Source organism: Loxodonta africana, chromosome 24, assembly GCF_030014295.1.
Source record: "Loxodonta africana isolate mLoxAfr1 chromosome 24, mLoxAfr1.hap2, whole genome shotgun sequence".
In the NCBI taxonomy this organism is placed as follows: domain Eukaryota; kingdom Metazoa; phylum Chordata; class Mammalia; order Proboscidea; family Elephantidae; genus Loxodonta; species Loxodonta africana.
In genome coordinates this window covers 24,384,256-24,528,434 of record NC_087365.1, presented here as the reverse complement: position 1 = coordinate 24,528,434, position 144,179 = coordinate 24,384,256, and the positions used below count along the sequence as shown (strand labels likewise).

General features: G+C 41.6%; 1 protein-coding gene across 2 annotated transcripts; it reads left to right on the top strand.

Moving 5' to 3' along the window:
- Nucleotides 1–30,143: 30,143 nt before the first annotated feature.
- Nucleotides 30,144–129,612, top strand: SHLD1 (shieldin complex subunit 1). Of its 2 annotated transcripts, none has more exons than XM_023550030.2 (3): nt 30,144–30,175; nt 38,635–38,817; nt 124,112–129,612. In XM_023550030.2, exons 2-3 carry the CDS (start codon nt 38,640–38,642, stop codon nt 124,552–124,554), a joined length of 621 nt encoding a protein of 206 aa, XP_023405798.1. In that variant the 5' UTR covers nt 30,144–30,175; nt 38,635–38,639; the 3' UTR covers nt 124,555–129,612. The 2 variants fall into 2 exon arrangements, with proteins under 2 accessions (XP_023405798.1, XP_023405799.1); XM_023550031.2 differs by lacking the exon at nt 124,112–129,612 and adding an exon at nt 52,875–58,286.
- The last annotated feature ends 14,567 nt before the right edge of the window (nt 129,613–144,179 follow it).

Here is a 144,179-nt window from a genome sequence, read left to right as displayed (position 1 = left end):
TGCCATATCTTTCTCCTTCAGAGCAGCTGGAGGGTTCAAACCACTGACTTTTTGGTTAGCAGCCAAGCGCTTTACCACTGCACCACCAGGGCTCCTCTTGAAAAGAATAGGTGCCTTATACACAAAAGTAATTATTCAAGAAAAAAAAAAAAACTTTTTTTTTTTTTATTCAAGAGGCGTTATTAAATAAGCCAGTTCTTTACTTTGCGTCCCTTAAATGGATTTCAAAGAGCACAAGGTAAAGTTAAAAGTCTATACAGAAGAATAAGCAAATTCCTTGATGACAGCATGTGGAGTACTTAATGAAATAACATACCACTTTCTTTTCTAGGTAGATATATCGGCCCCATCCAAAATGTACATCGCGCTCATCACTTCTCCTTATCGTCCCTCTCTTCCACAGAGCCAACACAAATAGTTGTTGAGTGAAAGAATGAATAGCTTCCTCCACATGTCTGATCTTAGAACATACTTGATTAGGAAACAATTATTCCACGAAGTCTGAGTCCATAGGTATTTTTTGAAGGGTGGGCAGAGGGTTGAAGGGGGATTTAAACTAGCAAAATAGATCAGAAACCATTTCAACAGATCTAGAATCTAATATTTGAGGGATAAGGAAACCTCAGAGAAGCAAAAACAACAGTAATTTTTTCCACTGATTGGAAATCATTTGCAGCCTCACTTTCAAGCTTTGTCATCTGGTTCTCCCCACCCTCCCTTCACACCATTCCCAAAAAAGGGGATGCTCTCTTGTTTTGTTGCCTCCTTGGACAGATTTTACAGAAATAAAGTTTAAGAAGAAGATTAAGTCTATCCTTTTAAATGGGATTTGTTAAGAAGTTTCCATGTTCTATGAAGTTTTAGGAAATCACTAGAGCATTGAGGTCTGGCCACATGATTTTCATGGAAAAGATGAATCTCACTGGAGAAAGAAGGAAAGGCCAGCTCTGGATTAGATTACTGAGGGGGCAGGGTATCTTTGTTATTCTTAAAAAACAAGCTGGAAAAAAATGGTGAGATTCAGCCTTCTGTTAGGATTGTTGTGTTTACAGGCAAAAATGCCTCCAGTCTTTCAACATTGATATGTAGTTGGATTTCCTAGTATCATCATTGCAAAACAACTACAGGCAGTCCAGGGTTATAAATGTTCGACTTACTTAAAACTTACAGTTGTGAACCCCCCCCATAAAGCCTATTATATTAAAAATTCCAGGTACATACAAGGGTTCCTAACAACAAATGGGTGCTACTTTGTGATATACATCAAAACCTTATTATTATTATTACTGTATTATTATCTTAAAAGTATTTTAAAGTATCTGGAAGTGTTTCTTTAACGTTTTTATGCACAGAAAGGTACACTATATACTAAGACAAACATTCAACTAACTGATGTTAGATACAAACCATACCTAACTGTTCTGACTTATCTACAAGTTCTACTTAAAGATAGATTTAGGAACAGAACTCTGGGGAATGCCTGTACTCCAAGTTTAGTGGCATAAAACAACCATCATTTTATTATGGTTACAGACCTTGGGCCAGGAATCAGAGAGGACACAGCGGGGACAGTTTGTCTCTGCTCCACCATGTGTTGGGTCTCAGCTGGGAAGACTTAAACGGAATGCTTGACAGCTAAGGACTGAAATCCTCTGAAGACTTGCTTACGTATCTGGCAGTTCACATGGTTGCTGGCTGAGAACTCAGATGGGCTGCTGGCTGGGACACTAACATATGGCCTCTCCATGTGGCTGCTTGGACTTCCTAACAGCAAGGTGGCTGGTTTCCAAGAGTGAATATCCCAAGAGAACCTGAGGGAAGCTGTATTACCTGTTATGATCTAGCCTTGGAAGTCACATACTTCCAACATAGTCACAAACCCACCCAGTTTCAAGGGATGGGAACACTGACCTCACCTCTTGATGGGTAGAGTGTCAAAGTCACATAATAAGAAGAAGGAACAGGAAGATATTATTGCCACCATTTTTGGAAAATACTAGGTACCACACTGAGCATAAAATACATTTTAATTTTTCTCAGGTGGTGTAGAGGATAAAGATGTCTCTAGCCTTTATATCTGTTTGTAGAGCTTGAACAAAATTAATTCATATTCTTCTCTCTGTAGGCTGGCGAAGGGAAAAAATAACCCTTCGGTTTTTAACACAGAGCCAAAAATGGAGAAAGTGAGAATTATTGGCATATACATTTTGAGGTCCCTGGCTGGCACAGATGGTTCACACTCAACTACTAACCTAAAGGTTGACAGTTTGAACCCACCCAGTGGCACGGCAGAAGAAAGACCTGAAGATCTGCTTCCACAAAGATTACAGCCAAAAGGACCCTTGTGGAGAAAAGTTCTACTCTGTAACACATGGGGTCACCATGAGTCGGAACTGACTCCATGGCAACAGCTTTGGGACTTTTTGTTGTTGGTATACATACTTTGAAAGGAATGGACCCTCCTTGAAACTTGAGACTATATTAAATCTAAGCAAAGAGGGTTTAGGGTGAGAGGGAAAGGAATCTTGATTAGATAAACAGCAGCCTGGTGGAGAAGCTTGGGAAAACCCAAAATTGGCAAAGCCAAGTATCAATGAAGCAGGAAGTTCCTCCAGAGAAGCAGCCCCAAACTAACAAGTAAATCCTTGGGTTTAATGTAGCAGTGATTCCTAATATCTATTTGTCCCTCTCAGAACCGAATTTCCTAGCCGTTTGGAAGGCTCAGTGCAACGACTCTTTGCGGTTAGTTCAAATAGATCTCTCTGTCTCAATTTTTCCTGCTGCGGCACCCAGCTCTATCCAGACCCAAGTTCAGCCTCAACTCCATAAAGACAAGTACCTCTGGTGAATTGCTTGGAGAGGGAGCTCTTCCATCCCACTGCATTTCCTCCCAATTACTGCTAATGGTACCTAAGATCCTCCCTTGATCACTATAGGGGGTTCCTATCACCACTTGAAAATGGGTGGTATAATGCAGAACTTCTTTGTTAATTCGCACCCTGGTGGCACAGTGGTTAAGAGCTATGGCTGCTAACCCAAAGGTGGGCAGTTTGAATCCACCAGGTGTTCCTTGGAAAGTCTACGGGGCAGTTCTGCTATGTCCTATAGGGTCGCTATGAGTTGGAATCAACTCGACGGCAACAAGTTTGGGTTTTTTGGTTTTAACTAGCTTATTTTTTTATGGTGCTCATAAATGATGGTGTCATGACAGTAACCCTAAAAACAAAGTGGTAGACAGAATAATGGCCTCCCATAGATATCCATGTTGTCATCCCCAGAACCTGTGACTATGATACCTTGTGTGGCAAAAGGAACTTTGCAGGGTAGATAAGTGAACCATCTTGAGATGGGAAGATTATCCTGAATTATCTGGGTGGGCCCAATGTTATCACAAGAGTCCTCATAAGAGAGGGGCAAGAGGGTCAGAGTCAGAGAAGAAATGTGAAGACAGAAGCAGAGGTCAGAGAGGGAGAGAGAGATCTGAAGATGTTAAGCTGCTGGCTTTGAAGATAGAGGAAGAGGCCCTGAGCCAAAGGCTGTAGGTGGGCTCTTGACACTGGAAAAGGCAAGGAAAAGGGTTCTCCCCTAGAGCCTCCAGAAGGAACTCAGCCCTGCCAATACATCTTAGACTTCTGACCGCCAGAACTATAAGATAATAAATATGTGTTGTTTTGAGCCACTAAATCTATGGTAGTTTATCACAGCAGCAGTAGGAAATTTATATACGAACAACTTATTTTTTGTTGTTGTTTGCTTCAGAAACTCTATGAGGCTTTTTGTGAAGGCTCTTTGGGGAAAATTTATTCCTACCGACCTATGAATGGAGGTTGGATGAAGGTGACAGGGGCTTAAATGAAGCACTGGACAGAGACTTCTGGAAACAACACACGAAGGTCTGTAGAAGAACGAAATTCAAGATTACTGCTCTAAAATCAACCTTCCTAATTGCTCATATAGGACATAATTACTCACACAGGGTGTAACACAAACATATTGCATCTGACACTTGGACTGGTTAAGTTTGTTATGGCAGCCTGGGTCATATTCATGTAAATCTAAACATGCCTGTAGTTTGTCAAAGAATTTGTTGACATTTCTGATCCTAGTTGAATAAAACAGTAATCAATAGGTTATTCGAGTTTTGTGAATCATAATTGTGAAATTCAGCATGCTTACATGCTACAATTATTTACAACTAAAAAATGGATTTTTTTTTTTTTTTAGTCTTTGTCACGGTGTGTGAATAACAAGATTCTTCTGAGAAATCCCTGAGTCATGTCTTCCATTTGCCCCTTCAGATTCACTTACTATCCTTCCCCACTCTGCTTAGTGTCCTGGGAGACTGACCTAACAGTGGTCTTTTCAACCGGCTCTCTGAGCTCCCTTTGCCTCTGGCTTGAGTGTTCGGCAAATAGAAAGCCCCAACAGGAGGGTAAGGTTGGATTATATGTTCTTCCAGCTTCCTCTCAAATAAGCTGGTGCTCACATCCTTGATTCAGGCCCTGCTTCTGGGGGAATCCAATCTAAGACAGCACTGTATCTGGGAACTCTCCAGTCTGCATTGTGGGCCCTTGCAGTCTTGCTCGTAGGATGCATTGCTGGCTGGACCCAAGCTGGGCACCTGACCCAAGCAGCACCAAATAGATTCTCTCTCCCTGGAATCACCCATGAGAACAGAGATGATGCCGGTCAGTGTCTGCAGGTAACTGGGCTCTCACATGTGGGGAGCTTTGCAGGGTCATAGGGCACCACGAGGGTAGGAGAAGCAGAGAAAGCCAGTCTGGAGAGAGAGAAGGGGGCAGGGAGGGAACAGAAAAGAGGGGAGGATGGGTAAAGAGAACCAGAGATGAGTGATGACTTCCTATTCCAGGCTCCCACCCTTCCTGAAGCCTTCCTATGTCCCCATCCTAGTCTGTGAAATATGGCAATATAGATCTAATAAATTCCCCCTTTTCTCTCATGTTAGCACACATAACTTCCATTACATACTAGCAAAAAGTCAATTCGTCCAGAAAATCATCATAAAAACTGCACTCACTCCCTCAGTGAGCCAGTACCTTCTGCTCCACTACACTCCTCTCAAGGATTTCCTTCTCACAGCCCTGACAGCATGAGGATTACTTAGGTCTCCGCAGGTGAATGAACAAGACCTCAACTGCCCTCCAACATTCACGAAACCTGTTCTAAAGACCTGGTTGGCACATACAGCAAGGTATTTGTGGCCCAAGACAACCTGGAATGGGACAATTTATTCCCTAATTACCCCAGCTGGGCCTGAACAAGCTTGCTGGCTGCTTTAGATTTAGAGATATGGGGCAGCCGAGGGAGTTGGGGAAGTTAAAATTGCACAAGCAGGAACAGAGTGTGATGCCAATTCTGTAAGCTCTCCGACTCCTACTTGCTGCTAGCTAGGCTTCCGAAATCCTCAGCCTCCCTGTCATTGTTATTGGGCCACCTGAATGTGTGGGTGTAATAGGCAGCTACCTACATGGTTCTGTTATTGAGGAATGGCATTATTTGAACCAAAAATATCTTCTTCCCACAAGCCTGCTGCAGTTCTTGAAAGTCTTATTATTGAGGTAGCTGTTCCTTTGGTTAAGGTATTATTTTCCAGAACGTCACTGCTAAAAGCGTTAAAACCAAAACCCTTTATCATTGAGTTGATTCTGACTCGTGGCAACCCCACGTGTTACAAAGTAGAACTGCTCCACAGACTTTTCTTGGCTGTAATCTTTACAGAAGCAGATTCCCAGGCCTTTCTCCTCCAATGCCACTTGGTGGGTTCAAACCACCAATTTTTAAGTTAGCAGCCGATCACAAACCACTTGTGCCACCCAGGGACTACCGGCAGTCCCTGGGTTATGAACAAGTTCTGTTCCTAAGACTGTCCTTAAGTCGAACTTGTACATAAGTCATAACAGTTAGGTCAGTCTAGTGTCAGTCGAACGTTTGTCTTGGTATATAGCGTACAGTGTACCTTTCTATGCATAAAAAAAATTAAAGAAACACTTCCAGATACACTAAAATATCTTTAACATAATAATACAGTAATAATAATAATGTCTTGATGTGTGTTGCAAGGTAGCCCCTGCTTGTTATTACGAACTATTGTACGAACCTAGAATTTTTAATATAATAGGCTTTACACAGGTTGGTTTATAACTGCAACTCGTATGTCGTAAGTTGGATGTTTGTAACCGGGGGACTGCCTGTACTAAAAGCACAAATGTACTATCAAAAACCCAGAAGCCCAAACACTTTGCCATCGAGTCAAATTCCAACTTTTAGCAAACCTATATCGGAGAGAGTAGAACTGCCTCAGAGGGTTTCCAAAGCTGTAATCTTTACAGAAGCAGACTACTGCATCTTTCTCCTGTGGAGCTGCTGGTGGATTGGAACTGCCGACATTTTGGTTAGCAGCCAAGCACTTAACCACTGAGCCACAGAAAAAAGACTGGAAGCATATTTACAACCTATTGGGCTCTGCCACTCTGGGTAGGCCAAGGAGCAGCTCAGCAGCCCCAGGCGTGGTCATTGAGACCCTTACAGTTGCTCCCAACCTATATGGACATTCATCCATACAGACCCCACTGAGGCCCTGCCACCTCCCAGAAGCTCTTTCAGGAGCTGGGCCAGGAATTCACCTCCTTTTCTTCTCAGTAAAAAAGTAGGGAAGAGTGACGGGCAGGTTGGGGAACTGAACCTCACTCCAATCTTGTTTTGGAAAAATAGGATTGTGCTTTCTGATATAATTTCTCTAGAAGGACCAGCCCTTCTAAATGAAAGCCTCTGCTTGTTTCCCCCAGGCTGGAAGGCAGATATAATGGCTTGAACTCAAGCAACTAATTGGGATCGTGAGGGAGAAGCAACATGTTGAAAATGGCAAGGCAACAAGATAGAAGGGGTCTGGATTCCAGATGACCATGGAGTCAATGTATCAGCCTTGAACCAGCTACCTCTGGACTTTGTTTTCATGAGGAGAAATCTTATATCATGTTTAAATAAGTTTTGTGTTATATACAGCTGAAGTAACTAAATTGTCAACACTCATTGCTCTCTTGCAGAGCCTCATCTATATTTGATATTCTGTGCATTCCAGATGGCCATGTATCAGCTCCCTGTTTCAGCTTCCTCTGAGGCCTTTTTGAACACCTATCTCATGGTTTCACCTGGCGTTAACTCTGCTTGGTCAAATCTCTGATCTAAGGTTTATCATATTTGGCCTTCAGAACACCTCTGTTTATGTTTTACTTCTGATTAAACTGCAGTGATTGCTGTTGTCTGTTGCCATTGAGTTAGTTCCAACTCATGGTGACTCCATGTGTGCAGTGGAAATCCTCCCAATTCTTTGTCAATGATCTTAGCATCGTATTAGTTTCATAGTGCTAGTAATATCCACGCCATCATGTGTTACACTTTCATTAACTCATTTATTGAATGTTGACTGAATACCTTCTGTGTGCGTTAACTTAATGAACGCCATGGAGGCAGAAAAATCGGTAAAGCATGGGCCGTCTATGAAGAATTTGACAATCAGCGGAAGAGAGAGTATTGTAAAGAGGGTGAGGCAGGATATGTGGCCTCCTCTAACATCACAAGAGGGAGGAGGACCTTCAGCATCAACAGCCCAATTCTGATTGCTATGAGGCTGAGGTCAGACGTACTTCCTCTCTCCAACCTTTTTACCAATTCTGTCTTAGTTATCTAAACCAAACACAAACCAAACCTCTTGTCCTCCAGTTGATTCCAACTCATAGCGACCCTACATAACAGAGTAGAACTGCCCCATAGGGTTTCCAAGGAGCAGCTGGCACATTGAAACTGCCAACATTTTGGTTAGCAGCCAAGTGGCTCTTAACCACTGTGCCACCAGGGCTACTTAGTTATCTAGTGCTGCTATAACAGAAATACTACAAGTGGACGGCCTTAACAAACAATTTATTTAACAAAGAGAAATGTGTTATTTTACAGTTTAGGAGGCTAGAAGTCTGAATTCAGGGCACCAGCTCTGGGGGAAGGCTTTCTCTCTCTGTGGGCTCTGGGAGACGGTCCTTGTCTTCTTTCAACATCCGTGTGCTTGGCGTCCCTTGGAGAGCTCCATGTGTCTTGGTATCAATCTTCCCATGGGACAAGAGGTTCTCAGCACAGGGACCCTCAGTCCAAAGGACTCTTTCTCCTCCCGGATCTCCACTCTGCAACCATCCCTCCCGTGGCACTCTCTACTTCTCTGCTGGGTTTGATAATTTGTCTTAATGACCACACAGAACTCACAGACAATACTCACCATTATGGGGTTTCTTAGAGAAGTAACAGGTTATAATTCAGGATCAGAAACAACTCAGGATACAGTTCTTGGATGAGGACAGCTTCTCAGCTGTGCCTGAAGGCGGGCCTCTCTCTGGCCTCTCAGCCTCTCAGCCCTCAGTCCCTTGGACCTCTTGGGCCTCTTGGGCTAGACCAGCCTCTACTCTGCTCAGGCAAGTGTTACACAATTCTTTAGCTCCACGAATAAATGCCCAGACCCCCACCCCCACCAGTAATCCTCAGCCTGAAGGCGCTCAGCTCTTTCTCCCTGTGGTTGGTGGTCGGGAAGCCCAGCTCTGCCAAATGCCCAGAGGCAGCCCACTCTGCGAGGAAACCTCCTGCCCAAAGGCACTCAGCTCTTTCGCTCTGTGGGCCAGGAAGCCTACCATGCCGTCTCCTGCTGGTCTTCTGGTTCTACTGCCTCTGCTGCTGCTGCTTCTCTCCCACCACTTCTTGCTGTTTCTCCCTGTCTCTCATCTCTCACCATCTCTGTTGTTACAGCTCAGTCTCTCTGTCTCCTGGGTCTAGGAGGTTCTCAGCACAGGGATAGTGGGTCCAAAGGGTGAGCTCCACTCCTAGCTCTTCTTTCTTGCTGGTAGTGAGGTTCCCCCTTTCTACCTCTGATGGCGCATTTTAAGCCTAGCAGGATGGCAAAACTGACAAATCCCCTCACTAGTTTTCCATACATATTATTTGCATGGTTCCACCCCCAGAAGGGTGCCACACACCTTATTTACATTATTAGCAAGCCATCCAAATCCCTTCATGGGCCATAAGCACCTCATTTGCATAGCACCACCCAGTCATTTGGTGGGCATTACAAGACCATGGCAAGAAAGGCCATATAAAAATGATCCATCATACCACAGGTATGAAAGCAGCTACCATGTCGTGGATGGAATTGTGTCCACCCCAAAAATATGTGTCAACTTGGTTAGGCCATGATTCCCAGTATTGTGTGGTTGTCCTCCATTATGTGATTGTAATTGTACGTTGAGAGGATTAGGCGTGATTGTACCACCACCCTTACTCAGGTCACCTCCCTGATCCAAGGTAAAGGGAGTTTCCCTGGGGTGTGGCCTGCACCACTTTTTATCAAGAGATAAAAGGAAAGAGAAGCAAGCAGAGAGTTGGGGACCTCATATCATCAAGAAAGAAGCACCAGGAGCACAGCACATCCTCTAGACCCAGGGTCCCTGAGTGAAGAAGCTCCTCACCCGGGGGGAACACTGATGAGAAGGCCAACAGAGAGAGAAAGGCTTCCCCTGGAGCTGACACCCCGCATTTAGACTGCTAGTCTGTGAAAAAATAAATTTCTCTCTGTTAAAGCCATCCACTTGTGGTATTTCTGTTATGGCAGCACTAGGTGATTAAAACAAACCATAATGAAAACATAAGAGAGGTAGCTACACTTTGGATGTTTTAGGGAAGCCTGTAATATTTAAAATCTTCTTTTAATTCACCACTGTAATTTATAAGAACTGGAAAGAGAACTAGAGTTTCCTGATTCCCAATATTCTGGTCATAATATCAGTTTCCATACTTGGCCATCAACCCATGTTTCATAAAAACATCTTGAAAAATAAAATTGTATTATTCTTTGAAGCATAGAAAATAACGGACTTTGGAAAGGATTAGGATTTGATTTAAATCTACTTATTTATTTATTATTTATTTAGTATCTATCATGTGTCAGGTATTAAACATGGTACCTACCTGTGGTAGGTGTCGAGACAAAAATGGAAATGGAGAACTAATGTGGTCCTATCCTGGTGGATGTTAAAAAATAAATTTCCCATGTAAACACAAAATATTAACTGTGAGGTATATGGTACTAAGAGGGACTATAATAGGGACACTGGCCCCAGTTAGGGAGACACAGAGGGGACTGAGCTGGGTGGGGAGATGGATAGGTAGCCTAGGAAAAGTGACAGTATGAGGAGAGAACACCAGAGGAACTGAATGTAGGCCCACATGGTAGAGCTCACAGGGGACTGGAGAAGGGAGTGTGGTGAAGAAGAGCCTGGAGAGATAAGCAGGGGCCCAACTTCAGAGGCTTTTGTAGACCATGGTGGGATTTTGGCTTATTTTAAGAGCAATGAGAAGCAAGTAAATGTTTTAGTTTCAAATAGATTGCTCCGGCTGCTGAGTAGAAGTCCCTGGGTGGTGCAAATGGTTATGTGTTGGGCTACTAACTGAAAAGTTGGTGGCGTGACTCTATCCAGAGAGACCTTGGAAGAAGGGTCAGGTGATCTGCTTCTGAAAGGTCACAGCCATGAAAACCCTAAGGTGCACACTAGTCTATTCTGAAGCACATAGGGTCACCATGAGTGCTCAGTGGCAACAGGCTAGTGTGTTTTTTTTCTTAGGCTGCTGAGTGAAGAGTAGACAGGGGTAAGAGTGAAAAGCAAGGAGACCCATCAGGTAGCTATGTCAGGAATTTAGCCATAAGATGAGGGTAGCCTGGACTAAAGTGTTTGAGGTGAAGCTGGAGAGAAGCAGACTGTTAGAAGAAGTCTTTAGAAAAACTGGACAATGATTTAGACCTGGAATGTGAAAAAGAAGACGATAACAAAGATGACACTCTGGCTTCTGGCTTTCTTCACTTGATAGATGGTGGTATCATTCAGGGAACCAGGAAGAAGACCAATAAGATTTAGAGGTGGGAGTAAGGGGAAATAGGTCTTTCCTGAGTCTAGTTCTGGACATATCAACTTTGAGATGCCTTTGAAATATCCAAATGGAGATGTCATAAAGGGGATTGGATAGTCAAGTCTAGATTCACTTAGAAGTGAGGGCTGGGTGGGAGATACATGTTTGTGAGTTATCTGTGCATTGTTTAGGACTAAAGCTGTAGGTGAGAATGAGACTACCTACAGAAAATATGTAGAGAGGGCTAAGAAATGAGCCTGAAAGGGGCCCTTAGGATCACCAATGCTGATTGGCCACATGCCATGTAGAGTAACAGGAGCCTGCAGAGGAAACTGGGACAGGAAGAAAGCCATGAGATAGTAGAGTTCTGAAAGCCAACCAGAAGAGCATTTCAAAGAGAGTGTTCAACTATGTCAGACACTGTCAGAAAGAGGAGGACTGAAAAGTGCCCATTGAGTTGGTGATGGTGAATTTACAGAGGAGCCATTGTGTCCCATGAGTGACTTTTCTCTGGCGGTCTTTCAGAGCTCATTTATTTGACTTTTCATTGTCTTCTCAGAGAAAGCAGTTCTTTCTAATTTGATTCTGTCATCATGGGAACTATTTTTCCAACAAATCCAGATGGAGGGAGGAAATGAAAGCACGGCCAGCAAAAAGGAACTTAATTTATATTAAAAATATTATGTTCCACCAATTAAGTTTATCAAGTAAGCCAGGGGCGGGCAAAGTCAGACAAAGAGAGGCAGAGAAACTCGGAAGATTCTCAGAGTAACCTTAGGGACAGCTGTTGGGAGCCAGGCCAAGGGCAGATTAACCAGTAAGCACAGTCCGCACCTGCATACAGTAAGCAAGGTACACACAGGCTTAATTGTGTCTACTTACTAATCTGTAATGAACAAATTACACATGGATTTGGTGTGGTGAAACCCAAGTGAAATTTTACACTATAGATTAGTAAGTAAACACAATTAAGCTGGTGCATAGCTTTCTTATTGGGTAATCCATCCCTGGAGCAGGCTGGTCAACGTGATTCAGAACAGTGTGATCTCACTGCCTTGGGTCGTACATTGAGTGAGTAAACCCTTGCTCAGAACACAAAGTCCTAATGCTTCCTAATGCTCAGTCTCTGAAGGGGCTGGGACATGAGCTGTCTCTGCCTCTTGACTGACAGTGGCGTGGTAGGCACTTAAAAGTTTGCAATTTGACTCTCAGACAGGGATCGGACTGGACAATGCGTTGGCGAGGGATGCTGGTGAGGAGTGAGCTTCTTGGATCAGGTGGACACTTGAGACTATGTTGGCATCTCCTGCCTGGAGGGGAGATGAGAAGGTAGAGGGGGTTAGAAGCTGGCGAAATGGTCATGAAAAGAGAGAGTGGAGGGAGAGAGCAGGCTGCCCCGTCTCATTAGGGAGAGAGTAACTGGGAGTGTGTAGCAGAGTGTATACGGGTTTTTGTGTAAGAGACTGACTTGATTTGTAAAATTTCACTTAAAGCACAATAAAAACTGTAAAAAATAAATAAGTAAATAACAGTTTGCAATTTGCTAGTTCCCTTTGTCAAAAATAATCCAAGTACAAAGAAATTTAAGTATATAGGGTTTATTTCAGCAGTTAATCTGTATGCATACAAGGAGATCTGTTTCAGAAAAAACAATGAGGTTTTAAGGAGGAAAGGAAGAAATAGAGTAAATTAACCATTGGCTAGTCTTAACATGATTGATTGAAATCCTGTCCCCCTTTCTGAGATTAGCTGACATCAGGTTACTAGGTAGCCTCTTTGGCCTGCCCAGCCCCTATTCATTTTCATAAATACCCAGGTATGTTTCAGAGGTTTTAAAATAATAAATGCACCTTCACTACTGACGAGATTCTAAAGTTTTCAAATTATGTCTCAAGAACCAAATCAAACTCGCTGCTGTCGAGTAGGCTGCAACTCATAGCAACCCTACAAGACACGGTAGAACTGCCCCAGAGGGTTTCCAATGCTGTAAATCTTTACAGAAGCAGACTGCCACATCTTTCTACTGCAGAGCGGCTGGTGGGTTTGAACCGCCGACCTTTTGGTTAGCAGCTAAGCACTTTAACCACTGGGCCACTAGGGCTCTTCTACCTCTCAGGAAGCAAGGGAAATCACCTAAAGCTAAATTCTTCGCAAACCTGAAGCAAGTTCATGGTTAATAGAAGAGTCTTCCCTGGGTGGTGCAAAATGTTTATGCACTCGACTAATAGCCAAAAGGTTGGCAGTTCAAACCAACCCAGAGGTGCCTTTAGAAAAAAGGCCTGGTGATCGGCTTCAGCAACTAACAACAAAAACAAATGGTTAATAGAAGCCTTGGTAGTAAGACTCTGTGAGACCTCATGGTCACTGTGTCTCCACAAAATTCTCTTTATCTGTTTTGGGTGCATTTCACATTGGCCAGCGACCGTTGTGAATATACCTAAACAGAGGAATTGGTCAATTCCTGCTCCTCAGTTCTCTCTTTTAATGCCTTCTTTGACCCCAGCCTCATGCAATCTGCATGTTAAATATGTATTATTAGTTCTCTGTTATGTAAACTTCTTTGTGTAAACTTTCAGTGTCCAGAGCTGGTTGGAATGGCCCTTAGTTTAGTTTTAGAAGATAGTAAATTATATGCCAAGAGAAAGAATTTGGATATAAGAAGTTCTTTTGCAAAGGAGAAAAGATATTCTTGTTTAGGATGATGGGATCCTTATTCAGAGAAGGACACTGTCTCATTCCCTGTAGAAAAGAGATGCTGGCTATTGGAAAATCTGCAATGACAATATAATTTTAAAAAAGGAGAAAAACCCTAGTTTTGTGCACCTTCCTGACACTCCCACCAAGGTTCAAAGGAAGGATGTGGCCAGGAGTCTTGCTGGAAAGCTCACATCTGCATGTGAAACCTGCCAGAGCCCTGCTGCTCTGTGGGTTTGCAGGGCCTCCACCCAGAAAACAGCAAGGCTGCAGTCAGTCTCTGGTCTGCTTTGCTTCGTGGCTGTTGTTTGCTCGGAAACTGCTGTTCCCAGGTGGGGAGGATGCTTAGCCAGGTGACTTCAGAAGGAGCCCAGCCTAAGCGTGAGGTTTCCCTGCCTGGTGGAGAGTAGATTTTCACCCTGCCTTGTTTACATGGGAAATATTGACCTGGAAAGCCTGGTGCCCTCAGTCTGTCCTAAGGCTGCTTCCAGGCAAGATAGTCTGTGTCTTCTTCCCAGGGAGCCTGCTGACATGCCCTGACTCTGGGACAAGCTTTCTAGGCATCGTTTCCAATAACCCAACTACTAACTCACTGCCTTGTGGAGAGCCTGTGTGAGAAGTGCTGTCTGCTCAATTGTTAGTCAAAAAGGTTGTAGGTGCTCTCCCTCCTGAAAGTATTTTCATTTTGAAGGAGGGCTCTATATGCTCCAAAGGAATGCATTTCTAATGGCAGAATTTCAAGCACAGAGGAGGCCAAAGATGTTTTGGGGCACGAAGATTTGCCTTGTGCTGTTCGAATTACCTAATAGGTAGCCACCCACTTCATCCTCCTGAGAGGTTGGCTCTGCCCTTTGAAACTTCAGAAACATTTTGTTCATTGTCTCCCTGGGAGGTTTAGTTGTTTTCAGTCAGCTCAAGGACTTACCAATGATAGGTATTTATTACTCAATGCTATCAGTGGACACGTAGGCAAATGCTTATGTGTTTCAGAGAAAAGGGAGTGAGCAATGACAGTCATTTTGATAACAAAGGGACCGTACATTCACACATTATTCCCTGCCTTCAGGTACTTGGGAAATAGGGTTTTATTGCTTTCCACCAGCTCCTTGGAAACCCTATGGGGCAATTCTACTCTGTGCTACAGGGTCCTGATTTAGGAGATAATATTGGAGCTATTTTGATCTTCATTAGTAAGTGATTCAAGTCCTCTTCACTTTCAGCAAGCAAGGTCGTGTCATCTGCATAACGCAGGTTGCTAATGAGCCTCCCTCCAATCCTGATGCCCCGTTCTTCTTCGTATAGTCCAGCTTCTCGTATTATTTGCTCAGCATACAGATTGAATAAAAAAAAAAAAAAATAGGTATGGTGAAAGAATATAACCCTGACGCACACCTTTCCTGACATTAAACCAATCAGTATCCCCTTGTTCTGTCCGAATACTACCTCTTGATCTATGTCAAGGTTCCTCATAAGCACAATTAAGTGTTCTGGAATTCCCATTCTTCACAATGTTATCCATAATTTGTTATAATCCACACAGTCAAGTGCCTTCGTTGTTAGATGCCATTTACTCAGTTCCTACTCAGAGACCCTATGTACAATAGAACGAAACACTGCCCAGCCCTGCGCCATCCTCGCAATCCTTGCTAAGTTTGAGCCCATTGTTGCAGCCACAGTGTCAATCATACGCACGTATATAAGGCAATTGAACATACCACGGCTTGGGTCAGGCGCACCGTAGTCCTCAAAGTGACATCTTTTTTTTTTTTTTTAACACTTTAAAGAGCCTTTTTGCAAATTTGCCCAGTGCAACGCATCACTTGATTTCTTGACTGCTGCTTCTGTGAGCGTTGATTGTGGATCCAAGTGAAATAAAATCCTTGACAACTTCAATATTTTCTTTGTTAATCCTGATGTTGCTTATTTGTCCAGTTGTGAGGATTTTTGTTTTCTTTATGTTGAGATATAATCCTGACTGAAGTCTGTAGTTTTGGATCTCCATCAGTAAGCATGACTATTTTTAACAGCCTTGAAACAAGCCGATTTAGCAACAAGGCACTCTGACATTGAGATTTTTATAGCACATAGGAGTGATGTTTCTAAAACACACAAAAGATTTGGGTCACAGATATCAAGTACATGACTATGTCTACTACACCTATTCTAGTATTGATTTTTTTAAGTAATAAACTCAATGTGCTCTAGTTCAATTTTTTAAAAATAGAACTTACTTTTATTTTCTAATGCTGGGAATACTAACTGTGATTTCTTTTAGAGCAATAGCATTTTCCGCTATTTATATATTTTAAAACTTTTGTAGACAACTCTGCCACTTATGAGCTCTTTCATAAGTTACCTATATTCTCTGTTTCTCAGTTTCCTCACCTGTAAAATGGGCATAATAACAGGGGCATTATGAAGACTAAATGAAAAAAATCCATGTAATTAATGCCCTTAGCACAGCCTAGAGCACTCCAAGCTTAGCTAACTTAGCAATCACTAGCACTATTCTGTTTTGAAATTACAAAAGTAATTTGTGCTTATTGTAAAAAAAAAAAACACACAACAACAGCAAAAAAGAAACAAAGAATCCAAACAATATAGAGGTTTATAAAGGAAAAAGTAATAGTGTCCACGTGTCACCCAGCCCTGTCCAATTCTACTTTTTACAGATAACCACTGTATATTGTCCACAATTTTCCTATGCACATTCATGCACCTGTGTGTCTGTGTGCATGTAAATAAATATATATATACACACATATATATATACATACATAATATACATATTTGTATCCATTTATCCAGGTATACCTCGGAGATACTGCATGTATGGTTCCAAACCACCATAATAAAGTGAATATCGCAATAAAGTGAGTAACACAAATTTTTTGGTTTCCCAGTGCATATAAAAGTTACATTTACAGTAACTACACTATAGTCTATTAAGTTTGCAATAGCATTATGTGTTAAAAAACAACATACATACCTGTCATGGATTGAATTGTGTCCCCTAAAAATATCTGTCAACTTGGCTGGGTCGTGATTCCCAGTATTGTATGATTATCTACCGTTTGTGGTCATCTAACGTGATTTCCCTCTGTTGTAAATCCTATCACTATGATGTAATGAGATGGATTAGTGGCAGTTATATTGATGAGATCTACAGGATTAGGTAGTGTCTTAAACCAATCTCTTTTGAGATATAAAAGAGAGAAGCAAGCAGAGAGACAGGGGGACCTTATGCCACCAAGAAAGCAGTGCTGGGAGCAGAGCGTTTTCTTTGGACCTGAGGTTCCTGTGCTGAGATGCTCCCAGACCAAAGGAGGACTAATGACAAGGACCTTCCTCCAGAGCCGACAGAGACAGAAAGCCTTCCCCTGGAGGTGATGCCCTGAATTTGGACTTGTAGCCTACCAAACTGTGAGAGAATAAATTTCTCTATGGTAAAAAAAAAAAAAAAAAAAAAAATTTTTTTTTTAAAGCCGTCCACTTGTATTTCTGTTATAGCAGCACTAGATAACTAAGACAATATCTTAATTAAAAAATACTTTATTGCCAAAAGATGCTAACCATGATCTGAGCCTTTAGCGAGTCATATTTTGCTGGTGGAGGGTCTTGCCTCAATGTTGATGGCTGCTGATTGATCAGGGTGGTGGTCGTTGAAGGTTGGGGTGGCTGTGACAATTTCTTAAAATAAGACAACAATGAAGTTTGCTACACTGATTGACTTCCTTTCGTGAAAGCTTTCTCTGTAGCATGTGATGCTATTTGATAGCATTTTACCCACAGTAGTACTTCTTTCCAAATTGGAGTCAATCCTCTCAAACCCTGCTGCTAGTTTGTCAACTAAGTTTATATGATATTCTAAATCTTTTGCTGTCATTTCAACAAGGTCCACAGCATCTTCACCAGGAGTAGATTCCATCTCAAGGAACCACTTTCCTTGCTCATCCATAAGAAGCAACTCTTCGTCCATTAAAATTTTATCATGAGATTGCAGTGATTCAGTCACATCTTCAGGCTCCATTTCTAGTTCTAGTTCTCTTGCTATTTCCACCACATCTGAAGTCTTGAACCCCTCAAAATCATTCATGAGGGTAGGAATCCACTTCTTCCAAATTGCTGTTAATGTTGATATTTTGACCTCTTCCCATAAATCATGAATATTGTTAATGGCATCTAGAATGGTGAGTCCTTTCCAGAAGCTTTTCAATTTACTTGGCTCAGATCCATCAGATGAATCACTACCTATGGCAGTGATAGCCTTACAAAATGTATTTCTTAAATAATAAGACTTGAAAGTCGAAATTATTCCTCGATCCATGGACTACAGAATGGATGTTGTGTTAGCAGGCATGAAAACAACATTAATCCCTTTGTACATCTCCATCAAAGCTCTTGGGTAACCAGGTGCATTGTCAATGAGGGGTAATATTTTTAAAGGATTCCTGTTTTCTTAGGAGTAGGTCTCAACAGTGGGCTTAAAATATTCAGTAAGCCATGTTGTAAAAAGATGTGCTGTCATCCAGGCTTTGTTGTTCCATTTATAGAGCACAGGCAGAGTAGATTTAGCATAATTTTTTTTTTTATAATTTTTATTGTGCTCACGGCTGGACGGCTTAAGTGAAAGTTTACAAGTCAAGTCAGTCTCTCACACAAAAACCCATATACACCTTGCTACACACTCCCAATCACTCTCCCCCTGATGAGACAGTCAGCTCTCTCCCTCCACTCTCTCTTTTCATGTCCGTTTCGTCAGCTTCTAACCCCCTCTACCCTCTCTTCTCCCCTCCAGGCAGGAGATGCCAACATAGTCTCAAGTGTCCAACTGATCCAAGAAGCTCACTCCTCACCAGCATCCCTCTCCAACCCATTGTCCAGTCCAATCCATGTCTGAAGAGTTGGCTTCGGGAAGGGTTCCTGTCCTGGGCCAACAGAAGGTTTGGGGACCATGACCGCCGGGGTCCTTCTAGTCTCAGCCAGACCATTAAGTCTGGTCTTACGGGAATTTGGGGTCTGCATCCCACTGCTCTCCTGCTCCCTCAGGGGTTCCAGCATAATTCTTAAGGGCTCCTAGGATTTGGGGAATGGTAAGTGAGCATTGGCTTCAACTTAAAGTCACTAGCTGCATTAGCCCCTGACAGGAGAGAGTCTGTCCTTGGAAGTTTTGAAGCTAAGCATTAACTTCTCCTCTCTAGCTATGAAAGTCCTAGATGGCATCTTCTTCCAATCTAAGGCTGCTTTGTCTACATTGAAAACGTGTTGTTCTGCATAGTCCCCTTCATCGGTTATCTTAGCCAGAGCTTCTGGAGAACTTGCTGCAGCTTCTACGTCAGCATTTCCTGCTTCACCTTGCACTTCTATGTTACAGAGACGGCTTCTTTCCTTAAACTTTATGAACCACCCTTAGCTAGCTTCAAACTTTTCTTCTGAAGCTTCCTCACCTCTCTCAGCCTTAACAGAACTGAAGTTAGGGCCATGCTCTGGATTAGGCTTGGCTGAAGGGAATGTTGTGGCTGATTTGACCTTCTATTCAGATCACTAAAATTTTCTCCATATCCGAAAAAACAGTGTTTTGCTTTCTTATTATTCATGTATTCACTGAAGTAGCACTTTTAATTTCCTTCGAGAACGTTTTCTTTGCACGTACAGCTTGGTTAGCTGTTTGGGGCAAGAGGCCTACCATTTGGCCTATCTCAGCTTTCAGCATGCCTTCTTCACTAAGCATAATCATTTCTAGCTTTTGATTTAAAGTGAGAGATGTGCAATTCTACCTTTCACTTGAACACTTAGAGGCCATTGTAGGGTTATTAATTGGCCTAATTTCAATATTCCTGTGTCTCAGGGAACAGGGAGGCCTGAGGAGAGGGAGACAGGTGAACAGACAGTTAATGGAGCAGTCAAAACACACACAACATTTATCAGTTAAGTTTGCTCTCTTATATGGGCACGGTTCATGGTTCCCCAAAACAATTACAATAGTAACATCAAAGATCACTGATTACAGACCACCATAACAGATACAATGATAAGGAAAAAGTTTGAAATATTGCAAAAAGTACCAGAAAGTGACACAAAAATGAGGTATGTCTGAACATATAAATGGGGCCCTGTTGGCACAAAGGTTAAATGCTCAGCTGTTAACTGAAAGGTTGGTGGTTCAAATCACCCAGTTGTCCTGTAGGAGAAAGATCTGGTGATCTGCTTCCATAAAGATTACAGCTAAGAAAACCCTATGGGGCAGATCTACTCTGTACTATAAGGTCACTACGAGTCACAATGGACTTGACGGCAGTGGGTTTGGTTTCAGGTTTATTTCAAAGTAATTTTATTAGGAGTTGTGCAGTCTTTAAAGATAAAAAAACTAATAGTCTTTGCCCTTTAGGAGCTCACAATCTAGTTATTTATATTCTTCACATTTTATCAGGACTTTTCTGTGGATAATTTAGAGGACTACTAAGCAATTAGGAGCAGAATGAAGTCCCTGGGTGGTGCAAACAGTTCAAAGCTAGATTGCTAACCGAAAGTTTGGCAGTTCAAACCCACCCAGAGGCACCTCAGAAGACAGGCTGGCAATCTGTTTCTGAAATGTTACAGCCTTCAAAACCTTATGGAGCACAATTCTACTCTAATACCTACAGGGTCACCATAAGTCGAAATCACCTTGACGGCACCTAACAACAACAGGAGTAGAGTATTTTATATTTTACGGCAAGGAATAATCCTCTGGATGGTCTATCAAGTTAACTAATTATATGTTCCTCAAACAATGTTATTATTTTTCAAGACATTGTGCGGCAGCCAGTCTCCCAGATAGCTCCAGATAAGCTTCGCCTTCTGTGTAGCCCTCATGCCCTTGCATAGTCTCCTCCCACCATGAACTAAGACCCATGTGACCTACAGAATACAGTGGAAGTGGTAGTGTGTAACTTGGCAGCTTCCACCTTGGTCTCTTGGACTGCCTGCTTTAGGGCAAGGGTTGGCAAACTATGGCTCGTGGGCCAAAGCCAGCCCACAGCCTATTTTTATATGGCTCATGAGCTAAGAATGTTTTTTATATTTTTAATAGGTGGCAAAAGAAAAAAAAGGGACAAGAAGAACGTGTTAGTGCAGTGCAATGGATCACTTTTATCTGGTCTTTCTTGCCATGGTCCTGAAACTCCCACCAAATGATAGGGTGGGAGTATGCAGATAAGGTGTTTGTGGCCCACCGAGGGGATTGGATAGCTTGGTAGTAATGCAAATAAGGTGCATGGGACCCTTGTGGGGGCTGTTGTTGTTGTTAGGTGCTGTCTAGTGGTTTCTGACTCATAGCAACCCCACGTACCACAGAATGAAACACTGCCTGGTCCTGCTTGAACCCATTGTTGCAGCCACTGTGTCCATCCATCAATCCATCTCGTTGAGGGTCTTCCTCTTTTCCACTGACCCTGTACTTTACGAAGCATGATGCCCTTCTCCAAGGACTGATCCCTCCTGGCAACATGTCCAAAGTATATAAGACACAATCTCGCCATCCTTGCTCATAAGGAGCATTCTGGTTGTACTTCTCCCAAGATAGATTTGTTCATTCTTTTGGCAATCCATGGTATATTCAATATTCTTCACCAACACCACAATTCAAAGGCATCAATTCTTCTTCGGTCTTCCTTATTCATTGCCCAGCTTTCACATGCATATGAGGCAACTGAAAATACCATGGCTTGGGTCAGGCACACCTTAGTCTTCAAGGTGACATCTTTGCTTTTCAACACTTTAAAGAGGTCCTTTGCAGCAGATTTGCCCAATGCAATGTGTCTTTTGATGTGTTGACTGCTGCTTCCATGGGTGTTGATAGTGGATCCAAGTAAAATGAAATCCTTGACAACTTCAATCTTTTCTCCATTTATCATGATGTGGCTTATTGGTCCAGTTGGGAGGATTTTTGTTTGCTTTATGTTGAGGTATAATACATACTAAAGGCTGTGGTCTTTGATCTTCATTACTAAGTGCTTCAAGTCCTCTTCACTTTCAGCCAGCTAAGTTGTGTCATCTGCATAAAGCAGGTTGTTAATGAGTCTTCCTCTAATCCTGATGCCCCGTTCTTCTTGTGGGGGTGTGACCACGCAAATAAGGTGTATGGAACCCTAACAAGGGGATTGGTCAGTTTTGTCATCCTGTTAGGCTTAAAATGAGCCACCCCAGAGGCAGAAAGGGGGAACTGACTAACACCAAGAAGAAGCGTTAGGAGAGGCGTGCACCTTTTGGACACAGGATTCCTGCGCTGAGACCTCCTAGACCCAGGAGACAGAGAGAGAGAGAGAGAGAGCTGTAATACCGGAGATGGTGAAAGACAGGATAAACAGCAGCAGAGAAACGTCCAGCAGGAGAGGCAGCAGAACAAGGAGACCAGCAGGAGATGGAATGGTGGGCTTCCAGATCCATGGAGCAGGAAAGCTGAGCAACTTCTAGCAGCAGGCTTGCTGGCAGAGTTAGGTACCCCAAGGTACTTATTGGTGGAGCTAAAGAGCTTGGTAATACTTACTGGAGCAGGGCAGAGGCTGGGCTGAGGGGCCTAGGGACTGAGGACCAGAGAGAGCCCTGCCTGTGTTATGGCTGAGAAGAGACTGTCCTCATCGAAGAACTGTATCCTGAGTCATTTCTGATCCTGAATTGTAACCTGTTACTTCCTTAATAAAACCCATAATCGTGAATATTGTCTGTGACTTCTTTGTGGCCACTGCAGCAAATTATCGAACCCAGCAGAGAAGTAGAGCCAAGGAAAGGATGGTTGGTATCAGAATTGGTAAAAAGGTTGGAGAGAGGGGGCATGTCTAACCTCTGCCTTATAGGAATCAGCCTTGGCCTGTTGATGCTGATAATGACTCTCCTTTCCCCTGAAGGTAGGAGGAAGCTGCCACAATGTCATTTTTTCAGTTACAGACACCGAATGTGGCCCACAAGGCCTAAAACATTTACTATCTACCCCTTTAGAGAAAAAGTTTGCTAATCCCTGCTGCGAGGGGAGGGGGAAGATCAAGCCACCTTGCTGTGAGGCACTCAAACAGACCTATGGTGAGATCTGTAGAGAGAGAAACTGAGGCTTCCCTCCAAAAGCCAACACCAACTTGCCAGCCATGAGTAAACCACCTTGGAAATAGAGTCTCCAACCCCACTGAGTATTCACAGCATTGTAGCCTCAGCCAATATCAGCCTGAGAGACCCTGAGCCATAGCTGCCTAGCCAAGCCACTCCCAAATAACTAACCCACAGCATCCATGAAGAGTTAATAAATGACTATGTTTTTAAGCCACTAGGTTTGGGGTAATTTGTTATGTAGCCATAGTAAATGGAACATACTATATTACATATTACCGCTAGTTGCCAAGTAAAATATTCATCCACTTTGTTTAAAACATTTTGGAGGTAGGCAAAAAATAAGCACATTGCAACCTTCATTACAGTATTGTACCTGCTGATTTCCTTGCTTAGTGGTTTAGCACTATGTATTGCGGTAGTTCCCCTAAGTCTTGAGATATCACATTCCCATAAAAGTATAAGAATCAAATTATTTCTTTAGTATTTAGAGGTGTAATCAGTTTCTTCAAGTTGCACTTCTTTTCTGCTCATATGCAATATTTTATTATATCTTGCATTGCTCAAATCATCGGTTTGGAAGGAAAGTGAATTTAGAATTGCTGGTCATCAGTCCATCCATTGCTCCATCAATCAGTATTTCTTCACCAGTTCCCTATCACTGTGGTGGAGCCCTGGTGGCATGGTGGTTAAGAGCCAAGGCTGTTAACCAAAAGGTCAGCAGTTTGAATCTACCAGCTGCTCCTTGGAAACCCTATGGGGCAGTTTTGCCCTGTCCTATAGGGTCACTATGAGTCAGAATCAACTCAAAGGCAATGGGTAAGTACCATTGTTCTAGTTCTGATTTTTTGATCTTAAGGGCCAAGCTTATATTAATTATAAATATACAAGAAGTCACTGAAAAGATACTGTTCAAGTGCTGGTTATCCTGTGATAAATACAACACACTCCCTCCAGCCTCATGGATCCTCCAGCCTAGTGGGGGAGCTTACGGTCTATCTGATATTTTCCCCCTTTGTTATCAATCCATTGCTTACTTATGGCTTTAAAAGATTGCATGAATAAAAAGCAATAAGATGGCTTGAGACTTATTAATTACTTAACTCTTGAACTTTTGTAACTTTTCCTTTTCTCAAAGCCAAATCCCCAGTAGGGAGAGTAATTAGATCAAGGTTCAGAATGACAGGGAGATAAGGTAATTGCAAACAACAACATCACCCCACTTTGAAAGAGCTATTTGAGTCTTTCACCTAAAGTGACTTCTTTCTGCTGAAAGAGATTTGGCTGAAGTAGCAGTCTTAGATAATGGCAGAAAAACTAACCATGAAATATGAGAGCTTCATTAAATTTTGACGTAACCCAGCTTGTACAGCCATTATATAATCAATGGCAAAAGAGCAGAGAATCCAAAATAATTTGTACCTCGATTTTGGAATGCAATAAATATTTTATTTTGCTGTCTTCACAGATGTAAGGCCCCAATTATTTACTATTCTGTCTTGATGCTGACCTCAATTAGTTTCACTTCTGGGGCACTAACCAACTAAAAGTGGTAAGAAAGGATGGTCACAGGCTATATGGCAAAAAAAAAGTCACTCCAAACTTCAAAAATTTGTTCCAGGAAGCCCATCAAAAACATAAGCTTTACCACAGAAAGGCAATAGGAAATAAATGAGACAACTTATAAGCAAACTTGTTTTTCAAGCAATGGGTGACAATGGCAAAAGGCTTGGAAGTTTGTTTCACTGACAACAGGTCACAAATAAATCACAATTTTGAGACTTCTTGGAGGATGTAAGAGTTGTGTGGGGTAGGGGTGGGGCATGGGGGATGTCTGGGAAGAGACAATCATTCATGCACATAACAAGAATTTCTGAGTTACTGTGATGGGCTTTGGAATACAAGAATAAGATAAATATGGTCTTTGCCCTCAAGGCACTAACATTCTGGTAGAGGAAATGGAAAGTATATAGGAAGTTAGAACCAGGGTAATCAAGTAAATAACGAAATATAAGCAGTTCCTGGGATGGACAATTTACTTCTACTTGATAAATCAGAGAAGGTTTTCTGGAGGAAAAATTCTTTAAAGTGGAGATCTGAAGGATGAGAAAGACCAAAGAAGATAAGAGAGGAGTGTTCTTAATGGAGGAAACTGTATAGGAAAAAGCTCAGAAGTGATAGTGAATAAGCATGTAGTAAAAAAAAAAAATTTTTTTTTTTTAATTTAAGAAAATGATAATAGTCAGTGTGAAGGTGGAGGGTTGGGGATAGTGATGGGTACGATTCTCTAAGTCTTATTGAGAAGTTTGGGCTTTAGTCTGAAGGCAGGGTAGTGGTTTGACCAGATTTTCCTTTTAAAAAGATAACTGTGCCTGAAGGGGAGGTGGATGGACAATTGGGAAGTTGTTTTCATCCAGGTGACAGATATTGGTGAGTTGTGGGAAGTGGCGGTGAGGATGGAGAGAATGGATAGATACTCAATAGATATTTAAGGGGCAGAAGCAACAGGAGAGGATATGACGGATACATAATATGAAGACAAAGAAGGAGAAAAGACTTTGGCTAACTCGCTCTGACAGGAAACAATGGAGTAGGAGAAGGTTGACCGGGAGGTGGGAGAAGATGCTGAGTGCCATTTGGGGGCAGGTTGAGTTCCAGATGGTTGAAGGATATGCTGATGTGGATGTCAAGAGGAGTCTGGGCTTAGAGGTTTGGGAATCATTAGCTTAGAAGAAGGAAACCCTGGTGGCATAGTGGTTAAGTGCTATGGCTGCTAACCAAAAGGTTGGCAGTTTGAATCTGCCAGGCGCTCCTTGGAAACTATGGGCAGTTCTACTCTGTCCTATAGGGTCGCTATGAGTCAGAATGGACTTGATGGCACTGGGTTTTGGTTTTGGTTAGCTTAGAAGAGGTAACAAGAGAGGATTCAAGACAGAAACACAGGAGAGCCCCACATTGAAAAGAAAGAAGATTTAGATGTTGTTGTCTGAGAGGAAAGAGGAGAAGGTAGTATGGAAATCAAGGGAAAGAGATTTCCAGAGGGAGGAATGATTAACAATGTTGAATACCATCAAATTAAGGGACCTTCTACAAAATAACTGACTTAAACTCTTCAAAAATGCCAATGCTAAAATATAAAGAAAGACTAAGAAACTGTTTCAGATTAAGAAAGCCTATTGACATAACTGGATATCCATTTGCAAAAAAGTGAAACAGGACCCATACCTCACACCATGCACAAAAACTAACTCCAAGTGGGTCAAAGACCTAAACATAAAGACTAAAATGATAAAGATCATGGAAGAAAAAATAGGGACAACCTTAGGAGCCCTAATACAAGGCATAAACAGAATACAAAACATTACTAAAAATGACGAAGAGAAACCAGATAACTAGGAGCTCCTAAAAATCAAACACCTATGCTCATCTAAAGACTTCACCGAAAGAGTAAAAAGACCACCTACAGATTGGGAAAAAAATTTCAGCTATGACATCTCCGACCAGCACCTGATCTCTAAAATCTATATGATTCTGTTAAAACTCAACCACAAAAAGACATACAACCCAATCAAAAAGTGGGCAAAGGATATGAACACACACTTCACTAAAGAAGATATTCAGGCAGCTAACAGACACATGAGAAAATGCTCTCGATCATTAGCCATTAGAGAAATGCAAACTAAAACTACGATGAGATTCCATCTCATTACAACAAGGCTGGCATTAATCCAAAAAACACAAAATAATAAATGTTGGAGAGGCTGCAGAGAGATTGGAACTCTTATACACTGCTGGTGGGAATGTAAAATGGTACAACCACTTTGGGAATCTATCTGGCGTTTTCTTAAAAAGTTAGAAATAGAACTACCATACAACCCAGAAATCCCACTCCTCGGAATATACCCTAGAGAAATAAGAGGCTTTACATGAACAGATATATGTACACTCATGCTTATTGCAGCTCTGTTTACAATAGCAAAAAGCTGGAAGGAACCACGGTGTCCATCAACGGATGAATGGTTAAATAAATTATGGTACATTCTCACAATGGAATACTGCGCTTCGATAAAGAACAGTGACGAATCTGTGAAACATTTCATAACATGGAGGAACCTCGAAGGCATTATGCTGAGAGAAATTAGTCAGATGCAAAAGGACAAATACTGTATAAGACCACTATTATAAGTTCTTGAGAAATAGTGTAAACTGAGAAGAACACATTCTTTTGTGGTTACGAAAGAGGGGAGGGAGAGAGGGTGGGAGAGGGTTATTTACTGATTTTTTTTTAGTAGGTAAGAACTACTTTAGGTGAAGGGAAGGACAATACTCAATACACGGAAGGTCAGCTCAACTGGACTGGACCAAAAGCAAAGAAGTTTCCGGGATAAACTGAGTGCTTCGAAGGTCAGCGGAGCAAGGGCGGGGGTTTGGGGGACTACGGCTTAAGGGGACTTCTAAGTCAATAGGCATAATAAACTCTATTATGATAACATTCTGCATCTCACTTAGAAGTGTGTCATCTGGGGTCTTAAATGCTAAGAAGCGGCCATCTAAGATGCATCAATTGGTCTCAACCCATCTGGATCAAAGGAAAATGAAGAACACCAAGGTCACGAAATAACTATGAGCCCGAGACAGAAAGGGCCACATGAACTAGAGACTTACATCATCCTGAGACCAGAAGAACTAGATGGTGCCTGGCCACAACCGATGAGTGCCCTGACAGGGAACACAACAGAGAACTCCTGAGGGAGCAGGAGAACAGTGGGATGCAGACACCAAATTCTCATAAAAAGACCAGACTTAATGGTCTGACTGAGACTAGAGGAATCCCAGCGGTCATGGTCCCCAAACCTTCTGTTGGCCCAGGACAGGAACCATTCCCGAAGACAACTCATCTGACATGGAAGGGACTGGACAATGGGCTGGAAAGAGATGCTTATGAAGAGTGAGCTACTCGTATCAGGTGGACACTTGAGACTGTTTTGGCATCTCCTGTCTGGAGGTGAGATGGGAGGGTAGAGAGGGTTAGAAACTGGCAAGACAGTCATGAAAGGAGAGACTGGAAGAAGGGAGCAGGAGGACTCATTAGGGGGAGAGTAAACGGGAGTATGTAGTAAGGTGTATATAAGCTTATATGTGAGAGACTGACTTGATTTGTAAACTTTCACTTAAAGCACAATAAAAATTATTTTAAAAAAATCGTATAAAAAAGAAAAAAAAGAAAGCCTAATGAAACATGACAACTGGGAATGTAATACATGATCTGGGATTTTCTTCTGCAAAAAAAAAAATTTTTTTTTTGTTTTTTATAACTTTTATCATTTGTAACGGTTGCACAATAGTCCAGATAATTATTTTTATTGAGTTTGTCATTTTACAAGAGGGAAGTCACTTGATGTCATTCTGGGCTTTCTCTAAATTACAATCTATTGTGTTGGTTTTTGAAGAGTGAGGTATGTTGCTGTTGTTGTTAGGTGCTGTCAAGTTGGTTCTGACACATAGTGACCCCATGTACAACAGAACAAAACACTGCCCAGTCCTGTGCCATCCTCACAATGGTTTCTATGTTTGAGCCCATTGTTAGAGCCACCGTGTCAGTCTACCTCCTTGCGGGTCTTCCTCTTTTTCACTGACCCTTTGCTTTACCAAGCATGATGTCCTTCTCCAGGGACTGGTCTCTCTTGATAACATGACCAAAGTACATGAGATAATGAAGTCTTGCCATCCTCCCTTCTAAGGAGCATTCTGGCTGTACAGTCATGCATCACTTAATGTCCATGATATGTCCTGTGAAATAGGACGTTATGTGATTTGGACATTGTGTGAATGTGCCTAAATCTCGAATACTAGCATTCACTGACTTTCCACCTTCATGTTGCTTTACTAACCTTTTGTTTCCCTTCCAAATTGATACTTCTTCTTCGCTTCTTGCTGCTACTATCACTAGTACTGGTTTTGCTGTGTTTGGGAGCCATGATGTACCTCACAGTAATATTTTCTAAAGAAGATTAAACACAGAGATAATGCTACAACACCTATGAGATGTGTGATACACGAGATTGGCTGCTGCTGCCTACAAGTCAAAGCACACACTGTTATACAGTAACTTTTTATTTCTAAGTATGGAAAGTTCACATTAAAATACAGAAAGTACAGTACAGTACATATTTAAGGCAGTAACATAGGCATTTATTATGACTATCAAGATATATATATTATAGGTTATATATTTTTTTATATGTACTGTACCATTATACACCTGGCAGCGCAGTCACTTCGTATACAAGAGACATGAGATACACATGTTGTGTGCACCAAGCTGTTGCACTAGCTACCATTCAGTTACTGTTTGTTACATCACTACATCCCGTTCTCCAGTGGGATTTTTGTACTCTGTCATAACCTTATGGGACCACAGGCATATATGCCGAGGCACATTGCCCTAACAGACGTTATGCCCAAGCATGACTACCTCTAAGACAGACTTGTTCGTTCTTCCGGCAGTCCATAGCATATTCATGAGATATAGTAAATGAAATAAAGTTAAAAATCAAAACTATGCACTTTGATGAGCAATGCAAAAAGCTGGAAGAGAAAATGAAATTTTTACAGTCGCTGTGGTAATTTTGCCTGAACTCGTAGGAAAATAACTTTTTTTTACTCCTAATTTTATGCTTAAATTGCCTTCAAAAGGTTACTACATCTCCCATGTTGTCTTCAGCTCACAGTGACTGGCATGTAGTACACCAAACATTAGTGATTCCGACTCATAGCAAGCCAAATATAGGACAGAGCAGAACTGCCCTATAGGGTCTCCAAGGCTGTAAATCTTTGGGGAAGTGACTGTCACTTCTTTCTTCCACAGAGCGGCTAAAGCGGCTAGTAGGTTCCCATTACCCACCTTTTGGTTAGCAGCTGAGTGCTTTAGCCACTGCACCACCAGTGCTCCTTATCTCAAGTGCAGCTTCACTAATCTGTGGGGTCTTATCCCAACCTAAGCGTCTACAGGAGGCTGTGTACTCAAGGGGCTTTCTGTGGTCCTGCAATTCTGCCAGCTGGGAGGAGCTACCTTTGGGCAACACATTAAAATATTTTGATCCTTTTTGTTAATGTCGCTCTACTTTTTAATTTTTTTATGTGGATATTTTAATCTTTTAAATTTCCATTATTCTTCCTGTTTCCTTAGTGTCCATCAGGCGCTTGCTTCAGTAAACTTCCTCTGGAAATTGCCCAAACGAGCCGTGCCTTCGCCACTACAAATTCCTTTTCAAAGAAAGCTCACTGGTAAGGCGAATTCCCTCAGCCAAGATGGCCGCATCTGCCTCCCACTGCCCTTACTTGCCCTTAGCAAAAATGGCTCCAGTGACTTCCTTTCAAACCTTTCTTTTCCCATAACAAAGATGGCAGGATCACTTCCGGTTCCGGGCTGCCGATGTTGCGGGTGGTGAGTGTAAATGGGGCTTGTCTACACCATCCTCCACCAAATTTTTCCTTGGGCTCTGTAGCTCCTTGGGAAGGGGGCAGGGCGAGGGTCGTACCAACGCATCAGATCGTTCTCTGACAACTGGAAGGCTTTGGCGGCTTCCCCTGGCACATCCCCATCACTTCTTTGGCCCAATACATGTGCATGGCAGTCTCTGCTTTGGGGAATCCCGGGTATTTGCAGACAGTGGGACTGGATGGGATACAGTTCTTTTTTTTTTTTCTAAACAGCTTTCTTGAGATATAATTCACTTAGCATAAAGTTCACCGTTTGAAGTGTATAATTCAGTAGAGTTTAGTATATTCACCATCCATCACCATCACTATTATGCATCACCCTGAAGAGAAGCCCTGTACCCATTAGCAGTCACTCCCTTTCCCTATTTACCCCTCAACCCCCTCTTCCAACTCCTGGCAACCACCAGTCAACGTTATGTCTCTATAGATTTGCCTGGACATGTTATATAAATGGGACCATACACCATGTAAGGAGCCCTGGTGGCGCAATGGTTAAGCGCTCAGCTGCTAAGCCAAAGGTGAACGGTTGGAACCCAAGAGCTGCTTGAGAGAGAAAAGACCTGACAATCTGCTCAAGTAAAGATTAAAAAAAGGAAATCCTATGGAGCAGTTCTTTGTGTTTTGGTCGCTTTGAGTCGGAATCAACAAGATGGCAATGAGTTTCTCTCACTTAGCATATTCATGTTGCAGTGTGTATAAGTATTTTATTAGTTTTTATTGTTGAAAAATATTTCATTGTATAGATATATCACATTTTGTTTACCCATTCTTCAGTTGACGGACATTTGGGTTGTTTCCACTTTTGGGCATTATAAATAATGCTACTATGAACATTCCAGTAAGAGTTTTTGTGTGCACATATATTCACTTCTCTCGGGTATATACCTAGGAGAAGAATTGCTGGGTCATATGGTAGTTCAAAATGTTTTAACATTCTGAGGAACTGCCAAACTGTTTCCAAAGTGTCTGCACCATTTTACAAACCCTGCAGCAAAGTAGCATCCTCTAAGCTTGTAATTGTTATTTTGGTTATAGCCATCCTAGTGGCTATGAAGTGTTATTGTGGCTTTGGTTTCCATTTCTTTAACAACTAAGGATGTTAAATATTGTTTTATGTGCTTGTTGGCCATTTGTATTTCTTCTTTAAAGGAATGTTTTCCCATTCTTTGTCCATCTTTAATTCTGCTATTTCTTTTTATTATTGAGTTCTAATAGTTCTTTATTATGTATTCTACATGTAAGTCACTTGTCAGACATATGACTTGCAAATATTTTCTTTCAGTGTGTGGATTGTCTTTTTATTTTTTGATGGTGATGTTTACAATACAAATGTTTTTAATTTTGATGAAGTCCAGTTTTTCTTTTGTTGCATGTGCTTTTTCTGTCATCTCAGAAACTGTTGCCTAACTCAAGTCACTAAGATTTACTCCTACATTTTCTTCTAAGAATTTATAGTTTCAGCTCTTACATTTAGGTATTTGATCCATTATTTAATTTCGTATATCATATGAGGTAAGAGTCCAACTTTATTCTTCTGCATGTGGGTATCCAGCTTTCCCAGGACCGTTTGTTGAAAAGACTACTCTTGCCCCCATTGAATGTCTTGGCACCCATGTAGAAAATCAATTGACCACAAACATGAGGGTTTATGTTCTCTGTCATCGTCTATTCTACTAGTCTATATGTCGCTCCTTATGCCAGTACCATCCAGTCTTGATTACTGTAGCTTTGTAATAAGTTTTGAAATTGGGACATGTGAGTCCTCCAACTTTGTTCTTTTTCAAGATTGTTTTGGCTATTGAGTCCATTGTGTTTCCATACAATTTTTCTTTTTTAATCAACTTCTTAATGTCTGTAAAAAAGCCAACTGGGATTTTGAAAAGAATTGCATTGATCTGTAGGTCAAGTTGGAGAATATTAATAATATTAAATCTTCCAATCCATGAGCATGAGATCTTTCCATTTATTTAGAGCTACTTTAATTTCTTTCAATAATGTTTTGTAGTTTGCAATGTACAACTCTTGCACTGCTTTTGTTAAATTTATCCCTAAGTATTTTATTCTTTTTGATACTATTCCATATGTAATTGGTTTCTTAATTCTATTTTCAGATTGTTCATTACTTGTGTGTGTATATATATACAATTTATTTCTGTATGTTGATCTTATATCCTGCAACCTTGCTAAACTCATTTATTAGTTCTACTAGTATTTTTAGTGGATTTTTAAAAGAATTTTCTATATTCCAGATCATGTCGTCAACAAATAGAAATAGTTTTACTTCTCTCTTTGTAATCTGGGTGCCTTTCATTTCATTTTCTTGCCTAATTTCCCTGGCTAGAGCCTCCAGTATAATAATGAATATAAGTGGTGAGAACGGATGTCCTTGTCTTAGTCCTGACCTTAGGGAGCATTCAGGCTTTCACCATTAAGTATGATGTTAGCCGCAGGTTTTGTGTATGTAATGTTTTTTGAGGTTGAGGAACTATCCTTCTATATCTAGTTTGTTGAGTGTTTTGACCATGAAGGGATGCTTAACTTTGTCAAATGCTTTTTCCCCCCAACTACTGTGACTTTTTCCTTTAACCTATTAATATAAAGTGGTACATATTGCATCGTATAGTTTTTGTTTTTTAATCTCTTAGTATAATACATTACATTGATCTTTCAGATGTTAAAACAACCTTGCCTTCCTGGGGTAAATCCTGCTTGATCATGTTGTACTATCCTTTTTATATGTTGCTGGATTCAGTTTGCTGGTATGCTATGGAGGATTTTTGTGTCTGTATTTTTTTATTCATAAGGGAAGAAACCCTGGTGGCATAGTAGTTAAGTGCTACAGCCGCTAACCAAAGGGTTGGCAGTTCGAATCTGCCAGCCATCATTGGAAACTCTATGGGGCAGGTCTACTCTGTCCTACAGGGTCACTATGAGTTGGAATCATCTTTATCTGGCTTTGGTATGAGGGTAATGCTGGCCTCATAGAATGAGTTGGGAAGTGTTCCCTCCTCTTCCGTTTTTTTCGAAAAGTTATCCAGGAGAGGGAGGTACACTGCTGCGGGAGGGAAGGACAAGTACAGTGGGAGGAAGCAGAGTTTGTTGGAGAAACTAAAGGAAGGCCATTATGCCTAAGGCAGGGAAAGCGAGGGCGCCTGAGGTGCAAGTTGATGCTGGGCATCTGGACTAGAGAGAAATTTCTAGGAGGCAATTAACATCTTAGAGTCCCTGGGTGGATCAAACATTTAATGTGGTCACTGCTAAAAGAAAGGTTGGAAGCTTGAGTCCATCCAGAAGCTCCTCAGAAGACAAACTTGGGGTCACCATGAGCTGGAATTGCCTCAACAACAGCTGGTTTGGTTTGGTTTGGTTAACTAACTCGTCTTAGGGGAGGAAAGAATAGTGAAGAGTCTTGGGCCAAGCCTTGAGGAAGCCCAGTTGGCGATGGAGGGTGAACTTGGAGAGAACAGGCAAAGAGGTGGGAGGGCAAGCAGGAGGGGAACATCCTGACAAGAAAAGAACAGAGTGCTAGAAGAAGGAGTTTCTAGAGGTTATATGGTAGAATGACAGCAATAGGTGGAGATGAGGAAATGAGGCAATTTAGAAGGCCATTTTGAGAAATTTGTAAAGGGGAGAGGAGACTAGCTGGGGGGAGGGCAGGTGTCTAAGGTTTTCTTCTCTCTCTCTCTTTTTCCTTTATTTTTCTTTCTTTCTCAGTGGTCTTTTATTCTGATATAATTTTTCAGTTTCAAAAAGTTTGCAAGACTAGTACAAGAAACTCCCAAATACCCCTTCCCAGATTCACCAATTGTCTACATTTGCCCATTTGCTTTATCATTATCTGCCTATTTCTGTTTATCTATCTATCTGTCTATCTTTTTACCTATCTAATTTTTCAGAACCATTTGAGGGTATGTTGCAGACATCACATCCCTATACCACTAAAAATTTCAGTACATATTTCCAGAGAACAAGGATACTTTCCAACATTCCAGATTTTGTTGAAAATGAGAGAGATTTGGGCATTGTGAAAGCCTGTGAAGGGTCCAATGGAACGAAAGAGAGAGGAGGGATTGTAGTTGCTGAAGGCTTCTGAAAAGGTCCAAAGGGTGGGATCTAAGGCTCAGGGAGAGGTGTTTGCCTTCACTAGATGAAGGGATAGCTGCCCTGTTGTAACAAGAGGCTAAGTGGTGTGCAGGTGTAGGAGCCTTTCTCATGGTTGATAGGGGAGTTGAGGAAGTTCCTCTTTTGTCAGCTGGGAAGTGAGAGGATCTACTGAAAAAGAGAAGGAAGGTGTGCGTGTGACAGGAGAGGCTCTGAGGTGAGAAGAGTGGATAAAACATGAAATAGTCGAGGAGAGGGGAGAAGGAGTTGTGAGATACACCTCTCAGGATTTATCTGGCAGATAGCCCATCCCGGTTGGCGCTAGAACCAATCTTCCCTGTTTGGCAATCGTGGTATCCAGCACACTGTAGAATGGAAATAGTTGGATTCGTCTAGTTTAGTGTTTAGCCAAAAAGGATGTGATGAAAAGACAAAATAGGAGAGTTTAGGGCATTAACAGGAGTATGGACCATAGGATACACTGGATAAGGATAAACAAGATGGCTATCGGATGGAGAAGAGAGGGCAAATAGACTAGAGGCAGGCTAGGAAGATAGGAGCCATCTTTTTTTTTTTTTTAATTATTACTCTTTCATTTATTAGAGTTAGCCACTATGGATCACAGTATGGTACTAATTATTTCTCATCCATTAATTTCATATAATTCTTAGAACAACCCTCTGAGATAATTATAGTCATCAAGCCATTTTTTATAGATGAGGAAACTGAGGTTAAGTGACTTGCCCAAGTTCACACAGCTACAAAGTGACTGCAAGGGGCCAAACCTGGGTCTCTCCAATTCCACACTTTGCAGATCTTTGGACATTTCTGCAGAGCCTCCTGACTATGCTTTCTGCTTTGTATTTAAAAAAAATTTACCCCCCTCCAATTCATGCTTCAGGCAGCTAACAGAATGAGCATTTTTTGAAAATGCAAATTGATCGTGTCACACACCAGCTTGGAAGCTTTCACTGACTTTCCTTATATTAAAATTTAAGTAGAAAAAATTATATACATATATATATAACAAAAAGAACCATTGCTGTTGAGTCGATTCCAACTCAAAGCGACCCTGCAGGACAGAGTAGAACTACCCCATACGATTTCCAAGGAGCACCTGGTAGATTTGAACTGCCAGTGTTTTGGTTAGCAGCCGTAGCTCTTAGCCACTACACCACCAGGATTTCCATATATGTATGTGTGTGTATACATATGTATGTATATATTTGTATTTATATATGTATATTCTATATAATGGATTGATGGATGAGTAGAGAGTTGGATAGATGGGTAGAAATGTGATAAAACAAATCATAATAAAATGTTAATTGTGGAATCTAGGTAGTGAGTATATGGATGTCCATTGTACAATTCTTTCTACTTTTTTTGGCTTGAAATTTTTCATGTAAAACATTGGATGGCAAGTGCCTTAATTGAAAAAAGTAAAGTTAAGTCGTTTCTTAAATGTGACCCTGATGGATTTATATTTGTGGCCTGTAAGCATGTGTAGGGTCAGATAAGAATAGGTGCTTCCACCTGGTGGGCCCGTTTTTATGTTCTTAGAGACCCTTTTGCCTGCAATCCAGGGCGTCCTATACTCTCTGGTATTGAAAAAGAATATTCAGACTGTGTAGTTCAAGTCATTTTATGAGAGGAAATGAAGCACTTCCAGAGAAGGACGTTGAACCATGAGGTCTGGGGTAGTCTTCCATACGAAAGGACCATTGCTTTCCACTTTCCAGCCTAGGTCGTTTTAGAACAAGAGAAAGGGTCTCATCTGCCCCCATTGCTTGCTTTCTCCAGTACAAATCCACAGAGTCCTAAACAATCTATTTTGCATGCACGGATAGATACTTGGCTTTCTTTCTTTCTGTTTTTGGTCCCATGCCCAGTTTGGAATGTATTTGGCATTTAATATACACTTAAAAGTGTATATTCTAAAAGAAAAGATGGATATCACATCAATATGCTTTTGTTTTCAAAAAGGATTCCTTTTGTTTTACATCACTAATGACAGACACCTTTGGTTGATTTCAAGCTACCTTTGCAGTGAAGGCAGTGTGCTGATGTCATTCACTGACCTGCTTGTTCCCTTCCAGAAGCCTCCAGAGCCCGGTGTTTGGTAACATGAGGAGAGAAGGGGGTGTCACAGCGCTCGCAGCTGAGGTGTTTGCTGAAGCCTCAGGCTTGGTTGGCTACTAAAGCATGCGTGAAAAGACAGGATGTTCTTGCTTCTTTGGGAACCTTGGACACTCCACTCCTTTCAAGAGCAACCAGCTGATAAATCTTGGCAGGCTCACCGCCTGAGGGAATGGCCACGACAGCATGTGACGGGGTGTCCTCAAACAAGAAGGATCTCCCCAGGCTCACTGCTGACTTGTTTTTATGTAGCTCCATCTCTGCCTGATCAGTTGCCCGCTTCCCCTGCATCCTTGAGGCTGTGCAGATGCAGGAGTCTGGGAGGCCTGGGAGATGGGGTCACCCAAGCTGGGCTGCGTTCTAGCTCAGCTACCTTGGGAAAGTTAGTTTACTTCTCTGTCCGTCTGGGTCTGATTAAAGTGTAGTTGGTAGGATTACCTGCCTCACAGGGTTATTGTGCATGGAGCTCTTATCTTAGCAGAATGTCTGACATCCAACAAGCACTCGGTAAATGTTAATTACTCTTATTTTGGTTCAGTGGTAGAATTCTCACCTTCCGTGTGGGAGACCCAGGTTTGATTCCCAGCCAGTGCCCCTTTCAGTGCAGCCACCCACCCATCTGTTAGTGGAGGCTTGTGTATTGCTGTCATGCTGAACAGGTTTCAGTGGAACTTCCAGCCTAAGACTGGGAAGAAAGGCCTGGTGATCTGTTTCCCAAAATCAGCCAGTGAAAACCTTATGGGTCACAATAGTCTGATCCACAACCACTCATGGGAATGGTGCAGGACCAGGCAGCATTTTGTTCTGTTGTGCAAGGGGTCACCATGAGTCAGGGGTTAACTTGACAGCAGCTAGCGAAAACTCATTATTATGCTGTTCTTGTTATTCTGAAACTGCATTTTTCACTCGTACATATTTCTGAGGTCTTTCAAGTTCTGAGTGCCATCTTAACACTTGCATAGTTTTCATTAATGTGGACTACTTCCCACGTTTGTCCCTCCCCAGCTACTCAGTACATGGCTGTTTCTTGGCTTATGCTCTAAACTCCTGACACCCATCCCATTTGTGCTAACCTAAACTGGTTTCTTCCATGTTCGCACTGTCCCCTGGGCCTACCCTGCCCTGTGCTGGGGATACTCTCCTCTAGAAAGCTTCCCCAGACATGCCCATCACCCCTTTCTAGGCTTGTCTCTGTCTCATCATCTTATAAAAGTGCAATCATACAATATTTGTTCCTTTGTGATTGACTTATTTCACTCAGTATAATGTTCTCCAGATTCATTCATGTTATACGATGTTTTTTTGCTATGGTGAGTACTGCTGCAGTGAACATAGGTATGCATACATCTATTCCTGCCACTGCTATTAGATCGCTAGGTATATACCTAGGAATGGGATTGCTGGATCATAAGGTATCTGAATTTTTAGCTTTTTGAGGAAGCACCATACCATTTTCCATAGTGGTTGTACCATTTTACAATCCCACCAGCAGTGGATAGTAGTTCCAATCTCCCTGCAACTCACTAGCATTTGTTGTTTTTTTTTTTTTCGATCAGTGCCATTTTTGCAGGGGTGAGATGGTATCTCATTGTAGTTTTGATTTGCATCTCTCTAATGGCTAATGATTGTGACCATCTTTTCATGTGTTTGTTGGCCGTTTGAATGGCCTCTTTGGTGAATTGTCTGTTCATGACCTTTGCCCATTTTTAATTGGGTTGTTTGTCTTTTTGTTGTTGCGTTGTTGACCTACCTATGGTTTTAAAACATTTTTACATTTAACATGTCATGAACATTTTCCCTTCTCATTAAATATTCTTGTAACTCTTGATTTATAGTGCAGCACAGAATTTCATTGGTCTGTGATTGAACTTTCCCCTTATCATCAGACATGCAGCTTATTTTCCAGCTGAAACTATTCATGGTTTCTTTCTGTGGTGAGAGTATTTGTTTCTCATGATGAAGAAAACATGGTAAACAAATACTGAGTCCAAAGTAAAGAGAAGAAGACCATTAATAATGGGAGAAAGTAAATTATTCTGGTTTGACTGTCATTTGATGTTTAAGGTACTGGGACTTCAGCCCTTTAAGCCCTGGCTCTCTGAAGGGTCCTGTTACACAATCAATGCCTTTTATCCTGAATTGTTTTCTCTTTTGCTGTGGCAGGGACCATGGCAGCCCAGGAAGCCACTTCAACCAGCCAGTCAGAGGAGAGCAGCGCTTTGGACCTGCCATCAGCTTATGACATAAGAGACTACGTGCTGCAGAAGCCCTCCCAGGAGGCCAACAGTGAGGCTTTTAGTTCTCTGGAACCCTTTTCTTTTCCTTGCTCTTCTGATGTGGATCCAGGTAAGAAGCAGAGTGTAAAACAAACTAACAGATAGATAGGTATGGCGTAGTTCTTTGTCATTTTTGAAATAGCAGCTCTCTGAGGACTGATTCTTTGCCTTGGGTTGAAAAACATCTTACCTAAGCAGAGCTGTAGGGAGAGGCTTCAAAGGAAAGCTCCTTGGTGTAACAACCACTAGGGTTTGTTTCCTGGCGTCTCTTTTTTGTCTTGGGTCCCTTTCTGATCTCCAGCCAAATGCATTCAGTGGCTGGGCACACTTGGTTCAACCAGGGGAGGGTGGAGTTATCTTTTGTTTTGTTCTTTTAAACTTCGGTAGAAAATAGCAGTGTGGGTGGGTCATGTGTTATAGGTAACCATAATAGGGACGTTAGCATTCCTTTCGTGAAGCCTTTGGATTTCATGAATAACTGTTCCCTATAAGTTTCTCCGACTAAAATTGACAAATCTATTACTGAAGCCTCATGATAATTTCCTGAAATAGGTGTGACCATCTTATGGATTGAATTGTGTCCGCCCCAAATTATGTGTTGTAAATCCTAACCTCTATGCCTGTGGTTATAATCCCATTTGGGAATGGGTTGTCTTTGCTGTGTTAATGAGACAGGATTAGTGTAGGGTGTGTTTTAAGTCAGTCTCTTTTGAAATATAAAAGAGATTAAACAAGCAGGGGAAAGAAGCAAAGATGGTGGAAGGCTGATGCAGGCCACATGGAGATCCCCAGGGAACCAGGAAGCAAGCTGAAGAGACAAGGACCTTCCCCCACAACCGATAGAGAGAAAGCCTCCTGAACTGTGAGAGAATAAGTTTCTCTTTGTTAAAGCCACCCATTTGCGGTATTTCTGTTACAGCAGCACCAGATAACCAAGACAGCATCTCTGGTTGGAAAGCTTACCTCCACTCCATTCATCACCCAGTCCTGTCCTGGAGGTACACAGACCCGTATTCAAAGCTCAGGGCATGTGTCTTAATCCCTCCAAGCCCTAAAGTCCTCATCTACAAAATGGCACTAGGAATGCCTGCCTCATGGAGTTAGGTTTAACAGTATAAAGTACTTAGCATGGTGTTTGCCAGATATGGGTGTGCAGTCAGCATAGCCATTATTATTATTATTGTTACCGTTACTATTGTTGTTACTAGTGAAGCCCTGGTGGCTCAGCTATTAAGAACTCGGCTGCTAACCAAAAGGTTGGCAGTTCTAATCCACCAGCTGCTCCTTAGAAATCCTATGGGTCAGTTCTACTCTATCTTATAGGGTCACTATGAGTCGAAATCGACTTGACGGCAATGGGTTTGGTTTTTGGTTTGTTTATTCTTGTTATCATTATTATGAAACCCAAATGGGTATTTTAAAAGAGAACTTATTGAATACTAAGGAAACGTAGCCCTTAATGATAATGAAGGAGCCCTGGTGGCGCAGCGGTAAAGAGCTTGGCTGCTAACTGAAAGGTTGGCAGTTTGATTCCACCAGCGACTCCTTGAAAACCCTATGGGGCCCTTTTACTCTGTCTTACGGGGTCACTATGGGTTGGAATTGACTCGATGGCAGTGGGTTGGTTTTGGTTAATGATAACGAAAGGAATCTGGTGGTGCAACAGTTAAGCACTCCACCACTAACCAAAATGTTGGTGGTTCGAACCTACCCAGTGGCTCCTTGAGAGAAAGGCCATGTGGTCTGCTCTTGTAAAGATTACAGCCTAGAAAACCCCATGGGGCATTTCTACTCTGTCACATGGGGTCGCTATGAGTCAGAATTGATGCGCCGGTACCTAACAACAACAATAATGAATTCAGTGATGGCAGTAGGTAGGATGTGTACTTGTCATTATCTTCAAGAATTCTATGAAAAAAATACTTTTAAATTCTTTTGTGATTCTGTTCTGATTTTCGGGACATGAGTAATCAGGCTCAGTCAGCCTCTTGACCAAGAATTAAATGATTGCTTATCCTTTTTCTTTCTAGGTTTACCATCTTAGATCCTCTAGCTTTCCCTCTTTTTTCTTCCCCATCCTGCTGCCCCTACATTACTCTCCAGCCCTCTCACTGATTTTGTTCATCATCCCTGGCTATCAGCAGCACTTCCTGGAATGTGTGAATGGACGCAGTTGAACACAACTTTGGAAGTGCTGGTCTGTTGGAATACTTCAGGAAAGTGGCTCCATTCTTTTAGGGAATTCAGTGTTTTTATTTTTTATTGCTTTTTGGGCGAATAATCCGGAGGAAAGCAACTGTTATTAATTTGAATTTGGTCAACAGTTCTAAAAACAAGAAGTATGTTGAAATATTTACACTGAAGTATTGGTTAAAACTCTTTAGCCACTTCATGTAAAAAGGGTTCTCTTGGAAACCCTTGTGAAGGTTGAAACACAGCAAGGAGCACTCAAACACTAACACAGCAGTTTTACGTGGCGTTGGTGGTAGTGTTGCCCAGACTGCTTCCTGTGCATTCTGGTTCTCCTTCTTCCTTGTGGTTTGACCTTGGACAATCCACTTAGTCTCTCTTTTCTTGTTCCCTCACTTGTGAAATGGAGATAATAACACCCATCTCATGGGGGAAGCTTAGAAGGTTGAATGAGTACCTGGCACACAGTGAGCTCTTGGGAAATCTAATTCTTCACCACTCAGCACCTGGACTACTCAACACACCACCACGTGGACTGGGCTCTTCTTACATTCATGACCTTCCACCTTCAAGTGGACCTTTAGTGCTGCCCATCCATCACACACCATTTTCCTAGAGTACTCTCTTGCCTGTCCTCCTGGATGATTGTGTCGTGTCTTCTCTCTCTGCAAACCTCCATTACCTCCACCTTCGACCTCGCCCACCTGGTGACCCTGTTTCCTCTTTCATCAATAGAAGAAGAGCAATCTGGAAAGAATGTCCACACCCTCATGCTCCAGGTCCACCAGCTTCCTTCCCTCCTGTTTCCTTGGAAGATTTGTCCCTGTCCTATCCTCCACTTGTGCACTAGGTCCCAAGGATGTCACCCCAGCGATTGTCTCTCTCTGTCCTGCATCCTTGGTTCCTCCCTCTACTGGGTCACTCCCATCACTGTACAAACATGCTGTAATATCTCCCATTTTAAGTAAAACCATTTCAACTCATAGCAACCCCATGTGTTACAGAGTAGAACTGCCCCATGAGGTTTTCTAGGCTGTAATCTTTATGGAAGCATATGGCCAGGTCTTTCTCCTGCGGAGCTGCTGGTGGATTTAAATCGTCAACCTTTTGATTAGAGGCCAAGCACTTAACCATTGCACCACCAGGGCTCCTTCTAGTTCCTCTACTCTCCTGCTATTCTGCACCCCACCCATACACATGAACATACACCTGGTCATCGCCGCTTGCTCGTCTCAAAAAACCATCTGCATCTTCCATTCACGCAGGCAAAAGTCTAGGCATCATCTTCAACTTCTCTTTTTCTCTGAAACCTCACATCCACTTCATCAGCAAATCCTGGCACTGCTAGCACCGTGGCCAAAGCCACTATAATCTCTCTTCTGGATTATCGTTACAACCTCCTAACTAGTCTATCTATATCTTCACTTATCTTACAGTCTCTTCTCAACATGGCAACCAGAGAGATCCTTTTAAAACATAAATCAGGTCATGTTAATCCATGGTGCAAAACTCCATGGCTTTTCATATGATTAAAAGAAAGGCCCAAGTCCTTACCATAGCTCCCCAGGCCCTCTGGGCCCCGGGCCGTGGCTCCTCTCTGACTTCATCTCCTAGGGATCTCCCCTCCCTCCTGGCTGTGCCCTCTGCCTAGCACACTCTTCCTCACATAGCCACCTGGCTTTCTACTGCCCTTCCTGCCAGGGTCTGCTCAAATCTCACCCTTCAGAGAGGCCTACCCTTGCCACCCCCTTCTCAGAGCCACCCTCCCTTCCCTCCTGCTCCCTTATATCAGTCCATATCCCCCTCTTGCTTTATTCTACTCCACAGCACTTAGCACCATCCGGCACCATAGGGTCGCTATGAGCCAGAACCGACTGGGCAGCAACGAGTTTGGTTTGGTTTTTTTTTGGCACCCTACATATTTCCTCGAATATTTATTTATTGTTTGTCTTCTCCCCCTGGGATAGAAATTTCATGATAGCAAGTGCTCCATAAAGACTTCTGTGAGAAATGAATGAGTAAATGTTAACTGCTATTATTATTTTATTAAAAGATACACCTGTATGGATTTGATGGCTGAATTTTGTCACAACATAAAAAGTTTCCATTTCCCACACACATAGCTTAAGGCTGATTATGGATTACTTTGCAAGTTCCCCTTACAAGGAGTGAGAGTCCTAGGCAGAATTGAATTAGGTGGAGCCCAAATTCAGCCCATGGCATGATCATTGTTGGAGGAGGGAGTTGTCATATTCCCTCCACTTCCCGGAGGGAAAGTCACTGTGTCACTGACAGAGACGTGGCAGTCTAGTGCTGCTATCACAGAAATACCACAGTGGGTGGCTTTAATGAACAGAAATGTATTTTCTCAAGAGGCTGGAAGTCTGAATTCAGGGTGTTGGCTCTAAGGGTAGGCTTTCTCTCTCTGTTAGCTCTGGAGGAAGGTCTTTTGAGCTTCTGTTCCTTGGTGATCTTCATGTGGCTTGATGTCTCTCTTCCCCCATCTCCACTCTCTCCTCTGTCCTAATCTGTTCTTTTTTATGTCTCAAAGGTGATTGACTTAAAACATGCCCTACACTGGGATGGTCTCTTAACATAACAAAGAAAACCTATTTCCAAATGGGATTATAACCACAGGTATAAACTCAACTCATAGAGATACTATAGGACAGAGTAGAGCTGCCCCATAGGGCTTCCAAGGCTGTAATCTTCATGTAAGCAGACTGCCACATCCTTCTCCCTCAGAGAGCTGGTGGGTTCCAAAGGCAGACCCGCCAGCCAAGCACTTCTAACCATTGCGCCACCAGGGCGCCTTACCACAGATATGGGGATTAGAGTTTACAACACATATTTTTGGGGAATACAGTTCAGTCTATAACATTCCACCCTTCAATCCCTCAAAATTCCTATCCTTCCCACATGCAAAACCCATTCACCCCATCACACCATTCCAGAAGTCTTAAATCAACTCCATGTCCAGAATCTCACCTTCTGAATAATCTAACATGCAGAATAACGTGTGCAAATAATACATTATTCAGCAGGGGAACAAAGCCTGTAAAATTTGTGTCAAGGTGGAAAACAGGAAACCTGTGCCACCGTCACAGGTACATGGTGTGCACCCCACAAACAGGTGAGTCACTCCATGCCCATGCCCTATGGAATCCCAATTTTTCTCACTTTTTCTCCTTCTCCCTATTAAAGGAGCGCTGGTGGCACAGTCGTTAAACGTTCAGCTACTAACCAAAATGTCTGCAGTTCGAATCTACCAGCTGCTCCTTGGAAACCCTATGGGGCAGTTCTACTCTGTCTTGTAGGGTCGCTATAAGTTGGAATCAACTCAACAGCAATGAGTTTGTTTTTTTTAATCCTTATTAAAGGAGCCCTGGTGGCACAGTGGTTAAAGCAATCTACTGCTAACCAAAATGTCAGTGGTTTAAAACCACTAGCAACTCCGAGGGAGAAAGACGTGGCAGTCTGCTTCTGTAGAGATATATAGCCTTGGAAACCCTATGGACTTGCTATGCATCAGAATCGACTCAATGACAGTGGGCTTTTGGTTGGTCCCCCTGTTAGACCTCTTCACTATCCCACAGGTGTCCAGTGTCTTCTATCAAAATCTCTCTCAAAAAAAAAAAAAGATTGAAACTTTGCACTAAAGAATTTGGTTGATTCCTAGGTGGTCACTCTAAACCCTTGGAATTTCCAGATTTTAGTGTCTTTGTTATTCATGTTGGGCCTTTTGGACCACACCTGATAGTTTATGCTCAAGAGATGACTCAGGATGTGGGCTGACCATGCCAGAAAGACTAACCGTGTGATTAAAGGGTGGAAGCTTCGAACCAACCTCCAGGGAGAGGGGTGGAGCTAGAGACTGAGTTCAGCCACATGACCAACGATTCAGTCAGTCATGCCTGTGTAATGAAACTCCAATAAAAGCGCTAAACTGCTAAATTCAGGTGAACTTCTCCAGTTGGGAATATTCTGCGTATTGTCACACATCGATGTGCTAGGAGGGTGACACATACTGACTCCGTGGGCGGAAGACAGTAGAAGCTCACGTTTGGGACCCTCTTGGACTTTGTCTTCTGTGTCTTTCCTTTTGGTTGATTCTAATTTGCGTCCATTTGATGTAATAACACTGTCATCAGGCAGTCTCTGTAGCATATTGGCTATTGCCTTAGTCACCTAATGCTGCTGTAACAGGAATACTACCCGTGGATGGCATTAACAAACAGAAGTTTCTTCTCTCACAGTCTAGTAGGCCAGAAGTCTGAATTCAGGGCACCAGCTCTAGGGGAAGGCCTTTTCTCTCTGTCCGCTTTGGAGGAAGATCCTTGTCATCAATCTCCCCCTGGTCTAGGAGCTTCTCAGCCCAGGGACCAGGTCCAAAGAATGCACTGTGCTCCTGGCACTACTTTCTTGGTGGTATAAGCTTCCCCTGTCTCTCTGCTCCCTTCTCTTTTATATCTCAAAAGAGATTGATTCAAAACACAACCTTAATCTCCTAGATTGAGTCCTTCCTTATTAACGTAACTGTCTTAGTCCTGCCTCATTAATATCATAGAGATAGGATTTATAACGCATAAGATAATCACATGAGATCACTAAATGGTGCACAGTCACAATACTGGGAATCATGGACTAGCGACATTGACACACATTTTGGGGGGACATATTTCAACCCATAACATCTATGATGCATCACATATTGGTTTAATGCTCATTCAATAATAAAACTTTCCTTACTTTTCTAAAAAGAGCACAAACAAAAAACTGTCATCATTAAGTATAGCACTTTCCTGAGTTCTGAGTCATTCTAGTGAATTATTAAGCTTGAGGAGGTACTAGGAATCCCCAAATTCGTATCCAGCTGGTCAGAAGTGAGGGTGGCCTAAGGATCCCTGAGCTTATGGCCGGTGTCCTAGGTGAGGGCAGTCTTGTGGAGGACTGTGACCTTAATCATGAGTTCAGCTAACTCATCATACTTACTCATACTAAAGTACAAATGACTAATTATAGCTTCAAGTGTTAGCTTTTCCAGGAGGGTTTTCATTTAAGAGTACCTAGCCTTAAACTGGAACCCAAAAGATCAGCAGTTTGAATCTACCAGCTGCTTTCTGGAAACCCTATGGGGCAGTTCTCCTCTGGCCGGTAGGGTCATTGTAAGTTGGAACTGACTCAATAGCAGCAAGTTTTTTGGTTTTGGCTTTAGCCTTAAAAGAATGATGAAATTTCAGGAATCAAGGGGCAGCAAGCAGTGGGATTTGGGAGTATGCTTCTCTGATCTCCCTGCAATGCATCATATTTATATTTCCCACCCTCCACACGTTCTTTACACATCCCTCTTCCCCATCCTCCAGCTTGACCTGTCCAAATGGGACCTGTTTTTTACTGTCCAGTCTCATATCCTGCTTTTTCCTTGTGGCTGTTTCTGATAACCCAAGCAAAAGTGATTTCTATCCTCTACAGCACGTGTTCAAAACACTCACATGGGTTTGCACATCCTACCCCAAAGAAGGTTCTGCGTGTGGTCATTCCTCTCTGCATATCTAGATGCTGCGATGTTTAGAATACATTGGTAATTATCACTTCCATTTATTGAGACTTGCTGCGTGTCAGGTTTTGTGCTTTGAGGCTCCAAAGTCGTTTCACAAACATTACCACTTTTAATTCTTACCACAGAGCTGGGAAAATGAGGAAACTAAGGCTTGGAGAAGTTAGGAAACTTACCCAATGTCTCTTAGTAAATGGCAGCCCTGAGATGAATACAAAGTCAGTGTTCTGAAACACATTTTTATGGAAAATAAATTGCTTTAGAAAAGCATGAGAAATAACCAAGTGGGCGATACCACTGAGACCAGAAACTAATGGAAATAAAATTATTTAGGCAAGTTTTGCTAATTCAATAGAGCAAACAACCCATTTTGGGGGGAGTAATTTTAGGGAGGAATATTAATTTTTTGTTACTATTTCTTTCAGATTTTAACATTTAAAAATGCTCTCATTTTGCTCTGCACTCTGCCATTTGGTAATACTTTTGTATTTATGCCATTTATAACTCACAATACTCTAAAAAACCTGTTGTTGTCGGCTCTGACTCACGGCAACTCCATCTATGTCAGAGGAGAACTGTACTCCACGTGATTTTCAGTGGCTGATTTTTTGGAAGTAGATCACTGGACCTTTCTTCCAAGGCACCTCTGCATGGACTCGAACCTCCAACCTTGTGACTAGTAGCTGAGTGCATTAACTTTTTGCACTACCCAGGGATACAGTAATCTTAAGCGTTTCGTTTTTTTAAAAGGACCAAATCACTCAGAGCTTCTTAAGAACTAAGTGAAAATTGTTTTTTTCAGCCATGATAAAAGGCATGATTACACTAGAATCAAGTGGAAGGTCAACCGTCCTATTTACTAATAATGCCATTTCTAATAGTTGAAGCCAAAATAAATATGCTCGGGTTTATCCACTACAAAGGGAACTTCATTCCTGGTATCACTGGGTGGCTTTTGCACAGCATAGAAGGCTGTTTATTGTTCTGTAAATATCCTAGAGCTATTTTGATAATGAGGTTGTCTATAAAACTAAATTTAAGAAAGGTTGTCAATTTATTTCTCAAGTCACCTGTTGATGGTCATTGGGGTATTTACAGGTTTGGGCTATTTATAAAATAAAATCGCTATGAACAAAAGAAAAAAAACTGTCCATGAGAATCCAGTCCTTGCCAAGCAGTGAACTGGAGGTGTCAGCCTTAAACCCTAAGGGCTGCCAGTGCCCTACTGGCTCAGCCTGACGTTCTCTGGTCTGACCATCTTCCACTCAAGTTTCTCAAGATTGTCCAGGGGCCTGGGCTTTTCATCTTCCATTTCTAAGTTGAGTTCATTTCCTTCCCATCACTGGGTGTTCACAGTTAGCTGTGGTTATGCGTTCTGTCCCCCTCAGCCCTTCAGCAGACTTTTGCCAACATTTTTACCTGGTTCAGATAACTCTGGATCTGTTGTTTGCTCGGAGACATGCCTGGCTTTTCCTTGGTTTCCCTTGGTGTTCTGGTTGCTGCCCTTGTATCTAAGATTCTTAACATGTCTGGTTCCCAAGCCAACTTGCTGTTCTTGGCTTGTTTGTTTGCTGCTGTTGTGTCTTGTTAGGATATTGATCTTCTGTGGATTGGTGAATAAGATCAAAGCTTTTCAGTTGGATAGTCATTCAAGATCACTCTACGTTGGTCTGTACTCACCCTAGAACGTACTTGGCGAGGCATAATGTTGACTGGGTTCATGTAGCTTATGCTTGGCTCAAAATATAGTTGACCATCTAAAGAACTGGCAGGGTGTGGCAGGATGCTTATAGTGAAGTGAAGGGTCTAAAGGTGAGCCCAGGACCTAGCTCGCCCAGCCACTGGGTGAGATAGGAGCCAAAACCAAACCCATTGCCGTCAAGTCGATTCCAACTCATAGTGACACTGCAGGACAGAACAGAATTGCCCCATAAGGTTTCCAAGGCTGTTACATCTTACAGAAGCAGAATGCCACATCTTTGTCCAGTGGAATGGCTGGTGGGTTCGAACTGCCGACTTATTGGTTATCCGTCAAGTGCTTAATTTCTGCTCCACCAGGGCTCCTGAAATAGGAGCCAGGAGCTGACAGCTAGGATTCTGTCAGATCATTCTTACTGCCAGAATTGCCAGTAAAAATCGAGGCACACAGCTGGCAAGGGAGTGGGGTCTCTAATGGTATAGTGGGATAGCCCACTGGTAGCAGAGCACAGCCCTGTCACTCAGTGAGCGTGCTCAGAAATCCAGGCAGGCAGCAGGCAGTGTGCAAGTGACTTGGCAGTGGGGAGCATGGCCCCAACTTCAAGGTTGGTGTCTGGGTGCAGTTCCCACCCCTGGGAGAGTGGCAGGCAAGAGAAGTCGGCCTTCTACGAGGTGGCAGGGACCACTGCACGTGGGCCCAGGCTAAAGCCTAATCTTTGTAAAGGACTCTCCATTTTCACCTTACATTTGCCCCTGGGGTATGGGGCTGTCACTGTCCCGTTCTTCCCAGCCAGGCTTTTTTTTTTTTTTCTTGGTTTCCTGTTGTATTATTCCACTTATATGAAATACCCAAAATAGGTAAATTCATAGAGATAGAAAACAGATGGATGGTTACCAGGGACTGGGCGGGGGAAGGACTAGGGAGTGACTGCCTAATGGCCATGGGGTCTATTTTGGGGCAATGCAAACGTTTTGGAACGAGGTAGAAATGGTGGTTGTGCAACAATGTGAATGTACTAAATGCCGCTGAATTGTACACCTTAAAATGCTTCATTTTATGGTCATGAAAGGAGATACTGGAAGGAGGGAGCGGGCTGACTCATTAGGGGGAGAGTAAATGGGAGTATGTAGTAAGGTGTATATACGTTTATATGTGAGGGACTGACTTGATTTGTAAACTTTCACTTAAAGCACAGTAAAAATTGTCTTTTTAAAAAATGCTTCATTTTATATTATGTGAATTTCCCTTCCATAGGAAACATACAGATCACAGGAGGATTTTATAAGAAGACAGGAGGGCATAAGAGGGAGATGTATAGGTATCACCTACTCCCAAGAAATTTTTTAAATTGTGGTAAATAAATGGGTAACAAAACGTTTGCCATTTCAACAACCTGCATATGTGGGTTTCGATGCCCTTAATTATGTTCAGCATACTGTTCAGCCATCCCCCTTACCGTTGTTGAATTTCAGGCTTTTTGAAGGCATTGTCTGCACTTGTACTTGCTAATTTTCACCTCACAGTCAGTCTTCATTCTAGCGTGCATGGCGTCCAACCTCACTGCTCCCTGGACCAAGGCTGCCCTTGCTCACATCCGAGCTATCTTCCCCAGGAGCCAAATCTCATGGATACTTTTCTGCCCTTATCTTTTGTGCCCAACTGCCATATCACCGTTCGTGCCCTGAAAGAGGACATTAGTGGTGAGGGGAATGAGACTTAAAAGCACTTACTAATGCTGATAAGAATCTTAGACTATTAGAAAAACCTCAAAAGCCTTGATCATTTCAGTCAGGATATGCCAAGGAAATGAGGGCTTTGGTAGATCAGCAGTCAAATTCTCACCCTCCACGCAGGAGACAGGGGTTAGATTCCCGGCCAGCGCACCTCATGTGTAGACACCACCCACCTGTCAGTGGAGGTTTGCATGTTGCTATTACGCTAAACAGGCTTCAGTGGCGCGTCCAGACTAAGATGGACTAGGAAGAAAGGCCTGGCAATCTACTTCTGAATATCAGCTAGTGAAAACTCTGTGGATCACAATGGTTCAATCTCGTTGTGCGTGGGGTCACCATGAGTTGGGGGCTACCGTCAGCACCTAACAACAACAACAGTGTGCCAAGGAAGGTAAGATTGGACTACGTCTATAAATAAGCAGAGCCGGCCTGTCCTGAAGTTACAAGCCAGCCACTCCTTACGCAGTGCTGGCGGAGTAAACAGCACCTTTTCACCTATGTCAGACACGGGATTATGAAACTCCTTCCCCTCTGTCCTTCCTGGTGAGACAAGGCAGCAGCCTCACTGCAGCCAGAAAGATCTTCCTGAAACACCGTTTCCATCATGTTGTTCCTCTGTTTAAGTCCTTGTGAGCTGTGGTTGTACACTTCCTCTTTCTTGCCAAGTCCAAGTCCTCATTTTGAAGGCTTGGTGTAATCTGGTATCCGAGTGTTTGTTTGAAATATTTAACAACCAGCATAGCAGTAACTTAGTATTTTAACAGCTAGTAAGGCCCTACTGGTACACACCAGCTGCCTATAGGCCTCTCCTGACATCTAACTACACGCTAACACAGGCTGCTAGGCCTCTCGCCTGTCTGGCCTGTTCCTGCTCTGAGCCAAGTCTTAAAGCCCTAGACGCATCGTTCCCCTTCTTGGAATGTGCTCTGTCCTCCCTAGTCAACGCCAGTCTCCTCTGGAGACTGTTGAATTGAATCTGTCAATTAGTCCCAGGTACCTTCTTGCTGGTGGGCTTGAACTCCCCACCTCTTAAATAAAATCAGTTGCCACTGAGCTGATTGCGACTCATGGTGACCTCGTGTGTGTCAGAATAGAACTGTGCTCCACAGGAGTTTCAGTGGCCGAATTTTCGGAAGTAGATCCCCAGGCATTCCTTCCGAGGTGACTCTGGGTAAACTTGAACTTCCAACCTGTCTGTTAGCAGCCAAGTGTGTTAACCATTTGTACCACCCTTTTCTCCTTTGCCCCTGGGTTCAAGGGAAGCATCAAGTAAACAGAGTGAAAGAGTGGAGTCAAGCATGGATAAACCTCTCAGAAGCAAGACCACAAAGGTTTCCTAGAGGGCATCCCCGTGGGTACTACTGTAGCTTGATAAGCTTTGAGTGGTTCATGTGCCCGCATCCGGGCCCTCTGAAACCTTTGTCCTGGAGAGCATCCAAGATATGTTCTAATTCGGGACAAGCAGTTTCTCTGAAGTTGTTGCTTAAACGTTGCAATACGGATATGGGAAATCTCAGCCCTTTCCTCAAACTTGAACTTCTGTCTCTGAGCAGCTGTCTGGGAATTTGGTTGAATGTATACAGCAGAGTGAATGTTAAACAGTAAGTCTTTGATGATTAAAGGTCCTAGCTGACAGGCAGTTCTAAGTTTGAAGTAAATAGTGGTTTAACGTCCCCGTAGTCTTCTTTCGGAATCTGTCAACATCCCAGTCTTCAAAGGCCATTTTATAACCTGTGGATTTAGGCATTTCATCCAAAGAATTCAGTATTTAAGATTTGATAAATATGCTTGTCTTTTTTTTTTTTTTTCCTTTCTTTAATTCATATGGTATCTGTTTGGAATTCCATAAGATTTTATTTCCATAAGAAAGCATTTGTAAGCTCTTGAATCTAGAAACTCACAATATAATTTACATGATAATCATAGAGACCTAAGAAGAGGGATAGTGTAGACATGTGAATAATATTAAAGACATTTCCTTTTATTGGTGCATAAGGTGATATCTAACCTAGTGGTTAACATCAGTTGCTGTCGAGTTGAGTCTGACTTATGGCGACCCCATGTGTGTCAGAGTAGAACTGTGCTCCGTAGGATTTTCAGTGGCTGATTTTTTGGAAGTAGACTGCCAGCTCTTTCTTCTGAGGTGCCTCTGGGTGGATGATGCAAACTGCCAACCTTTCAGTTAGCAGCGGAGCACTTAGCTGTATATACTACCCAGGGACCATGGTTCAGCACCCCCTAAACTGGACCTATGATCTAGTGAGAAAAGGAAAGAAGGGGACAGTGACCATTGCGCCAATTCTCTAAGAAATAACTGAGCACAAAATCTGGTACTTTCTGTCACCTATCAAGTTGGTGGGTTTTATCTGGAAGGTTTGGGGCATTCACTGTATGGCACTGCATCCCTGCCTTTGTTGCTTCTTCCAGAATTAAATTATGCAGATTCTGCCATCTGGATGGAATTCTCAGCTCTAAAACAGGGTTTTGAGCTCTGTCTGCTGCTGTCGGAAGGCTGCAGTGTGTCCTAATTTTGTGGCCCAAGTAATGAAGAATAAACCCTAAGCGTATATCCAGAGACACCTCGGAAGAAAGGCCTGGTGATCTACTTCCAAAAAATCAGCCACTGAAAACCTTACGGAGCACAGTTCTGTTCTGACCCACACGGGGTCGCCGTGAGTCAGAATCAACTGGAAGGCAACTGGTTTGGTTTTGGTTTATATGACTAGAGAATGTCACGGCTTCTGGGCCAGTGGTTTTCAAGCTATGCTCCAGGGAGCCATTTAGGAGCTGCGGGGCCAGGGTTGTGGGAGTCCTAGACCTCCCATCCTTGCTCATCCATATCAGCTTATCCCCATTGTGGGCTTCCACGTAAGCAGCCATCGGACGGAAGGGTGCCAGGGCCAAAAAGAGTTTACAAACCACAGTGTTCATCTACTCTCATTTTCCAGATGGGGAAGTTAAATATCAGGATAATGAAGAAAATCACCCAAGGTCACATAGTCCTGGCGGTTCCTACATCCTGGGCGATCCCCTGAGCAGACTACATTCAACTCTGACTTTTCTATTCCTTTTTAAAAAATAAAAAGAGTATTAAAACTGCTAATTTTTAAATACCATTAGACAGTCATTACAGATGTAACAGTTGACGAGAAATTGTTTTTAAGCCCAAGAAAGCTATTTGCCCTGCGTGACAGCTCTCATCGCTTTTCCCTTTTGAGTTTCAGGGACACCTGGTGTCAGAGAAGAGACTTGTTTACTTCTGTGTACTTTGCTGACAGCTCCAGTTTTAGCTGAGGAACAGGCAGTGTTCTGGTCGTGAGCCACACCTACGGTGCACTTATCTGCCCAGTCCAGGTGAACAGCAGTGACCTCATGGTCTGACCTGATAGCTTTCCCAAGTGAACATTTGTTCATGACTTGTCACTCAGCTGTGTCTGCCTAAGTATGAAAAACAACTGGATTAAAATGGTGAAACATATACCACAACTAGTATCGATCGTTAAGTACTTGTAAGAAAAAGACTATACACAATTAAGGGCAGACAGAAACAGTAATAGTTTATTGTTTATTGCACACTTACGCGCCAGGCACCAAGCTATGCGTTTTACACACACATTGTTCCTTTTGATTCTCCAAACCACCTGGGACTGGAACCTGGGTCAGTCTGACTTGAAAGGCAGGACTTTGAAGAAATTCCAACACCCAGGTACAATTAGATACTAAGTATTAAATTTTAGGGTAAGCACTTAACTACTAGCCAAAGGGTTGGCTGTTCGAACCCACCCAGAGGTGCCTCAGAAGACAGGCCTGGTCATCTGTTTCCAAAAGGTCACAGCCTTGAAAACCCTATGCAGCAGTTCTACTCTGAACACATGGGGTTGCCATGACTCAGAACTGACTGGACAGCAATGAACAATTAAGTTCTAAGCCTTAAATATTCACAGTTACCTCTTTAGGTCCCTGTTGGCTTTCTTCTGCTAACTCTGAATATTTGTAAACTTCCATCAGCACCCTCTCAGGGACAACCATGACTTGATTTCTGTCCACTGAGCTCGCCTTTCAACTCTGGTCTTTCTATTGTTGAAGAATCTCTGAGAACCTGCAGACTAATCACAGAGAAGCCATTGCCTCTTCACTTTAAGTTCTTATACCAGGAAGGATCACACTTCTTATGGCTAAATCCAAGGGAAGAAAACAAGTCAGCAATTTTAACTCTGTTTGCTAGAATGAACTAAGCCCTTCATAACTTTCTACCCGGAAGAAGCTTTGTTCTCTAGCTCCAGAACTCTTCTTGTTTGCCCTTTGAAGTAATAAGCTGTGCTTTTTGTCTGCTGAGTGGCTGCCCCTTACCAACCCTCAGTCTCCCTGGAGTTATTGATAGAGCTGGGTTTTGCTAACATACTTGAATTTACAAACACCCAGTCTCTTGGAACATAGCTTTTAAGGGTAAGTGCTTTTTTACTCATCCCTGGGTTGCTGGTGTGGGTCCCTATGCTTGAAGGGTAGGGTTCATGTTTTGCTCTCTGCCTAGTCTGATCACGTAATACCTGCAGCTGCCGCCTTCTAGGCCTATGTAGCTGGGGGATGAGGGTACCGTGCTGGCATGTAGTAAGTGCTCAGTAAAGGCTTGCTGAATGAATAAATGAAAAACACACATGTGGAACTTGGTAAGGTTTTAAAACATACATGAAGTATTTATCCCAGTGCCTTGCTCCCGTATTTGTAATTTTATCATCAAATTTAAGCTCTGCTTGATCTTATGTGTACACTGGGATGAGAAAGTTTCTATCCTAAGCCACGCAAATTTGCTTAAGTCTCATCTGGAAGGTCTTCACGCTAGGCACTGGGCCAAACTAGTCTTTCTGTAAACCCCTGAGTATTTCCTTGATAAGACAGCAGAGAAACGAACAGCTGCGAGGAGATATAATGCCACTGAGAGGAGACTGTTTATCACTGCGTTTCTCCGTCCTGAAGAAAGTCTGTTCTTAGCGGAGCTGTCTCTTTAATATATTTATGCAGCAAATCTTTCCCTAATAACAGTACATGGGATTTAGGATACTCCTAAAGATTGCTTTTAAAGAGAGTGCCTTATGGAAGCTATATTCCTATCTTTTCATAGCATTGCACGTTTTTTCTGTTTATGAAGTAATGCAGTTGAGTAGCAAATTTAAATAAATTCTAAAAGCCAACTAAGAAGGAGATTTAGCCCCATTTCTTTGCAGTATTTTCAGTAGTCATTTTTATGTCCAGAATTTTTTTTTTTTTTTACAAAGAACTCGAAAAATATTGGGGGATATTAGGTACGGTATCAATAAAAAGGTGAACTTACCTGTGGGCCAACACCATCTTAGAACTAGAGTTTGGGGGAAAATGGATTAAAATAATATTTCTCGTTCTTAGCTGGTAAAAGCAGCTGTCCTGAGTCTTAGCGCCTAGGGGTTGGCGTCAGGCAGTGTCTTGCTATGGGCAGTGTTTGAGTCTACTGCCCTCTAGTGAATATTCCTGAATATTCCTGAGAAGAAGAACTGAAATGCACCAGAATGTTAAGCCTTTGTTGTTTATGCTTTAGGGTTTTGCGCCTACTACAGTTAAAACTGAAAGCTGTTATTTTCTTCAGTTGAAATCTGCAAAGCTAACCTTGTTAAGGCCACCACTGTTAAATATAGGTACCACGCGTGCATTATATAATTTGGGGAGACCTTTTTCATTTGTCCTACTTGGTTGATTGTAGGAAACCCTGGCGGCGTAGTGGTTAAGTGGTATGGCTGCTAACCAAAAGGTCGGCAGTGTGAATCCATCGTGCCACGGGCTGGAATCGTTCCAGCCGTGCCTTGGAAACTGTAGGGCAGTTCTACTCTGTGCTATAGGGTCGCTATGAGTCAGAGTCGAATTGGAGGTAAAAACACAAACATAAAGAGTGATGTTTGATTTTTCTTTGCACATCTGCCAAGAAAAAGTTGTCCTTTTTTTCCTTTTGCAAAAATAAGACCACAGGATTTAATTTTTATTTGGTGAATTTATAGTAGCATTTAAGGGTAATAATGAGATTTTTAAAAAATCTTTTGGAACTTCTAGTCTGACAAGTTGGCGTGGACCCATTTTTCCTTACTCCTTCCCACTAAGTACAATATAAACCCTGGAAACACAGGAGGCAACCAAAGGAGAACTCTGGGAAGTGGTGAGAGAAGGCAAACTGGCTTGGGGCCGCACGACTGGAACAACACAGGGCAGGGCATCTTCTTCTCACCCAACAGAAGAAGGTGACCCAGGTAGGCTCATTTTTCCCTAGGATTGCACAGGAATCCATCCAGCATCACCAAGAAAAGCCCAGCACTACCAGCAAGGGGCATCTGTAGGGAGCCTCACTAACAATAAGTGGCCAAGGGAAGCCTCCCCCGCACCCCACCAAGTGATACCGAGGTGACCAGGGAGTACAAGGAAGAAGGACCCAAGGACCTGAAACTGCCCTCCACCACCCAAATTTACAGGGCACCAGCCAAAGGGGTCCTACCACAACAAGCAGCCCAGCTTGGGAAGCCTCCTCCTCCCCATGGGTCTGAGATGCCTTTCCCCCACCCAGAGACACCTGGAGGCCTGGCCTGGGAAAAAGTCTTCCACCTTCTCAGGCAGCACCACCAGGGACCAGAGGGAGCACCTGTGACATGGCATGAGGATTGGAGGAAGACTCATTAATGGCCTGAGATACGCAGGTGACACAACACTGCTTGCCAAAAGTGAAGACGACTTGCAGCACTTACTGATGAAGAGCAACGACTACAGACTTTATGCTGAGATTACACCTCAACATAAGGAGGACAGAAATCCTCACAACTGAACCAAGAAGCAACATCATGATAAACAGAATATATTGAGGTTATCAGTGCCCATAAAAACAGCAGTCAAGAAACCAAATGATGTATTGGGCAAATCTGCTGCAGAAGACCCCTTTAAAATGTTAAAAAGCGAAGATGTCATTTTGAGGACTAAGATGCTCCTGACCCAAGCCAGGGTATTTTCAGTTGCCTCATATGCATGCGAAAGCGGGACAATGAATAAGGAAGAGTGAAGAAGAATTGATGCATTTGAATTATGGTGTTGGCGAAGAATATTGAATATACCATAGACTGCTAGAAGAATGAAGCAGTCTGTCTTGGAAGAAGTATAGCCAGAATGCTCCGTAGAAGTGAGGATGGTGAGACTTTGTCTCGCTTACTTTGGACATGTTATCAGGAGAGACCAGTCCCTGGAGAAGGACATAATACTTGGTAAAGCAAAGAGTCAGTGAAAAAGAGGAAGACTCTCAGAGAGATGGATTGACACAATGGCTGCCACAGTGGGCTCAAACCTACCTACCATTGTAAGGGTGGCACAGGATGGGGCAATATTTTGTTCTGTTTTACATGAGGTTGTTATGGGTTGGAGCTGACTTGATATCACCTAACAACAACTAAAAATAAGCAACCCAATTGGAGAATGAGCAAAAGACCTGAAGAGATTTTTCTCTGAAGGGGATATACGGATGGCAAATAAGCACGTGTTCAACATCACTAGTCATCAGCAAACTATAAATTAAAACCAGAGTGAGTTACCTGTCAGAATGGCTGAAATAAATGACGGTGACAAAACCAAATGCTGATGAGGATGCAGAGGAACTGGATTACTTATACATTGCTGGTGGAAATGTAAAATGGTTGAGCTACTCTGAAAAACCACGAGTTTCTTATAAAACTAAACATGCATTCAGTATATAACCCAGCAAGTTCACTCTTGAGATTTATTCTAGAGAAATGAAAATTTACATTCACACAAAAACCTGGTGGAAGATGTGAGGCATGGCGATAGCTTTATTATTTTCCAAATGGAAGTTGATTGTCTCAATACTGTTTGTTTATTTGCATCCTTTTCTGTCTGGTGTGAAGTGTTCCCCTTACTTTAAAAAAAAAAAAAAATCATATTCTATATTCTTACTTTTGGTTCTAGAGCCTGAGTGGTCTGGGTTTGACCTTGGTTCTACACCTTCTAGCTTTCAGACCTCTGACAAGTTGTTATATTTCGCTTTGCTTGGTTTCCTCAGCAGAAAAATATTGCCTGCTTTATAGGGTTGTTGTGAGGATTGAGTGAGGCACCCAGAGCTTAGTACACATTGTAAAGTCTAGCTGTCATTACAACTGCTGCTGTTCTAGCTAGTATTTCTACTGGGGTTGATTTCCATTTCTTCTGCCTTGTTGAGTTCTTTTCTGGAGAAGACTAGGCTTCCTCCTTCTTTGTTTTGCTCAGTTCTGGGCAAAAAAGTGATTTGTATTGGGATACAGCCCTATAGAGAAGTTATTGTGATTAACACTGACCTAAAGTTTTTTTTTTTTTTTAAAGTATGTGTAGAATTACTCCTAGCATTTGGTTTCTGTTAACTTTGGGAATTGTTTTAGGCAAATTATGTAATCCTATTCACATGTAATCTCCTCATTGTAAATGGGTGTATTTGTCAACAGATACCTTCTCATCTACACAGTATTTTGTTTTGTGTTTGAAGTCTCTACAAATAATCTTATAACAGAGAATCCCAAAGGAGCCCTCGTGGCACAGTTGTTAAAGCGTTCTGCTGCTAACCAAAAAGTTGATGGTTCAAACCTACCAGCCCCACCTCAGGAGAACAGGTGGCAGTCTGCTTACATAAAGATGTACAGACTTGGAATCCCTATGGGGCAGTTCTACTCTGTCCTATAGGGTCGTTATGAGTTGGAATCCACTCAATGACAACGGGTTTGGTTTGGGTTTTAACTGGAGCTATGTCTGTGAGAACACATGGTAAAAAATGTTAGCTGTCTAATCAGCCAAATGAAACCTTTTTTTTTTTTTTGATTGCCTTCTTTTCACCAAGCTCCGTGTTCTATATCAAGGGTGATAGAAACAATGGAAACACATAATTCTTGCATTTAAATTGTTGACAGTCAACTTGAAGAAATAAAATATGCAGACTTAAGAGGGGACAAAATCAGGCAGTGTTAAATTTCATAATTGCACAGAACAAATTGAACAAATTCATTAAAGGAAAGACCATCTATTTGCGGAAAGAGTAAATAATCTACTTAATTTCCCGAGTTAGAATCCTCTCTGAAAAGATTAGCTGTTCAAGCTATTACACTCTGAGTGGTGCTAAAAATATTACTTTAGGAATGCAAATGTGCATTTATTTGACATTTGCTAAACAGAAGAATATAAAATTTAATCAGATCTTACAGGAAACAGTTTTATAACTTTTTACTAGACTAGCGTTTTCTTATTGTGAACACTCACAAAATGTCCTGTAGAGTTTAAAATTACTTTTTTAATTGACCTGTTGACCATAATTACTAAGAAGAAGGTATAAAGAAATACTCATAATAAGAAACAGATAATTGCTCCATTGTAATTTAAGGTGGTTCCCTCGGAGTTTTTCCTTTCATGGTACATCCAAGGAGTTCCCTATATTTTCCACGCTTTAGTAGATTCTCAAATAATTCCCTAAATAGGTATTTGAGTTACTTTGCTAAGATGAGATCATTGATCTTCGTGGCCAAGTCTATGGATATGCAATTTCTTCCTTCAAAGAGTGGGCTGATTGAAATATGCTGTCTCTCAAACTTGGGCATCATGAATGTGGATTATGTGATAACCTCTGACCACCATCCCAAGACAACGGCAGCCTGAGCAAAAGTAGGATTTAACAGAATTCAGGAATTAGCAAAAACTATTTTAGAATTAGGAAACCCTGGTGGCATAGTGGTTAAGTGCTACGGCTGCTAACCAAAAGGTCAGCAGTTTGAATCCCAGGTGCTCCTCAGAAACTCTATGGGGCAGTTCTACTCTGTCCTATGGAGTCGCTGTGAGTCGGAATTGACTTGACGGCAGTGGGTTTGGATTTTGGCTTGGGTTATTTTAGAATTAGCTACATAGTGTTATAAATGAGCATTTTCTTGATACATTGACATGAATTTTGTGGGGTCAGGAACTAGAGATAATCATACTTTGCAAATACGTACGTTGCTGTCTATTTCTTGCTTTTTATTTATTCAGAAGCACTCTATTTAAGACTGTGCCTGGTGCTACCACATAGAATGGTGGAAAGTAAATGTCTTTCCTACCACGAGATTGTGACCACAATTCTCGCCACTACCTGAAGCTGTTTATGTCCCTCCAGGTAAAAGTCCCCCAATAACTCACTTGTGATCTGTTTCCGAATTTCATCTACTAAATACATGGCATGGTGTTTAGTAACATGGAGATACTCAGCAAACATCTGAAGGGTGAGTTAGAACACGGGAGGTGAGTTGAAGGATACTTGGTCTCTCTTAGTTTTAGACTGTAAAACTGCATATCACTTTTCATATATTAACGCAACCTTCAACAGGCAGGAGAAGTTGAAGTTGTTTGCAACTAGCCAAGAAGAGGAGAAGAATTATAAGTGTCTTTTAGCATATTAAGAACGGGGAAGAAAAACAAAAACAGAGCTCTGGATTCTATTTTTTGCTCAAAGTAATGACAGGAAGCTTTCTTTCATTTAACAATGTATGATGCAATTAAAAAAAAATTACAACTACCCTTCTTGATGAAAGAAGGAAAGAAACAAAGGAAGGAGGATAGAAGGGAGGAAGGGAAAGAAAGAAGAGGGAAGGAGGGAAGGAAGGAAGAAAAGAAGAATAGGTTTATCACCTTCCTTTGAATTTCTGCCTGCGCTGTGGTTCATGTATGGTATATTGATCAGTGTTTGGTCAGGAAAACAGAAACCCCTCTAAGTATTTCAGGGATGTTGAATTGGTTACCGTGATGTTGTAAGGACTGCAGGAGCAAAAGTGAGAAAGGAGTGTTACCTAGAGTTCAGGACCCTGCTCCCGCCTTTGGGCTGGAAACCAGCCTTGGCTTGCTGCTGAGCTGCCGGGGCCGCTGAGCTGCCGGGACCCCTGATGCTGCCGGGGCCGCCGAGCTGCCGGGGCCGCCGAGCTGCCGGGACCCCTGATGCTGCGGGTGCCTGCCACCACCACTGCAGGAGCCAGCATCAGAGAAAACGTCTTTTCGTCTCCTTTCTTCAGTATTGGTAAAACATCAGTGGAAACCAGATGGCAAGAGAACCTAGGAAGAGTATTTTTCATGCTCCAGCTCCCTGCAATGCAGAGGAGAGCATGGAAAGGTGGGGACGGAGCTGAGGTAAAACAGGTAAAATCTGAAACAAATGGTTTTGGGAAGGGGGATTAGATAATGGACGTAACAGCATCATGTGCTGTTCCTAAGACCTTCCAGTATCCAAATATAATCTTGCGTATGTGATGAGAAACAAAAGTGGATAAATATAGAAATGGAGTTCTTTTTTTTTTAGTATCAGGGATCTTCTAAGTGAAAAGAGCATAGTCTTTAGAATCAGATTTGAATTCAAACCATATATTTACCACTTATTAGTTATGGACCTAGAAAACGTTCTGAGCTTCAGTTTTCTCATCTATAAAATAGAGATGCTAATCCTTCAAGACTGATGTGAGGAGTAAGGACAATGGATGTAAAGTAGCCAGCACAGTGGCTCAGACACAGTAGACAGATTCTTCAGAGGGGCTGCCGTGATGATAATGTAAATTTATATGTTTCAGGGAATAAGATTTGACTGAAGGCATGTCTAAACTTGTTTAATAAGCCACATTGTAAAGACTTTGCCCCTGACAAACATCACTGATATTCAGCAATTACTCCTGGCAACTGCACACCAACATGATTTGGATAAGTGAAGACACCAGGAATGGGGTCACGAACTTAAACCGAGCTGCTTCGTGGCCTGACAAAGATCTGGAAGGAACGTGTTTGTGCAGAGGTCTTGGTCAAGAAAGTGAGGACAAAGTTGGCAGGCCCAAGACCCAGCACTCCAAAGTCACCCAGGGCCTCCTACCTGAAGGACCCCTGGCCTGAGGGCAGCTGGTGGCCGAGGTCCGCGTGGGGCTGTCTTTCGAAGAGCCTGCCTTGATCCAGTGCCTCACGTTGGCGCTCACCTGGCCCGACCATAGCTATTCCACTCAAACCGAAACACGGCTCATTCTTGTGCTGTGTAGAACAAAACAAAACCACTACTCTATTTTATATAAGAGACTGGAGCATCTGCAGATTTTAGTATTCACAGGGAGTCCTGGAACCAGTCGGAGTGACAGCTGCTTATCCAGATTCAAACTGTGAGATTTCTCGGAGGGTTCTTAAAACCACAACTTCTATATACTTCTGTATTTAAATAATTTATATGCAGAGCTTGGATCAAGGTGGTTGCTAGGGCACACATTCCAGCCTCTTCCTCCCACCTCAAACTCTAAGAAATGGCAAGAAAAAATTATGTCTATGTCTATTAAAAAAGAAAAAAAAAGTTACCATCAAGTCGATCCTGACTCGTGGCCACTGCACGTGTGTAAAGTAGAACTGTGCTCCACAGGGTTTTCATGGCTGTGATCTTTTGGAAGCAGATTGCTAGGCCTTTCTTCCAGGGTGGCTCTGGGTAGATTTGAACCTTCAATCATTCAGTTAGTAGCTGAGTGCTTAATTGTTTGAGTCACCCAGGGGCTCCTATCTCTATTTATAAACAAAAAAAAAAAGAACCCACTGCCCTAGGGTGGATTCCGACTCATAGTGACCCTATAAGACAGAGTAGAACCGCCCCATAGAGTTTCCAAGGAGCACCTGGTGGAACTGAACTCCCGGCCTTTTGGTTAACAGCAGTAGCGCTTACCACCATACCACCAGGGTTATCGATAGCTCCTGTAAAAGAAGAAGGGATGCTTTCTGTGGGCCAGAAATTCTGAGCATCCTTGAAAGGCTGTGTCAGTCAGGAGAGACTAAGTTATGCCCTGGTAACAAACAGCCCTCACATTCCAGTGGCTTAAAACTATGCAGATTATTTCTCACTCATTCTACATGTCCATTTTGGGGTATTAGAAGGGCCAGTCACTCAGGGATCAACGCTGACAGAGCAGTCACCATCTCAAATGTTGCTGTTGGTTTGTAGAGGAGAGAAGAGATTTCTGGAGGGCCTCACACTGGCAGTTAAATTATTCTGCCCTGGAAGTGACACTCATCGCTTCTACTCACAACTCATTGCCCAGACTAGTTACGTGGCCCATTTCCACAAGAAAGATGTTGTTGTTGTTGTTAGGTGCCGTCGAGTCGGTTCCGACTCATAGCACCCTACGCACGACAGAACGAAACACTGCCTGGTCCTGCGCCATCCTTACAATCATTGTTATGCTTGAGCTCATTGTTGCAGCCACTGTGTCAGTCTACCTCATTGAGGGTCTTCCTCTTTTCCGCTGACCCTGTACTCTGCCAAGCATGATGTCCTTCTCCAGGGACTGATCCCTCCTGACAACATGTCCAAAGTATGTAAGACGCAGTCTCGCCATCCTTGCTTCTAAGGAGCATTCTGGTTGTACTTCTTCTAAGACAGATTTGTTTGTTCTTCTGGCAGTCCATGGTGTATTCAATATTCTTCCCCAACACCACAATTCAAAGGCGTCAACTCTTCTTCGGTCTTCGTTATTCATTGTCCAGCTTTCACATGCATATGATGCGATTGAAAATACCATGGCTTGGGTCAGGCACACCTTAGTCTTCAGGGTGACATCTTTGCTCTTCAACACTTTGAAGAGGTCCTTTTCAGCAGATTTGCCCAATGCAATGCGTCTTTTTGATTTCTTGACTGCTGCTTCCATGGTTGTTGATTGTGGATCCAAGTAAAATGAAATCCTTGACAACTTCAATCTTTTCTCTGTTTATCATGAAAGATAGGAAGTGCAATCTTACCAGTGACCAGGAGAGGGGACAATTGGAATTGTCATTTACCTCAAAGGCTAAGGAAGATGGGATCTGATGTAAGGAAGGAAGAAGCCTCCACTCGAGAGTGTGCACAGGGAAGAATTACTGCAGAAGGCGGAGTGGGTCCTGAAGATTTGGGGACAGGAGGGGGCCACTGCAACAAACACCACGATAATTTACTAAAGTACTGCAACAGGAATAGCCTGGGACGTCGATACGCACTCGTATCCGAGAAATAGGAGAATTAGGAGGAGTGCTCTACTACTTTAACAATAATTTTTTTTTAACATTTAAAAAAATAGTTAATATGCTATGGAAATTACATAAAGTCCTGTGTTCAGAATCATTGTACCTAGTACAATGCCTGGTGTGTAGTATGTGCTCAAGGAATGCTTATTGAATTGAATCACAGCTCTAAACTTAGCATAGGAAAAAAACAAGAGCTGTTTTTATTATTGTTAATGTCCTGTTATCCTATTTCACAGATAGTTGGTTTTGGAAACAAGTCAGAGTCCTGATCCTTTGTAAGGACCTTTAAGGAATTTCTCCTGCCCTGCAGGTTGCCAGAATTTAAATAAGAAGCACTTTCTCCATAGGGATTTCAGCATAGGGATTTGGATCCCCCCTTTTTCCTTGTGACTTCCTTGGTCCACCCACCATGCCTGCACTCTTGTCCTTTTGGCTTTGTAAAAGGATGTTCCTTGTCTTCTAGACCCAGCTTTCCTGTTGGTGGCCTCTGTCTGCATTGGGTCACTAGAGACATTAGAGGTTAGGAGTAGGCTCTAGAGCCACATGGCCTGGTCTAAACCTGCCAACCAATAGCTGTATGATTTTGTGTAAGGGACTGAAGTTTTCTGGCCCTCATTTTCTTCACTGATAAATTTTGGATAATAATAGTACCTATATCATAGAGCACTGTGGTAAGTATTAAACGAGATAAAGCTTAGACCATGCTTAGAATAGTGCCTGACACTCTGTAAGTCCCCGGTACATGTTAGCTATTATCATCCTTGCCTTCATCACCTTTTCTCCAACAAGCTCCATCAGAACTCCTCCCGGGAAGCAGACCCCACCTTTCTGCCCCAGCTTTGCTAACCTGGCATTAGTTTCTTTTGTTTTAAGTCAATTTCCCATTGCTCCAGAGTCCCAGGGTGTCATTTTTAGCATTGGTCTAGAGTCAGACCATTTCTAGCTTTTAACCCCAAGTAACTTGAAGAAGTTATTTAGTGGCTCTGCATCCTGGTTTCCTTCCTGGTGAGGTGAAAATAATACCTGTTCTTCTCATGCCCCAGGGAATTTCTTTTTCTTTTACCCTTGCTCTATTTAATGTCATCTTGTTAATGGTTGTGTGTCATTGTACAAGCCACCTGTAGTCCTCGATGAGAAATGGTATAAATAAATAAATACATTAATAAAACAAAGGGTTGTTATGAAACACTGAAAAAAAGTTCAAAGCACCATACATACACAAGACATTTCACCCAGTATCAGTGGCAGTAGTTAGAAAATCTAGCTTGTCCTATGTCCCTTGAGCTCAGAAATGTTTGCATTATTATGGACTTCATATGAGGTCTCCAGGAAATAGAACGCAGGAAACACATAAGAAGATAAGCTTGTTTTGGTCCCTTGAAGATAAAAGCTCTGACATAGTGATATAGAAGAGCTGAGAATATACTTTTTAAACATGTGGGCACAAGTTTTTAAATGGAAGAATTAACAGAGATCAGAAATCTCTTACCCTGAGAGAATGCTTACTGCAAAGGTCACAAAAAAATTGCTACAAAAGGGCATGAAGTCACCTAAAAATGACAATAAAGAAAGCTGATGTTTATTGAGTGTTTACTTGGTATACGCCAGGTAATCCTTCAATAAGCAAAAGAAGAGATATTGTTTATATCCACATATTACATTGAGAAAACTGAGACCTAGCTGGGTTATTTAACCTGGGTCACACAAAACCCAAAAACCCACTGCCGTCGAGTCGATTCCAACTCATAGCGACCCTATAGGACAGAGCAGAACTGCCCCATAGAGTTTCCAAGGAGCACCTGGTGGATTCGAACTGCCAACCTCTTGGTTAGCAGCTGTAGTAGGACATGGTGAAACTGGGCAGTCTAATTCCACAGCTTTGTCAGTGACTACCACACAACACTGCCCTTTAACCAAGCGACCCCTTTAAACCTATGCCCCTTACAATGCAGCGATACTTCTCCAGGTTTTTCTGTGCTTGTTACCCGAAAACCAAGCCCATTGTAAAATTGAGTCAATTTTGGTTCACAGTGACCCAACAGGACAGAGTAGAATTGTCCCATAGGGTTTCCGAGGAGCAGCTGGTGGATTTGAACTGCTAACGTTTTGGTTAGTAGCCTGAGCTTTTAACCACTGTGCCACCAGGGTTACCCCATACAATTCTCTGCCACACACGTTACAGGGCCACGGTCAAGGCAAAGTGTGGAGGGGGTTACGTTTTGCTCTGGCTTGAGTATCAGCCCTGGAGTTCCCTTCTTCCTGTCTGGGGCTTAGTCCGGCTTAGTCCCTGAGTAGCTTGGGAATGATACAGTCAATAAGCCCACAATACTGGCAACACTTAAGAGGGGCTTGTATTTGAATATGGCATTCATAAAGACCAGAGAGCCCTGAAGACATTTGCGTTTCACCATTTTGATTGCAAGTCCCTTTTGAGAATGAGAAACAATGAAAGCTTCCCTAGGAGGAAAAAAAGTTTGACATGTGGTTTCAGGGGGACCCCCAGAAACCTAGATCCCAGATTTAACATTTATAGACATAAGAATGACACAAAAGCAGAAGTTAGTGGGTTTGCTGTTTGGGGGTTAAGGTCTTGTCTCCTGCCTCTCAAACAAACCTTTGAGGAAGCTGTCTGCTTCTATGCTCCAATCAATAAAATTAACTTAGAACATTAGTACCGTGGGGAGAAAAAATCTAGCTTACACTCAGACTCCTGTTCATTTTTTATATAATCTTAACAGTCCTTGTGGGGTTGGCGGGTGGTATAAACGATTAATATATTTGGCTGCTAACCGAAAGGTTGGAGGTTCAAGTCCACCCGGAGGCACCTCCAGAGAAAGACTTGACGATCTACTCAAAAATCAGCCACTGGAGACCCTATAAAATGCAGTTCTACTTTGACACACATGGGGTCGCCATGAGTCAGAATCAACTTGGCAGCAGCTAGTTACCGTCTTTGCAGGCCAATTTTGTTCGGTCTGCCACATCCTGTAGTCTTTCGTTCATTATTTTAGAGCTTATCTGTGGCCGAGCAACAACACTTCAGTTATGGCCTAATGTAATGTGCACCCCACGAATTCCACTGCAGAAATTATGCTCCATGAAGGTGGCCATCAGCTGTTTTGTCACCTAATGGCGTGTACCAGTGCCACCGTATGTTTTAGGACTGGCATGAAAACACGTGCCGGTGCGTTAAACAGGAAGTTATGTTAAGAAGCAGGATCTTATTTAATTTTGCATGAGATGTTTGCCACGTTGAATGCGTGGAGGATTTGAAGGCAGGGGGAAAAAAAGAACAAAAACAAGAGATTGTACGTAATCTAAGACTCCGTGGCAGTTTGTTTACTGAAAAGAGAGCTGTGTGCTGGTGGGGAAATAAAGGTTTTGCTCTGCCTGGGAAGTTTTGGGGGGAGTCTAGGGTTCCTAGCAGCATTCCACGGTGATCAGTTGAGGGAAAAACAAAAATCTTACACTAACCCCAAATGTCCTTTTTCCCTCCCAGAAGATAGTATTGTCTTGGCCTATGAAAAAATCTGAAAATGTGGTATAAACTCCTAACTTCTTCTGAAAATATTTCTGATATTCATAACTATCTGAATTCTTCAAAGCAATTTAATAAGTTACAGAGTTGTATTTCTGTGGAATGTTCTCAATTTGGCAAGTCACGAACCACAGAGTTATTTTAACACTGTTGTAAAATAGCTCCCCCCCCCACCTTAGACTTCCTTTTGGAGATTATAGCCCTTCTTTGACAGGACTTGGGATTCATCCTCCCTAGAAACCATTAAAAGGAGCCCTGGTGGTACAGTATGTGGCTGCTAACCAAAAGGTCGGCAGTTCAAACCCACCAGCCACTACACAGGAAAAAGATTGGCAGTCTGCTTTACAGCCTTGGAACCCTATGGCTCAGTTCTACTCTGTCCTATAGGGTCACTATGAGTCTGAATTGACTCGATGACAACGGGTTTGGTTTTCTTTTTTTTTTTTGATAAGCCATTAAACAAGGAGCCCTGGTGGCATAACGGTTAACTGCTCAGCTGCTAACTGAAAGGTTGGCAGCTGGAACCCACCCAGTGGCTTTGTGGGAGAAAGACCTGGTGATCTCCTTCCGTAAAGATTATAGCCAAAAAAATCCTGTAGAGCAATTCTACCCTGTCACATGGGGTCACTATGAGTCAACCTACTTGACAGCATCCAGCAACATCACAACAGAAGCCAGTAATGATTTCTGGCAATGAGCTGTAAGGAATAAATACAAGGTATATCTTTCTTCTTATTGTAGACTTACTGCTATTAGTCTTTGGAAAGAGGTCTCCACTTTGGTATACATATGACAGTTATGACACTTGTGATAAAGGCATTAGCTAGCCATCCTTTTCTTAAAAAAAAAAAGTTACATAATAAATAATAAAGTATGAAATGAAATGAAAAAGTCCCAAGTTCCCTAATGCCTCTCTCTAGAAGTAATCATCGTAAATAACTTTTGTGTATCCTTCCAGATATTTTCTATGCAATTACAAGCATTGGAAACCCTGGTGGCATAGTGGTTAAGTGCTATGGTTGCTAACCAAAAGGTCAGCAGTTCAAATTTACCAGGCTCTCCTACTCTGCCCTGTAGGGTCACTATGAGTTGGAATCGACTCGATGGCACCTGGTTTGGTTTTTTGGTTTATGTACATACAGATATATGTATACACATATTTTCACACACAAACAGCACATATATCTATTTTTTTTAATACAAATGGAATCTTTCCATACATACCATTTTGTGTCTTGCTCTTTTCACTTAATGCTGTATGTATCAAGGCATCTTGCCACATCAGTACATGTTGATCTAGTATTTTTAGTGGCATAGTATTCCATTGTGTGGTTGGACCATACTTTATTTAGCATAGTGCCTGTTGATGGAGGTTTGGGTGGTCCCCACTTCTTTGCTGCAGTGGGTCTCCTCGTACGTATCTGATGCATTTGCCAAATGAACGTTCTACTTACAGTTGAGTCATATCTTGAGCACCATATTGCTGTATTTTAAATATTAATGATTTAGTAGATTTTAACAGAAAATATTTACAGGGAAGCCTAATGATTAAGTATCAAAAAATCTGTCCCTAGAAATGTACAAGAAGCGTACTACAGATGGTGGAAGTGTTGCAGAAGCCAGTCTAGTGAGGTTAATTTTATTATTTGCTAGGAATTAATTCATGGCAGAGTACTTGTTTTCGAGCATCATGTTAATATGTCCTGAAGGAATGTAAGGGGGCAACATTTTTTTTATGAGTTGCCATAGCGTGAGATACAGAGCTGTGGCACGAGCCTCGTTAGAACGTTCTTCCAGAGGTGGAACTTTACAGAGAGGAAGTGAGAAATGTCGGGGGTGGATTTTTCTTTCTAAAGTTGTGTTTATAAGTGGTTAATATGACAGCCTTTAAAAATCACTAAACAGCTGAATGTATGAGTAAATTATAGAAATCATCTGAACATACCTGTTTGCACAAAAATAGGCAACCCATTTGGATTCATGAAATGAATACTAACTACAGTTTAGAGTAAATATTGATAGCTTTATACCAAAAAACAAAACAAAACAAAACCTGTCGCCATCAGGTTGATTCCAGCTCACAGCAGCCCACATCTTTTTCCTCAGGAGGCTGATGGGTTCGAACTGCTGACCTTTCAGTTTGTAGCCAAGTGCTTAACCACTGCACCACCAGAGCTTCTATTAATAGCTATGGGTCTCCTTAAATAGATTCTTAGAAGTAGTTTTATATTCTCTGAGCTCACAGTGAAATCCCTGTCTCCCTTTCTGGGCGTGGCCCTGTGGTCAGATGGCTGATTAGCGTGACCCGTGCAGGAAAAGCTGTCTGTCTCATATGAGGTGGGCCCCAAGTGTCATGATCCAGAGCGGTTCTGAAGGACCACCCCTCTGCCACCAAGAACAACCCAGTGCAGTCAGCCCTCAGCAACTCTAGCTATAGCCCAGGACACATTTTCTTCTAACTACTGTTGTCCTGCGTGTGGTAACAACTGCACCCACCCTCTCATCTGTGTAGATAACACAAGTGTTCACACCAGTGGTTCTAAACCAGGGGCCATTTGGTCATGTCTCGAGACAGTTTTGATTGCCACAACTGTGGTGTGCTGCTGGCATTTAGCGAGTGGATTCCAGGAATGCTGCTATATGTCCTACAATGCTCCAGTCAGCCTCCCATGACAAATTATCCAGTGCAAAATATCAAGAGTGCCAAGGTTATGAAACCATGCTTTTCACAGTGGTGTAGCATCCTGATGTCTCATTGTTATTTTAATTCTCTGGCATATCTAGTTTACCATGTACTGTTTCTCAAAAAGAGTATTGCTAAAAAAAATCGTATTGCTAGTGATGGACCACCTTACACATTTATTAACTACCAAACCAAAACTAAACCCATGGCCATTGAGTCAATTCCAACTCATAGCAACCCTATAGGACAGAGTAGCACTGCCCCATAGGGTTTCCAAGGGGCAGCTGGTGGATTTGAACTGCTGAACTTTCGGTTAGCAACTGAGCTCTTAACCACTGAGCCACCAGGGCTCCTTTATTAACTAAGGGGACCAATACTGTAGTGTGATATTAGCTTTGGGCTAGTTGGCAATTAGGATATAGGAGTTCTAGTCTCATTATTGCCTCTAATTAGCTGTGAGACCTTTGGAAAGCCATTTAATTACTTTTTTGTTCTAAATTTTATTCTGTTGTTATTGCTGAGAACATACATAGCAAAATATACACCAATTCAGCAGTTTCTACATGTACAATTTAGTGACATTGATTACATTCTTCAAGTTGTGCAATCATTCTCATCCTCCTTTTCTGAGTTGTTCCTCCCTCATTAACATCATAAACTCACTGCTCCCTAATATTCTTACCTAATCTTTGAAGTTGCTGTTGTCAGTTTGATCCCATATAGATAGTTCTTAAAAGAGCATAAAGCCCAAGGCAGACTTTTTTTTACTAGCTAAACCTTCCATGGCTCCAGAAAGTCTGGAGTCCATGAGTATTTGAAATTCTGTTCTGCATTTCCCCCCTTTTGATCTCCTCATTCTCTACTTGAAGAAGACACCATTATTCCTATTTTACAGACCAGGAAACTGAGACTCAGGTGAAATTATCTGTCTAGAGACACAGATAAGAAGGAACAGTGCTGAGATTTGAGCCCAGATCTATAGACTTCAATACTTGTGCTCTTAATCATTATGGTTTTCTGTCCCTGCATTCATTCTTGCTGCCTTGCCTAATATTTTTTCCCCTTTTACTTCATTCTGTACCTTTAGGAGTATCAGTTCTTTTTTTTTCTGATTTTAAAACCAATACATGGTAACCGTAGGAGAATTTGAAAATACAGTACATTAGAAGGGCGAAAAATCAGCAAAAAATCACCCCTTATCGATTATTCTAATAATTCCAATCCAAACTTGGCTTATTAGATAGTTATAACGTTCACCTTTGTAACTGCTTTAGCTTCATCAAATACAGTAAATAGTTAATGAATGCTTACACGTTTCAGGCACTGTAACAGCGACAGGATATTTTGAACATCATATAACTTATTGAGAAAGTTACACCTTTAAAAACTACAGTCTTTTTAGGTGCTTCAACTATATGCCATTTAAGTCTTTGGCCCTTAAAGCTCCTTGCATCATGCTATACCCATAGGCACGCAAGAGATGCACTTTGATTGGTTGATACGTCTTCAGAGTTGGAAAGCAAATGCACTGTATTTATTCAGTAGCTATTTAATGAGCACCTACTATGTGCCAAGCACTGTGCTAGCTCTTGGGGATGAAGTGTGAACCAGATGAGTCTCTACCCTCTTGGAGTTTACCATCCAGTGATGGAAAACCCAAAAACCACTCTTGGAAATGTTCAGATGAGAAGAAATTCTTCTACAGTAATCTTTTCACCAGGCAAACTCAGAGTTATTAGTCATGAGAAGGTTCAAGAAAAGATCAGTTGCAAGAGAAAGAGCAAGTAAGGCTCATAAAATAAAAGGTGGAAAATGTTACTTCGGGCTGATATTAAAGGATAGCTTAGCTTGCTGCCTTGCTGTCTCATAGGGAAGTTTTATTTATGTCTCCTTTGGTCTTGTCTTTTCATCTCTGGGTTTTTGATGTACAAGCTTTACCCTGGGCCTTTGATTTACAGTGTCTGGAGAAAGAGACCAGAGATGACAGAGTCAGCCAGGTTGTACCTAAGAGCCTGATAAGTGTTCTAGATCCAGGGGTGTCTTAGAGCTACAGAAAGGATTTCAGCAGGCTGCTCAGGGAGAGCCTGCTGGGAAGGCAGCTCCCCTAAAGCCCCATAAAATAGAGATTTCCCCAATCCTTCTTTGAAATACACAATTTGGCTGTGTAGTGGCTATTGTGGCAACAATTTGTAGTCCTTTGAATAATCTTTTAGTATCTGAATTCAATCTGCTGAGAAAATGAAAAACTATGAATCCATAAATTATAGATGTATTAAATATAGGGCTTTAAAAGTATGAAAGTCTATGACCAACATTTCTTTCTTAACCTGTACTGTATATCGCAGGGTAGGGTATGTTACTTATCTGTTGGGAGTAATGAATTACCCCAAAGCTCAGAGGCTTAAAGCTACAAACATTATCTCATTGTTTCTGAGGGTCTGAAATCTGGGAGTGGCTTAGCTGGGTGGCTGTGGCTTAGGGTCTCTCACGAGATTGCAATAAAGCCATAGCTTTGACTGGGGCTGGAAGATCTGCTTTGAAGAAGAGTCACTCATGTGACTGTTGTCTGGAGTCTTCAGTTCTCCACATGGGCCTCTCCACAGGGCTTCCTGTTTGTCCCCAAAACATGGCAGCTGGCTTCACCCAGAGTAGTCATGAGAAAGAGAGAGACCAAAACAGAAGCCACAGTATCTTTTATAACCTAATCTTGGAAGACAGACGGTCACTTCTGCCATATTGGTCACACAGACCAACCCTGGTACAATTTGAAGGGGACAAGAGTGTGACTACCAGGAGGTGGGGATCTTTGAGAGCCATTTTGGAGGTTGACTACCACATGGGCTCTTGGTTGGGCAAAATTTCATCGAACTAAAAGTTTATAATGTTGGCTTAGGTTAATTGACATTTACTGCTGCTGTTCTTCATTTTCTTGAGAGATGTGTAGTGAAAACCCAGAAATGAATGTGTATGTGTGTGTGTATGTATGTATGTGTCCCTAAGTCCCAGCTATGAGGCTAATTTAGTTTCTTGTCATACAGTAGGGACAAGGAGCTGAACCTGAGAGACGGGGTGAATCGCCAAGGGGACTTTTAAGTTTGGATGAACAAAGCTCAACCTGCACAAAACCAGTGATCTTGGCCTGTTGGACATTACCATGTTTCTAATTGATTAGAAAGAGTTCACTGGGAAATTGAGAGCAAACAGATTAAGCATTTAAGTTTTTTAAGTGTTGTGAAAAAGTTACTAGTTTTCCTCTATCTAGTCTTGATTGCTGAGAGATTTGCCTTCTTTTGCCCCCTTCTGGCTACTAAGGAGCCTGGTGGCACAGTGTTTAAGCATTGGGCTGCTAACCAAAATCCATGGGCAACTGTACTCTGTCCTATAGGGTTAATATGAGTCAGAATTGACTCGACAGCAATGGGTTTGGTGTGGTTATGGCTGCTAAGGTCAGGTTCCCTCAGCTGTTCCTTCTCCTTAGAAATGGGTTCTGCAGGTCTCAGGCTGAGAGCTAGGCTACCTGGGCAGGCAGGCTCTGTCACCCCACTGGTCGAGCCCATGCTGAGGTCAAGAGGAAGCCTTGATATTTCTGCTTCTTCTATAGATCACCCTATGAGCTAATAACCTTGCTTTTTATTTTACTGAGAAATTGAAACACTAGGAAAAGAACATTTTCATCCTCCAACCACCTGCTCCAGTTCCCATTTCGTTACAGTGGCTGAACTGTCTGTGCCCTTATTTAAAGCCAATCCCTCCACTTGTAAGCAAATGCCCACCTCCTCTCTCCTAGTCGCGGATATCACACCTGCAGTTGTCTCCTCTCTCATGCATTATTGATTTTTCGCTTTTGCCTGGATCATTCTTAGCAACAATCAAACATGCTGTAAGACGTGTTCTTCACTTGGTTTCTCTGGCACCACTTCCTCTTGCTTCTCCTCCTGCCTCACCAGCTGCTCCTTCCCAGCTTCCTTTGCTCGTTCCTCACAGCTCTTCTAACTGACCTTCAAACACGGGAGTGCCTCAGGGCTCAGGCCTCTTCCCTTCTCACTCTGTTCTCACTCTTAGTGATCTCATTGAACCCCAGAACGTTTATCTCATGCCCCAACCTCTTCCCTGAACTCCAGACTCGTGAAGTCATCTACTTACTCAGCACATCCAGGTGGATGTCTAGTAAATGTCTCAGACTTAACAAGTTCAGACTGAACTCTTGTTCTGCTCGAACAAAACTCCACCTCTGTCCCAGTTGTCTTCTCTTGATCCAGTTTTTCAGGCCCCAAACTTACTCCCCTCGTCCCTTCACATACTGTATTCAGTACAAGCAAGTCTTATCGGTTTTACCTCCAAAATGCGTCCCGAATCCGGCACTATCTTACCACCTCCACCACTCCACCCACGTCCAGACCACCATCTTGCACAAAGGGCTCCAGCAGCCTCCTGACTGATCTGTAGTCTCATTCTTGCCCTCATCAGTCTGTTTTCGAAAGACGGTCACAGTGACCTGGAATACGCTTCCCTGGGAACAAGGTTTGTTCTTTGCTTCCTTCAGAGTGCTGCTGTAATGTAAGTTCTTGTGAGAGCTCTTCTCAGCCTACCATATCCAACATGGCCTCCCATTCCCATCATTCTCTTTCTCCTTCCTCTACCTTGTCTATCATCATGGCAATTATTAGTGTCCAAAGTTAAATTCTCTATTTACTTGCTGTCTGTTTTACCACCGGGAATATACACTCCATGAGAGCAAGCTCTTTGTCTCTCTTGTTCACTGCTGTGTATCCCCAGCACCTAGAATAATGCCAGGCACAGAGTAGCTGCTCAAGAAATTTGTACTGAATGATGAATGAATCAAGATTCTCTTCCATTATAATCGAAAAGCTATATTTTTAAACAATATAACACAGTTCTGTGATGAATTATCAGCCTATCTACCTACTTTCTGCCTTGCTCTAAAGCGTTATTTCCTAAATGACGGAACAGAAACATAGGCTCTGCAAGATGTGAAGGAGCAAAAGCCTATAGCTATCTGCTTTTACTCTTTAGTCAAGAACTAGAGATGCTGTTTTTTATGTTGTCTGACAAACATAGTTTGAGTAGAGGAGAATTTTGACATGAATTTTACCCATGACCGTGTTTTAAATGAAATGAGACATTTCCTTCTTAGAAAAGGCGTGAGATTTGGGAATTGAGCAAGGTGAAAACAAGGCAGTAACAGGGAGAGAAAAGTTACCAATCATTGGATAAATAATATTAAAAGGAATTAGAATTAAATATTTTAAAATAGAAATGTAAGAAATATATTTAGTTAAAATTGTATGCATTGGTATATAAATTGGCCATATACAGCCTAAAGAATTTTCTTCCCAATTTGGAATTAATTTAAATATGCTGTGTATGGGCATTTTATAGTTGAGTTGTGTTCCCCCAAAAAACAACAATCATGGCAATTGTTTAGAACTCAGAGTGCACTTTTCCCAGTAAAAACAATCTTGTATATAATGTTTATATTTCCAAGCAAACCTACATTCCACAGTTAGTTATTGGTCAACTGGAGTCAGCCAGTCATGGAGGAGGGTTTGCCACACCCTGGCTTTTTCCTCTCTTGACTGCTTCATCTGTTGTTAGGGCAACAACCTAGCTCTCGCCTATTTCCTAGGAAACCCATCCTGTGGAATTGATGAATTCAGAATTGATGAATCGCTCAACCTGTGCACATGGTACGCAGCAACTGAATCCTTAGGCAACTTCTAGAAAATTGTAGAAAAATATGTCTGTATTATCGTGATACATTAATTTAGCCCTTTTCTCTCTCTCTCTTTTTTTGGCACTTACGTGATTCCGATTAAAGCAAATAATATTATTTTTCCATTTGTTAATTTTTTAAATCTTTAACATTTTTATTTAAAGGTTTTTATATTTTAAATGTTAAGAAATTTTAACGTCATAGGAATAACCTTCCAGAATTTAATAGAGTTATTATTATTTTACATAAAATTAGGCCTGTTTATTTTAGGTGAGTGGCTTTTCAAGATTTAAAGATAAAACAAGGTATGTTTTTATTTTCAGGCTGCTTGAAAATAAAACCTAAATCTTTATTTTTGTTCCACAAAAAGCTTATTTTAATAAACAAAAAAACCCACTGCCGTCGAGTCAATTCTGACTCATAGCGACCCTATAGGACAGAGTAGAACTGCCCCATAGAGTTTCCAAGGAGCACCTGGTGGATTCAAAGTGCGGACTTTTTGGTTAGCAGCCATAGCTCTTAACCACTATGCCACCAGGGTTTCCATATTTTAATAAAACACCATTAAAACATTGTATACCATAAATGTTTATCAAAATGAGGTGCTTTTGTTAAGCATTTCTTTGTATGTGTTTCTCCATAAGACATTACTGACTGAGAATTAAAATAATTACTGTCTTTAGCAAGTTTTTAACCTAAGGAATGTCTTTCCAGACACGTATTTGCCATTTTGTTCACAGCGATCACTAAACAGTTATTTGGGCAATATCTAAAGGAAATACTGATATGCGCACACACGTAAATTATGACATTGAAAGAAAACCTAAGTACAGTTCATTATTTGTGTTTCATCTAAGATTACAGGTAAGAATAGCCAGTGCAGGAATACTTTGAATCACTGGCTACTAGAGATAGACGGGCTGGGGTAGACTAGAGACTTGGGGGTTAAGCCAGAAGCTATATAAGTACCAACTATTGCCTCTTAAGTTTTAGACATTTGAAAATGTGGATGGTGTTCTCTGTGCCGGGTATCAGGACCACAGATAGACTTTAGATCATCCAATTTCCACTTGGAGGTAGATAACCATGAGATTCTGGGGCAGTTTATGTCTGCATTGTCCAATGTGGTAGCCACTAGCCACATATAACTATTTAAATTTAAATGAATTAACATTAAATAAAGTTAAAAATTCAGTTCCTCAGTCACACTAGCCGCATCTTAAGTTCACAGCCACATGGACAGCACAGATATAGGATATTTCCATTACTGTACGAAGTTCTGTTGGACAGTGCTGGTTTATAGGAAGGAAACAAAAATCAACTTTCCTGCTAATGGTCGAGTGGCCTCTGCAAGACTCCTGTATAAGCAGTCCATAATATTTACTCAGGAGTCCCTGGAAGGTACAAACAACGGTTAAGCACTCAGCTACCAGTGTTTGGTGGTTCTAATCATCCAGAGGCACTTGGAAGAAAGGCCTGGTCGTCTATTACGAAAAGATCACAGCCATTGAAAACCATGTGGATCCGTTCTCTGAAACTTATGAAGTCACCATGAGCCAGAATCAACTTAGTGGCAACTGGTTTGGTTTTTTAAAAATCTTTAATCAGTGAAATTTATAAACAGAACTTTGAACTGTCAATTGCAAGCTTTTCTAGGCAACATATATTTTTGTTTTAGTAATTAAACTCTTTAATTATTCTTCTAGGAATAGGATGTGTTTTATCACACTGTTTTTAGCTTAGCAGTGTCCACAAAACTCCTGGGCAGGTAGTCACATCAGTGCAGTGGTTTTCCTCCAAAGTAGCCTTTCAGGGACCCAGGTTCCTTCCATCTTGTGGCTCCCCAGCCAGGCAAAGAGGGAAGAGCATGGAGGGGTGAGTGGGAGGTTTGTATGGGCCAAGCCTGGAAGAGGCACACACTTCTGCTCACGTTCATGTGAGGACTTAGTCTTGTGGCCACACTTAGCAGCAAGTGAGGCTGGACAATGCAGCCTGGCTGGGTGCTTCAGGGTGGGGAAACAGATTTGGGGGACAGGTAGTGGAATGTCAGGGGAAAAAAGGGAAAGTATTTCAGAGCTACTAGTTGCAGTAGAATGGAGCAGGAAGTAAACGTGCCCTCTCCTCCATGTCGGCCTTAACTGAAGAGTTTCAAGAACCATAGGCAGTCCTGGATAGCACAGGCTCCCACCCACAGCAGCAGGGCTACCCTTGAAAAGTCAGAACATCGAGGAGCAGACCAGAAAACGTGCTTCCTGGCAGCCGCTGGCCCCCAACCTTGACTTTGGGAAATGAAAACTGCATTTTTAAGGGAAAAGAAATTTTGTTATGGGAAAAAAAATTATCCATGAAACGTTTGTATGGCAAAGTCTTCCATTTTCTGAATGTGAATTGAAGTTTGTGTCCTCCCAATTTTATTTGAAATTTAGATGGAGTCCCCGGGAGGTGCAAATGTGTAAAGCACTCAGCTGCTAATGAAAAAGCGGAGGTTCAAGTCCACCTAGAGCCACATCGAAAGAAAGGCCTAGTAATCTGCTTTCAAAAATCAGCCATCAAAAACCCTGTGGAGCACAGTTCTACTGTGACACACACAGGGTTACCATGAGTTGGAATCGACTTAATGGGAACTGGTTTAAAGTTTAAATTTCTTTTTCCAAATCTTAACATTTAGACTGCATTTTTCAAATCTCAAGCCTTGGATCCATTCCTGTGGTCCATATGTATACCTTGACCAGAATAGTCATCAGAGGCCTGAGCTTCCCTTTCAAAACCACAGAATCGCTTAGCTCAGCCGTGTCCTTTCCAAAGTACTTTGTAGCATCTCTCCTTCAGGTATACCCAAAAAAAGGGGGTGTACTCCTTTAAAACAAATCAGCAGTTTGAACCAGAAAAGGTAAATATTCATAATAGTATCAGTTTTTCTTGGCTCCTGTTAATAGGAATGTATGGAACATTCCTGATTAACAAGTGTCAGGTACCCTGTCTTGCACAAAAAAGCTGAGTGAGCATGTGATCATGGCAACCTGCTTGCGATCGCAGAGTGAACGACTGCAGTAAGGGACCACTCTCCCTACCCCTGTCTGCTGTGCGTGGGATCCAGCATGACAATATTCAGAAGGAACAGAATAAGGCCAGTCAAGACAGGCAGTAGCAGCTATCATGGAACGCCCACTGTGTGCCTGCTGGTCCCTCGGCAACGTTTCCAAGGGCTCGTTACTGGATTTCTCATTATAATCTTGGCCGAGTTGGCATGCTTAGCAGCCTGAAGTGAAATGGAGAAAACATGGGTCTGACTAGAGAGCATTTTCCCTTCCTCTCTGTCTCCTTGAGGAAAGCAGAGCGATTGCTGTGGAAGTTATTTCTGATACTAATAGGGTCATGTGGCATGGCTCTGCTGACAAGCGGAAGACAGCCACAGTTAAAATGGTGAGATTACAATTACTGCATACAGCAGTCCTCATTTTCCAGAGCAGTTTTCATTACCTGCTGCAAGAGACCTTAAACAAACATCAATATTTCATGTACAATATGTTTTCATTCTGAGAACAGGCTATTATGCAACTGATTGCTTAGGGAGCGTGGTTTCCATTTTCTGGACCTCTAGTGGTTATAATGTGAGCTCTGGAAGGAAGCAGCTGCCTGTGGAGCATGGGTACACCACACTATTTCCCTTCCCCTTTTTTATACTGACATAGCTATTTATAGGATAGAGCCCTGGTGGCACAGTGATTAAGAGCTACAGCTGCTAACAAAAAGGTTAGCAGTTCAAATCCACCAGTTGCTCCTTGGAAACCCTGTGGGGCAGTTCTACTCTATGAGTCAGAATTGACTCAACGGCAATGGTTTTTTTTTTTTTTTAATTTATATGATATGTTTTTCTTTAACGTGAGGTTTCTTAGGAATACAACTATGGTTTTATAGCCGAAATGACTGCATTGTATTTGGATGTTGTTATTGCTAGGTGCTGTTGAGTCTGTTCCAACTCATAGCGACCCCATGTACAACAGAATAAAACACTGCACAGTCCTGCACCATCCTCATAATCATTGCTATGCCTGAGGCCATCCTGGAGCCACTGTGTCAGTCCATCTTGTCGAGGGTCTTCCTCTCTTTTGCTGACTCTCTACTTTACCAAGCATGATGTCCTTCTCCAGGGACTGGTCCATCCTGATAACATGTCCAAAATACATGGCACAAAATCTCGCCGTCTTTGCTTCTAAGGAGCATTCTGGCTGCACTTCTTCCAAGGCAGATTTGTTCGTTCTTCTGGCAGTCCATGTATATCCAATATTCTTCACCAACACTAATTCAAAGGTGTCAATTCTTCTTCGATCTTCCTTATTCATTGTCTACCTTTCACATGCATGTGAAGTGATTGAAAATACCATGACTTGGGTCAGGCAGAACTTAGTCCTCAAGGTGTCATCTTTGCTTTTGAACACTTTAAAGAGGTCTTTTGCAGCAGATTTCCCCAATGCAGGACATCGTTTGATCTCTTGACTGCTGCTTTCATGGGTGTTGATTGTGGATCCAAGTAAAATGAAATCCTTGACAACTTCAGTCTTTTCTCCGTTTCTCATCATGTTGCTTTTCAGTCCAGTTTGTGAGGATTTTTATTTTCTTTATGTTTAGGTGTAACCCATACTGAAGGCTGGAGTCTTCAAGTCCTCTTTGCTTTTAGCAAGGAAGATTGTGTCATGTGCATATCTCAGGTTGTTAATGAATCTTCCTCTAATCCTGATGCTATATTCATATACTCCAGCTTCTCAGATTATTTGTTTAGCATACAGATTGAATAAGTATGGTGAAAAGATACAACCTTGATGCACACTTTTCTTGATTTTAAACCACACAGCATCCCCTTGTTCTGCTTGAATGGCTGCCTCTTCGTCTATGTACAGGTTCCTCATGAGCACAATTAAGTGTTCTGGAATTCCTATTCTTCACAATGTTATGCATAATTTTTTGTGATTCACACAAATGCCTTTGCACAGTCAATAAAACACAGATGAACATCGTTCTGGTATTCTCTGCTTTCAGCTAAGATCCATCTGACTGATACCCCTCATTCTTCTGAATCCAGCTTGAGTTTCTGGCAGTTCCCCGTCGATGTACAGCTGCAACTATTTTTGAATTATCTTCAGCAAAATTTTACTTGCATGTGATATTAATGATATTGTTCAATAATTTCTGCATTCTCCTGGATCACCTTTCTTTGCAATCGGCACAAATATGGATCTCTTCTAGTCAGTTGGCCAGGTAGCTGTATTCCAGATTTCTTGGCATAGACAGATGAACACCTTCAGCGTTGCATCCGTTTGTTGAAACATCTCAATTTGTATTCCGTCAATTCCTGGAGCCTTGTTTTTCACCAATGCCTTCAGTGCAGCTTGGACTGCTTCCTTCAGTACCATCAGTTCTTGATCATATGCTACCTCCTGAAATGGCTGAATGTCGACCAATTCTTTTTGGTACAGTGACTCCGTATTTCCTCCATCTTTTGATGCTTCTTGTGTTTTTCAGTATTTTTCCCATAGAATCCTTTAATATTATAACTGAAGTCTTAAATTTTTTCTTCACTTCTTTCAGCTTGAGCAGTGCCAACCCGGTTCTTCCCTTTTGGTTTTCTAACTCCAGGTCTTGGCACATTTCATTATACTACTTTACTTTGTCTTCTTGAGCCGCCCTTTGAAATCACCTGTCAGCTCTTTTCCTTCATTATTTCTTCCATTTGGTTTAGCTGTTCTAAGCTCAAGAGGAAGTTGCAGAGTCTCTTCTGACATGCATTTTGGTCTCTCCTTTCTTTCCTGTCTTTTTAATGACCTCTCGCTTTATTCATGTATGATGTCTTTGATTTTTCCCCACAACTCATCTGATCTTCGGTCATTAGTGTTCAATGCATCATATATGTTCTTGAGATGGTCTCAATTCAGTTGAGATGTATGCAAGGTCATATTTTGGCACTTGTGGACTTGTTTTAATTTTCTACAGCTTCAACGTGAACTTGCATATGAACAATTGATGGTCTGTTCTCCAGTCAACCCCTGGCTGTGTTCTGACTGAAGATATTGAGCTTCTTCATCATCACTTTCCACAGCTGTAGTCGATTTGATTCCTGTGTATTCCATCCAGCGAGGTCCACATGTATAGTTGCTGCTATGTTGTTGAAAAAATGAATAAGTCTTTTGTCTTGCAAAATTCTATCATGCGATCTCTGGCATCGTTTCTGTCATGAAGGCCATACTTTCCAACTACCCCAATCCTTCTTGTTTGTTTCCAACTTTCACATTCCCATCACCAATAATTGTCATACCATAGTCATCTCTGCATTCCTTTATTCCTCTAAGTGTTTGAAATGTAAATGAGTGCTCAAAAAATTAGTTGCATTACAATGACTAATGGAAAGATGTTATAAGTATCACTCGTATTAATGTATGAATATTGGATTCAGCACATTTAATACTGATTAACTGTATACTATGTATTGTACATAATCAAGTCATCTCCCACATTCAGACTTCATTGCTCTGTCATATGCTCTGAGGCACCCTGTATATCACTTATTAGGATTTATCTGTGTTATTACTTATTCCGTGTTTTACCTCCTCTTCCAGATCTTGAGCTCCAGAGGGACAGGGATTATATCTGTGCTGTTAAACACAAATCTCCAGGCCCTAGAATGGTGCATGGTACATAATGTTTTTAGTTGCCATCAAGCTCGCTCAACTCATGATGATCTTATGTATAATAGAATGAAATATTGCCCAGTCCTGTGCCATCCTCAGAATTGTTGGTACACTTGGGTCTGTTGTTGCAGCTACCATGTCAGTCCATCTTATGGATGGTTTCCCTCATCTTCGCTGACCCTCCACTTTACCAAGTATGATGTCCTTTTCTAGGGTTTTGTCCTTCTGATGACATGTCCAAAATAAGCAAGACAAAGTCTCACCATCCTCGCTTCTAAATGGTACATAATAAAAAAAAAAAAGAAAATTTAGGTCCTCCTAAATATTCGTTGAATGAGTACACACATTAGTCACGTTATACCATGACATGTCATAACCACAGGAGGTCAGCAGAGTAGGGATTCCGAGTGCTATAGGAGGACCTAGGAGGTTCCTTTCCATGCCTCTCAAATCATTCCTTGCTACTTGAAGGGATCGTATCTTTATGACACCACAATCCCATCATTAGTAGAGTTACCCTCTCTGCTTGTACCAAGAACAAACCCCCTTTTCCTTCACTGTCCATATGGAGTATAATAATAGTTTAGGAATTATTATTTTTCTGAAATTATTCTGTTTCTTTTTTCTAATTGTATTTATTTATGGCTTCATCATCTGAGAATAGAAAGTCATGGTGCCAAGTAAAATATAGTTGGTTGTAATTTGGACCACCTAAAAAAAAAAAAAAAAAAATTTTGAAAATGTGTAATAGGCATTATCAGGCCTGATAATTGAAAATTGGCATCATTTTATATTCTTTCACTATTGGGAGAGTCTAACCAGATTTCATTATTAATTAATGACTTCAGGGAGGTCTTCTTAAAAGTCAAGAGTGACGTTTAATAACCTGAAAAAAATATTACTTTTTGGAAGCAGGAAGTAGCAACACAGCCTCGAAACCTTAATTCATTTAAGTCCTACCATTGTTCAATAATCTTGTCATCTGCCATTTCTCTGAGATTTAATATTCTGAAAAACATGCTCTAGAAAGGAAATTAAACTTGGGGTTTGAGATAACAGGGCTCTTATAAAGCATATATGCTGAAGGTATTAGAAAAAGACATTGATCAGAGAAAAGCAAAGAACAATTAGTTTGGAAGGATTGCCTGAGTAAGGCTGTCTAAAGACTGAAAACCTGAAAAAATTGGGCAGATGGTCTTCATAAATTTGGGAAGGATTAACTCAAAAGCCATGTTATAACGGGCTTTACTGATACATCTGTTGCAAACTAATTGCCTCTTTGCTGCCTGATAACCTAAGTTTAAATTTGGAGATTTTGCAATAGAAGCATTTAAAAGCTCAACACTCATATTTTCCTTTGATTTACCAGTGAGTGGATAATTTGATTTATTTTCAAGTTAATTGTAATTACAAGTTGTTCCTTGCTAGACAGCTTGTCCTTTATAATATAATTTTACAATCTCCTTTCTTCCATTCTTCTTGGTTAACAACTTCTTCTTTAGGAAAATAAATAAATAAGCATAGACAATATCTGCAAAGATAATATTTTTAAGGTAGATAAAAATAGAATGGTTTGGAGGCTCTTAATCTCAGATCATATACAATCAGATGCTGTATTTGGCACAGGCCTGGTGTGGGACGCCATCGTAAGAGCTCGGAGAAGGCAAATACAGACTTGGGCTCTTAATTCTCGGATATTTATAAGCTATTTTACACCTATTTGCAGCATCTCTGAAAAGTTAACATATGCATACCCCCCGACACAGGTTCCAGCCCTAGGTACACACCTAATACATATTTATGCGTATAGAAAGCCCTGCACTGAAAGAGTCGTGTTGTTGTTAGGTGCCATCGAATCGGCTCCAACTCATAGTGACCCTGTGTACACAGAACAAAACACTACCCAGTCCCATGCCAGCCTCACGATTATTGTTACATTTGATCCCATTGTTGCAGCCACTGTGTCAATCTATCTTTTTTCAGGGTCTTCCTCTTTTTTGCTGATCCTCTACTTTACCAAGCATGATGTCCGTCTCCAGGGACTGGTCCCTCCTGATAACATGTCTAAAGTACATGAGACGAACTCTCGCCATCCTCGCACTTATAATTAGAGCCAAAAACTATAAACTAGAAAGCAGATGTCACTTTGATAACTAAGGTGTGCTTGAGCCAAGCCATGATCTTTTCAGTTGCCTTATGTATATGTGAAAGCTGGTCAGTGAAGAAAAAAGAGAGAAGAAGCATTGTGCATTTGAGTCGCGGTATTGGTGAAGAATATTTAGCATACCAGGGACTACCAGAGGAATGACCGAACCTGTCTTAGAAGAAATAAAATTGGAACGCTTTCTTAGAGGCGAGGATAATGAAACTTCGTCTTGCTTACCTTGGACATATTATCAGGAAAGACCAATCCTTAAACAGGACATCATGTTTGGTAAAGTAAAGATTAGGGAAAATGAGGGAAACCATCAATGAGATGGACTGACACAAAAGCCACAACGATGGGTTCAAACATATGAAAGATCATGAAGATGGTGCAGGACTGAGCAACATGTCATTCTGTTATACACAAGGTCACTCGAAGTTGGAGCCAGCTCAATGGCAACTAACAACGACAAAACTAGAAATTACCCAAACATCCATCAACAGAAAAATGGATAAATAGATGGTGGTATGGTCACCAAATGGAGCACTGTACATAGCTGAGAACTAACGAACTGGTGTTCTACACAACGAGGAGGACACCTCTCACGAGCACTGTACATAGCTGAGAACTAAGGAACTGGTGTTCTACACAACAAGGAGGACGCCTCTCACGAGCACTGTACATAGCTGAGAACTAACGAACTGGTGTTCTACACAACGAGGAGGACGCCTCTCACGAGCACTGTACATAGCTGAGAACTAACGAACTGGTGTTCTACACAACGAGGAGGACGCCTCTCACAAACGTAAGGTGGAGTAAAAAGAAGCCAGATAACAAGAGTTCATACTGTAGGATTCCATTCATATAAAGTCAAAATGGCAGTGACTTTGGGGAGGGTTGTAACTGGGAGGGGCACAGGAAGGGCATCTGGTGCTGTTCTGTTTCTTGAGTGATGGACATACTGGGTGTGTTTAGTTTGTGAAAGTTAATTGAGCTTCTGATTTAGGTATTGTCATATAGGTATGTTATAGTTTAATAAAAAGTTAAAAACATATCAGTTTGAAAACATGGCATTGCGATTATTTAAGGAAGGGTTGGTCACTCTTCTTTGTGTTTGTTTAGTCGCCACGTGCTTCATGCTGACTCATAAAAGAAGGCCAACCACAGCAGTACAGAGAACTAACAGTTTACACCGACTCTTTGGCAAAAGGTTCAAGGTCACGCAAATACCACATTGTCTTTACATAGAAGAAACTACCAAGACACATCAACCTAGCTATGATCTTTTTGTGAAGATCCATGGGAGCTTATCCAAATCCGCACAGTCCTTTAGGGACCAGCTCAAGTTTCCTGGTTAGTAAAGTCTTCATGACACCTCTGACTTCCGTTCTCTATAAGCTCTGATTATAGCCAAAAGAATGGTTAATAGTCAATAATGCTGTAGATATTTTTTTCTTTTGATTATTTCTTGATTGTGAGTTGGTCGAGGCCCGTGACTCCACCTTTCATTTCCCCATCCAGAGGACATTTGATAAATATTAGATGAATGACTAAACTGTTGCTGTTTAAGAAATAGGAAGATGAACAGAGGTCCTGCCTGAGGTAGAAGCACGCATTTGTTTTTAGGTGGTAATGTTTGTGTTGCTTCCCTTGAATTATCTCAGTTTGATTTCTCTAGTCCCTTTGATCTTAACTTACTTGGTACTTGAAACCAACATGATACTCTCTGGGTTTTTTTTTTTTTCTCTCTGTTTCTTAAAAATGTTTTTGTTTATGTGCTTATTGTAGAAGATGAGGGAAAAACACAAAAAAGATAAACAACTATAATCCTTCCACTCAGAGATAAGCTCTCTTGCTATTTAATGATATTTTCTTCGTTTCCTTTTCCTATATTATCCTATATTATATTGCTCTCATGCTCGCTGTTCTCTCCTCGTATTTCTTAGGAATGCTGGAAGTGATTGGATGAGAGAAACTCCTCCACAGTTTTTAGGGATTCTTGGATAGAATGGAAACTCCGCATCTGTGGCTGACTCAGTTTTCATTACTCCATATGTGAAGCTGTAAATTTGATGGACTTTCATGTCTTGCTGTAAAATAGTGTAACACAATATATAACTTGAGCTCCTCTCATCTGCAGCTTACTTTTTTGAGACTAGCTTGGCTGGTGCATACATTATATTCCAAAGTCACTGGAAAAGACTTAGAGTTCTTCAAGAATAGAACCTTTCTGTTTACTACTACTATCATTCTCAGTCTCATCCTCAATGTGGGGTCCAAAATCTTTTAGACTTTAAAGTCCCATTAATCCTGTTCTCAGCCTTAGAGTCCTAACAGATCCGCCTCTCCCAGGGGATCTCTGGGCCGTCGTCCAGGGCCGTGCTGTTCTTCACATTTCTGGAACCGCATGGCGCTCGCCTTCCCCACACGTGTGCGGCGTGGCTGGTGTGCCCTCCTCGTCATGACCTGGAGCTTCCCTCTGCCCTGGTCTTGTGTGCACACACCATACAGTCTTTGTACTCTTGCTTTTCCCCCTAAAATAGACTATGCTTCTTTCCCAGCTTCTTGACTTTCTTCAGATTTTTTTCCTCTAGACTTCTCTGAGCTTTGTCCCCAGTTTCTCTTTAGACCCCTGAAGTATTTAAATGAAGGAGATTTTTCATTGGTAAGAAGCAGTATCACCCCATAACGCTGCCAGATTGTGTTTCTCCTGACCTTTAAAGTACCTTAATGGATACATTGTTTTGTTTGTTCAGCTCAGCACTCAGCTCTGGTTGGGGGCGATGTGACATTTGCATTATCTCTAAGCCTCTGCTTAACTGTATTATAAATTATTGCCTGTACTGAACAAGGTCCATGTAAGGAGTATGCTCTGTAAGCGCGTGGGGGAGAGAGAGAAAGAAATGGCATCTAGATAAGAGACAAGGGGTAGTGTTGGGATTTCATCCTTATCATTTCCATTTTGCCTAAAGTTTAGCCTTTGGTCAGTTAATCTTTCCTGGTGCCCCACACATGTAAACTGCTCCTGCTGACCTTGGCATTGAGCAGGTAAAACCTTAACCTGATGTTTTCATTTGATTCTCTGGTCCCTAAGAGTTTCACTTCAACTTTGTGATCCTTGGAATCTAGATATCTGCTTAAAGGATATTTATGTCCTGCTGGTTATCAGCAGCCCCTGTGTGATGCAAATTATCAAGGCTCCTTGGAAGAAAGACCTGGCAATCTGCTTCCAGAAAATCAGCCATTGAAATCTCTATGAAGCACAATTCTACTCCCCCACACATGGAATCACCATGAGTTGGAATCAGCTGGTAACTGGGCTTAGTGGGAAGACGCTGTTCAATTTTTTGGAAAAGCAGATTGGGAGCCCTTGTGCAGGGTTTTATCTTAGAAATTTAATAGGGAGATACTCAGATTTGTCATGCATAAACTCATTTAGGTTATTGCAAGGTAGTCATGGCAAGGCACACTAGGAAGGCCTCACAACATTTGTTTAGAACCGGAGAACCAGAATTAACAGTTACAATTGCAATGTTAGTTCAAGGATTAGAGTCCACATCTTCAGACTTCAGGCTTTTATCCTTAACATTAGGTCTTGGGAGGAAGACTGAACCACGGCTTGAACTCAGCGGAGGCCCCTCATAGATAGGGTCCAAGGTTGGCAGCAGGCAGAATCTCAATTCCATCTCTGCCTTCTCTCAGTGAGTGAGCAGAAATTTAGGCTTTATATGTGTGTTTGTTACCTTGGCTCCACAAGACAAGGGCCAGTGGGATGTCAAAGACTAGTATGTTACATCTTTTCACCAGGGTTAGAAAGTAGCCAAATGACATATCTTCTCTTCAAGGTTAGAGATAAGGGAACTTGTTTAGATTGGTGTTGTATTTTCTTGTGTCATAGCATGCTGGGTTAAAGTGAACTTAAAGATTGTTTACGTTCTTCACATACTTAACATGATTCTATGTTTCTAAGTTCAAAAATTTTTAAAAATAACGTTCTTAAGACTTACAGGTTTCTAATGACTTCTAGTTAATGTCAGAGAGCCTCACAAAGGTAGACATATTTCGAAGTCCATAATATGAGAACTTATACACATGTATTTTGAAAGTATAATAGTGACTTACACTTTATAGAAGCGCACAGAGCAGGAACCACCATTCATATCCAGGCCTTCTCTTAGAAGCCTCAGGGACCTCAGGGAGCACAGGGCTTAGAGCTGCCCACCAGGAGGAAGGTTCATGGTAGAGGCTTCCTTCCTCTGGGTGAGTGGTTCCCCTGTCCTGTGGGTCCTTTCTTCCAATATAACTTTTCAAAGTCTTGGTGTTTTTTTTTTTTTTAATGGAGAAATTAGCAGTATGCAACTTTTAAGCTGAGGAAGAACTAGGAAAGGGGCAATTGGTATAATAACAGAAAAAGAAGTATTACAAATTCATCTTGCTTGGTTTCTGTCTTGGATTAAGTTATGTCTCCCCAAAAATGTGTGTATCAATTTGGCTGGGCCGTGATTCCCAGTATTGTGTGGTCATCCTCCATTTTGTGATTGTAATTTTATGTTAAAGAGGATTAGGGTGGGATTGTAACACCCTTACCCAGGTCACATTCCTGATCCACTGTCTAGGGAGTTTCCCTGGGGTGTGGCCTGCACCACCTTTTATCTCTCAAGAGATAAAAAGGACAGAGAAGCAAGCAGAGAGTGGGGACCTCATACCAGTAAGAAAGCAGTGCTGGGAGCAGAATGAGTCCTTTGGATCTGGGTTCTTGTGCAGAGAAGCTCCTAGTCCAGGGGAAGATTGATGAGAAGGACCTTCCTCCAGAGCCGACCCCAGGAGCTAGCACCCTGAATTTGGACTTCTAGCCAACTAGACTGTGAGAAAATAAATTTCTCTTTGTTAAAGCCATCCACTTGTGGTATTTCTGTTACAGCAGCACTAGAAGACAAAGACAGTTTCATTCTAATTTGACTAATTGGGTAAAGTAGCTTTCTTTTTTTTAAATCAAAAGTAGTCTGTGGTCATCATGAAAAAAGCTACAGAGCATAGATGGATGAGAAGAGTAGCGATAACGGAAACAAACTTTTACCAAGCACTTAGTACAACTTTGCCTGCGTCACTACATCCCATCCTCCTCCAGTCCTGGGAGTGAAATATTATTGTGCAGAGGTCCATGTTAAAGAGACCCATCACTGACTGTTTTAAACCCAGCCATTCCCCAACTTATTTGAAAACTGAGTCCTCCTTTTTCTGAAACACCTGCTACCATCTCTTGGGACTCCGTTGGTATCCTGCAGACACGGTCTGGGGAATGGTTGCTGCCCAGTGACTTGAGCAGTCACACCCCAGGTGGGGGCTGAGCTGGAACCAGACCCAATTGCCTCCCTCTCTCCACCACCGGCTTGCCAGATCCTTCTCACATTAATTCATTCTTTCTCATTCTCTAAATATCGTTTACCCCAGCATGGTGCCAGTTTCCCACTGTAGATAGTACAGGGCCCCTGCCTCTAGGAAGTCACAGTCAGATTAGAAAACAGACACACAATCTAAACGGGGTATGTTGTTGTTAGGTGCCGTTGAGCTGGTTTCGACTCATAGCGACCCTATATACAACAGAACAAAACACTGCCCCATCCTGCGCCATGCCCACAATCATTGTTATGCTTGAGCCCATTGTTGTAGCCACTGTGACAATCCATCTCATTGAGAGTCTTCCTCTTTTTTGCTGACCCTCTGCTTTACAAAGCGTGATGTCCTTCTCCTGGGACTGATCCCTCCTGATAACATGTCCAAAGTATATGAAACATAGTCTCGCCATCCTTGCTTCTAAGGTGCAGTCTGGTTGTGCTTGTTCAAAGAGATTTGTTTGATATAAGCATATAAGACTATGTATCAATATAGGGATATAAGGATAGATATCGATATAAGAATATTGTAGGCTATAAGAGATGCTGAATGCCACATACTGAGTGCTTTGGGACCTCAGGTAGGGGCCTGCCAACTCTCCCTGGGTGAATTGGGGAAGGCTTTTTTTTTTCATGGCGAGGGGCACAGGCACGTAGTCTAAGTAACAGTGGGGTCGGCTAGGTAGAAAAACAGGGAAGAGGAGAATGGAGAATGTGTTTGGCAGCATGTGAGTGGCAGGGCTTTTCACAAGGTGGCTGGTGGAGGACCACAGATGGCATCAAAGTCAGTTCTGAGTCATTCTTTGACATTACGGAAATTCAAGGAGAAGGAATTGGAAACCCCCCAGTAAGTTATTCGACCTTCTGGTCTCTTGATAACCATTTGATATCTAGCTAATAAATGAAAGTCCTCTGCAAAAATGTATAATACAGGAAAAGTTGCAAAATAATTTTTTAAATGAATGAAATAGCTCCTGTACCTTAGCCTGTAAACCATATGGTTCACTTTTACTCTCTTTTTATTAGCAAATTGTCCCACTGCCTGGCTTTGACAAAGGCCCAGGTGCTGTGGGTTCTTCATTCCACCCCCATCTGCTGAAAAGACTGATTAAAGGTTAAATAAAACTTCAAAAGCAGGCCCAGGATATGCGCAACTTCTGCATGTGATAATGAGACAGAAACTGTATTTTCTAACTTTTTTTTCTTGTTGCCTTGACAACTGGTTGGACTTTTTTTTTATTAACCTTTTGATTTTTCTCAACCACATGAGCTGCGTCCTTTGATTTAGCTCAGATGTTTCTGTACAAATTTGTATCTTATATATTATATGCAGAGAGTTTCCAGTGCATCTGTAATATATAGATTTTTTATTTTTTAGAACCTTTCTAAGGTTGAACAAAGGTAGGTAACTTCACATAACTGTTAACCTGCCTGATTAACAGAGACAAGTCAATAGTGATTTTCTATGTCTGATGTCAAATACTATAAAAAGGATTCTGATTCACTAAATGTTTTAATACTTGGCTTTTTAATGTCCTTGACAAGGACTGTGTGAACATTGTCTTCATAAAACGTAATGCACATTGTTCCCTCTGTTCTTCCCTAATCACTCTGCTCTAGTCACAGTGGCCTCCTGTCTGGTCCTCATCTTTGCTAAACCTATTTCTATCTCAGCACCTTTGCATTTACCATTTACTCTGTCTGGAAACCACCTACCCAGATATTCACATGGTTCCTTCATGCATTGCATTTAGATTTCGGTCAAGGAGGACTCTCCAGACTGTCCTGTCTAAAACGGCATCTTCAGCCATTACCCATTACTTTCTGATCCCTTTATTTCTCTTCATATCACTTCTCACTGCCTAACAACATATTTATATTTTTCTGTTTGTTTATTGTCTGCATTAACTGGAATATCAGGTCTCAGGATGATGGGGAACATGGCAACCTGTTGCCATCGAGTTGATTCCAACTCATAGCGACCATATAGGACAGTGTAGAACTACCCCATAGGGTTTCCAAGGAGCAGCTGGTGGATTCAAACTGCTGACCTTTGTTTAGCAGTCATAGCTCTTAACCATTGTGCCACCAAAGACCCAGGGAACATGGTAAAACCAGTCAATTCCATGAGCATGGGACAGCTGGCGTACTTCATTTGCTGTGAAGTGAGTCCCTTGATCTGCAGTAATGCTGTGTGGGATACCATAATGGTGGACAAGAAATTCTCTGAGTCCATGGGTGGTAGTTTTGGCAGAGGCACTGCTTGCAAGGGAAGCCAGTCCATATCTAGAGTGTCTGTCCAAGTAAGAATGAAATGATACCTTTTCCATGATGGAAATGGTCCAGTGTAGTCAACCGGCCACCAGGTTTCTAGCTGATTGCCTCAAGGAATGGTGCCATATAGGGACTCAGTGTTGGACTCTGCTGCTGGCATATTGGGCACTCAGCAATGGCTGTAATCAAGTCAGCCTTGGTGAGTAGAAGTCCATGTTGCTGAGCCCATGCATAACTTCCATTCCTGTCACCATGGCCACTTTGTTCATGAGCCTATTGGGCTATGATGGGAGTGACTGGGGAAAGAGAATGGTTGGTTTCCACAGAACATGTCATCCTATCCACTGATTTTAAATACTCCTCTGCCAAGGTCACCCTTTGGTGAGCATTCACATGAGACATAAATATCTTCAATTCTTTGGCCCTTTCAGAGAGATCTATCCACATATACCTTCCACATACCTCTTTGTCACTAATTTTCCAATCATGTTCCTTCCAAATCCCTGATCATCCAGCCAAACCATTGGCCACAGCCCATGAGTCCGTATACAGTTGCACATCTGGCCATTTCTCCTTCCAAGCAACACAAACAACCAGGTGCTCAAAGTTCTGCCCACTGGGAGGATTTCCCTTCATCACTGTCCTTCAAGGAGGTCCCACAAAGGGGCCTCAGTGCTGCCACTGTCCACTTTCAAGTGGTGCCTGAATATCACACAGAAACACCTGCACACCAGGCACAAGTTTTCTCTTTGTTAGTGCTGGTCATAAGGAACTCCCCATGAGGCCATAGGTGCAGACTGAGAGAGGGCAGGTAATGTGACAGGAATGGAGACCATGGGCATTTGGGCCGCTTCCTCATGCAACTTACTTGTGCCTTCAGGTCCTGATCTTATACATACCACTTCCATTTGATGTTGTAGTGCTGCTGAGCACATTTGACTTTATGACTCTGTGGATCAGACAACACCGAGTTCATGATGGGCAGCTGAAGCCACATGGTGACTTGGTGGCCTATAGTTAAGCATTCAGTCTCTAGTAAGCCCCAATAACAAGCCAAAAGCTGTTTCTCAAAAGGAGAGTAGTTATCTGCAGAAGATGGCAGGGCTTTACTACAAAATCCTAAGGGTCTGTGCTGTGACTCACTACTAGGGGCCTGCCAAAGACTCCAAACAGCATCTCTATCTGCCACTAACATGCAAACACCATTGGGATCAGCCAGATCAGATGATCCAAGTGGCAGAGCAGCTCCCATAGCAGCCTGAACCTCTTGCAGAGCCTTCTCTTGTTCTGGGCCCCACTCAAAACTAGCAGCTTTTCGAGTCATTTGACAAATAGGCCAAAGTAGCACACCCAAATCAGGGATATGTGGCCTTCAAAATCCAAAGAGGCCCACCAGACCCTGTGCTGCCTTTTTAGTTGTAGGAGGGGCCAGGTGTAACAACTTACTCTTCACTTTAGAAGGAATATCTCAACATGCCCCACACCACTGGACCTCTAAATATTTCACTGAGGTGAAAGGCACCTGAATTTTTGTGGGATTCATTTCCAACCCTCTAGCACTTAAATGTCTTACCAATAAGTCTAGAGTCATCGATATTTCTTCCTTACTAGGTATAATCAGTATAATGTCATCAATGTAATGGAGCAGTGTGACGTCTTGTGGAAGGGAAAGGCAATTAAGGTCCCTGTGGACTAAATTATGACATAGGGCTGGAGAATTTATAGTTCCTTGGGGTGGAACAGTGAAGGTGTATTGCTGGCCTTGCTAGCTGAAGACAAACTGCTTCTGGTGTTTTTAAACCTGAATTGAGTAAAAGGCATTGGCCAGCTCAATAACTGCATACAAGCTACCAGGAGATGTATTCATTTGCTCAAGCAATGAAACCACATCTGGAACAGCAGCTGGAGTTAGAGTCACTACCTGGTTAAGTTCATGATAATGCACTGTAATTCTCCAAGAGCCATCTGTTTCTGCACAGGCCAAATAGGCAAGTTGACTGAGGACGTGGTGGGCATCGCCACCCCTGCGTCCTTCAATTCCTTGATCATGGCAGTAATCTCTGCAGTTCCTCCAGGAATGCGGCATTGCTTTTGGTTTAGTATTTTCCTAGCTACAGGCAGTTCTAATGGTTTCCACTTAGCTTTTCCTACATAATAGCCCTTACTGCACTTGTCAGAGATACAATGTGGGGGTTCTGCCACTTGCTGAGTATGTCTGTTCCAATTTCCCCCAGTTCTGGAACTGGGGAAATCACTACAGGATGGGTTAAGGGACTCACTGGACCCACTGTGAGACAAACCTGAGCTAAGACTCCATTAATGATCTGACCTGCATACATACTGTGGTGGTTAAAGTTGGGTGTCAGTTTGGCTGGGCCATGATTCTCAGTGCTTTGGCAGTTATATAATGATATAGTTTGGCAGTTATAATGATGTAATTTGACAGATAGGTAATGATGTAGTTATCCTTCATTTTGTGATATAATGTAATCATCTCCATGATGTAATCTGATGTGATCAGCCAATTGGTTGTAAGGGTGATTTCCTTGGGATTGTGGCCTGCATCCAATATATATGGACATTCTGGCAAAACTCGGTGGCTTTTGCCCACTCTGGATCCTGCATCATTGGCCATCATACTGGGAGTGAAATTGTATCTCATCGTGGTTTTGATTTGCATCTCTCTGATAGCTAATAATGCTGTCTTAGATTGGCTTCTCTAGAGAAGCAAAACCAGTAAAGCATATAGTATATATAGAGAGAGATTTATATCAAGGAAATGGCTCATGTGGTTGTAGAGGCTGAAATGTCCCAAGTCTGTGGGTCAGGATAGAGGCTTCTCCTAAGTCATGTAGGCACAGGGGCTGGTGAACCCAAGATCAGAGAGCAGGCTCTTGCTCACAGGCTGAAAAGATCGATGAATCCCGAGATCGGCAGGCAAGACTGCAGGTAAGCTGCTAGCTCAAGTCCCAAGAACCGGAGGTCAGACGAACAGGAACCAGCTGCAAAAGCCCACAGGCCTTGCCAGAATGTCCACTTAAATTCAATGTAAGCCACACACCCAAGGAAACTCTTTTTCAACTGATTGGCAGCGCACAAGAGATTTCATCATGGAGGTAATCACATTATCTGAAATCTCATCATGGAAGTGATCACATCATATGACTGCCAAACCACTGAGCATCATGGCCAGCCAAGCTGACACAACCTTAACCATCACAGACACTGAGCATTTTTTCATGTGTTTGGTGACCATTTGAATGTTTTTTTTTGTAAAATGTCTGTTCAGAGTCCTTTGCCCATTTGATGATTTGGTTATTTGTCTTTCTGTTAAGTTGTTGAAGTTTTATGTATATTTTGGTTTTTAGATTCATGTCAGATACATGGCTTCCAAAGACATTCTCCCGATCAGTAGCTTGTCTTTTCACTTTTTGGTAAAGTCTTTTGATGAACAAAAGTTTTTAATTTTTGTGAAATCTGTTTTATTTATTTTGTCTTTTGCTGTTTGTGCTTTTGTTATTATATTAGATAATCTGCCCCTGTTTGTTCTTCTAAGAATTTTATGGTTTTAGTTTGCATATTTAGGCCCTTAATCCATTTTCAGTTTGTTTTTGTGAATGCTATGAGGCATGGATCCTGTTTCATTTTTCTGCATGTGGAAATTCAATTTTCCCAGCACCATTTATTGAAAAGATTCTTCCTTCCCTATTAAATGGACTTAGCACCCTTGTCAAAAATCAGTTGACCATAGATATGTGAGGTTATTTCTGGATTCTCAATTCTATTCCATTGATCTAATTGTCTATTACACCAATACCAGGCTGTTTTGATTACTGTAGTTGTATAGTATGTTTTAAAATCAGAGAGTGTGAGTCCTCTCCCTTTGTTTTTCTCTTTTAACATTATTTCAGGTATTCAGGGCCTCTTGACATTTCATATAAAGTTGAAGATGGTTTTTCTGCTTCTGTGAAGAATGATGTTGAAATTTTGATCAGAAGTGCATTGAATCTATAGATTACTTTGTGTAGTATTGATGTCTTAACAATACTAAGTCTTCTAATCCACGAACATGGAATGTCTTTCCGTTTGTTTAAGTGTTCTTTAATCTCTTTCAGCAGAGTTTTATAGTTTTCATCATGGAAGTCTTTCACGTCCCTGGTTAGATTTGTTCATAGGTATTTTATTCTTTTAGGTGCTACTGTAAATGGAATTGTTTCCCTAATTTCCCTTTCAGATCTCTCATTTCTAGTGTATAGAAACCCAACTGATTTTGTTTGTTGACCTTGTACTCTGCAGCTTTGCGAAGTTCTTCCATTAGCTCTAGAAGTTTTCTCATGGAGTCTTTGGGATTTTCATTATATAGAATCATATCATCCAGCAACAGAGATAATTTTACTTCTTTTCCAATTTGTTATTGTTGTTAGGTGCCACTGAGTCATTTCTGAGTCATAGTGACCCTGTGTACAACAGAATGAAACACTATCCGGTCCTTTGCCGTCTTCACAGTTGTTGTTATGTTTGAGCCCATTGTTGCAGCCACTGTGTAAATCCATCTTATTGAGGGTCTTCCTCTTTTTTGCTAACCCTCTGCCTTGCCAAGCATGATGTTCTTCTGCAACCACTGGTCCCTCCTGATAACATGTCCAGTGTACATGTGACAAAGTCTTGTCATCCCCACTTGCAAGGAGCACTCTGGCTGTAGTTCTTCCAAGACAGACTTATTCATTCTTTTGGCAATCTATAGTATATTCAATATATTTCACCAACATCATAATTCGAAGGCATCAGTTCACCTTTGGTCTTCCTTATTCATTGTCCAACTTCCACGTGCATATGAGGCAACTGAAAATATCATGCTTTGGGTTAGATGTACCTTAGTCTTCAAACTGACGTCTTTACTTTTCAAATACTTTAAAGAGGTCTTTTGAAGCAAATTTCCTCCCTGTTTGTAGGGGCTGCTTATATCTGAGCTGACATTCAGGGCAAGCACAGGCAGCCTTTCAGGAGGAGGAGAGGCTGGCTCTCCCCAGAAGGACCTCTGAGCAATCTGTCTTGTTGGTTTCAGAGCCCAAGTGACCCTGTGGTGGTTGGGGGACTAGTCTCCACTTAGGTGACCCACCTCCTGACTCCACTGTAGGGAACCTTCTGTAGGAATTCGTATCAGTCCAGCAGCCAACAGTTACCAATTGGGGGAGGGATAGTCACTGTGAACAGACCCCCAGGGAGGTCTGCCTTGTGCCTATCAGAGCCTGCCTTGTAATATCTTGGCTCTGGGTGTAGCCTCCACACAGCAGCCTCTCTCAGCAGTCCTCAGCACTGACTGTAAGGGGGGGTCAAAAAAACCAAACCAAACCAAACCCGTTGCTCTCCAGTTGATTCCAACTTATAGCGACCCTATAGGACAGAGTAGAACTGCTCCACAGGGTTTCTAAGGATCGGCTGGTGGATTTGAACTGCCAGTCTTTTGGTTAGCAGTCATAGCTCTTAATCACTGTGGCAGCAGACAGTCCCAAACTGATCCAAAGGGAGGTCTGTCCTGTTGGTTTCAGGGGACTGAGCTGTGTGGTGCACAAGAAGGCAGGTAGAGTGTCGACTCTGAGAGCAGACTCCACTGCGCAAGCCTTCTATGGCAATTCTCAGTAGGCTTGCAACCGACAGTGTCTGAGTGGGGGAGGTGCTAGCTGGCACTCTCCAAATGGACCCACAGGGAGGTCTGCCTCGTTGATCTTAGGACAGAAGCTTGGAGTCCTGTCTCTTTGTCCAGGCAGGAGCTCTGGTGGTTAGGGAAGTAGGTTATTTTTCTGGGGCCGCTACCCCAGTTCACGTAGCCAGTGGCACACATGGCTGGAGGAGGAGCAAGGACAGTGGGAAAAGTGATTTTCCTACTGTACGCAACTCATTGTTGATTTGTTGATTCTTGCCTGTCTGCAGTTCTCTGCTGCACTCCTTAGTCACCCGATTCAGAGTCCCTCAAAGCTGAGTACCTTTTCCTTGTTGTATTTGTGGGAAAGGGTCAGAAGAATGGTTTGTTTATGCTGCCATCTTCCCTAGAAATCCTCTGAATTATAATTCTTAATTCATCTTTTTCTGATTAAAGTAACCAAAGTGATTTATGTTGGCTTGAACTAAAAATCCAGGCCAGTCAGCTTAACTCATAGGGTTGTTATGAGGGTTAATAAAACAAGGCATTTAAAGTGCTCAGAACATTTTCTGGCATGCTTTTTTTTTTTTAATGTTCTAGTGCTTTTTCTGGCCTTAGACAATGGTACACCTAAAACTGTAAGTAACATAGATATTTATTAGTTTGTTAGTTCATTCACTCATTCATTCATCCATTCATTGAAGCAAATATTTACTGACTGCCTACTCTAATCAAGACATGTTCCAGTTGCCTAAGGGTAGCGGTTACCAAACCTATCTGAATATTAGAATCATCGGGGAATATTTTTTAAAACCACAGTTCCTATGTCCAATTTAAGACAGAGAATGTGTATGTAGGTTTTTTTAAAATTGAGATTCAGTTTACGTATAGTAAAATGCACAAATCTTCTATGTACATCTTGATGAGTGTTTACATATGTATATACCCATATAACCACTACCCAGATCAAGATGTAAAAAAGCAGAAATATCCATGAAAAATTTATTGTGTGCATGGATATTTGGGTTTCCTTTTAGGAGCCAAAGTTTCAAATGCATTTGAGTTTTTGCCATTCAGAGATCAAAGAAATTTATTCATCTGTGATGGACTGATATAAGTAGGTCATTTTTCTCTTTCTTCTTCTTCATAGTCCCCCTCATATCTGTATTCTTTTCTAGCAAGAAAACCGTTTCATTTATATGTGAAATGAAATGAATTTAAAGGTGCTGTCAAGTCGGTTCCGATTCATAGTGACCCTACTATGTACAACAGAACGAAACACTGTTCAGTCATGCACCATGCTCACAATTGTTACTGAGTTTGAGCCCATTGTTGCAGCCACTGTGTCAGTCCATCTTGTTGAGGGTATTCCTCTTTTTTTGCTGACCCTCTACTTTACCAAGCATGATACCCTTCTCCAGGGACTGGTCCCTCCTAATAACCTGTCTATCTAGTGCTGCTATAACAGACATGCCACGAGTGGATGGCTTTAACAAAAAGAAATTTATTCTCTCATAACCTAGGAGGCAAGAAGTCCTAATTCAGGGTACCAGGTCCAGGGGAAGGCCTTCTCTCTCTGTCGGCTCTGGAGAAGCCAAGGAGCTTCTCAGCACAGGGACTGCGGTCCAAAGGACACGCTGTTCTCCTGGCTCTTACTTGTTGGTGGTCTGAGGTTTCTCTGCTCGCTTCTCTCTTTTATATCTCAAAAAAGATTGATTTAAGACACACCCTAATCTTGTAGATTGAGTCCTGCCTCATTAACATAGCTGCTTCTAATTCTGCTTCATTAACATGATAGAGGTAGGATTTACATCATAAGGGAAAATCACATTAGATGGCAAAATGGTGGAGGATTACACAGTACTGGAAAACATGGCCTAGTCAAGTTGACACCCATTTTTGGAGGATACAGTTCAATCCATAACAGTGTTCAAAGTAGTGAACCGAAGTCTCACCATCCTCACTTCTAAGGAGCATTCTGGCTCTACTCCTTCCAAGACAGATGTATTTGTTCTTAAGGCCTTCCATGGTATATTCAATATTCATCACCAACACCACAATTCAAAGGAATCAGTTCTTCTTTGGTCTTCCTTATTCATTGTACAGCCCTCGCATGCATATGAGGTGATTGAAAATACTATGGTTTGGGTCAGGTGCACCTTAGTCCTCCAGGTGACATCTTTGCTTTTGAACACTTTTACTGCAGATTTGCCTAATGGAATACATCGTTTGAGTTCTCGACTACTGCTTCTGCAGGTGTTGATTATAGATCCAAATAAAAGAAATGCCTTGACAACTTCAATCTTTTCTATGTTTTTCATGATGTTGCTTATTGATCCAGTTGTGAGGACTTTGGTTTTTGTTATGTTGAGGTATAATCCATACTAAACGCTGTAGTCTTTGATCTTCATCAGTAAGTGCTTTAAGTCCTCTTCGCTTTCAGCAAGGAAGGTTGTGTCATCTGCATATCGCTGGTTGTTAATGAGTGTCTTAGTCATCTAGTGCTGCTATAACAGAAATACCACTAGTGGATGGCTTTAACAAAGAGAAATTTATCTTCTCACAATCTAGTAGGTTAGAAGTCCAAATTCAAGGTGTCAACTCCAGGGAAAGGTTTTTTCTCTCTGTTAGCTCTGGAGGAAGGTCCTTGTCATCAATCTTCCCCTGGACTAGTAGCTTCTCTGTGCAGGAACCCCAGGTCCAAAGGACGCCATTTGCTCCCAGTGCTTCTTTCATGGTGGTATGAGGCCCCCACTGTCTGCTTGCTTCCCTTTCCTTTTTATCTCTTATAAGATAAAAGGTGGTGCAGGCCACGCTCCAGGGAAACTCTGTTTACATTGGATCAGGGACGTGACCTTAGTAAGAGTGTAACAATCCCACCCTAATCCTCGTTAACTTAAAATTACAATCACAAAACAGAGGACAACCACACATTACTGGGAATCCTGGCCTAACCAAGTTGACACATATTTTGGGGGGACACAGTTCAATCTATGACAATGAGTCTTCCACCAATCCTGATGCCATGTTCTTCTTCATATAGTCCAGCTTCTCTCCGGTTATTTGCTCAGCATACAGACTGAATAAATATGGTGAAAGAATACAACCCTGACATACACCTTTCTTGATTTAAACCACGCAGTGTCCCTTGTTCTGTTTGAATGACTGCCTCTTAGGACCTTAAAACGACCTTAGGTAACAGAAAATTCTAAAATTTCAATAAGGCAGTAAATGTCACTTAGTGATAACTGCATGACTCATAACCTCTGACTCTATCTTCTTATGATTGGTACAGTTTATTGGCTAAAAGAACATTTAACTGCTTTCTTAAAACTAAGTTGTATAGTTTCTTTCATGTGATTTCCTAAAAGAGGAATATCATGAGAGAATAAAAGTAATTATTGTTCCCTTTTTTCTGAAAGAGTGTTTGGAACATATATCTGGGTATGTGGCCCAATGGCCGTGCAATGCTGAGGCCAGTAGAGCAGCAGACATGAGCTGAGTTAGGATGACAAAGTTAGTAATTATTTGAAAAGCAAATAGAAATAATTGATTACAGAGAGAAAAAATGCCATCTGAAAAACATTAAGCTACATTTTTTATAAAATCAATCTAGAACAACTTTGGACTTGAATGATTTTGCATAATTGGCTTATTATGGAGTGAAGTTTTCAGAAACAAAATGTAGAATGAACATGAACTTCACTTTCAAGTTGATCATGTAAGATTTGAGATCAAAGTCTAGCGTTGGAATACTGTTTCAGGGACGGTTGGAGGGACTCAAGGAATAGAAAACCTTAAAATTCCACATAGCTCATTTCTCTGCCTTCAGGAAAAATCTTCATAAATCAACCTAGGCCAATGTGAGTAATGTCCATTGTAAGCAATCTTAGAGAATGAGTTTTGTGTAAAGGGCAATCTGGCTATGACCTTTATCATTCTGTTGATCTGGCCAGCTAAGAGACTGATGTCTTACTTTCTCACCATTTCTTGTATAACTCTGGGTTGGCAGTCGTTTTCACCTAGAAATTTGAAGGTATTACACTTTCTTCTTACTTCTATTGCTGCTATTGAGACATCAGTAGTCAGTTTAATTGTCATTCATTTACGGGTAATCTGTGTTTTCTTTCTCATTGGCTTTAGAATTTTTATTTTTGCCTTTCATAACCTACAGTTTTATCTTGTACCTAACCGTGGATTTCTTTTTATTTATCCTGCTTGTAAGACATTGTGATTGCTAAATTTGAAAATTCATGCGTTTCATCGGTTCTGTGAAATTTTCACCCATTAACTCATTGTGTTATTGCCTTTCCTCCATTCTGTTTTCTCTTTATGGAATTTCAATTAGATGTATGTTAGACCATCTCACTTTAAGTTCTCTTTCTCTTTTTTCTCCATCTCTTTGCCTCTCTGTGCTACATTCTGAAAAATATCTTCAGCTCTGATTTCCATTTTCTAATTCTCTTCCCAGCTGTTCTAATCTTCTGTTTTACCTACCCACTGAGCCCTGGGGGCTCAGTGGTTAAGAGATCAGCTGCTAACCAAAAGGTTGGCAATTTTAATCCACCAGCCACTCCTTGGAAATCCTATGGGGCTTTTCTACTCTGTCTTATAGGGTTGCTGTGAGTCAGAATCTACTCGACACCAATGGGTTTGGTTTTGGTTTGGAGGTATGAATACCTGTTATTATAATTTTTATTTTTCTAAACTATTTTTGTTTCTTTTTCTAATTTGTCTATTTTTTTTTGTAGCCTCCTGTTCCTTACTTATACTTTCAATTCCCTATTTTGTTTCTTTAAGATATTAAGCATATTTGTTTTATATTATATGCCCAGTAACTCCATTGTGTAGTTTCTTTTGGTTCTCAAGAGGGAGTGCCTCTTTTTGCTCACTCTCTTTAAATAAAAGTGCCTTGTTTCAGTGTGATTTTGTGAATATTGTTTTTGTTGTGAGCTCATGTCCAATGAAACTGTATGTGTAAAGTTTCTTTTGAGGTTTGGTTTGAGAGTACATTCCTTTTCTAAAGAGGGTTTCCGTTTGCTTTCTCAACATATGGGGGCACGTCAGCCTGGAACCATGTTAAACAAAATACCTGGCTTGGAGACTTTTAGACCACAAAGATAGTCTCAATTAGGCCACAAACATATGTGAGGCCTGACCTGTGGTTATTAAATCCCAGGGAAGACACTTCGTATATTTCTCTCCACCTAGAGCCAAGGCTGAAACAAACAAACTTCCTCACTGTGACGCTTTGCAGGGAATATATATATGTGTGTATACATATATTTCTTTTTTTTTTTTTCTAGTTCACCTTTTCTCTGAGGGTGTGACATCAGGGCCCTCAGCTTTATGCAGTGATCTCCTTTCAATACCCGTCTTTCCATGACCCTTGGCTTTGTGTCCTGAACCCTGTGTGGTCATTACAGCTGGTGTGTTAGAACTCACTTAACCTCTTGGGACTTCTGCTCTCATTTTGCTTTTTATCTCTTAGGACTTTCCCGACCAGCTCAGTCATGCATTTCAAAATATATTTAAAAAATATTTTATTCAGCATTTTTAGATGTTTGGTAACAGAGAGGATTTTCACAGTATTGTCCCCCCAATTTTTTGTCAAAAATGTATAGCTCTCTCTGTCACCCTACCAGAAAAAAAAAAAAAAGAGGTCCCCTTAAAAAAGGTGGAAATTTAGTTCCATATCTGCACCAGTTCCGTGTTTTTTGCTGTGAAGTTGACCTGACTCATGGTGACCCCGTGTGTGTCTGAGTGGAACTGTGCCCCACAACGTTTTCAGTGGCTGATATTCCAGAAATAGATCGCCAGGCCTTTCTTCCCAGTCACCTCCGGATGGCTGCAAACCTCCAACCTTTCTGGTAGCACATTGACCACCACGCACCACTCACGGACTCCGCGCCCAGTTCTAGTTCTCAGTAATCCAGGTGAGAAACATGTTCAACACAAATAGATCCACAATTCTCATATCTATATTTTTTGTCATTCAGCTATCGTCAGCTTGTACTTCTCTGCTGTGTATAGTCATCTTCTACATAGGCTATATTATGCAGCTATTCAGTTTTGTAAGTTGAAACTTTTCCCCAGTTCCTCCTAGTTTTTTGTTCTCTGAAGTTATGTGCTTCAGAAGAGAAGGTTCAAAGCTTTGCTGTCCTCTGATTCAAGTGCAAATGGGGGAGGGGGTTGAGAATTATCTCCTGTGACTATTCGTATTGTACTTCCCAGTCTCACTTGGCTTTTAAAGTTTAACCCAGCACCTCAATTCTGGCTCAGCCAGCAGTCATTCCATGAACCCTAATTTCCTAATCTTTTTTTTTTTTTTTTTAATGCAGCCTGTTTCTCCTTCAATGTATTTACTAGCCTAAACTTTTCCCTGAGTCTCTTCACTTGATTTATTTGGTTACCATCAACTTTCAAAAACCTCTACCACCTTCAAGCTCCCTGGAGGTTGAGTCATTTCAGTCTCTCCCACGCCCTGGTGCTGCTCCCCCTTAGGGGACGTGGCAGGGACAGCTGGAGGGCTCCACCAACCTGGGTTTCTGTGTTTGACACTCCCACACACTGAGCCACATGCTGTTTCCACCTACGCTGTGATCCTGTTTGCTTTGCAGAGAGTGCGCTTGGGACCTCCCTGTAGTCATGGTTCCACTGTTGTGAGATGGGCAAAGTTGACTATGATTCATCCCATCAGCTTGTGACGCCAGGCCGGGGCAATAACCAGTAAAGGTGGGAGGACCCTTCCAGTCACAAATGAATATTTATTCGTCTGGACTTTCCTTTTGGTATGCATCCATCACTGTGTTTGTAGATTTACAGGAACATTTATATATCACTTCAAAAATTCAGATGCCAAATGACAAATAACCTTAGTATCTGCTACAGTACTACTTTGGTCTCTATGGTAGTAGTTGTAAAATGCATGAAGTTGTTAGCTGCTGTCGAGTCAACCCCAAATCATGACAACCCCAGGCATGACAGGATTGGACCATTGTGATTCACAGGGTTTTCGTTGGCTGATTTTTTCAGAAATAGGTTGCCAGCCTTTCCTTCCTGGTCTGTCTGAGTCTGGAAGCTCCGCTGAAACCTGTTCAGCATCACAGCAACATGCAAACCTCCACTGGCAGACGGGTGGTAGCCGTGCTTGAGGTACATTGGCTGGGAGTTGAACCCAGGTCTCGTGAGTGGAAGGCAAGAATTGCACACTGAAACAAGTAGTTTTATTTATTGAGCGCTTACTATGTGCTGGGCTTTATGCTAATCACTAAATAATTGATAGGAGTTATTATTATCCCCATTTTACAGATGAGGACACCAAGATTCAGAAATTAAATGACTTGCCAACCTCACATAGCCAGTAAGGGGCCATTCTAGGATACATAGTCAAGTCCTCAAAATCAAAGGCCATGCTCTCCAGCACCTCTACTATCAAGATGGTAACATGGAGATTTATGATGTATGACTACGGGCTTTAACAAAGTCCAGACCTTAAAGCCACATTAGTTCTGCCCTTCAAGGTAATAAATTTGAAAAAATATATTCATTGAAACCATGTCGCCTGTCATTGCACAGTATGTTTTTGGAATTCCTTTGTGAGAAGTACCTTCAGAACTAGTCTGTGAAACATAAGAAAATCAACTTGATCTTGTAGCCAAACCTTGTTTTTTAGCCCACATCCCGTCATCCTTGATCACCTATGTTATTTCACCATATTTTATTCCTGAAGCCTCTTGATGGTTTCCAAAAAAGTAATCCCATTTCCTGAGGATGGAGACTTGCCATCACTGTCTCCAAATAATGCCGACATTCAGAAGATTCCAGAAGGAATGAAGACACTTCCTAAAGACATGCCAGCACATTCTGAGCAATGTCAGCATTTTAAAAATAAGAGCTCTTAGGTGATTACGTTTGAAGGGGCTGCACTCATCCCTGTGTTTACATTCTGATGTATTTGTTTGCAGCTCAGTCTGTTACTTCATCGATTTACTTAATGTGGAGTGGAATCTGTTTACCAAAGAAAAATTCTTCTTGCATTTAGCAAAACGTCAGAATTTCCTTGTCTGTCGCAGATGTTACTTTCTCTTGGAAAGATTCATTGCTGACGTCAGCCCTGGAACTTGCTTTATTTTGATGGAAGTCCTGTTCTGTTCCTCTTTAAATCTAAAAATTACCAAACATTGACTTGTTGATTTGGGCCCATTTACGGGAGATGCCCCTTTCTCTTCAAGAAAAAGGGACCATGCTTCTGCTTCCCCAGCAAAGAGGAATGGTCTCCTGCTAATAGAGACCCTGCTAAATGTGTATCCGGCAACACACTTCAGCATCATTTTAGAGTTTGGGGTTTTTTTTCCCCTTACAGTTAAGGGTAGAGTTTCAAGCATCATCTTAATTAGCTGCTCACATTTAACTCTACCGAAGTAAACAGTCGTAATCAAAATAGCAATGTTGCCATAGTAACCAAGATCCAAATCATTTGTTTTTCCTTTCTGGCCACAAGTGCTCTTTACTGCCTGGGCCAGGATATGAAACAAATCTACTGAAACCTTCCCTGTAAAATGAAATTTAAAAAATCATTTTGGGGGAAATATTTTTAAATGATTGCATTAAGTGTTACAGAGAAGCTCCTAATTTCAAATGGCTTTTAAAGGAGATTGTTTCTGGGATTCCCTCATCAGACAACCTCCCCTCAAGGTTCACTCCTAGAGCCCCAGGTACAGAACTGCCTGAGAACAACAGGGTCAGGGGTCTTAGTTTTTGTTCCGGCTCAAGCTATAAGGTCCTGGTCCAGAGAGTGACCGAGTTAAACTAGATAATTCCCCATGGCTTTTCTAGCTGTACTGGGTGGAGCAAACCGTTGATGCACTTGCCTTACAACCAAAAGGTTGGAGATTCAAGTCCACCCAGGGGTGTCTCCGGGGAAAGGCCCGGTGATATACTTCCCCAAACTTGGCCCTTGAAAACCCTGTGGAATGACAGCCAGAACAGAATTAATGAGAATGTGGACACATTGTGGAAAATCTAACTAGTGTCACTGAACAATATGTACAAAACCAAAAACCCATTGCTGTCGAGCCTGTTCCAACTCATAGTGACCCTACAGGGCAGAGTAGAACCACCCCACAGGGGTTCCAAGGATTGACTGGTGGATTTGAACTGCTGACCTTTTGGTTAGCAGCCATAGCTCTTAACCACTGTGCCGCCAGGGCTCCTAACAGTACGTATAGAAATTGTTAAATGGGAACCAATTTGCTGTGTGAACTTTCACCAAAAACACAATAAAATAGTAGAATGAAAAAAAGAAAGAAAACCCTGGGGAGCCCAGTTCTTCTCTGACACACGTGGGGTTACCGTGAGTCAGAGTCACCTCAGTAGCCCCTGGTGGTTTCTAGGCATAAAGAGACCGGGTTCTGATCCTTCAGGTTAATTACTCCTTATGGACAAAATGCAAACAAGCAGTTTTAAATCGAGCCTTAGGGTAAACCTCAATCTCATAGGAAAGAAGAGAATTGCTAAGCATTTTTACGATCATTGCCAATATTATCTGAATCATCTAGGTAGGCACTCAAGCTTCTGTCCCTGGCCCATTACTTCCAACAGGTAATGAGCAGATTAGCCTTGTTTCTGTTCTGATTGCCAGCCCCTTCATCAGGTGATCCTGGGGACACTGTCCTTGTCTAGAAAATGAGTCGCGGTAGAGCCGGATGTTTACCTTGTTCCTGGAGCGGGCTTTTTATCAAATGCAATTGAAATACTGTAGTATGTTTTGGTAGTGATAAGCTGCCATTGTGAGGGTTGTTTTGCTTGAGAAAATTTGCCACAAAAACAAATACAAATCTTGCAGCTTCTCAAGAAGTCTTTGTTTTCACTCTTACATTCCTTTATCCCCTTCTGTTTTACAGACTGGAATAATCTAGTCATGACATTAATTTTTTAAAAACAGTCAGATAAAGATACTGTTCTCTTTGTAATTTATTCTGTGTGCCACTGAAAAGAAGTACGATAAGAAAGAGACAAAAGGCCTGATGGAAAAGTGTGAAGAATATGAATAGGCAGTTCATAGAATAGGAAACCCAAATGACCGAGAAATGTATAAAAAACAGCTCAGCCTTGCTAGTAATCAAGGAAATGCAAACCAAAATAAGGAGATACAATTTTAAATGTCGGGCAATGTCATGGTTTCGCAAGGATGTGGAGAAACAGGAAAATTTAGATTTCACTGCTGGGAGCATATGGCTGCAACCACTTTGGAGAGCAATTCGAGAGGAGTCAGTAAAACTGAAAATGCACATTCCCTTCGACTCGGTAATTCCACTTCTCGATATATCTCCAGAGAAACTCTCACACATGTGCACAAGGAGCTATGTATCAGGAGGCTCACTGAAGCCTTGTTTGTGGTCATGAAAAATTAGACACAGCCTATATATATATATATATACACGTCCATCAGCAAGAGAGCGGATAAAAAAAAATGCAGTAGGTGCCTACGTTAGAATACTATAAGGCATAGCAAGGAATTCAATTTCTGTATATCAACAATGGCTAGAAGGAAAAACTCATGAAGTTGAATGAAAAAAGTAAGATGTGAAACTTTATATATTGAAAGAAAAATTAATATTACCAGCACACACAATTGGAAACCCCGGTGGCATAGTGGTTAAGAGCTACGGCAGCTAACCAAAAAGGTCAGCAGTTCAAATCCACCAGGCATTCCTTGGAAACTATGGGGCAGTTCTACTCTGTCCTATAGGGTCGCTATGAGTTGGAACTGACCCAACGGCAATGGGTTTTTTTTTTTTTTTACCACACACAAAGCAATACTCTTAATTGCTTATGAATATTTATATGTATAAGGTATAAAAATGGACTAGAAGGAAACATCAAATTAGTATCTATGAGGAAATAGCTTTAACTGAAATGTTTAGTTCTTCAATCATAAAAAAAGATTTGAAGCAAATATGACAATCTGTTAATTGCCAATTTGGGGTGGTATGAATTTGGATGTTATTATTCTCTGTAGTTTTTGGAACATTTTCATTTCTTAAGAGAAATATTGAATGCAAGGTAAAAGTAAGACAGCTTGCAAATCAGGGCATAGACATTCATCTTATTAAATTGCCCTGGGCCCCATTACACATCCATGTTTTTTCCAGCAGTCATCCTATTCCTCAGGAGTTACCTTTTAGAGGATTCTGCCCTCTGCCCATTGCATCTGTTTGTCATTAGGATGAAGGGTGACAGCATATGCCTCTTCCCCTCTGGGTGACTCATCTAGTTTTAGCTTTTAGATGTAAACAAGCACAGAGAGAGGAACAGTGGTTTCAAAAGCACCTGACCAAAACCATCCATCCTTTTCAAATGTTAGTTTGGATTAAATGTATCAATATCCCCACACCCCTCTTTGTGAGTATATAGGTTTTGTTCTTTAAAGGAAGAGTTGCAAATTCTAAAATGTATAAACCGTGGATGGAGGAGTTGCTCTCAGGAAAAGGAGGCTTAAGCTTGTTTATTGATTTTTTTTTTCTTTTGCGTTAATTTTATGTTATTAATTAGATAGGAAATAAGGTGCCTTAGAACTCCAGTGCCGGTTGTATTACACGGTTGGGGAGACCCAGACAAAATCAGAAAGAGCAATGGAAGTGAGTTGCAGGTGGGGTGAAAGGAATGGAGGTCCTTGACTTGTCAGACAGTTCCAGAAAGGCTCTTGGACAGCAAGGGACAGGGAGAAATGCGTCATCTGTGAAAAAGGGAGAACAAAAAGAGGATTGTTTTAGAGTACAGTAGAACAAATCCTCAAAAGATTCGGGAAAACAAAACAAAACAAAAATCAGTAGACACCTTATTATTTTTTTCTTACAGAAAAATGACCTTTAATTTTGGCAAGAGAATTACAGTAACAGAAATTAAATTACTATTCAAATGTGGATCATTCTCAAATTACTGCTGTATACCCATTGTCCTCGAGTCAATCGTGACTCATAGTGACCCTGAAAAAATGCAGAAATTTCTCATCTACTGACTTTTTTTTTTAATAGTCAGTTTCCTAGGAACTGTACTGACAGGGATTGTCTCTTTTATTTATTTTTTGTTTCCTTTTTTTTTTTAATTGTGCTTTAGATGAAGGGTTACAGAACAAACTAGCTTCTCATGAAACAAACTGTTTTGTGACATGGTTACCAACCCCAGACATATCAACACTCTCCCCTTCTCGACCTTGGGTGCCCTATTACCAGCTTTCCTGTCTCCTCCTGCCTTCTCATCCTTGCCCCTGGGCTGGTGTGCTCCTTCAGTCTCGTTTTGTTTTATGGGCCTGTCTAATCTTTGGCTGAAGCGTGAACCTCAGGAGTGACTTCATTACTGAGCTAAAAGGGTGTTGGGGGCATACTGTCAAGGTTTCTCTGGTCTCTGTCAGGCCAATGGTCTGGTCTTTTTTTTTTTTTTGAGATAGAATTTTGTTCTACATTTTTCTCCAGCTGTCAGAGACTCTCTATTGTGATCCCTGTCAGAGCAGTCAGTGATGGTTGCCTGGCACCACCTAGTTGTGCTAGACTCAGTCCGGTGGAGGCTGTGGTAGTTGTGGTCCAGTAGTCCTTTGGATTAATCTTTCCCTTGTGCCTTTTGTTTTCTTCGTTCTCCCTTGCTCCCGACGGGGTGAGACCATTGGAGTATCTTAGATGGCTGCTCACAAGCTTTTAAGACCTCAGACGCCACTCACCAAAGTAGAATGTAGAACATTTTCTTTACAAACTATGTTATTGTAGGCACCTTATTATTTATTTTGGATTTTTTTTTTAACATTTTATTATGGTTGCGTGAAAGTTTACAGAGTAAGTTAGCGTCCCATTCAACAACTTATACGCATTTTGTTTCATAACGTTAGTTGCAATCCCCTCAATGTCCAGCACCCCCTTCCTCTCTGGGTTCCCTGTTTCCATTCGCCCATCTTTCCTGCCCCTTCCTGCCTTCTGAACTTTGTTTTGGGGCAAATGCTGCCCTTTTGGTCTCATATAGTTGGTTGTTCCGAGCACAGATGTTACTATTTACCTTATAGGCCTGTCTGTCGTTGGGCTGAAAGGTGATCTCCAGCAGTGGGTTCAGTTCCAGGTTTGAAGGGTGTCTAAGGACCATAGTCTTGGGAGTTCCACTAGTCTCTATCAGATCAGTAACTATGGTCTTTGTTATGAATTTGAATTTTGTTCTACATTTTTCTCTCACTCTGTCTAAGACCGTCTACTGTGATCCTGATCAGAGTGGTCAGATAGTGGTAGCTGGACACCATTTAGTTCTTCTGGTCTCAAGCTAGTGGAGGCTGTGGTCCATGTGGGCCATTAGTCCTTGAGATAATTCTTTCTTTGAGACTCTAACTTTTTTCACTCTTCTTTGCTCTAGACAGGAAGAGACCAATAGTTGTAAGTTAGATGGCCGCTTGCAAGCTTTTAAGACCCCAGTCACTACTCACCAAAGTAAGATGTAGAACATTGTCTTTATGGACTATGTATGCCAGTTGACTTGGATGTCTCCCAAGATGATGGTCCTAAGCCCTCACGCTCATTTACTCATTTCCTCGAGGTGTTTGGTTATGGCTAAGAAGTTTTCATAACAGTGTCCCCTGTGTGCTGTACTATATAAAAAAAATGAATATATTTGCAGCACATACAAATGGGCATGTAGAAATATCCTCTGCCAAACCTATATATGCTTTGGCTGTACTCACAGAAGTCATCCCACACCTGCTCAGCTTACATGTATACCTATGTATCCACTAGCAAATTAGTGTTTGTTATTACCGTTATTGCAGGATTCTGTATGTAATAGTACTTAACATTGTTGCCTTTTACTCTTGCGTACCTCTCAGTGTCTCCCTTTGCCTTGGTCATGTTGTGCTGACTTCCCCCAAACTGTGTATTGTCTTTCTCTTCACCGAAGTTAATACATGTCTACTACCTAGTTAGTGATTTTCCCTCCCTATGAAGTGGAAAAAAAAAAAAAAACTTTTTTTCACTTTACCCCTCTCATCCCTGGTAACCATCAAAAATGTTTCTTTCTATGTGTAAACCTTTTCTTAATATTTTATAATAGTAGTCTCATACAATATTTGTCCATTTGTGATTGACTTATTTTACTCAGCATAATGCCCTCCAGGTTCATCTGTGTTGTAAGATGCTTCATGGATTCGTCATTAGTCTTTAACATTCCATAGTATTCCACTGTATGTATGTACCAGTTTGTTTATCCATTCATCTGTTGATGGACACTTAGGTTGTTTCCATCTTTTTGCTATTGCAAATAATGCTGCAGTGAACATGGGTATGCATATATCTATTCATGTCATGGCCCTTATATCTCTAGGATATATTCCTACTAGTGGAATTGCTAGACTATATGGTATTTCTATTTCTAATTTTTCGAGGAAGTGCCATACTGTCTTCCACAGTGGTTGTACCATTTTACATTCCCTCCAGCAGTGTATGAGAATTCCAGTCTCCCCACAATCTTGCCAGCCCTTGTTGTCTTCTGTTCTTTTGATCCTTGCCACATTGCTGGGGTGAAGTGATATCTCATTGTTGTTTTGATTTGCATTTCTCTAATGGCTAATGATTGCAAGCATCTCTTCATGCGTTTGTTGGCCACCTAAACGTCTTCTTTGGTGAAGTATCTTCACGTCCTTTGTCCATTTTGTAATTGGATTGTTTGTCTTTTTGTTGTTGAGATGTTGAAGTTTTCTATAAATTTTAAATATTAGTTCCTTGTCAGATGTGCCACTGCCAAACATTTTTTTCCCAGTCTGTAGATTCTTTTTTTACTCTTTTGGAGAAGCCTTTGGATACGCGTAAGTGTTTAATTTTCAGGAGGTCACAGTTGTCTAGTTTATCTTCTGCTGTTTGTGTATTTTTAGTTATGCTACATAGTCTATGTAAGTCATAAATTAGGGCCTCTGCATTTGCCCCTGTTTTTTCTTCTGTGATCTTTATAGTTTTAGGTTTTACATTTAGGTCTTTGATCCGTCTTGAGTTATTTTTTAGGTATGGTGTTAGGTATGGATCCTGTTTGATTTTTTTCTGCAGATGAAATCGTTTTGCCAGGACCATTTGTTAAAGACACTATCTCTTCCACATTTAATGGATTTTGACCCTTTGTCAGCTGTCCATAGGTGGATGGATTTACTTTTGGGTTCTCAGTTTTGCTCTGTTGGTCTGTGTGTCTGTCATTATACCTGTACCAGGCTATTCTGACTACCATAGCTGTATGGTTGTTAAGGATTTCATTTTGCTTGGATCCACAATCAACACACATGGAAGCAGTAGTCAAGAAATCAAAAGACTCATTGCATTGGGAAAATCTGCTGCAAAAGACCTCTGTAAAGTGTTAAAAAGCAAAGACGTCACCTTGAAGACTAAGGTGCACCTGACCCAAGCCACGGTGTTTTCAAATGCCTCATGCGAAAACTGGAAAATGAGTAAGGAAGACTCAAGAAGAATTGTGGTATTGGCAAAGAATGTTGAGTACACCACGGACTGCCAAAAGAACCAACAAGTCTGTCTTGGAAGAAGTACAGCCAGAATGCTCCTTAGAGGCAAGGATGCCAATACTATGTCTTGCATACTTTGAACATGTTATTAGGAGCGATCAGTCCCTGAAGAAAGACATCATGCTTGGTAAAGTAGAGGGTCAGCAAAAAAGAGGAAGACCCTCAATGAGATGGATTGACACAGTGGCTGCAGCAGTGGGATCAAGCATAGCAACAATTGTGAGGATGGCGCAGGACCAGCCATTGTTTCGTTCTGTTGTACATAGGGTCGTTATGAGTCAGAACCAACTCAACAGCACCTAACAACAACAATAACAACAGCTATGTAGCAGTTTCTGAGATCAGGGAGTGTGAGGCCTCCTACTTTGTTCTTCTTTTTCAATAATGCATTACTTTCCATCTAAAGTTGGTAATTAGTTTTTCCATCTCATTAACGAATGTTGTTGGAATTTGCATTATATTTGTAGATTGGGTTTGCATTATATTGGTAGATCACTTTGAGTAGTATTGACATTTTCACAATGTTAAGTCTTCCTATCTATGAACATGGTATGTTTTTCCATTTGAGTAGGTCTTTTTTTGGTTTCTTGCTGTAGTGCTTTGTAATTTTCTTTGTATAAATCTTTTCCATCCCCAATTACATTTATTCCTAAGTATTTTGTCTTTTGGGGGGCTATTGTAAATGGTATTGTTTCCCACATTTCCTTTTCGGAGTTCTCTTTGTTAATGTAGAGGGATTCAACTGATTTTTGTATATTGATCTCGTACCCTACCACTTTGCTGATTTCTTCTAGTAGCTTTCTTGTAGAATCTCTGGGATTTTCTATGCATGGGATTATGTCATCTGCAAATAGGGATAGTTTTACTGCTTTCTTACCAGTTCAGATGTCTTTTATTTCCATTTCTTGTGTTACTGCTCTGGCTAGGCCTTCCAGTACAAAGTCAAGTAGGAGTGGTGATAAAGGGCATCTTGTCTGGTTCCTGTTCTCAAGGGAAATGCTTTCAGTCTCTCTCTGTTGAAAATAATGTTGGCTGTTGATTTGTATATATGTCCTTAATTATACTGAAGAATTTTCCTTCTATACCTATTTTGCTGAGAGTTTTTATAAGGAATAGGTGTTGGATTTTATCAAATGCCTTTTCCACATTGATTAATATGATCATATGGTTCTTTTCCCTTTTTTTATGTGGTGGATTATGTTGATTGATTTTTCTAATGTTGAACCATCCTTGCATACCTGATGTAAGGTCCTCTTGGTTATGATGTATTTTTTTTTTTTTGATATGTTAGGTTTTATTGGCCAAGATTTTGTTGAGAATTTTTACATATATGTTCATGAGGGATATTGGTCTATAATTTTCTTTTTTGTGGTATCTTTGCTTGGCTTTGGTATTAGTGTTATGCTTCCTTCGTAGAATGAATTTGGAGATATTCCATCCTTTTCTATGTTCTGGAATAGTTTGAGTAGAATTGGTGTCGGCTCTTCTCCGAATGTTTGGTAGCATTCTCCAGTGAAGCCATCCGGGCCAGGGCTTTTTTTTCAGTTGGAAGTTTTATTTTTCTTAATAACCTCTTCAAGTTTTTCTTTTGTTATGGGGCTGTTCAAATTTTCTACCTCATTTTCTGTTAGTTTGAGTAGTTAGTGTGTTTCTAGAAATTTGTCCATTTCTTCTAGGTTTTCAATCTGCGCCGATCCTTTTTGTTTTAGTTAGTTCTGTTTTAACATCACACATCTCATTTCTTATTTGCATCTTCTCTTGCTTTTCCTTCCAGTCCTTCAAATTGGCCAGTGGTTTGTCAATTTTGTTAATCCTTTCAAAGAACCAACTTCTAGTCCTATTGATTCTATCATTTTTCTGTGTCATTTATTTCTGCTCTAATCTTTATTATTTCCTTTCTCCCGGTGACTGTGGGCTTTTATTGCTACTCTTTTTCTATTTCTTGGAGTTGTAGGGTTACAATGTTGCTTTTAGCTCTTTCTTTTTTATGTATGCATAAATTGACCTCTATAAATTGCTGTAAATTGACCTCTGAGCGCTGCTTTTTCTGTGTTTCATAGGTTTTGGTATGTTGTATTTTCATTCTTGTTTGATACTAGGAATTTTTTTAAATTTCATTTTTCATTTCCTCTATTCCCCAGTGGTTTTTAAGCAGGAATATTATTAAGTTTCCATGTACTTGATTTTTTTCCTTATTCTTCCTGTTACTGATTTCTAATCTGAGAACATGCTTTGTATTATTTTGTTGTTTTTTTAACTTATTGAGAATTGCTTTGTGGCCTAACATATGGTTTATTCTGGAGAATGGTCCATGTATGCTGTAAAAGAATGTGTACTGTGTTGTTGTTGGGTAGAGTGTTCTGTATATGTCTATGAGATCTAGTTGTTTCTTTGTGTTGTTTAAATCTTGTGTATCTTTGTTGAGTTTCTTTCTGTCCTTCATCGAAAGCGGTGTGTTAAAGTCTCCTACTATTATTGTGGAGTTGTCTATTTCTCTCTTCAATTCTGTTAATGTGTGTTTTATGTATTTTGGGGCTGTTTCATGGGGTATGTAGATATTTATTATGATTATGTTCTCTTGTTGGATTGACCCTTTAATCATTCATTGTGTAATGCCCATCCTTGTCGCTTATGCTGGTTTTGCCTTAAAGTCTATTTTATCAGAGACTAATATTGCCACTCCTGTTCTTTTTTGGTTTCCATTTGCGTGGAATATTTTTTCCATTCTTTTATTTTTAGCTTATTTTTATCTTTATGTCTAAGGTGTATCTCTTGTAGGCAGCATATTGATGGGTCATGTTTCCTTATCCATTCTGCCACTCTCTGTCTCTTGACTGGTGCATTTAATCCATTTACATTCAGTGTAATTATTGTTAAGTATGAATTTACCGCTGTCATTTCATTGTGCTTTTTTTTTTCGTGGAGTTGATGATTTCTTTGTTCCATGTAATCTTCTGTGCTGAGTTATTTTTTTAAATGAATTTTGTTTCCACTCTCTTCATTGCTGTCAATTTTGTGTTTACTGAGCCTTTATTATTTTCTTCTTTTTTATTTTGGTGAAAAGATGTATTAGTTTTATTTGTGGTTACCCAGAAATTTACTTTTATCTTCATAAGTATAAAACAACCTGTTACATCTTGATATTACCTTGACTTCCCCTTCATATGGAGGTTCTGTAACTACACCATTTGTTTTGTTTTGAAGTTGTCATCATTTACAGATTGATGTTTCTAGTTCCCTGTTTTCAGTCTTGTAGCTTTATTTTATTTTTGAAAATTCTTTATCTGGATTGGTATCTGGGTGATGTTGTCATGTGTCTTAATATCAAGTTGTTGTCTGATGTTGTTGGTTCTCTGTCTGAAGGACTCTCTTTAGTATTTCTTGTAAGGTTGGTCTGGTTTTCACAAATACCCTTAATTTCTGTTTATCTGGAAATGTCCTAATTTCACCATCGTATTTGAGAGACAGTTTTGCTGGATATATAATTCTTGGTTGACAATTTTTTTCTTTCAGGGTTTTATATATGTTATTTCATTGCCTTCTTGCCTGCATGGACTCTGCTAAGAAATCAGAGCTTAGTCTTATTGGTTCCTCTTTGTAGGTGATATTTCATTTTTTTCTGAGCTGCTGTCAGCATTCTTTCTTTGTCTTTGGTTTTGGGAAGTTTGATTATGATATGTCTTGGTGATTCTCTTTTGGAGCCTATCCTATGTGGGGTTTGATGGGCTTCTTGGATGGGTATGTTCTCATTTTTCATGATATTAGGGAAGTTTTCTGCCAGCAAACCTTTAAAATTTTTCTGTGTATGTGTGTGTTTTTTTTGTTTTTTTTTTTTTGCCTCTCTCTGTTCTGCAATTCTGATCGTAACGTAAATTGTTTCTCTTGATAGGGTCCCCTGTAACTCTTAGGCTTTCTTCATTTTTCTTTATTCTTCTTTCTGATTATTCCCCAAACAGATCGATATCAAGGGATTTGTCCTCCGTTTTGCTGGTTCTTCCTTCTGTTGATTCAATTCTACTCCCTTGTCCTTCTAATGTGTTACCTGTTCCTGAAATTTTAGTATTAATCTTCTGGATTTCTAGGGTGCTCGTTTTGTATGAGTTCTAATTGTCTGTTTTATCATTTTGTCCTCATATTGTTTTCCTGAATTCTTCTAGAGTTGTCTGTGTTTTCCTTGGTTTTCTTTGTGTTCTCCTTGATCTCTTTGAGGATCCTATGTATAAATCTTTTGAATTCTTTATCAGTTAGTTCAATTACCATTTCTTCCTCAGGAAGGTTTTCTGGCTCTTGCTTTAGCCGTTTTGTTGTTTCTTGATATGATTTAATTTTGTATGTTGTCTTTGAGCCCTTGGATATGTCAACAGGTAGAATAAGGTGGAACCTGAACACAGCTGTGAGGCTGTACCACTGAGCAGAAACTGTGGAATTACCAGGGATCCAGCAATCTTTCCACATGTAGGTGCAGCAGGAAAAGAGAAGGGATTAGCTTTATTAGCTGTCAAAGAAACAGTGATGTCCAGAAGGCCACAATAGCCATGTGATTAGAGGAATGGCTTTGTAGTAGGTCATTAAGCCAATTTGAAACGGAAATCAAAGACTGAAATGGATTAGAGGCAGTGTTCAAAAGAACTGACGTAGTATCTGACTCAATCCATATTGTCATCACTCTTCGGAAAAAGGGGAGGGTGATGCTTTGAAGATGACTTATAGTCTGCTTGACATTTGCATGAAAAATAGAAGAGACAGGCTGCGTTTTTTTAGGATCTTTTGTGGACACTGAATTTCAAAAACTAAAATTAAATGAAACTCAGATGAAAATTTTATAACCTGCATATCAAAGTGTACTGGCCAGTTACTGCGTAAGTGTATGCTACTTGAAGGGACCTGTATAGATGACTGCCTTAGGTGGGCACTTTTAGGAACGCTCCATCTTTCTCAGTGTTATTGCTGACCTCTCCCTCTCACTTCCCACCTCTCCCATTGACATTTCTCAGCCCTCCACCCATCCGGAATGTGTCAGTGCAGCGATGGGGTTGTTGGGAGGAACTCAGGCAGGAGAACTGGGCAGAAGCTTGGGGCAGAGCGGGATTAAGGCAAGTTTCTTTTCTTTCTACTTATTTTTTAGAGTTGATGGGCCTAGGACACAGTTTTGCACTTGCTGAAATCTAATGTAATGGAAAAACTATCCATGTTACTGAACTCTATAAGCATAGTCCCTGTTGTTGGTGAGGTGAGCATAGTAGCCTCTCGGAGCACTCTATGAATTCTCTCTTCTTTGGCCTTAAGGCTCGTTCTCAGTCTGCTGGAGGCACGGCCACCTGGTCAAGGATGATAACTGGCTTCAGCCACGGAATAGCTCAGTTTCTGCTTCTTCTTGTCACTGGGTCTTTGTTCATTGACCTTTCTTTCTATTTCCATCAGTCATTTCATAATAAGGTTGCAAGTAACTCATCCAAAGAGGGACCCTTCACTGATGGTGCTACATGTTGATCGTTCTCTTATACTGCATTTGTTCTTTGAGTCCATACTCTCCCAGTTAGTGTCATCACATTATCATGTATTTATGCATATCCTGTGACTCTTTATTACGCGATGTCTAGAGATATGTTCTTCTTCCTAGTTAGGCTGCAAATACCTCATCTAAAGGACATGGTCTTCTGCATCCTTTTGTGTATGTTGTAGCAACTTGTAATGAATTACACTTATGTCAGCTTCTTATAAATGTGTTGAATCTCTGAATGTCTGACTATGTGCAGGCCTCACAAAATGTGTGTCCACATTCCTTCTGGATCCTTTAATGCTTTAGATTATCTGCTTCTTTGTTCCCTTTATTACCATAGAAATTCTAGAACAGAGATCATTTAGTAAAGCCCTTGTTTTGTAGGTAAGACAGCTGAAACCCAGAAAAATCGTATGATTTGTCCGAGATAACATACCTAGGTAGTAAAAAAAACTAGGATCAAAACCAAATTCCACCTCCTTTTCTAAAGTTCCACCCACTGCTTCATGGCCCTTCTTTCATTATTAAGCAAGTAAAAATACTTTTATTATAGCTACTAAACCCCAGAAAGATGTTTACCTGTGTTTTATTGACTATGCAAAGGCATTCGACTGTATGGATCATAACAAACTGTGGATAACATTGTGAAGAATGGAAATTCCAGAACACTTAATCGTGCTCATGAGGAACTTTGTACATAGACCAAGAGGCAATCCTTCACACTGAACAAGGGGATACTGTGTGGTTTAAAGTCAGGAAAGGTGTGCATCAGGGTTGTATCCTTTCACCATACTTATTCAATCAGTTTGCTGAGAAATAATCTGAAAAGCTGGACTAAATGAAGAAGAACGTGGCATCAGGATTGGAAAAGACTCGTTAACAATCTGCGATATACAAATGATACAGCCATGCTTCCTGAAAGTGAAGAGGACTTGAAGCACTTACTGATGAAGATCAAAGACTATAGCCTTCAGTATGGATTACATCTCAACATCAAGAAAACAAAAATCCTCACAACAGGATAAATAAGCAACGTTATGATAAATGGAGAAAAGATTGAAGTTGTCAAGGATTCCATTTTACTTGGATCCTCAGTCAGTGCCCATGGAAGCAGCAGTCAGGAAATCAAACAACACATTGCATTGGGCAAATCTGCTGCAAAAGACCTCTTTAAAGTGATAAAAAACAAAGATGTGACTTTGTGAACTAAGGTGCGCCTGACCCAAGCCATGGTGCTTTCAATCGCATCATATGCATGTGAAAGCTGGACGATGAATAAGGAAGACTGAAGAAGAATTGACGCCTTTGAATTGTGGTGTTGGTGAGGAATGTTGAATATACCGTGGACTGCCAGAAGAACGAACAAACCTGTCTCAGAAGAAGTACAGCCAGAACACTCCTTAGAAGCAAGGATGGCGAGACTTCATTTCACATACTTTGGTCACGTTATCAGGAGGGACCAGTCCCTGGAGAGGGACATTATGCTTGGTAAAATAGAGGGTCAGTGAAAAAGAGACCCTCAATGAGATGGATTGACGCAGTGGCTGCAACAATGGGCTCAAGCATAACAATGATTGTGAGGACAGTACAGAACCGGGCAGTTTTTCGTTCTGTTGTACATAGGGTCACTATGAGTCGGAACTGACTTGACCACACCTAACAACAACAACAGTTGAGTTAGCCCTAGGATGAATTTATTAAAACTTAAATGTTAGAGTGAAAAAAAAAAGTTTTTGTTTAAAGCATAGCATTTTAAAGAATGAAATTGGTGGCTATATAAGGGAATTCTGCAACATGCAAATTAATTGTTTGTACAAAATCTTTTATAGAATACATTGATAGGAACGAACTGTCTTTCAGAAGCCTAAGAAGTCCCTATGTTAAGAATTAGGTGCCCACAGAGATATAGAAAGTTAAATCAAGGACTTGAACTTGGCTCCAGCTCTGGTTTCTTTTTGTCTATTATTAAATAATTATTCCCTCTTTAAAAAACACACAGCTGGTGATCTTTATTTAGAGATAAATAGTCTAGGATTATTGTAGGGGTAGGGAGAAAAAATGTCTGAACTGTGTAAATGCTCAGAATGATCTAAATCAGTGGTCTTCTCCGTGTTTGTGCCATGGACCGTTTTGGTGCCTGGTGAAAACTGTAGGCCCTTACTCATGTGTAAAATCAAATATACAGGATTACAATGGAAACATATTGAAATGTAGTTATCAAAATACTTTAAAGTTTTGAAATAGTAATGAATAGATGCTTTTTATTAATGCTGAAGTAATCCAATCTAGTGTGAGAACTAATAACTATGGTAATTTCAACACAGTGATGGACATAAATGATATTTCAGAATACCTACAACAAACCATAATATGGCATGAAAATAGCTATGACTTCTGTTGGCGACAAAATCACAGGCCCTTATGCTAATGCTGTGGTTTGTTGCCAACACTCATCATAGACAGAAACGCTGAATTTCTAGGTAGGTAGAAAAAAAAACCAAACCGTTGCCATCGAATCGATTCCGACTCATAGCAACCCTACAGGACAGAGTAGAACTGCCCCATATGGTTTTCAAGGAGCGCCTGTTGGATTTGAACTGCTGACCTTTTGGTTAGCAGCCAGAGCTCTTAACCACTATGCCACCACGGTTTCCCTTCTAGGTAGAGGTAGGTGAAAATAAAGATAGGATTTTGTTCCCATCCAAGTTAACAGCCGCCCTGAATTTCTATACTAGGACCCCAGATTAAGAACCCATGATGCAGCCACACTAATTAAAACAGCCTGATGTTGGTGTAACAGACATGTAGTCTAATGGAATAGAACTGAGAGTCCAGAAGTAAAACCACACACCTGTGGTCAGCTGGTTTTTGAGGAGGATGCTAAGTCCATTCGATGGGGAAGGAAGAGCCTCTTCCATAAATGTTGCTGGGAAAATTGGATTTCCACACGCAGAAGAATGAATTAGGATCCATGCCTCACACTGTCCACAAAAACCGATTCAAAATGGATCAAGGACCTAAATATGAAAACTAAAACCATAAAATTCTTAGAAGAAAATATAGGGGCAAGACTGTAGGACCTAGTTTGTAACTGTCTTAGTTATCTATTGCTGCTGTAGCCAAAATATTACAAGTAGATGGCTTAACAAACAGAAACTTACTTTCTCACAGTTTAGGAGGCTAGAAGTCCAATTGAGGGCACTGGCTCTAGGGAAGGGCTTTCTGTGTCTGTTGGCTCTGGGGGAAGATCCTTGTCTTTTTTCAGTTTCTGCTCCTCATTTCCTTGATGATATTCCTGTGATATGGCATCTCTCTTCCTCTACCTCTGCTTGCTTAATCTCCTTTGGTATCTCAAGAGAGATTGACTCAAAATATACTCTGCACTAATCCTGCCTCATTAACATAACAAAGAAAACGCATTCCCAAATGGGATTGTAACCACAGGTGGAGGGGTTAGGATTTATAACACTTAATTTTGGGGGACACAATCCTATCCATAACAATAACAATGCATTATCAGATATGACAACGAAAGCATCAATAACAAAAGACAAAATAGATAAATAGGACCACATAAAATTAAATGTTTTTGTTCATCAAAAGACTTTATCAACAAAGTGAAGACACAACCTACAGATTAGCAGAAAATTTTCAGGGACTATATATCCAATAAGGGTCTCTTATCCAAAATAAATGTGAAACTTCTACAGCTTAAGAACAAAAAGACAAACAATCCAATCAAAAAATGAGCAGAGGACTTGAACAGACATTTCACCAAAGAGAATATTCAGATAGCTAACTAGCACACAAAAAGAAAAGATGCTCAGTGCTCAGCCCATTAGCTGTTAAAAACCCATTGCCATAGCAACATACCACCTCAGCCCCATTAGAATGGCAATGACCAAAAAAAAGGAAACAATAGGTGTTGATGAAGTTGTGAAGAGACTGGAACGCTCATCTATTGCCCCTGGGAATGTAAAATGGTGCAGCTACCGTGGAAATCAGTTTGATGGTTCCTCCAAAAGTTAAACATAGAACTACCATATGGCCTAGCAATCCCAGTCCTAGGTATATACCCAGAAGAAGGGAAAGCAAGAACACAAACAGATACCCTGAGATTGTCTTTGAAACCTTAAACCAAAAATATCCCCTGAAGTCTCCTTGAAACCAAATAATAGTTTAGCTTAACTAGTAAAAAATGTCTGCCTTGAGCATTATGCTCTTTTAAGAACTTTCTAAGGAATGAAATTGACAGCAGCAACTTGAAAGATAAGGGAGCAGCAAGTTTATATTAATGAGGGAGGAATCACTTACAAAAGGAGGGTGAGAATGGTTGCACTGACTTGAAGAATGTAATCAATGTCACTGAATTGTACACGTAGAAACTGTTGAGTTGGTGTATGGTTTTTCGTATATTCTCAACAACAAAATAAACTTATAAAAAAGAAAATACCATGCTGAGTGAAATAAGTCCGTTGCAGAAGGGCAAATACCGTATGATCTCGCTTATATGAAAGAAGCAAGGAAGGAGTGGGGGGGGGGGAAGAGGTAGTTTTTGCTCAGGGCGCACTGAGTTTATGTTAATGGTGGTAGAATGATTGGGAAAAGGGTAGCAAGAATGGTTGCACAACTTGAAGGGTGTGATCAATGTCACTGAATTATATGTGTAGAAATTGTTGAGATGGCATATGTTTTCTTATGTATATTCTCATATTGTCACCACAATAAAATTAAATTTAAAAAAGATCCCTTGATGCATGTCTTACTTACATGCCTCTTACTTACATTGTTTTTGTGAGCAAGCAAGAGACATGACCCCAGGATGGGCAGGCACATTATGAAGTCAGTTGCTATGCAGTTCAGTGACCTTACGGGATGAGGCCCACCGTAGGTTACCCAGGAGCGGCAAATGGGTTGATGTGAGGCATCATCTACCCTTGGCTCGCTTTCTGATGTTCTAGGTCGTGTGATCCAGTCTTGGACTGTGTTTTGTCTTACAGATACCAGTGACCAGAATACTGAACAAAATGATTCTGGGACCTCTGAGAACTTCTGGCTTGACCCTTCTGTGAAAAGCCAACCAGAAGCCCAGGAGGAGGACGACGGACTTCGGAAATCCCTGGATAGATTCTATGAAACATTTGGCGATTCACAGCCAGCCTCTCGAGACCCACTCTCCACATCTGTCTCCCAGTGCCTGTCTCAGAAAATTGCTGAACTGAAGGGCCAGGAGAGCCAAAAGTATGCCCTCCGCAGTTTTCAAATGGCCCAGGTCACCCTCAACCGGGATGGCTGCTCTGTCTTACAGAGGCATTCCAGGGACATCTCCTTCTATCCACTGGAGGAAGGAAGTATGTCTCTGGATGATGAAAAGCCGACCCCGGGACTTTCCAAAGATGTTATTCATTTCCTCTTGCAGCAGAATGTGATGGAAGACCCCTAACTGGGGGAGCTCTGGGTGCCCGGTGGCAGGAGCAGGCCATGTTAGAGGGGTAGCTGTTATTGTACCACCAGATCCCCGAGGGTCTCTTTTCCCAGCTCCATGTGCCTGTCCCCCAGCTTCCGAGTGCCTTGCAGTTCAAGGCTGGCACTGTAACCTGGCCCTGGAACCAGTGCAGGCCATATGCAGAACCAGTGGTGTTTGGGAGCTTTGTATCCCCATGGCCACCCCTACCCACCCTTCCCCTCCCCTGGGCCTAAGGCCAGTGATTGACGGGTTTGGAAGTCCAAAAGCTTAGCTCCTTGCTTCAAGAAAGGACATACTCTGAGGAGTAATCTACACTCCAGGGTTTCCCTCAGGAATCAGGCTGAAGCTGGGACTTCACCTGAAATCATGCCCTTGCTTGACTTCTTCCCTTCCCCATCCTTCTCCCACTCACTTACTGGTGTCTCCTGGGAGCCCTTCCTTCATAAATCTCGTGTACCTCAGTCCTTGATTCAGGATCTGCCCTAAGAGAACAAGCTTCCATTGAATGAGTTTTTAGAAGCATGTTTTTTTACCTCAGTCCTTGATTCAGGGTCTGCCCTAAGAGAACAAGCTTCCATTGAATGAGTTTTTAGAAGCATGTAAAGTTCAATGCTGAGTCTGTTGTGAAGGATTATACCAAGTAAAACTGAGGCCATGTGACTGAGAAGGTATGTCCCAAAATAATATAAAGATCTAAATATAGTTCCAAAAAGTACATCACATCTGAATCATACCCTGGCCTCCCCTCCAGAGCTGGAATTCTCTGTTTTATAATACTAACTAGGTGTGGAAGGAACATTTAGACATTTAAAATAACAGCTAAAACTCACAAATAAAAAAACAGCAGTCTCTTTTTGTTTCCATCAGACTGCAAATGTGAAAGGTGAGAAGAAAACAAATGGGTGCCACCCCCCAAGTATGTGTAAGCACAGTTATGGTATGCTAGGCTGACGCGATGCAGCCTTCTTGATTTCTGGTTGAAAAGAAAATGTCCTTTGTTCAAGTGGTGTTCTCCTTCCTCTCGTTATGTGTGCCTCTGCCTGCCTGCTGCCAGCACCCTCTGTCACTCTTTAATGGTTGGCCCCTCACCCTGTCCCATCCTGGCTTCAGGCACCCTGGGCTCCATCTGAAAACATTGCCCAAGGCAGATGCTCCCAGCCACCCTGGCCCTGCCCTCGGGGCCTCAGCTCTGCATCACCACTGAGTGGCTTTAAATAGCCAGTTCAGTTTTGTGCGCTAACAGATGCTCTGCTCAGCAGGTCACATCCTGAACCTGTTTGAGCCTCAGTTGGTAGAATTACGTCACCTGGCACTAAGCCCTCTGGAACAGTAATTGGAAGCTTCAGACTAATCCCTACCTTGACACTTCTTCAGAAAGGGTTATGTCACTGGTTTGGGGGGACAGCAAAAAAAAGAAGCTGGCAACACTGCATATAAATTTTGAGAAACTTTAGGTGGAATTTAATTGGCATAAGACCCCAAGAGCTTTCCAGAAAGCTGATTATACAAAATGGGTCAGCCTAAAAGTATACATTAAAATCAAGTGCGCCCTCTCAGGCAGGCCTCTTGAGGACTCTTGGATAAAAAGAGGAGCCTTTTAAAGGTCAGGAATTACATACATAAGGCTTCCTGTCCTGGGAAGATCAGAGGTGAGAGTAGTGTTCCAAAATGAAGTTCACGGGCACCAGTGGAAAGAGATTGGAAGAGTAGGAAATCAGATACGAATACATCCTTGAGAGATACTTGAGAAAATAAGACCCCAGATTTTCTTTCTGACAATCAGCTGTCTGCATCTTTCTCCATGGGGATCTCCTAGTCAACCAGCCCCCAAATAATTGTGAAACCAGTTGGACTTACATGTTACATTTTAAGTTCACCGGTTTCGTTCTTTTTAAATGTGAAGCAAATGAATAGACGCCGTTGAAGAATGCTGTTGTTTTTAGTATTATTCAGTCACTGAAATATTTGAGATTTGTTGCCATGATTACCAACAAAAGAGACCGGACTATTTTGTGCTGATTTTAAAGGACAGTTGAGACAAGCTATTCAGGCCTCCGTGTGGGGGAGCAGTAGCGTCTGCTTCCCAGGGAGATTTTAGTTTCGGGACTTGTGTAACCTTCATCACCGTTAGCGCTGACGGTGTTCAGCAAGAGGTAGAGTCTGAAAGCAGAGAATTTAGACGTCTGAAAACCCGAATCACCTTAGGGTAAGAGAGCATGGTGTGTGTTTACTTGTATCTGAGTAAGTGTTTGTGACAGGTGGGTACAACATATTTGATTCCCTGCAATCTTGCTCCTTAATTTGGTCTTCATGAGGTTAGGATGGCATTTTCCATTTATCCCTGGGAACCTTTAATAAAAACTAAGAGATAAGGCTATTGAGGCTCTGGCCTATGGCATTATTGTCTAATTCTGCCCTACAGATAGATTCATCAACATCTTATCGTCTTAATGAGCGTTATGACTGGCCTCTCTCTGATATTATCTGTGGCCCTTCGCAGATCTTCCAGGCTCTTTGTGAGGATGGATTGATGCAAGAATATCAGAACCCTAGAAAACTGCTACCAGTTTTTTAAATTGTGTAATGATTATTCGTTTCATTAATCAGTTTCTTTGCATGGCCAGTGCAAGGGCACATGTAATAGATCTCATTGCCATAAAATAATACAGCAATACTTGTTACACTTTTTATTGAAATATAATCATCACTCAGAAAGGTGCACATATTATTGTAAGTGGACATCTCAATGATTTTCACAGGCGGGACCCACCTGCACAAATAGGACCCGGATGAGAAACAGACATTGTCCATCCGTCCAGCCACCCTCCGTTGTTTGACCCCCCACCCCCAGGCTCCCCCGGCAGCTCCTTTCCTTCCTGACCTCAACCTCGGGCCTTTCCCTGAGACACAATCTTGAGCCCTGGTTAATCCAAATGAAATCTCCGTGTTTGTTGGTCAAAATGGCCACACTTCCGCAGTTTCATAGGCTTCAAGTTCATGTGTGCCGTTCTTTAAAGAAGTGAGCCCCTCTCAGAACTTCCGTGATCACTTACATGCCAACTTGCAATTCCGTACTAAACTCCTGTCCTGTACCTCTAATTTCCCATGGAACATTCTGCTTGGATATTTCCTTGTCACCATAAACAAATGTGTTAAAAAACTTCTTTCTGACAGGCTAACATTCTCATTTGGCGTCTCTAACTCATCATGACATGCTATTGGAAGGGATCAGTCCCTGGAGAAGGGCATCGTGCTTGGTAAAGTACAGGGTCAATGAAAGAGAGCAAGACCCTCAATGAGATGGATCGACGCAAGTGACTCAAGCATTGCAGCGATTGGGAAGAAGGTGCAGCACTGGGCGGTGTTTCATTCTGTTGGACTTAGGGTCTCTCTGAGTCTAAATGGACTGACAGCACCTAACAACAACAATCCATCATGTGGTCCCCGGGTGGTACAAAAGGTTTGCGCTCAGCTGCTAACCAAGAGGTTAGTGGTTCAAACCTGCACAGGCCTGGCAGTCTACTGTTGTATAGATGTCTTCCGAAAAGAGAGCCCTATAGAGCTCATGGAGTCACCACGAATTGGAATTCACTTAACGGCGTGTTTTTTTTAATCCATCAAGGCGTTGACATTTTTTAAGCCACTTAGACTTGAAAATGTATGGACTCATTGTGACTTTCACTTCTAAACATCCCACTATAGCATGGAGTGGTGGCTAAGAGCTGAGTTCCAGAAGCCAGGCTGCCTGGGCATGAATACTGACTACCAGAGTCCTTGGGCATGTTACTGTGCCTCAGTTTCCCCATCTGCAAAAAGGGGATGATAATACTACGTAACTCAGGAGACTCAAATGAGTTCAGATTTGTATAGAGTTGAGAGTAGCACCCGGCACATTGTGTTTGTTAAATTATCTATTTACCTTAAAAACACAACTATCTGTTCTCCCTGCTTCAGATTCTCCTTCTTCCAGCCTTTCCACAAACTGTTGTTAACTATATTGATCTTCTTAAATCACTGAATCCCATCCCATCCCCCACAGAAACCTCCCAAGTTCCCCTTAAGACCAAAAGGATGAAGCACAAAGCCAGGTGCACGCTGATCTAACTCAGGTGCTCTGCCCCCTCCTCATCCCTTGGACTTTATGCTCAAGCTGTGCGGAACACATTCCATCCCTTCCTCAGCCACCATGGCTCTCCTGAACTGTTCATTTATGCTATTAATCCTGCACCACAGGGCCAGCTTTTAGCTATTCGCACGTGTACATCTTCTGCAAATAGACCAGAATTTCCCAAAGGCCAGAGCGCTGTTCTTACCCAGGCTGGCTTGGGCCAGTGCTGGGTAATACTCACCATGGCATGAATTTGCTCTGTGTTCCCGCCTCCTGTTCAGTCTCCTGGTGAAGCCAGCTTGACAACTTTCTCTTGCCTACAAATGAAACCATATCATTTAAAAGCTACAGCAAGGGGCAGTAGGGTGCATTTTACCTTCTGAGAGACATCATAGAAGAAGAAAGAGCCCAACTGCAGGCATCAGAGGCAACAACACTGCCATTAACAAGTGGAATGTCCTGGGTGGCTCATGTAACTCCTCTGGACCTCATTTCCTCATCTGCAAAATGAGAACATTAGCAAAGCTCCATGTACCCCTTAGGCTCAAACATTCTGTGACAAATCTCCAAGAGGGCAGATGGATTCAGGAAACTGATTTTCAAATTGATTGAGCGGCATGGAGTTATTGCATGGAACATTAAATTGGTGTTCAGAACAATTCATTTCCTGTGTTTAGCTTATCAACCAATGTTTATCAAGCAGCATTTACTCTGCAATACCCTAGGTTGAATGCTATGGAGACGCAGATGTGGTATCTTACAGGATTCTTGGCCTCAAGGGGTTTATTATATAATCAGAGTTTATTATATAATCAAAGCTCACCAAGCACATGATCAAGCAATTACTTTCTGTTTGTTTTTCTAAGACTCGTAACATAAGGCAGTTTTACTTGAACCATCAAATATAGTCCCTCTGTGAATGATGAGTCATGTGTATCATTTTTTTTAATTATTTATTGTGTTTTAAGTGAAAGTTTACAAATCAAGTCAGTCTCTCATACAAGAATATATATACTCCTTGCTGTGTACCCCTAGTTGCTCTCCCCCCTAATGAGACAGCACACTCCTCTCCACTCTCTGTGTTTGTGTCCATTTGGTCAGCTTCTGTCCCCCTCTGCCCTCTCATCTCCCCTCCAGACAGGAGACGCCCACATAGTCTCACGTGTCTACTTGATCTAAGAAGCTCACTCCTCACCAGTATCATTTTCTATCCCATAGTCCAGTCCTTCTAGTCTCAGTCTGACCATTAAGTGTGGTCTTTTTATGAGAAGCTGAGGTCAACATCCCACTGCTCTCCTGCTCCCTCAGTGGTTCTCTGTTGTATTCCCTGTCAGGCAGTCCTTGGTTGTAGCCGGGCACCATCTAGTTCTTCTGGTCTCAGGCTGATGTAGTCTCTGGTTTGTGTGGCCCTTTCTGTCTCTTAGGCTCAGAATTACCTTGTGTCTTTGGTGTTCTTCATTCTTCTTTCCTCCAGGTGGGTTGAGACCAACTGATGCATCTTAGATGGCTGCTTGCTAGCATTTAAGACCCCTGATGCCACTGTCCAAAGTGGGGTGCAGAATGTTTTCTTAATAGATTTTATTATGCCAGTTGACCTAGATGTCCCCTGAAACCATGGTCCCCAAACCCCTGCTCCTGCTACGCTGGCCTTTGAAGGGTTCAGTTTATTCAGGAAATTTCTTTGCTTTTGGTTTAGTCCAGTTGTGCTGACCTCTCCTGTATTGTATGTGTGTCATTTTTGTTATTTTCTTTGAAACACATTTATAATACACACAGTTATATAACTGTATGTTTAGGTATATAACTAAATGCTTTTCAAATATATTTAAAATGTCTATTTAAGGCTGATTTTTAAAAAACTTTTTAACATACTAAATGACAGAGACTTTCAAACATTCACAAAAGTAGAGAGAATTGTACTATGAAGTCCACGTGCCCATCACATGGCTTCAACAGCTATCAGCTTTCTGACTTTTTTTTTCATCGATTCCCCCTTTCTGTGTGTTCTCTAAAGCAGTGCTTCTCAAGCTATCAGTGGTGGAGAACGTTTTTGTTTAATTCCAATCCGTCATGTACCACTTCCAGCGCACAACTCACGCCTGTGCCCCACTTTGTATTTTCCTCCAAGGAGACATTCAGCGTCCTGTATTATAATTGTTTATTTGAGCCCCCAGATCCCTGATAGGCTCTTTGAGGGCAGTTGCTGTGTGTCCTAATTGTCCTGAAATTCCAACAGCCCACACAATGTCAGAGCCTCAGTAGGTGCTCAGTAGTCAAATTGAGAGAAGAAGCCAGGCTACGTATCTTGTTCTGTCTTCCACAATTCCATGTTCACAGTAGGTACTCAGTATACCTTTCCCCAGATCGTACGATGTCATAGTTTGAATGGCCCCAAGTGTAGATCAGCCACCCTTCTGTTGGGCAGATGCCCTCTCTAATGATCGTTCCATATCTGGTTGTGCATCAGTCATTCATTCCACAATATGCATTGAGTAGCTACAATGAGCCAAATAGGGTGCTGGGGATAGAGTACAGAATAAAATGGGCAAAAACCCCTGCCTTCCCGGAGTTTGCATTCTAGTGGTAGAGATAGACAATAAACAAATAAGTAAAGCATATGTGGTGTTTTACTGATGGTAATAAGTGCTTTGGCGGACATTAAAGCCAGAGAAAGTATAGGGAATGCTGACAATGGGGTAGGGAGTGAGGTCTGGGCAGGCCTCACTGAGAAGGTGCCATTGAAGCAAAGCCCTGAGGGAGGGGAAGGGTGAACCATGTTGTCATGGATTGAATTGTGTTCCCCTAAAATATCTGTCAACTTGGCTAGGCCATGATTCCCAGTATTGTGTGATTGTCCACCATTTTGTCATCTGATGTGATTTTCCTATGTGTTGTAAATCCTGTCTCTATGATGTTAATGAGATAGAATTAGTAGCAGTTATTTTTTTATGTTAGTGAGGTAGGACTCAATCTATAAGATTAGGTTGTGTCTTAAACCAATCTCTTCTGAGATATATAAGGAGTGAGCAGAGAGATGGGGTGGGGGTGGGGGCCTTATACCACCAAGAAACAAAAGCCAGGAGAACAGCACATCCTTTGGACCTGGGGTCCCTGCGCTGAGAAGCTCCTCAACCAGAAAGATGGATAGCAAGGACCTTCCCCCAGAGGTGACACAGAAAGAAAGACTTCCCCTGGAGCTGGCACCCTGAATTTGGACTTCCAGCCTCCTAGATTGTGAGAGAGTAAATTTTGTTAACGCCATCCACTTGTGGTATTTCTGTTATAGCAGCACTAGATAACTAAGACACATATAGATGTCTGACCCAGTTTGAGGGCACAGTAAGTGCAAAGGACCTGAGGCAGAAGGGTGCCTGGGATGTTTTAGGAACAGACCAGAGGCCTGTATGGCTGGATCAGAGTCCCTGAGAGGGAGAGTGGGAGGAGATGTTAGGGGGTAAGGAAATACAAAAAGAACAAAAGCAGAAGCAGAGAAACCCATGAGGAGACCATTCATTTATCTAGATGAAGGCTGATGGTGAATTGTGGCAGTGGTGTAGTGGAAGCAGAAATCGGCAGTTGGATTTTGGACATATTTAAAAAGTTAAGTCTATAAGATTTTCTAAAAGATTACCTACTGGGAGTGAGAGAAGAGAGGAGTCAAGAATGACTCAAAGATTTGTGACTGAATACCTAAAAGGATATGGGCACCATTTACCAGGTTAAAGAAGGCTCAGAGAACAGCACATTGGATGGGGAAGGTCAGGGGTTTAATTTTAGACAAGTAAAGTTTAAGATGGCTATTAGACATCTCAGTGGACATGTCAAGTACATAGTTGGATATTTGAGTCCAGAATTCAGAGGAGAGGTTGGTGATGGAAATATAAATTTTTGAAGCTTGCATCGTAATGATGGTATTTAAAGCCATGAGATTGGGTAGAAGCACCAAGGAGCGAGAGCAGAGAGAAAAGGTCTAAAGACTGAGGCCTGGGACACTCCAATATTTAGAAGTTGGGGAGATGAGGAAACAGCAAAATCACCTGAAATAGAGAAGCCGGAAACACAGGCAAGTGAGGGGTCCAGGAAGGCAAGTGAAAAGGGTGTTTTAAGATAGTGGGAGTGAACGCTTGTGTCATAAACTACTGATAGGTCAAGAAAGGTTATTATAAGGAGGTACTATGAAAAAGTGTGTGCCAACCAATCAGATAATGGAGATGAAATGGGCACAGTCTTAGAAAGACACCAAGTACCAAAATAGACTCAAAAAGAAATACAAAATCTGAATGGATCTGTAAAAAGAGATTGAATTAGTAATTTTAAAACTTTCCACATGAAAGTTCCAGACCCAGATAGCTTCACTGATGAATTCTACCAAAAATTTTAGGACCAGTGAACACAAATCCTTCACAAAATCTTCCAAAAACTAAGAGGGAAAACTTCCCAACTCAAGAAGCTAATATTAGTCTGTTATCAAAACCAAAGACATCTCATACCAATATTCTTTATGAATGTAGACCAAAAAAAAAAAAAAAACTTCAACAATATACACCAACTCCTCACTTATCACCTGTCTCATTATCCGACATCTCACATTTACAACAACAGTAAAGGAATCTACTACTCAAGGAGGCTCTCCAGGGGACCTCGGGGAAGCTGGGCCACACTGCCCTACACCCTCTGCTCCCTCTTGATGGACAAGAGCACCACAACCAGCTGCCCTGCAGGGCCGGCCTCTTCCGTGGCCAGACTTGCAGGCCGCACCAAGCCAACTGGCACCTGTTCTGAATTCCCGGCTCCTCTGTGGCCTGAGGCCCTGCAGCTCAAAATTGCTGTGGGTGGGAGGGGAGGAAAGAAAGGCATTGTAGAGGGTGTTTGGAAGAAATAACATCCCAAAGTGAACCAAAATGGGCCCGAAGCCTGCACCTTGGTGGGGTCAGGTGCACAGCCAGGCTCCCGGCATCCTAGCAGGAAGCCCCCCGAGCCTCGGTGACTCAGGCCTGGAGGGCAGAACAGGCTCTGGGATCTTGAACACAAGGCTTACAGGGGTGGAGGCAGAGCTCTGGAGGTGGCTCTGCAAGGGGAGCTCTGACCCATCCAGGAAGAAGGTGCAGTGGTTAAGCCGTGGGCCCTTCAGTCACAAAACAGTTATCCAGTTTTGTCTCCTCCGAGCCTTCTTTCTGCAGAGGAATAATCCATAACTGGACTTGTCACAGAGATGAGCACATCATTAAAGCGTAGCTGTTTTTACTTCTATGATCATATTTTCTAACTAAAAAAATAAATAAATCAGACAAATGGATGGTCTGAAAACAGGGAAAAAGTCCTCCATTTTCACATAATGCCAATTTTTGCATAAAGACCTGGTCTTTGGAACTTAACCATGTTGATAAGTGAGGAGTGGATGTACTAACAAACTGAATCCGGTAACATTAAAAAAATAATATACGCCGTTACCAAGTGGGATTTATCTCAGGAATGCAAGACTGGTTCAACATATAAAAATACACCAGAACGACAGAATAAAGGACAAAAACCATGTGATTATCTCAACAGACTCAGAAAGAGCATTCGACAAAATTCAACACCCCATCACGATCAAAACACCCAACAAACTAGAAATAGATATAAACAGGTACCCCGGGTGTCCTATTGCTTCTGGCTTTGAGGACCCCCTTTAAAATTCCTTCCGTCTTTTGCATTAATCCTATCCTAGAGCTATAATTTTTTTTCCTTCATTTTGAACCCATCTGCTTCTATCTTTTGGGGATTTCTTTTGATAAGAGTTAAATAACTTTCCCACAATCATACAGCTGGTAAGTGGCCTAAATGGGATTTCATCTTGATCTCAAACTCTAACCATACATCATATAATGTTGGATAGTAGAGGTGGCTGGGGACCGGTCAGAGATGAATCAGAAACAAAACTAGTTACAGGAACTCAAACTCCAGATTGGACCAACCACCTACAAATGTGACCTGATGCTAACACTGGGGTTATTGGGTTGGAGCTCTGTACATCCTTCCTAACAGAGCCCTGGGGAGGTCCTGAGACTTAGGCAGGGCTGAGCCTCCAGGTACAGGGTAAAGCAATTTAATTGTGGGCAGACAAGAACTACAGAGACCATAAAGTGACACCCTGAGATGAAACCTCCCAACCCAACAGAGATGGAGACCATCTGATCCAGCAAATCATTACTGATGCTGGGCAAGACACTGTCAAGAGACAGAGATAAACAAGACACAGACTCTCCTCCTAGAAGTTCTGGAAGACCTCCTGCCTCCAGCCACCACCCACTCTGCAGTGTTCACCAAAATGTTCACCTCTGCAGGCTTTCCCACTCCCAGGATGTTATCACGAGAGTTAAATTATTTCCAGGTGGAGCAGAATTGGTCCCCCAAGTGAACCACAACCCCACAGGTTCTGAGCTCAGGGACCCTGAGAAGACTCTTAACTGACGGGTCGCCCTGAGGAACATTAGCACTGTGTCTGAAATTCCAGCACAGACTTCCTCCCCTTGAGTGTCTTCGGAAACAAGTTGGTCTGAAAGTGCTGTGGGGGTAATACTGCTTTGGATCCTTCAGCATTCATGAGCGCTTTGTAATAGCACCTCATATCCTTTCTGCAAATTATCTCTTCACATTTGGATCTGATCCCCATGGGATGCTACTCAGGTGCTCGAGGGACAGGAAGATGACTTAAGTGGGGACATTTGGATGCTCAGGTAGAGCAGAATGACAAGGAGCCAGAGAATGGTCCCTGAGTTACTTCCTCCTTGCCCCCCAAAGTTGTCTTGGTGTCTACCTGTTCTGAGGCCTGGCTCACTGAATTTCCCACCGATTCTGTGAGATTCACGTATCATTCCAGAAATTCTCTTTTGCTTAAGTTATCCAAATTACTTTCTGTTGCTTACAACCAGTTAGCCTCAATTGACCAGAGTTAGTGGGTTAAAGAAATAGACACTAAGATGGTAGAGATTTGACACATTCCCTTTCAACTGGAGGGACCAGGAGAAATGGAAACAAGGGTATGGAAAGGAGCAGATTAGAGCCATTGACTGACTTGGCATTTCAGTACCTGCTTTGAGCCTGGCATGATCCAACATATGTCCTTCTCCCTCAAAGCAGGAAGTAGCAGCATCCAAGAATGCCACTATTTGGGTTACATCTTGATCGGAGGGTAGGAACCTGTATGTGTTACACCCTGCGTCATATCCTTTCCCTGTTTTCTTTCTTCATCCACATCCCCACTGTCAAAGCAAAATTCCGATTATTCCAGTTGTGTATGTGAATCCTAAAACTGAGGCACTGACATAACTGAAATGGGTGATTTCAGGCATGAATTAAAAACTCCATTTTGAATCAAACTGCAGTTTCGTTTGGAGCCTTTGTTCCTGCTCTTCTGACAAATAAATTTAGCCTCTTGTAAAAGTTTAACTGTTATTAACACCAAGAAAGCAAGGGTTAGGATTCTAGGAATTGTTTGTTAAGAGGTGTCTGTTAAGAATGTTTATGCACCTGGTCTTAGAGAACATACTTTGGTCAAAAGGAGGTTAAGAAATAGAATTGATAATGTTGAGATGAAACATAACTCTGTAACTAAAGATGAGGCAAACACCAATAACCAAGTTTAATCAAACTTCATTTCCACTTACTGAGATCTTCCGCTCCTTTTCTACTGATGCTTTGAAGATAGTTATAACTAGGGTAAAAAAAAGCATAAAAAGGTTACCTTAAGATAAGGGGAGAGATAGACTGTAGCTGTCACAGAGAATGAACTCAGTTTATTCCTGACAGAATGCTTTGTGAAACAAATCTCAGTATATAGCAAATAAACTTACTAAAAATGTTGAAAAAGAACGTCCTAGTCAAACATCTTCTGCAGGATGAGAGATTAAAGTTCGGTTAAAGATTAATAAGTTTGTAACTTGACAACCCCTTGTAACCTTTGCCATCCTTTGTCCCTGCCTTGGGTGCCAGCAAAGCACATTCCTTTGCTTACTTCACCTGTTAAAAACCCTCACTGTTCTCCCTGCAATTCGGAACGTTGTGCAGCGACCTGCCTGGGTGTCTATGTATGTTTCCCATTTCGCGAAATATTTCTTATCCTTCAGTAAAATTCTTTATTTGTAGCAAATTGTAAGTCTAGTGCTTCAGGACAACATGGTAAAATCATGAATTACTATGAAAAGAAACCATTGGTCTAGCTTTTGAAGAATGATGTCTATCCGTTTCATGGACTCTATGGATGAATTCAGGGGCTGGGAGATTCAAGTTCACTTTTCAGTGTCTAAACTACTTCCCTAAAGGCAACTCCCACTCTTCACACTGCTCTGACCTTTCTTCACTCTCTTCTTGGGCTATGGAGTGGGTGGGACTTTTCCATTCCCCTTTACTTCCTCTTCCACTCTTGGCTGGGAACTGGCTCATGTTCCAGAAGATATAACCCAGGTCTGATGGATCCTGAGGCTTTGCGTTCAGCCTGCAGAACTCAGGGTATCTCATGCTCCAAGGTCCATGCTTCTGCAAAGTTTCTTTCTCCTTTCCAAAGCTAGCTCTGAATTCTGCCTCCATGGTACTCCTGGGGGAAAGGATCCAATTCAGTAAGTCTTCCAATAGTTATTTTCATACCTGATTTGGATAATGTGCTTTCTAAAAAGATTGAGTTGAGGCTGGCTCATTCATTGGTAATTTATACTTTCAAATGGTGCTATGTTTAAATGGCAGTATATTATTTAGTGGTCTTTTTGAACTTTTTGAGTGAATGTAAAAGAAAGGAAAGGCAGCTAGGGAAAAGGGAGAAGGAGAGGAAGACCAGTCCTTTCATAAAATTATGAGAAGTGTCACACTATACCCAGAGCAAAAATATGTGCAATTACCTCTCGGAAGGTACATTTGCTCAAAAGTAATATCTCCTAGAGGGTCACTATGAGGTCCTGGGAAATAAAATATTCATAGATGCAAAACTGAAATTAACCTACATGAAGTTTTCCTGGAGTTGGCATCTACAGAATGCATCTTTGTTGAGAAGATCCTTGCCTGGGAGTTGGTGTGCTCTAATATTCACCATAAATAATTAAAAATTCAGCATCAGCAACAGAATGCCTCCTCGTAAAGCAAGGAGGGTTTATTAAGTCAGCCAGGTCTCTGAGAATTACAAAGGCAGAACCAATTTGCACTGCATGACTCCTTAGGATGAGCACAGAGAGAAGGGCCAGGGGAATTCCGCAATCAGAGCATGACAGGGAGGCTTCAAAACAACTGGCACAGGACTGCTTCTGGATTCTCAATGTCAGCCGTGTTGGTCTGAAACAAATGGTGTGACCTCAGGGTCATGGCCGTGGTTTCTGGCTAGAAATCCCGCAATTAGAAAGGCACATTTTGGAATGAGCTTAAGCTTCAAAACTTCCCAGGAGAAGTGCCATTTAGCGAAAGCCTTTTCGGGGGGAGGAGAAAGAGGTTGAGGGCATCAAGGGCCACCAGAGATGGAGAGAAGTTGCTACTAAGAGGTGAAGAAGACCCCAGAAGAACAGGGTGCAGAGCCTGACATCTCTGCTACCCACTGTTTAGCCGAGGTGCAGGAGGAGGAAAGAGCCAAACCACCTGGCTCTTTCCACCAGGTACCCTGCCCCCCAAACTCCTCAACAGTTACCTGCCAGGTTCCTCCTCCTTCTGGGCCTGGAGGACCCCCCAATGCTCCTTGAATCTTTTGCATTAGTCCTATCCGAGGGACTGTGATTTTTCTCCTTCATTTTAGATCCATCTGCTTTTATCTTTTGGAGATTCCTATGATTTCTGGTCCAATCAGAACCTTTTCTTACTTTGATGCATTCTGTGTAAACAATGTGTAAATACATTTTCAACCTTTTATTACACACATGCCATTTCAACATGCTGAATTTGGAAGGTATACTCAGAAAGCAGCTTCAATCGTCTCTCAAAACTTTCTTTAATCACGTTCTTTCCTTGTCCTTAAACAATATCTTGGGCAGAAACTATAGTTTTTTTCATTAACCCTACCATTACAACAGTCTTATCTAAACCCAAACTTCTATTTTTCATCCAATTCAAAGTTCCTTCTGCTCTCAGCTACTGCCTAAACCTCGGCTCAGGAGCCACGCTGATCCATCCTTTTATTCTCTTTGTTCCTTCCCCTTCTGCCCTATGAGCTCCTTCTAGACCGGAACAAGGCAGAGGATCAGAGGAGATGGAGGAGGGAGCAGATAATAGTTCCCACTTGGCTGCTCAATGCCTGATCAGACAGGCCTTTAGGTACTGGCTTACCCTTTCACAGGGAACCTTTGTGGATTCTTCCGAGCCTCCATGGCCACTTGCACATTCCATCAATCCCTGATAGGGGTGATACTCTCTCTCTCGCTGACCTCTTGCAAGGCCCCCTCAGCTGCCACCATCTGTACAACACTGGAGTCCCCTCACTCCATCAGACAGGGGCCTTTCCAGATGACTTGAGACCAATAATACTCCACGTAGCCCACTTGGCCCTGGGAAAACTCTGGACATGCAGACACTCCAGCCACTGTTCTCTCTCCCCAACATGTCATTGCAAGCAGTTCCAGCCGGCCTCCCGCCTGCCTCTACCTTCTTGAGCTAAGTCTCTGAACTCCCGGGCACACAAACTAAATTGCCCTCTGACCTCTTTCCCACTCTGCTCTGGGAGCATTATGGGAGCATTATGGATTTCTTCTACCACCTATCTGTCAGTATGTCATACTGTGGTGGTTTGCATGTTGCTGTGATGCTGGGAGCTATGTCACAGGTATTTTACATACCAGCAGAGTCACCCATGATGAACAGATTTCAGCAGAGATTCTAGACTAAGGCAGACTAGGAAGAAAGTCCTGGAGAGCTACTTCCAAAAATTAACCAATGAAAACCTTGTAGCTCATAGCAGAATATTGTCCAACTTGATTCCTCATCAAGAGGAATCAACTGCTGGAGGAAGACATCCTGTATGGTGAAGTAGAGGGCCAGTGAGGGCAAGGGAGACCCTCAGTGAGATAGACTGGTACAATAGCTGCAAAGATGGACTCAAACATGTTGATGATCATGAGAATGACATAGAAGTGAGTAACATTTCATTCTGTTGTGCATAAGCTCACCATGAGTTGGAGTTGATGCCACAGCAGCTATCTATCTATCTATCCATCTCTCTCTCTCTCTCTCTGTCTAGGCTTCCTCTGCTCAACAAGCATCCAGCCAGGAAATGAGATGTCAGTCTCCACTCCTGTAGACAACCTCACTTTTATGAGCAGTTCTCTTGGGGCCTCCTCACTCAGCTGAGGTAGGATGCAGCAGCATCAAACAGCCAGGGGTCCCTACAGATCTTCTTAAATCATTTCTCCAGTCAATTCACTGTGCACATCTGGTTTTCTTTTGATGGCATGAGTGATGGCCTCTGCCAGGTTGGCCCTGTGTTCGTAAGTTCAGTAGAGATGTGACTGGTTCCTCTCTTTGGAACATATGGGCACTGAGCACCCATGATCTCTAGCTCTGAGTCCTCAGCAAAAGTCAGACATAATAAGAAAAGTTCTATTTAACATCTTGTTGTTGTTAGGTGCCATTCAGTTGGTTCCAACACATAGTGACCCTATGTACAACAGAACGAAACACTGGCTGGTCCTGTTCCTGTGCTATCCTAATGTTCGGGCCTATTATTGTAGCCACTATATCACTCCATCTCCTTGAGCGTCTTCCTCTTTTTTGCTGAGCCTCTACCAAGCATGTTGCCTTTCTTCAGGGACTGGCCCTCCTGATAACATGTCCAAAGTATGTGAGATGAAGTCTCACCATCCTTAGTTCTAAAGAACATTCTGGCTGTATTTCTTCCAAGACAGATTTGTTCATTCTTCTGGCGGTCCATGGTATAGTCAATATTCTTCACCAACACCATAATTCAGGAGCATCAGTTCTTCTTCTGTCTTCCTTATTCCTTATCCAGCTTTCACATGCATATGAAGCAATTGAAAATACCATGCCTTGGGTGACTTGGGTTAGGCACACCTTAACCCTCAAAGGGACATCTTTGCTTTTTAACACTTGAAAGAGGTCTTGGAGCCTATGTAGAATATGCACCTCAGAGTTATGCGACCAAAGGGTAAAGGATCTGGGAATCTGAGCTGTTTATACACCAACCGCTGTCAGTCATTGTTTGAGGGCTGCTCCTGGGGGCCTTACTTCCTCAGAGCTTCTGGCTTGCCATTTGCACAACAAAGTTGACTCTGGTGGCCAGAGAAAGCCAACAGGCAAGAAAAAAAAAAAAAAAGCAGGACTTGGCAGTTGAATATCAAGCCAGTGTGCTTTGAAGAGGTAAGGACAAGGAATATGGGCAGGGAACCAGCAGCATCTACTTCAGTGTGTGTGTGTATGTGTGTGTGTGATATCTCAATATCTCTCTGGTTATTTATGTGGCCTGGAGTTGAGGGAGACTGGAGTATGTTCTCATTCTGCCATATTGATCTAGTCTCTCTGCTATCAGTTCTAGAAATAAATACTAAAGCAAAAGACCATTGAGCAAATAATGGAGATGAATAAAGTGTTCCCCTAGCGTGTATTTTCTACTTTGCCTCTTTGTGCATTACCACTGTAAGCAACAATAGTCTCTGTCCCTAGGGGCAAGCCCCAAGCAAATATGTTAAATAAGTGAAACATGGTTTATTTCTACTTCTAGCAGCCGTCTACCCCAGGCATTCTGGAATCATCTGTCCATGGTGCACTAGGTGTAAATGTCATGTCACGGAAAAAGTGAAACCAAACAGCCAGATTTAAATCTCAGCTCCTAGTACAACCACTTCAGAAAAGGCTTTGGTGGTATCTACTAAAACTGAACATTTGCACGTATGACCCAACAGTGCTACATGTCCTTTATCCTTCCAGGCCTAGGTGTGTAGCAACAGCCTGCAGTTGCTAATCTCTGGGTTTCCTAAGACTGGCCTTTCTGTTTGGTCTTTCAGCATTTCTAATGCCTGTGTCCTCTTTCCTGTATTGAATTCCCTGTATCGGTTTCATTTTTCTGGCTGGGCCCTGATGGATAATCTGTCTCCAGGGTAACTACAAAACCGTAGTTCGATCTAAACCCCATTTCTTAAAAGAGACATGTTTGTTTTCCTCCTTCGTTCTTCTTTGAAAGAATTCGTGAGAAATGGTCTTATCTATGGCTTTTTTCCTGATATTTTGTACTGGTCTAAGAATGATGAGAAACGTGTGTTACGGGCTCAAACATGACCTGAAATCTGGAGCAAAGCCCAGCCAAATACAGCTGAGCCCTTATCTTGAAATTACATCCAAAACATAATCAGCAATCAGAAAGTTAAGTCTTTCCAGTGTTGTAAAGATGTCAGTTGATCTATAGATTCAATGCAGTATCTATTCAAACCCTAACAGATTTTTTAAAATGGAAATTGACAACAGATTCAAAAATTTGTATGGAAATGCAAAGGGACAAGAATGGCCAGTACTCTCCTGAAGAAAAACAAGGTGAGAAGACCTTCTCCACAAGATATCAAGGCTATGGTGATAAAGTGTGGTACTGCTCCAAATAGAAACAAATAGAACAAGACATGGAATGAGAGTTCAGAAACACACCCAGGTGTATATGGATTCTAGATTTTTTTTGTCCAAAGTGACACTGCAGAGCAGGTGGGAAAGGATAGTTACTTCAGTGAAAATTTCTAGGGCAATTGGATGGTGCTGTAGGGAAAAAAACATCGTAAAGTTCAGTAAAGCAAAAAGAAAATTTTATTTGTAATATATTTTAAAAGGCAAAAGTAGGAAATCGGACAACCATGCTGCTAGAACTATGTCTGCCCGAGTTCAAGGAAATATCACAGAACAGAAAATGTGGGAAAATGGACAAGCCTGCTGCCACAGCCATGTCTGTCTGAGTCCAAGGAACGTTACAGAATGACCAGTATATATTAACATTACAAAATGGGCAAAACCATTGAAAGCTTCACCTTTTCACAAATCGACTGGAAACTGTGATCCCACATTTTAAGTTGCCTTTCTTAGCAATCATTGGTACAGGTCTCAGTAACGACAGTCAGAAGGGTCTTCGTTGGTCAAACAAATTTCCTATCTACTAAATGTTGATAGAAAAAGATGAAAGTGAAAAGTCTTTTGTGTTCTGTTTGATTGGCTTATGTGAAAGGTTCCCTAAAAGATACTTTACAAGATTATCCTAGCTGTTGTCTTTATACCTCAGGGCCCAGTCAATGTGTCCTTGTGAGTCTTTGTCCCAGTCCAGCTGGGTCACATTCTCTGTGGTCAAGGATAGGGAATAATGATTCCAACAGTATTTTCTAATTCAGTGGAGAGATGGGAAAAAACGTGACTGTGCCCCATCTCATACCATGTATATTCTAACCCCGGGTTCCTAAGGAAAAAGTTGGTTTCTCTGCTTTACCCAGCTTTGAAAGAATTCCTGAGAAATGCTCCTCCCTTGGCTTTTTTCTTTTTTTTTTCCTTCTTCTTTCTGGTATACGAGGATTTAAATGTGAAAGGCAAAATGATAAAATTTTTCTGAAATAATAATAAAAGAAAGTTAAGTCTGAATGTGTGAGCTGGTTGTGGGCCAAGGTGACTTTTTCTTTTTTTTAATCCAATTGAAAATAATGAAAAGATCTTCCCTACATCTGGAGTTGTCTTGATGAGTAATAAACTCAGCCCAAGCCCAGACTGAGAAGCCACAAGATGACATTAACATTATTTAACCCCATGATCTTCAAGGGCACAAGAAGAGAGGGAAATTCCTGGGAAACAGGAGGGTGGTGACTTCAAAGAACTATTGGTGGATGCAATGGTTAAGAACTCAGCTGCTAATCAAAAGGACAGCTGTTCGAATCCATCAGCTGATCCTTGAAAACCCTATAGGGTGTTCTACTGTGCCTCATAGGGTCACTACGAGTTGGACTTGGCTGGAAGGCAATGGGCTTTTTTTTTTTTTTTGGTATTGAGAACAGCAGTTGAAGACCTTATATAGTTTCAACTATAGAAGAACTTGTCACAGATCTGTACCCAAGGAAGGGTCCTCACTCAGCAACTCCCTTTTCTGGACTCATTGCTTTAAAGACGTTTGAACAGACTCTTGTGACAAGAACATTCCTTTTTGTTTGTTTTAAAATAATTTCATATTTCAGAAAAACGTAAAAAGGAGCATAAAAAATTTCCATATGCTTTTCACCTCAATTCCCCAAAGGTTAGCATTTTACCCCACATGCTTTAGTATTCTCTCTCTTTCTATCTTTATATATTTTTTTCAGAAATATTTGAAAGTTGTACATATGGTACTTTACCTCTAGAAACTTCAATGTGTGTGTTCTAAAAACAAGGACATTCTTTTATAGAACTGTAGTACAATTCTCAAAATCATCTCATTCAAATTTTACCAATTCTCTCACTAATTTTATTTTTAACACTATTCTTTTAAATGTTCTGTGGTTGTGGTCTTTGCAAAATAATTCCCAGCCTTTTCAGGAAGACA

Coding starts and splice junctions, on each gene's coding strand:
- SHLD1 (XM_023550030.2), top strand. CDS start 38,640: ATGGCAGCCCAGGAAGCCACTTCAACCAGCCAGTCAGAGGAGAGCAGC. Junction 38,818..124,111: donor CTCTTCTGATGTGGATCCAG/GTAAGAAGCAGA, acceptor TTTGTCTTACAG/ATACCAGTGACCAGAATACT.